Source organism: Phyllostomus hastatus, unplaced genomic scaffold, assembly GCF_019186645.2.
Source record: "Phyllostomus hastatus isolate PE091 unplaced genomic scaffold, TTU_PhHast_1.1 phas_contig_1162, whole genome shotgun sequence".
NCBI lineage: Eukaryota > Metazoa > Chordata > Mammalia > Chiroptera > Phyllostomidae > Phyllostomus > Phyllostomus hastatus.
The window spans coordinates 9,507,773-9,622,649 of NW_025333537.1; the positions used below are offsets into that span (position 1 = coordinate 9,507,773).

The following is a 114,877-nucleotide window of genomic DNA, read 5'->3' on the forward strand; positions in this document are numbered from 1 at the left end:
GCACAATAGTCCCTCTTCAGGGACTGTGAAAATTATTCTCCAAAAATGGGACACAGGCAGGGAGAGCACAGTGGTACAATGAAGAGAGCACAGGGCACAGTATTAAGATATCCAGGTTCTAGCCCTGACTCTGCCACTGATTTACTGTGTGCTCTTTAAAAAGTCAATTGACCTCTCTGAGCTTTAACTTTTTCAGAACTTAAGAACTTTACAGCCTGGAAAGATTATAAAATATTTCGCCCCACCTATGTTCAAGATAAGGACAGTACTGACCCATAAACAAAGGTCAGGCAGTATGACAGGTTTCTGACTTCTGCCATGATGCTTTTTCTAAATGAAATAACAAATTATTTAGGGGTAAAAAATTTGGGTGTCCCTCCTTCACTGGTGCCCTTGCTACTGGCTGAGTTTGTGTTTAGGTGACTCAGCAGAGGAGGCCACCCGTGTGCCAGCCCTGCCCCGTCTCCCTCAGCCCTGCCAGGTGGCCAATCTCCACGTTGGCGGCCTGTGGCGTCACCCAGTCCTGTGGTGTCACCCAGTCCTCCCTCCTGCTATGGCTGATTGGACCAGAAGAGAGTACCTCACCCAGCTTAGACCAGTCAGAGCCTCTTTCCCAGGAAATGGAATTTGGACACAAAATTCCCTGGGAAACGAAAGGCTGATTAATAGGTGTTGGGCACGGGCGCCAAGAGATTGTGTGGGGTCAGGGCTGGAGCAGAGATCCCCCCCCCACCGGTACACCCCGCTCAAGAGTCGGCCACACACGAAGCCCTACCTCACGCCTGCCTCACTAGGAAAATCCTGTTCCGTGTTCCAGAACCGAGTGGAAAACACTGAATCTTACAGAAAGTGAGCCCAGAAAGTGAGCCCATCCGAGGTCGTGGGGTGAGCGCTGCGATGGGGGTGGAGGTCTGCTGGAGAGGTTGGGGACGGAGGTGCTGGCTGAATGTCCAGTCACAGAGCCCACGAGCAGAGGCACCTGGGCCTAGGAGTGGGGGGCTGAGTTCCTTGCTTCGGCACGGCGTCTCTGCTGGTAGCTGTGTCCCTCGTCCCTCGACAGCCCCTGCTCCTGCCCAGACGGCCCTCTCCCCGGCTCCTGCCCTCACGGGGCCTCGGTCACACTCGTTCCTTCCCCTGCCTCTTCCTGCCTTTCCTGTGTGGCAATGGCTCCCCTCTGCTGCCAATCACTTGGTGCCTCAACCTCCCTTCTTCCGAGCCCGTAACCCTGCCCACCCTCTGAGAGAAGCCCCTTCTTTCAAGTCCCTGCGCCCATCTGAGCTGCACACGGTTTTCTCCCGGGGTTTTCACTGTCCCAGCCCCTCCCCACCTTCCCCTGTGACAAGCCGGTGGTGACCTTCCTGGATGCCGCGCCGCAGACACGCTGCCCTCCAGAGGAGAGGGAACCAGCCTGGGAGCGAGGCCAGCATTAATTTCAATTTGGCACCAGCAGCTGGGCCAAACGCTTCCGTCTTTTTGAATAAGTAAGTAACCGGGGATCGTCACCAGGAAGACCGAGCCATGATCAGGAGCTTGGCACTGTCCGCGTGCGCCCGCCCCGGCCCCACCTCCTACAGAGGGGCTGGAAGAGGAGTTCACGGGGGGTCGCGCCTAGGGCAGCGATGTCCGACCTGTGCACCGCAGAATCCTTAAAACACACGAGACCTGACTATTCGGTCAGGACCCCTGACCTCTTCTCCCTTAGATGGTCAAATAAAAAAATGACAACAGCCAACACAACAGTAGCCGTCCAGGGTGGATGAGTGGAAAAGTTGTGTCCATCTATAAGGTGTTCCTAAACAGCCTGAGAATTTGCCATTCATGTGATTATTAAAACTTGGATTTCCAGACTTACTTCCCTTGAAAGGTTGGAAGATCCGGCCACGGAGAACCTACATTCTTATTTACCTTTTATTTAGCAAATACTCATATGTAGTGCTTTCCATGACATTTCAGGCACTCTTCTGGGCATGTGCAAACATTAGTGCCTTCAGAACATCTCCATGAGGTGGGCTCTCTTACTGTCCAAGTTTACAGGTTAGAAAACTGAGGCTTGGGGAGGGGAGGTGATATGCCCATGTCACAACAGTAAGAGGCAGCCAGGCCCAAATGCAGCTCAGCTGGCTCTGTCTGGTGACAACCAGCTACACAGGGTCCTCACTGCCCCCTTGAGAAGGGTGTGAACTGCCCAGCTCACCGAGCCCACCCCCCCAACGGAGTTTCTATTTCCATTCCTCCCGGGCCCCTCCGGGCTCCCCCTTTCCCCACCCACACACATTCCAGGGAGTTCCAACCACGGCGGCCGCTCTCCTGAGTGATCCCCGTGAGCACGCCTGAGGTCACCAAGTCCGGCTTCCATTTCTGGGGTCCTGGGCTTTCTCTGAAACCGTCCGCTTCTCCGAGGGGTTTAGGTTAATCCCCTTATCCAGTGGCTCAGGATCAGGCAGAGAGTCAGGTCACCTGCTTCAGCCTGGCCGGACTGGATTACCTGCCATGACCCCAAAATTCACTCATGCGCGCCTGCTCCCGAGACACTGGATGATTAATGACAGCAGGGAGTTTGGGGACGGTGTGTCTTCCCGCCTTCTGGGAATATCTCTGGCTGGCACACAGCCGCCACCCGCCCTCTTCCCCCACCCTGCCCCCACCACCGTCGGCTACCCACCCCGGCCTGAATTTGCATCCTTTGAAGGTTCCACTACGTAGTCCACATAATTTAATGTCCCAGAAAATAAAAGCTGATCAAGTCAATGGTCGTCAAAGAATCCGAGAGCGGCCAGGATGTCCTGAAATCATCCTGCTCAGGGCCGTGTGACAAACGTCCATCCAGTGGTCCTCCTGCCTTCTCGCGGTCTGGGGGCTGCCCCCACGCCATCGGGATGTAGGCAGCCTGGCCAACGGAAGCCACACTCCTCTCCCTACAGCCCAGCTTCTGTCTCGAGGCTACAGCGTTTGCTGGGTTCCAGAACAGCCTCTCCCCTCACTCCTTGAGGACGGGGGTCCCTGCCCCTGCCGGTCCCAGAGCATCCGCACCCCTGGCTGGCTCCCTTGCCCCTGCCTGCCGCTCTGTTACAAGTCCCTGCATTCGTGCTCAGTCCCCTCACGTCTCCAGTGGGCCCCTAACTGACGGGTACACCTGGAGGGGGAGGCCCCAGCAGCCCTAGAAAGAGCTGATCACCCCCTCGCCCCCAAATCTGTTTTCTCAGCCCCCTTTGCCTCTTTACCCCAGGTCCAAGGACTTGCCTGCTTTTCTTTCCCTGCAAGTGCTGCTGTGACTCTCTCTGTTTTAGGGTGGCCCTCTCGCACTCAGCTTCGGAGTGGGGTTCAATCTCCCAGCCACCCCCTTCCTCAGTGCTCTGAATTCCGTTCACTCCACACCAGCCCTTGTGTCTGGGACTGCACAGGTAGGACTTCCTTTGCTACATGTCCCTGAAGGGAAACCCACGTGGGGAAGTTACCCGCCTTCAGCCATCTCCCAAAGTTTAGTTGCGGATAAACCCTTTTCTGGATTTGGCAGGAGGGCGTGCGGAGTCAGGCAGACCCCCCGCTCAAATTCCGCGTCTGCTGGGAGACTTAGGCGGCGACTTCATCTCTCTGGGCCTCCATCTCCCGATCCAGGCTGCCCACACGCAGCTCCGGGAGACACCACTCACAGGGGAGCGCCGGGGGTGCCCCGTACACAGACCACTGAGTGCAGGTTACCCGTGTGCCGCAAGGAGGGGCAGGAAGCACCACCTGCCCAGGTCTTTGTGGCCACACTTCACTCAGCAATCGCTCCAGTAACCGCCCCCCCCCCCACTTTACAGAAGAGAAACAAGGGTCAGAGAGGCTTAATGATATGTCCCAGGTCACATATTCAATAGGTGACTGAGTCAGGGCGTGGATTGAGTCTCTCTTCCTCCAGAGCCAGTGCGCTCCTAACCCGCTGTCTCCCCAGGGACCTCCAGCGTGGAGACCTGCTGCATTACCCGTCTTCCAGACTCAGCCCACTCCCCACCCTCAGCACACACCTCCGACGCTTTCCCTGCCTGCAGGTGGTTACCTCCCTGCCCCACTTCCTCACTCCTGCAGAGCTCCAGGTAGAACCCCGAATCTGCTTTTTATCAGTCTCTGTCTGGCCGCCTCAAAGGCCTTTCCAAACATACTTCTGCTCTCTCTCCCTCTCAAGATCTGGCGAATTCTTAGTTCCCCAGGTCTGATCACATGGCAGACATTACCAATCAATGCTGGCACTTGCCCCCTCAGATCCAAGATGCGGCAATCCAGCAGGCAGCCATTACCAAATGATTCAGACTATCCAGGAAAAAAATATACTGTTCCTTCCCAAGACTAATCTCCTTGAGAGTAGAAGTAGAGTCATCATAAGCTCTGCCTACAACCTGCCCAGAAATAGTAACAAGTAATAGTAATATATTAAGGACTCGGGGAATTTGTGGATGCACAAATTTGGCTTTCCTTCTCACTAGCATGTGTTTGCATAAGCTCCCTCCCCTTTCCAATGTGAAACAGAAATGGCAGCTCAGAAACATGAGCAGGCCAAGGTCACAAAACTGATAAGGAAGGGAACAAAATGATGTCACACAGAGGCAGTAGGATCTCCTTCACTATATGCCGGTGGAGATGCGGGTCCCCGTAAAATTCCTATCACACTGCTCGGCACAGGATGCCAGACTTCTGTCCCTTGGTCCCAGCCTTGCATGACATCGTCCTCCAGGGCTCTCTGGTCAGAGTCCTTCCTTGATACGAGAACAGAGAAGTTTCCAGAAATCCCAGGGTGCTGGCTCACAGACTGGTGGGAATGCACCCTCCGGAACACTGCAGCCCAGTAACCAAGTACTTTCCAGAACCCTGTGCTACATTCAGGTGCTAAGAGATCATACTCTTGAGACCTCGGTCTGCTCAACTAAGAAGCAGAGTGTGGAATGTTGATCCCAAAAGGCCCCTCTGACATTCAAAGCTGCCTTCTCCTGCTCTTACCCTGTAGCCTGAAGCAAGCTGGTGGGTGGCATATGAGGAGCTTCTGGCCTATTGTGCAACCCTAGGCTGCCACACAGCCCCAGGGAAGGCAGGGGCCCAGCGTGCCAGGCCTGGCTCTGAAACAGACAACTTCCGGGGGGACCTGACTGGCCAGGGAAGGCATGACCGCTACCCTGGTGTGCATCTCAGTTCTTCCTTTCTTCCTGTTTTTCTTCCTTCTTTTCTCCCCGCCCCCTTCTCATCCACTCATACCCTACTGATTGAAAACATGGGTTCAAATCCCAGCTCCACCACTTACCAGCTGTGTGACCCTGGGCAAGCTGCTTAACTCTCTGTGCCTCCATGTCCTCTGACAGCAACGGCAACAACCCTCACAGCACAGCCTCACAGTCCCTGGCCTCACAAAACCTGCAGCCCAGCAAAGGAGACTAGCATTAAATAAATAATTACATAATTAAATGATTAGTTGATTAACAGTGGGCCAAACACTATGAAAGACCATGAATGCACCTAAAGGGGGTTTCTGATCTCTTCTTGCCAGAGGGCAGGGGCATCACGGAATGTTTCCTCGTGGAAGTGGGAGTCTGTAATCGTCTCCATCGGCTTGTCCCTTTCCCTAGTTTGCAAGCTGGAAGAGGGCTAGGATCGTCTATATTTCATTCACTAATGTTTACCTGACATTGGGAGGCACTCAATAACTGTAGATCAATGGACGAATGATTGACATTCCACTGCAGGCCAGAAAGAGGAATAGGAGTAAACCAAGTAAACAGAGTGAATGGAAAGGTTTCCCAGGTAGAGGGAACAGCAAGTACAAAGGTCCTGTGGCTAGAACAAGGTTGAAATGTTTGAAGAAATGAAACAAGGACAGCATGTCTGGGGCAAGCAGAGTGGCAGGAAGAGTAGGGTAGGCCATATAGGGCCTTGAAGCCACATGGTAAATTTTCTCCACCAAGTGCCCAGCCAGGGCTGCAAAGAGGGCCAAGCTGGGGGTATCAGAGAGGCATGGGATCAAATCCCAGCTCCCCCACTTTCTGCAGCATGACAAGTCAATTAGCCTCTGAACCTCAGCTCCTTATTTCCAAAGGGGGAATAGTAACTAATTGCACAGGTTTGGGGGTGGATTATAGAATATAAAGCACTAAGCACAGTGCCTGGCACACAGTGCTCAGGAAACACAGCTGTGGTTATAATAATAATGTCAGCCCTGGCTGGTGTGGCTCAGTGGATTGAGTGCCAGCCTGCAAACTGGAAGGTTGCAAGTTCGACTCCTGGTCATAGCACATGCCTGGGTTATGGGCCAGGTCCTCAAGTGGGGGCGTGTGAGTGGTAACAGATCAATCTCACACACGTTTCTCTCCCTCTCTTTCTCCTCTTCCCTTCTCTCTAAAAATAAATTTTAAAAATCTTAAAAAAAAATAACATCAATAGGATTGACCCACGTCTCCCCACTCTCATTCACTGTCCCCTAAAACTAAGTCTTCCCCTTAACGAGAGTTTGAGTCTCCAGAAGCCACCCTCCCCAGCGGCATAGCTGTTCTGCTCTCCCCCCTCATTGCAGGCTCTGGCTTCCTCAGGCCCTACTGGGGCTGCTCTCCTTGAGGTTCCCACAGTCAAGATTCAGAAGGTTCCCTTGAAAAAGAGCAGAATCTGCACCCATGTTGCTAAGCAACCAGCCCCCCATCCAGTTGCCAACTGCAGCCCAGAATGAGCCTCAGCCCTCTGGGGAGGGCCTCCTGGGGCACCCCCAGCAGGGCTGTGAGAGGAGAGAGCCAGGGCAGGCGGCTCACTGAGAGTCAGTATACAGCACTAGAAAGCCCATGGGGACAAGGACAAATCCAAGTGCATCCAGACCCCCGCCCTACAATTTACCGGCTGTGCCACCTCAGTCAAGTCTGTGAATCTCTCTGAGCCTCAGGTTACTCATCTCCACGATGGGAGACAGGCCTAACAGCAGATCCCTCGTGAGGGTGACATGGGATGATGTGCATGGACATGCCCAGCACACGGTAGGTGTTCAAAGAACCTTGAGATACGGACCTTTATGTATCCAGGGATGAATCTACTGATCTTGTCACGCATCAGTGGCAATGAAGTTCAAACTCTTAGCCTGCCCTGGTCCCCTAAACTGGTCCCCAACTTTCTTCTGTCACACTATCAGGTATTACCTATTAGTCCAGCATTTCTCAACCTCCGCGCTACTGACTCTTTTCCAAGCAGCTTTACTGCCATATAGTTTCCATATCACACAACTCGCCCATTCAAAGTGCACAGTCCTATGCTTTTTAGCTTATTAACATTTCCTGCTAAATATTGGGTTTCTTTTACTTTGGAAGAGGGAAGCTTTAGAACCGACCCCGGGGGACCTACCGCCGTGTTAGCCACAGCTCTCCAGGCCTCCATTTCCTCCCCTGTGAATTGGGGGTGACACTAGTTCTGCCTCTAAGGTCCCCGTGAGAATGAGGTTGATGGGTAGACGGAGCCTAGTAAATTGGCACTAAGTGCTAGCGATTAGTATAACGATTAGCAAAACATCCCAGCAGCACATAAGAGGGAAGAAAGAGAGGTCTGTTTCCCATGCCAAGTGGGACGTGCCCAGGTTCAGCCGGGTTCGCCGATTGGGCGAACGACAGGGAGCTGCCCAGAAAGAACATCAGGACCTGCTCTAACGCCCAGAAAGCAGTCAGCGGGAAATTAGTGTCGCCCTTTGCCTCTGGGAAGCGAGCCAAAGTGCTCAGAACAATTTGTGCTCCTAAGAGGCCAAAGGTGGCCCTCGAATTCCCTTGCACAACTCCTCTGCTTCTCCAGCCTGTCTTCAGAAGCCTGGAAGAGGCGAGCCTCGCCTCCCCGGAAACAGGGCAGGGTCCGACAACGAGGGCACAGACAGGGGTGGGGTCGGCAGGACTGGACTCTGGGCCTTTTCGGGAGAGCTTCAATGCCGGGGCTCCGAACCTGGGCAAGAAATCCCCTCTCAGGAGCTGAGCAAGTTTTTCTTGGAAGAGAGCAGTTTACTTTCCTGATTTCAAAAGTAGCAAATTGCTTGGATGCCAACCCCCTAGCAAGGACCCAACAGGACCCAAAGTACCCCAGAGTTCAGCTACGGCGGGTAGGGGGGCAGGTCTCATGATGATGCAGGCACTGGAAGCTTGTTAAAAATGCGGGTGGCAGAGGGCAGCTCCAAGAGTTCTAAATCTGTAGGGTGGAAAGAGGAATCCTTTTTTTTTTTCAATACTGTCAGAAGAAAAACACGTATATGACACTCACTACATGCCAGCTTTATTGCAAGTCCCAACGGCAGTAGCAGTTTATGACTGGAATCGGACCTAGTTATGGAAGGCTTCCTGGAAGAAGGGACATTTGAGCTGCGATGAAGAATGGGTGTGAGCAAGGCAAGCAGCAGGAATGGCATTCCCAGCAGGGAGCCGTGGGGCGGCCCCGCCGGCTGGGCCCCGCCGGAGGAGGGTGCATGGCTGGCGCTGAGGCCAGAGGCCGCAGGGACTGGACAAGGCAGGTTTGACAGGCTGCAGTAAGGACTTTAGTCCTCGTCCTAGCCAATGAGAAGCAACTGGGTGACGTGATCGTACCAGGAAAGACCATGTTGGCTGCAGTGGGGTGGGTGGATCGGAATGGGGAGAAAGCACTGAGAGGAGACACCTTAGAAATGACGGCGGTACTGGCAGCAAATTTGCATGGAATTTTACCTGGCTGTCCCAGGTATCTCAGAACACCTCAGGGCGTCCCAGGAAGAGGCACCTTCATGAGTCTGAAATACTCAAACATCACCCATCTCGCCCTGTTCCTGGTCACTCTCTTACCCCTTTCTCTGCTTTGCCTTGTTTTTGTTTTCACTGCCATTATTTTACTTTGCTATTATACATTCATTTCTTTGTTGTTTACAGCTCTGCTGTCTATCACCTCCCTGCCCCCAGCATATGAGTTTCATGAGGGCGGGAACTTGTCTTCTGTTTTCCTTGCTACATGATAGTGCCTGCACCCCACACAGTGACTCACACACGGTAGGTGCTAAATAAAGGCACTGAGTATGTGTGTGAGTGAACGAGAACTTGGGGTGTTAGGGCAGCTCATGGCAGTGTGCTGGACCCAGGCTGGCCCTCCAGGAGATACCGGTGTTTAACAAGAGCTTTTGACTCCATCCTGAAACACAAGGACTCGGAATCTCAAGGACAGACAAGGTTAACATCCTTCTGTGAGGGTCTGAAGGCCAGATCGTGGGGGAAAGGACTCCATTTGGCAGATGAGGACAAAGAAGTAAAATGAGTGAGCAGAGACCAGCTCAGACCCAAGCAGCGGCAGCGGGGAGACGACCGAATTCACCAAAGGTGCTCCATTTCTCAGCCCCACACACCCAGGGGCTTGCAACAGGTAGCGAGCTGATGATGAGAATGAACATCAATGTAACACACACTTTACCAGATGCTGCGCAGAGCACTTTATACCACGTTAGCTCAACCCTCACGACGACCCTCTGGGGCAGGTGATGTGGTCATCCCCGTATCACAGAACGGAAAGTCGAGGCACAGATAGATTAGGCCACTTGCCAAGGAGACAAGGCTCAGAAGTGGCTGAGCAGGGACTGGAGCCCGTGGCCCCGGGCATTGTGTCAGAGCAACGCACCGGGCATCCTGCCACCCGGGCAGACGAAGTGCCACCAACGGCTTCTGGTCCCGAGACCAGGGTTGGGCGGACCCACTCCTGCCCGCCTACTTCTTGAATTCCCAATTGGGCCACGGAGTTGCCTCCGTGTACTGTTCCCTGGTGAGGAGGGTGCCCTAATGGTCAGACAGCCTTGGGTTCAAAGTGCAGCTCAGCCACCTCCTGACTAAGCGAAGAGGGATGAGTGAGGGTGGCACCTTTCCGAGCCTCAGTGGCCACATCTGCAAAACGGAGCTGACGCCGTTTCTCCCTGGGGAGAGGAGTCCTCACAACTGGGTAAGGGAATACGCCAACGCGCCCGCCCCACGGCCTGCAAGCCCTGCACGTGGAGGAAATGGTTACTGTGTTTCTTCCCACCAGCCTTGACTTCCCGGTCCTTTCCTGCTCCCCCACCACCACCCGGGCCACCTCCCACCCGGGCCACCTCCCACCCCAAACCAGCAGCATCTGGCGGACCTCGCCAGAACCCTCCTGCCTTCCAGAGGACCAAAGTCGGAAAAATTAAAGGCCCAGCGGGATCCCTTCAGAATCCCTCAGTTTAGCCACCCAGACAATTAAAGAAATCGCTGGGATTTGGGTTCCAAGCAAAGAGTATCTTTAAGAAGAAAAAAAAAAAGCCCCAAACTCTAAACCCCACGAGGAGCTAAATCTGGTGCCACACAAAGCTATTTTTTAGAAAGTTCTTTGGCCATCAGCATTATTGAGAGGTAAGAGTTTTGAGTTATTTGCATTTTAGGGCTGCCCAATCCTCTCAAAGGGCTCAAGGTCAAGGGAAATGTAAAACTACAGGTTCCCAAACAAATGCAAATGGAGGGACATTACTCAGAACAACGGGTCTACATGCTTCAAAATGTCAAGGTCATAAGCAACCAAAAAAAAAAAAAAAAAGCCCTGAGGAACTGTTTCAGATTAGAAGGGACAAAAAATAAAAAGAAAAAAAGAAAAAAAAAAAAGAAATGACCGTGAAGAGCACTGTGTATCCTGGATTATTTAAAAAAGGAACAATTAGGGAAATTTGCTATGTACTGTGGCTTAGATAAGAGTACTGCATTTGATCATTATGCTATAGTTATGTAAGAGAATTTCCTTGTTCTTAGAAGATAATCACAGATGAAGAGACATCATGTTTGCAACTTCTCAAATGATTCAGAAAAAACAATATGCATATGTATATATGGAAACAAAGAAATGGTAGACATATGGCAGGAATTAGGGTAAAGGGTATACACGAATCCTGTGCACTAGTCTTGTAATGTTTCAGCAAGAATGGAATTATTTCAAAGTGAAAAGTTTGTTAAATTCTGATTCCAAGGCCCACCTTGCTGGATCTCTGGCAGGGCCCGGGCATCTGCATTTCCAGCCAGCTCCCTGGGGGATCCCCGCAGACGGGAAGCCTGGCCGTCATTCCAGCCCTGCAGAGGGCTGGGGCCTTCCTTCCCCATCACGGGGCAGGGACACAGCCCCTGTGGTTTCTCCCCTCCTGCCCCTGCTGTTTTAGGCAACAATCAAGGAGCCAGTAATGGAGGGTTTTGCAAGCTAACAGCCTGAGAGATTCCTCCCGATTCTTCCCAAGAGCAGAGCCTGCTCCGAGCCTCTAACCCACTTATAATTACATGACTTAAAATACAATCGCTAAAGACAATCTGCTGGGGAAGGGAGATGGAAATACACGCGGGTGAAGAAGGAGACCGCCAAGACAGGCTAAAGGGGCACCCTGAGGACCGGAGGGCTCCTGTGTGTGTGTTTCATCAGGGATAACGATGACATCACTTGGCTTTAATCCTCCTTAGTCATTTTCATTTGGGACATTGGCAGCAGCTGCCTTTTCTTAATGCACGGGAGGCACCAACAGCTCAGCGTGGCGTTGGTATTCAAATGTGTCAGGGGCCTCTCTCACCGAGACACGGCTGCCTCTCGCAAACGGAGCCTCAGAGAAACTGACTACACCCCAAAAGGCAATTAGAAGGAAAACTCAGATGGAAGTGCAAGACAGCCTAGCCAGAGGCTTGCAGACTGCTTTACCCAGGACCCACAATAAGGACTGCATCACAATTTGGTTCACTGTTTCACACACACACACACACACACACACACACACACACCCTCTTCCAAGGAAGACTTTGTTGCCCTCGCTTCTGGGAGTGCTGCCCACAGCCAGCCTCCAGCTGTCAGTGCCTTGGGCTGAGTCCCAGCCTCACCTGCGGGGAGTCGCCTTGCCCAAGGTCACACCTCCCTCCTGGGGAGGCTCATGACTGAGGGCAAGGTAAAAGCCTAGCTATCTTGGCCCAACTCAGGACAATCCTGAGTTCCCTGTGGGGTTAGACAAGGTCATTGCTGAGCCTCCATCCTGGCCTGACCTCCACCCCTGCCCACTCCTGCTCCCTCCACCTCCCTTCCACAGGAATTGATCTGAAGGACACTCCCTGTCAATCTCCTAAACACCAAATTCCGTCTCAGGTCTGTGTCCTCAGAGAACCTAACCTGGGACACATATAATTAAAACAAGGGTTTCGAAAGCACAAGATTTCATCTTTCTCTGTGGTATGCATTCTCATTTTATGCTATTACATTTTTTAAAGTGTTGGTCATGACCCACTAAATTGATTTCATGATTCTGCCAGAGTTTGGAAATGTTAGCATGGACTACACCCATGAAGCATGGAGGACGGTCAGTGTATTCTTCGGGCTGCCTTTGCCTGCCAGTAAAAGAATGCCTGACTGAACACGGATTGAATAATAAGGTTTAGTTTTTACATAACAACAGCTTTGGCAATAGGCAGTTCAGAGTTTGTTCATAACTCAGCAACCTCATCAAAGACCCAGGTTCTTTCCAAATTGCTCTACCCTCCTGAACATTTTGGCGATGGCGCCTCATCATCACAAACCAACTGCCACTGCTCCGGGCATCATGTCCTCATACAATCACCTGCAAAGGAAGTTGGCATTGGAAGCATCTCTTCACACATTTCTTTTAATTCAGAAAGAAAAAATTCTTCAGAAGCCCCAGGAACACACTTCCCCTTATTTCTCATTGGTCAGAACTGGGTCATTGTTTATGTCTAAATCAATCTGTCATCCAATACCCAAGGTTCCATTAGCAAAGACCAGAGAGCAAATGAAGGCTGGTAAGCAACAAACAAGGTCTGCCACAGTCCAGGTCAGGTATCCCAATCAGCCCCTAGTGCCTTCCAATGGCAGGGTCTAACGTCAAAGACCCTGAGATGCGGGCAGTCGCTGACCTCGAGCCGATTCGCAGTCATCACTCCAGCGCTCGGCATTCCAGGCCCATGACAGATACCACAAGCAGATCACAGCAGTCCTTCCCACTGAGCAGGAATGTGATTTCACAATGTACCCCAGCAAAGTTCTTCATGCACCCAGTACCAACCCACTAGAATTAGAACCTGAGATAAAATCTGGTTCCTGCCCTGGCCTCTGCAGACTGGAGGATAACAACGAAGCTGATAGGAGGACGATTAACCAGTGTTTGTTCTGTATTTTCAGAACTCTCTCTGACTCACACTATCCACTCTTCCCTCCTTACTTGGAAGATTTCCTCCTTCTCTTGGTCTAAGTCTCACGTGTCGCCCTGGCCCGTGTGGCTCAGTTGGCTGGAGCTCCATCCTGGAACTGAAAGGTTGTGTTCGACTCCCGGTCAGGACACATACCTGGGTTGTGGGTCAGTCCCCGGTCCAGGCGTGGGCGCATGGTGCGACCCTCAGTCAAGAGGCGTAGGACTCCCAGTCCGGGCGCTGATCTTTGTGCGTGTGTGGGAGTCACCCAATCGATGCCCTTCTCACATTGATGTTTCTCTCTCTCTCCCTTCCTCTCTCTCTGAAAGCGATGAAAACAATGTCTTTGGGTGAGGATTAAAAAGAAAAATTAAATCTCACTTGTCCACAAAAGAGGTCCAGCTCAAGCCTCCCTGGGTATCGCAACCTTGTCTAAAAGTATTAGCTGAACCCACTAAATCAATGTTAACATTACAAGAAATATGGGGACTAACATGAAATGACACATGGGATGTAATTAGCAAAAAATCTAGAATGCAAGAAACTAAAGAACCAACGACCTAGTGTCTTTAGCAAGTAAATGACATTTTCTAAAGGAGGGGAAACTGCGTATGCAGATTTGGGCCAGTGGTGTGCCACCACACCAGGAGGTAGCTGCAAGGGAGGCTGCAGAGGAGCCACATGCCCAAGAAGACGAGGGTTAGTGAACATTTCGCATTTCCTCTGCCCCAGTGGCCCTGGACATGTGACTGAAATTTGAGAAACATCATTCTAAACGATGAAGCCCCAATGCCTCATTTTAGCAACATTATTCATCATGTTGTTATAATCAAGATTTTTACATCTTGTGCTATTGACAGCAATGATCTAAAAAAATTAAAAAGTTAAATTAAAGAATACAAAGTTTGAATATATTATCATCAGAAATGTAAATTCAGTAAATGTAAAAATTAGCAAATTGGAACATATTATGTTTTTAAAAGTCATTTTTGCTCCTAAGATATTTTTTCTGTGAAAACTAAATTATCTATTAAATTAAAATTATTTTTGAAAATCAAACTAACATTTACAAATAAATTACTTAAATTTTAAATTTGATTAAATTCTAATAAATATTAAAAAATACAACTACTAACTCTCCTAGAGTTCAACGTAGGTAGTCAAAGTAAAGAAATACATCACATGCTTCTTTCATTTCATGCATCTGGATCTATATATACTCAAATGTAAGGGTAACGTGAATCATTTAATATTTCAAAGTGAACCTCTGTTGTTATCATATGTTGCTATGTAACAAATTACCATAAACTGAGTAGTTTAAAATAAAACAGACTTACTATCTCACAGTTTCTGTGGCCAAGAATTCAGACAGGGCTTCGTTGGACCCTATGCTTCAGAGTCTCTTATACGGCTGCAAGCCGGAAACCCGCTGTCTGGGGTGGGTCTCATCAGAGACTCGACAGGGGAAGGTTCAGAACTCAATGCTCTATGGGCTGGCTGTTGGCTGGAGGTCACCCTCAGTTTCCTGCCACGTGGGCCTCTCCCTATGGTGACTTGCTTCATCAAAGCCAACTAAGGAGAGTATTAATAAGGAGAGTCTTCAAGCAAGACAGTAGTTACAATCTTATGTGAGAACATTACAGATGTGAAGTCCTATCACCTTTGCTATATTCTTTTTTAAAAGATTTTATTTATTTTTTTAGAGAGGGGAAGGGAGGGAGAAAGAGAAGGAGAGAAACATCAATATGTGGATGCCTCTCACATGACCCCTGCTGGGGACCTGGCCTGCAACCCAGGCATATGCCCTGACTGGGAATTAAACCTGCAACCCTTTGGTTCACAGGCCAGCACTCAACCACTGAGCCATACCAGCCTGGGCCACCTTTGCTATGTTCTGTCAGCTAAAAGCAAATTACAGGTCCCACTCACCTGCAAGGGGAGAGGATTACACGGGAGTGTGAATGCCAGCAGGCAGGGATCACTGAGGGGCATTTAGGGTCTGTCCCCCACAGCTGCCACGTGCAGCTGTTGCAAAGATTGCATTAATGCATGAGTGCGTCCGGGACCACATATGGGGATGCAGAGAGAAGCCTGAGAGTTCCTCATGCAGTTATGCTGCCGGTTAACTCATTTGTTTTTGCTTTTACCTAAGTACTTCCCACTCTCAAGTTCCTCCTGCACTAGAAGCATGTCCACCTCTGACATCTGCCACAGCACAATCTATGAAGCGTCACTGCATTTGGTCACAAATGTTATTTTTGAGGTCACCATCTAAGAGATGTGGGGAAGCAGATCACCGGGGACACAGAACTGAGTCGCTGTGTTCCCTGGCCTCCAGGAGCTCCAGTCTGGAGCAGAAAACTACTCTCAGTATCGCCCCCATGTGATGATCAGACCCCGGGACCTACCAGATGCCGGTTCGAGAACATCGTTCCATCCCAAACCACAAATCCAACCTCCAAAGCCTTGACCTACAGCAGATTTTGCTGAAGTTTCCAAGTGGAGACCGAGGATGGTATCATTCCGCATATTATAAGCCAAATGTTCTGAAATTGCTATATTAAACATCTCTCTCCTTGGGCTCTATAATTCAGGGTGTCTCTCTCACTCCTCCCCTGCTAAATGTATTTATTAGTCTGGAAGTTCTTTCCTGTTTTCCTATTCTGCTTGGCAAAGTGAAAGCCTCATGAGACACCAAACCACCGCGGACGTGGGTGGGTGAGAGGTTTGCCTCCTTGGTTCCAAGGCAGCTGCCCCTGCGCCCTTGTGACCTTGAATGAGGCACTTGCTGTCCCAGTTTCCCGGCCTGCATTCTGGCAAAGGCTCTAAGGGGAGGCGGGCAGCTCCCTGGAGGAGTCAGCCAAGTCTTTGAAGTTCTTGGAAGAAGGAGTTAGGTAAACAGCCAATCCAGGTAACACCATCCGAGGACCTTCAGAGGGAGAGCACTGGAGCAGGAAGTCAAAAGCCCTGCGGACAACGCCGGAGATCCAGCTTCCAGAACATCTCATCGTCCTCGCCACAGCCCCTCAGGACCACTCTGGGTTTGAGGCTGAGCTGCTGGAGGTCCTGGCCAGCATTCTGGAAGCCAGCCACCTGCCCTGGGCCACCTGCACCCTTGTCCCCCCCATCTGCTGAGGAAGGGGTCTGTCCTCACTTGCTCCCCACACAGTCTCCTCCAGTCTCGTGGCTTTGAGCATCTTCCATACGACTCATCAGCCTCCCGCCTGCCTTTGCCCCCAAGTCCCAGACTCAGTGTCCACCTGATGATACATCCGCCGGGACGCCTCAGGGGCATGGCCGCTCCCCGTCCTCCTCGCTCCCTAGCCGCCCTCACCGAAACCTCCTCCTCCCCGTCTTGTCGGTTTCAGCGGCCAGTTCCTTCACCATCCCTGCCCAGTTGCTTCAGTCAGAAACCAAGGAGTTAGCCTTCATTCTTCTCTTTCTCCCGTCACCCAGCTGTAATTCATCTGCACATGTGTAAGTTCTGCTTTCAGAATGTGTCCCCAATCTGTTTTCTTCTGCGTCTCCACGGCTCCCACTTTTTGTCCAGGAGACTGCTGTCTCAAGCCGATCACACTGGAGACCTTTCGGTTTGCAGGGCGATGCCCAACCCACTGGGCTACACAGGTCATGGCAGTCGGCACACATTGTTGCGTGCTTACTGCTTGAAGGCTCAGGGGCCCGGGAGTACAAGCGTAACCAAGGTGGCTGATGTAAACCATGTCTGGTGTGGTTCAGCCGATTGAGCGCCGGCCTGCAAACTGAAAGGTCACAGGTTTGATTCCCTGTCAGGGCACATGTCTAGGTTGTGGGCCAGGTCCCTGGTTGGGGGCACGCAAGAGGCAACTGATCCTGATGAGTTTTTCTCTCTCCTGTCGATGTTTCTCTCCCCCTCTCTCCCTCCCTTCCCCTCTCTAAAATTAAGTAAATCAAATCTAAAAAAAAATGTCTGATGAAAGTGGGTTCAAATTCAGGATTCACCATTGCCTGCTCCGACTTCCCCATCCCAGCCTGTGTCCTCACCCATAAAATGGAAACAACAATACCTATTAGGTGCGGTTGTCATAAGAATTAACTTGTAACTCTGACCAGTGTGGCTCAGTCGGTTGGGTGTCTTCCCTCTAAGCAAAAGATTTCCGGTTCAATTCCCAGTGAGGGCACATGCCTGGGTTTCGGGTTTGGTCTCTGTCAGATAGTGAATGAGAGAGAACCGATCAATGTTTCTCTCTCACATCCATGTCTTTCTCCCACTCTATCTCCCTCCCTTCCCTTCTCTCTAAAAATAAATAAGTAACATTTTTTTTTTTGTAAAGAATTAACTTTTAAAAAGCTACCCGACAGCCTGGTACCTAGTGGGTACTCACTGAATGAGTATTTTCAGCCCAGGACCAAGGGTGACCCTGTCTGCCAGAAATGTGGGCACAGGCCTGGGGGCTCTGAGACAGCCATGGAACAGCTGGATGCCCGTGTGGGAGAGAGATCAAGGGCAGATGTGGACAAGAAGCCCCTCAGGCCTATTGGTGACCTACTTGGCCACAGAAACACAAAGGAAAGAACTATAAACAAGCCAGGGCAGCTTCCTGAAATCACGAAGAGAGTGGAAACAGCCTGGGGCCCTAGGATGTCTCCAGAGGCCTCTCGGCTCCAGCCTCCAAGACCGGGAGTCGGGCCAAAGCACATTTCCAGACCTCAGAGCCCTGCCTACCACCCCCGCCCGGTCCACCTAGATGCCCACCAGCCAGGGGAGGAGAGACCTGCAGGGAACGAAGGACGCCAGGCTTCTGAGCCGGGTTTAAAAACAGAAGTTGTCTTTCCACTCAAGAGAAAATGGCAGCCACTAAAGAAGAAGGAGATGCTTTTTATGCACTGATATAAGTGGTCTCTACGAGATGCTGTGGAGTAAGGAAAGATAAATTTCAGAAGGACTCAGTAGAAATAATACGTGCATGTGTTTGCTAATGCATATCATCACCGTCTCGGGAAGGATGCGTGAGAAGTTGGAGACAGCAGTTGTCTCTCCAGAGTGGAAATAAGTTGTGGAGGAAACAAACGCTTAAAATTTGAAAAGGAACATGCAGCTGCCACCCACCTCAGGGAACAGTTTGATCCCTCCTCTTCCACCAAAAGGACTGAGGGACAGCATACTTCTTCCAGAATGATCTATCTACAAAAGGAAAGCTGGTTCTATAGGTTCTCCTTATGTCACTCCTCTCTGAATCCCTTCAGAGACACAAAGCTGAGCATATTGTAGAAGCTCAAAAAAATGTTTGTTGAATGAGTAAATGAATAAATGCATGAATGAACCATGCATTTTATCTCTTGATCTTTATGCACTGACATAGAAAAATGTGTTAAGAAAGAATACCACAGAATATTAAGTCAGGAATGATCCTAGTTTTGAAAAATAAAATAGCTACATGTACATAAACTTATATTGCATATAAGCATATCGATTTACATAAATCCATATATATTAGCATGTGTGTATTATATGCTTGATTATTAATCTATGAATAGAAAAATTTCTAGAAAGACCCCAAACTTGCTGATTCTATATCTTGATCTTGGTGGTGATTACACAGATGGAAACATGAATAAAAATTAATCAATCTGTACTAAATAACTGGGCACTTTCCTATATTTAGTTATATCTCAATCTTTTAAAGAAAAAAATATATATATACCTCCCCAAATATTATTAGATATCCTCTCTTAGGACAGACAGTTGGGATTATGGGAAGTCTTGATTTGGCAAACCGTTTGGCAAAACCGAATTATAAAATTGGCTATATGCAGAACAAAGAGGCAGCAATTCTCCTCAGCATAAGCTCTAAAAAGACACTTGCCCGTGTTCAACAGGAGACATGTACAAGAATGTCCCTTGTTTCACTGTTCATAATGACAAAACTTAGAAACGAGTCACATGTTTGCCCACAGGAGAATGCATAACTGAGGGATGTTCACACCGGGGAATATTATATAGCAGGGAAAATGAACACACTACAATTATTTGCCACAACAAGCATAAATCCTGAAATTCAGTGAAAGAAGCAAGTCACAAAAGATATGAATAGAATGAATATAGGTATGGAAAGTTCAAAAATAGGTAAAACTAAACAGTGCATTGTTTTTGGTGTTTAAACTCTAAAGACAAGCAGGGGCGGAGGTGATTGAGGCAAACTTCCATATAGTGGTTACCGGAGGGAAAGGAGGGCCTACACTGCAGAGCAGGTGCATACAGGGCCTTCTGGGTAACGTGTCCCTACATTTTACTGCCTCACTGGCACATCCTGGGTCATGAAAAGGAGCGTGGTGCTAATAACCACAGCAGAGAGCAACCACAAACCCAAACTGTCCCACGCGAAGCAGAGCACAGGATAACCCTCCTTCTGAGACGGGACAGTTTTCTATCTCATGGCCTGGTTGGTGTAAACATGGGCAGTCGTTTTATTCGTGCTTTTGAAACCAGACACGTATTTTTATGTATCAATATGATATAGTTCACCATCGTTTTTCAACCAATGCATGAGGAAGGTGAGTTCCAGAATCTATTCAGTTTTCAGTAGCAACTCCAGGCACAGAGTCAGACTTCGCCTAAATTCAGCAGAATAGGAAACTGGGACAGAGAGAGCGGTGAGTTCACTCAACTGCCAAGAAGTCTGGAGAACGAGGTCCTCGGAAAACAGGCACGCGCAGGACACCTCCGCCAGAAACCCACCCGGGCCAGGCTGCGGGCGAACCGGGCTCCTCTCGGGGAGCCCGGCCCCTGGCCTCGCTGACCTCGGCGCCTCCCGGGACCCAGCCAGTATGGCCGCTTCTACAGCGCCCGCACCCCCCAGATTTCTCCTTGAGCCTGCTGCGCCACGGACTGCAGGGTTAAAAATCCTCGGTGGCTGCATCTATTGGTCAACTTGGCTGCAAGGAGTTCCGAGAAAGCGAGTTTCTGGTAACTTCTGCGTCTTTTGGTGTGGGCGCTGCCTGGGAAGTCCCAGACTCGGGGGTGGGGGGGCGGACACGAAGGCCGAGCCGCGTGGGGACGACGGGCCAACACCGACAGGCGCCTGAGAGGACTGTAAAGGATCTCAAAGGCCACCGAGTTCCAGAATTCTAGAATCCCCCTCCCCAACAGGGCTCCAGGGTGAGGTCTGCGCAGTTAACATTCGAGTTGGTGGGAGGGTCCCGGTTTCAGGAAAGCAGCCACATTGAATGAAAAACACACACATGCATTGGCTGCATTTGCTCACCTGCTGGTGCACACCCTCCTCTGGCGGCGCTCTGGAGCAGCTGGGCTCCTGATTGGGCCAGGCTCGGTCACCTGACCCAAAGCTAAGTAACCCATTGGCTGGCCAGCAACCAATGAGAGCCTCGCTCGTTCTTGTGCAGAGTTTCTCAAACTTCTTCCTTCCTCGGTGAACCTCGTGGCTTGGTCTTTTTTTTTTTTTTCTTGTGGCGTCAGGCCAAAAGAAATACCTAACAGTTCCGTTTACTAAGTCATTAGGTCCAAAGAACTTCAATCTTTGTGGCCTATCACCCTAGCAGACCTTAAAACGGTAAATTGAAAGAAAAACATTCTAATCCATTCTTAAATGACCATAATTGCTATTAATGGGATGTGTGTGTCTGTTGGGACCTTACCAGTTCTCGAATCTCAGAAGGAGATTGGACAATACCTTATTTCCTGTGTCATGTTTATTTTTCAGATAATTGTTTTATTTTGTTATTACAGTAGCCACGGAAAAACCAACTGGCAAAGATAGGCCTCACGGAAAGGAACATAGTGCAATCTAATGCCAAAACTTCCTTGAGCTAGCAGTTCACAAGGCATCTGAGAGATGCCAACTGTCACCGTAGGTGCCCTGAAGACGTGAAGTGTTCTATGGTGCCCCTGTGAGTTTGCTGCAGAGCCCCTGGCTGCTTTGGTACACCATTTGAAATTACTTCTCTAAAGCATAAAAAGAAACAGAGGCAGTGGCTGGTCAAACAGTGGTGGAATCAGGGAAGGGCTAGCTATTTTCTTGCCAAGGCATGTTGAAAAAATAATCAGCCCTGGCCAGGTTGCTCATTTGGTTGGAATGTTGTCCAGTACACCAAAAAGTTTCAGGTTCGATTCCCAGTTAGGGCACAAAAGGGAGGTGACTGGTGGTTGTTTTTCTCTCACATTGATGTTTCTCCATCTCTCTCTCTCTCTCTCTCTCTCTCTCTCTCTCCTCCTTCCTCTTTCTCTAAAATCAATAAACATGGGAGAACATATCTTCCAATGACACACCAGACAAGGGTTTTAGCTCCAAAATATATAAAGAGCTCATCCAACTCCATGCCAGGAAAGCAAACAATCCAATTAAAAAATGGGCAAAGGACTTGAATAGACACTTCTCCAAGAACATACAGATGGCACATAGACATATGAAAAGATGCTCAACATCACTAGCCATCAGAGAGATGCAAACTAAAACCACACAGAGATATCACCTCATACCTGCCAGAATGGCTGTCATTAATAAATCAACAAACAACAAGTGCTGGTGAGGATGCAGAGAAAAGGGACCCTAGTGCACTGTTGGGAATGCAGACTGGTGCAGCCACTGTGGAAAACAGTATGGAATTTCTTCAAAAAACTAAAAATGGAACTGCTTTTTGACCCGTGATTTCACTGCTAGGAATATACCTTAAGAATCCTGAATCATCAGTTCAAAAGAACTTATGCACCCCTATGTTCATAGCAGCACAACTTACAATAGCCAAATGCTGGAAAAAGCCTAAGTGCCCATCAGTAAATTAGTGGATAAAAAAACTGTGGTACATTTACACAGTGGAATATTACACAGCAGAAAGAAAGAAGGAGCCCCTACCTTTGGAACAGCATGGATGGAGCTGGAGAATATTATTCTAAGTAAAATAAGCCAGTTGATGAAAGACAAATAGTGTATGATCTCACCTAAGAGGAGTCTAATGAACAAAATAAACCAATGAGCAAAATAGAACCAGAGGCATAGAAATATGGAACAGACTTCCAGTGTCCAGATGGGAGTGGGGAGGGGATGATGGTGGAAAGAAAAGGGGGAGGGACTAGACAAAGAACAAGTATGAGTGACCCACGGACATGAACAACAGTGTGGGGGCTGACTGTGGGAGCAGGGGTGGGGATGGGCTGGGCAGAGGGAGGCAAAGGGATAAAAATTGGAACAACTGTAATAGAATAACAATAAAAAAATTTAAATACATTTTAAATAAAAAGGTTTAATTACAAATAAATTTAAAATGAAAAATTAAAATAAAATCAATAAACATGCTTGGGTGAGGATTAAATAAGTAGATATCACAGAAAAAGCTATTTGCAGAGAGAAGAGGGAGAATCAAAATACAGAGAACCCAAGAAGACCCAGGAGCAGGGAAGAAACGGTATCCCAATGCAGTACCACCTGCAACTGCATTCCGAGATCTGGCCCCAGAATCCAGGCTTGTCATCAAAACCTACAGTCTTTTCTGGACTCAGGGAAAGGCAGCAGGCAGCTCCATCCTTCTGGTTACTCAGGCCAACACTTTGGATCATCCTTGACTTTCAAATCCCATGTCCAATTCGTTAGTAAAGTCTGCTATCTCTTGCCTCCAACCTAGGTCCAGAATCTGCCCACTTCTCCCCATGTCCATGCTCCCAGTCCAGCCAGCAGCACCTTCACCTGGACAAGGTCGTGGCCTCCTCACTGGTGCCCTGCTTCTGCCTGGTCTCTCATCTTAAAATCTAAGTCAGGAAGTCCCATGAGGCCCCGTGGGAGTTAGCCTCAGGCACCTCTGACCATGTCACCCACCGCTCTGGCTCTCACTCACTTCGTTCCAGCCACAGCAGCCTCCTTGCTGTTCCTCAAACATGCCAGGCATGGTCCTGTCTCAGGGCCTTTGCACTGGCTGTTTCCACTGCCTGGAACATCGTCCCCTAAATCTCTTCATGTCTCACTCCCTTACTTCCCTCAGTCTTGGCTCGAATGTCACTTTGCCAGCAAGTCCTTACCCGACCTCCTTTATAAACCAGAAACAGCCCCCAGCCTCCTAGCACTCCCTGGCCCCTCACCTTTGGGAGGGACCGCTGAGCTGTGGGACCTGATGCTGATTCCGTGAACTCATGCACAAAGAAGTAGAGTTAAAGAATTCACTCAGTATTTTTTCCAAGAAATATTCACTGAGCACCTACTGTGTGCCAGACATTGACAGCTGGGCACTGAGGGTAAAGTGGTTGCCTCAGTTTAAAGCTGGCCTCCTCAAATCACCCACCATCCGTGTCTTAGGCCATGTGCCCTAGATAACTCTACCCTTCCCTGTCCTCTCCTTGGGAAATGTTATTTTGGAGGCACTTAGCACTGACTGGAAACCCTGAGTTCATTTCCCTGGGCAAGTCCCCATCCTAGGTTCCTACAGATCCAGGCACCACCTGGGAATCCCCCCGCCCCGGCCTGAATACCCAGCTCCCACTCTGGAGTGCAGCTGGCAAGTCTGGCCGGGAAAGCGCTCTGCTCCTTCAGCCCGTAGGCTGCCAGGGCCATGAACAAGAACCCAGGCCAGGCCATGGGTGCAAGCTGATTTCTAACTTTTATATTTTAGACGTATGGTCCGTGGACCTCCATTTGTACACTTATCCCAGATTGTGCCAATGTTTCGGGCTGAATCTAGATTCTGGTAGAGGAATGGCAAGCGGCCACTATGACTGCCCCCTCCCAAGCCACAGCAGACATCAGTAATGGATCCCAGCATTCCTTCTCCCTGAGATGTGGGCTCACACAGCGCTGTGGGAAGCCACTACTAATCTCCCAGGAACACGGGAGGTGCGTGGAGATTTCCTTTCCCTGTTCTAGCACTTCCTACAAGGCAGCCTGCTCCGTGCCTCACAGCATCATCAAAGGGCCTCATTCTTGTCTGGAAAACTTTTTTCTTCCATTAAAGAGAAACCACAGATGCCTGATGTTTGTGGAAAGTAGATAAACACTTGAACGCTGTCTTGGGCGCTCTGCTGACATTCTACTGTTATAAGGAGAAAATTTGAAAATGAGTAAAATAATTGGGAAGCAATTACTTATATCAAAAACATTTTTTAAAGCCCACTCTTCCCTGTGAAGAGATTAATGTTTTGCAGGAAGGCCTAACAGAACAGTCTGACTCCCGGGGTTTTTTGGCAGCACAGAAACGCCTGATGGCTCTTTTCGTTTGAAGCATTTGTTTCCTTTCTCCGTGTGGATCTCTGCTTCTTTCTGCATCTTTCATTCTGCCTCTTTGTGGTCTCGGCTCCACATTTATCAGTCCCTCTCAGCCTCAGCCACCTTGCCCCTCTCCTGCTCGCTGGAATGGCAGCCCACCTCTTTATGGAATCTGTCTCTTAGAGTGTTTCTCCGTGTGTGTGTGTGTGTGTGTGTGTCTGTATTTGATCCCGCCTCTGTATGTGGCTCTCTTGCTCTCCGTCTTCGTCAACTCCTCTCACTCTGTGTGTTTGCGTCTGACTTCATGTAAGTCTGTCTCGTCCGTCTTTCTCTTTCCATGTTTGTGCCTCTGTCTGTGTGTGTGCATTTCTCTCTCTTTCTCCAGCTCCCTGCTTAGGTCTCCTCTCCCTGTCTCCCTTTCTCTCTCCCTTCCCTCCCCACCCCCCTTTGTCTTGCCTTTCAGCCTCTCCCCATTCTTCCCCCTTCCCCCTCTAATCCACCCTCCTTTCTTTTTTCCTTCCCCTCTTCCTCTTCTAGAGTCCGGAGGTTGGGTCCAGACAGCATGACAGTGAACATAAAGTGAAAAGTCACCCAGAGGTTTCCAGGCCACCAGATGTGCAACGTTTTTAGACAGAACAGCTGGATAACTTAACGACTTCCTTGTTTTCCCTAGAACGTCAGCTGCCTGGCGTGTCTGTGTGAGGACACGCACGTGGATGTTACCCGTGTGTTCCCTCGTGAGACCCTGCACACAAGTCACCGGCCTCCCAAAGCCCCCACATGGATCTGTTCTCCTACTTGGAGTCAGATTTCTTCCCCTGAAACTTCCCTCTTTTTCCTCCTCCTTTGTAGACTGGCTTAGAAACCTGGTGCTGTTTAAGGATCTCAGAGACCTTCCACCTGCGTCCTGTGATCTTCACCGTGATCTCCTGAGTGAGCTGTTTGGAAAGATAAAATAAAATGAGGAAGGAGGGTCTAAAGGATGCCCTAGAGAAACCTGGAAAGAAAGCCCTCAAATACAGGGCATTGTGTTATTCTTGGCCCTGTTTCACAGCTGAAAGAAACCAATAGACTGACTCTGGTGCCCAAAAGCTCACCCAAACTAGTACTCTAACCCAGAACTCCTAGCTCCCAGCACGCAACTCATCTCGCAGCATCGTGGACTGCAAAGCTTACACACGGGGCAGTGCAGTGTGGTGCAGTGGGCATTACCTCGGGCCCTTGCATCAGGCAGGCAGCCCTAAGTTCAAATCCCTCCACTGAAACTTAGAAACTGTGTGGCCTTGAGCGAGCTGCTTGCTCCCCGAGCCTTATCTGTAGAAGGGAAATAATAAGAGCATCTGCCTCAGAGAGGTGTTGTGGAGACCTGATGAAATAAAGCATGTCAAGTTCCTGGATGTCACAGGTGATGATAAGTACTGAGGAAAGTGGACGTTGCTATTGCTACTATTAGTATTAGTATAAAACTGAGGCCCGAGTTCACACAAACTAGTTAATGGCAGATCTGGACGTAGCAGCCAGGTCTCCCAGCCATCCCTCCTGCGTTTTAACCAGGAGAGCTTCCTGCTCCCTCCTCCCCACCAAAAATCACAAAACATTGCTGAGCACTTTCTAGGTGCCAAACGCAATCACAGCCCCTCACACACACGTTCACTCATTGAACCCTCCAAACAACCCAGTGACGTGGGTCCCGCTATCATTCCCATTTTATAGATGAAGAAACTGAGGCCCAGAGAGCATAAGAAATTTGTCGGAGGTCACTCAGCTAGTAGACATCAGAGCTGGGGTGCAAACGCAGGCAGCTGGCACCAAAGTCCACTTTGTAGTTCCCATGCTTGCCCTGTTTTCTGTCCAAATTCTTAGGAATTTACCCCAAATTATGGTAATGTTTTTTTTTACGTCTCTGTCTCTCTGTCTCTTCCTCCTTCTCTCTCTTGACATTTACTTACACAAGTAACACGTATACATTCTCAGTGGGAAAAATCAGGGAAATTACTGATAATACTCTAAAGTCAATGGACTCGTGTTAATGATACGGAACCTTTGTTCAAAGTGACCGGCTGGAGGTTGAGGGGCGTGGGGAAGGAGAGATCAGTGGGAGAGCAGGGCGGGGGCAATGGGCTGCCTCGGATGGCACTGGAGGCGTTAAAGGAGGGTCGGCCCCTGTGGAGATCAGAGAGTCAGGGTTCCATTCCGTAGGGCGAGCAACGGGCAGTTCTCTCCGTGGTTAAGCAAGTGATTCTGTGAACTGGGGCCAGGGACGACCTCTCCAGGCTTCAGCCTCCGTATCTGTAAAATGGGTGGATAAGGCTAATGAACAGGATAAAGCAATAAAAAGGTGTGCTTGTGAGGATAAAATGGAACCGTTTTTCAGGAGGCCACAGTCATTGTTACCTCCAGCCATCGTGACTGGCCTACCTGGTCTTCCGAGTCTCCCCCTACCGAAGCGCCTGTTCCCAGGCGGTGCCCACAGGAGGCTGAATCGGCCTCTTCCGTTCCTGCCGCACCGTCGGCGGCTGCAGGAGGAGCTTTCAAAGGCAATGATATCTTAGCAGATGTAACAGAGACTGTCTCAAGGCCAGGGACTCCATGCTTCCTGTCGTGACTGGGTGTGACTTTTCGAGGTGCCTTCCTGTGGCGGTGGGGGGAGGGCGAGAGTATAGTTTACGTGCAGATGGGAGAGAAGTAAATATCTGTGACCAAGAGGACGGACATGGTAGATTGTATTATTGTTCTCCGTCTTTTACTCCTGCCCCCTTGCCCCTGTAAAGGGATTGTACATCTCTGCCTCCACCGACTGGCCGAACGACATGCTTTGGCCAGGAGGGTGTGTGTGGGAGGGACACACATCACACCCAAGTGAGAACTTTAAGAGGCATCGCTGGAACTTTTTCCTGTATTCTTGCACTTCCCTTCTGCCCAAGAATAGGCAGGGCCCTCAGGGCTCCGCGGGTGAAGACGCAAATGGAGCAGAACGGCCAGCAGAACCACTGACATTAAGAAGTACAAGAAATGCCTGGTTGGCGTAGCTCAGTGGATTGAGCGCGGGCTGTGAACCAAAGTGTTGCAGGTTCGATTCCCAGCCAGGGTACGTGCCTGGGTTGCAGGCCATAACCCCCAGCAACCGCACATTGATGTTTCTGTCTCTCTCTCTCTATCTCCCTCCCTTCCCTCTCTAAAAATAAATAAATAAAATATTTTTTTAAAAAAGAAGTGCAGGAAATGCACGTCTGTCATTACAAACCACTGAGATTTCAGGGGTTGCCATGCGGCAAAGCTGACTCACACATCTACCCCCAGCTGCTGGGAAGGGCGGAGAGCTCCAGAGGCGGGCAGACCTCGGTTCAAACCCCAACTCTGCCAGGCATCTAATGCCGGGTGACCTTGTGGGAGTCACTGTATCTCTCGGAGCTGTGAAATGGGGACAACAGTGGCGCTTCTACTTCATAGGGTGAAGGTGAGGGTCAGGGGAGACAGCATGCCTGAAGGGCCTGGGGTGGAGAAGGGGCTCTGTTAGGAGAGAGAGAAGTCTGAGGCACTCCCTCTGTCCTTAGGTGGAAGGACCAGTTCAGTCGGCACTTTAGTGCCCAGGCCTGATCCTAGGCCTCACACTGGGGCTGGAACTTCTCTGAGTCAGGTTATGGCACAGCACTGCTAACTCTCCTGGTATAACTGGGTGCAAAGTGTAGGTTCACAGGAACCCCACAACAGCCTCCAGTTGAAGCTCTGTCAGCTTCCTTCTCTACCCTCGTCTTCCCAGCCTCAGGCCTCTGAAAAACCACAAAAGCATGAAAACACACACACACACACACAAAAACAGAAAACCCACAGCTTGAGATGCTCTAGCTTGAACTCTGAAAATTCACAACAAACGGCAAATTCAAATTCGTTTGTGCTGACCTTATCAACAGTTGCTCTTCCTGTTAGGTTGTTTGGGAAGGGAAATAGGTTGACTCTTCAAAGTTTGCTTGCTCTTGGCTGGATTGGGTGACCTTGAACGTCCAGGCAAGTCTGCATGGTGTGCAAGTAGCCCATCTAAGAAGTCCATGCACACACAACTTCACAGCCATGCGCCCACACACGCACGCACGCACAACATACACACCTGCACACAAAGCCTGATTTGTCCAGTTCCCTGTTTAGGTGACTTCCAGGTTCTTTCTAAGTTGCTAGTTTTGTTTGCGCTTAGAAGCAGAGTTGCTATGTATCGGCAGTCTCTGCAGAGGTTAGGACTCTAGGCTCCCCTCAGTTTGAGCTCCCCGCAAAGAGATAAAGATTCTATTGCCAATCATTTATTTGGGAGATGATTCCAAGAAATATCAGAAGACAGTAGGGAAGGGAGATAGGAAAGGGAAGGAAACTAATGGAGGGGTCCACTTAATCAAGCAAAACACCACTGTGGACAGCTGGAGCTCAGTTCTGCGGGGGAGCAGTGGGGAGGGACCACGTAGAACATGCCTCCAAGTTACCCCATCTGAGCTGCGAGGGAGCTGGTGTGTTTCTCTTCCAACGCCCCTCAGTCATTGGATGAGGGATGTTCCCAGGGGATGGTAACCCCCAGCACTTTTGATGTGCCCCACACTTGCCCAGCAAGCCCTGGTGGGTAGCGCCACGTCCCTGCGGTCCAGGTTAGCAGGTCCAAGACTAAGGGCGGGGAGTGAGGTGCTCACTCTCGGGGCCGTGCAAGTGCAGGGTAGGAGGTTTGAACCATCACAGTGGCCCTCACAGAAAGGATGTGGGGGAGGCACTGACAGCGTCTGCTGGGGGCTCTGCAGCCAGACTGCCTGGGTTTGAACCCCGGCTCAGCCACTGGAGGGCTGCTAACGTAACTTCCCTGTGACTCAGCTCCCACGTCTGTAAACGGGTGTAATTATAATATTTACTTCATAGAACCCTTGTGACAATTGCACGGGATGATTCACACAAACTGCTTAGAACAGACTTGGGCAAAAATAAGGCTCCCGTGAGCGTTAGCTCTGAGGACATTGCACCTAACCTGACATCACTGTTCTAGAATCAAAGAGCAAGACCGCCTAGTAGCTAAGAAGAGTCAGGCAGATGAGGGTTCCAGTCACGTGAGCTGCCACTTAACTGTGTGATCTTGAGCCAGTCACTTAACCTCTCTGGGCCTCAGATCCTTGATGTTTAAAATCATTATTAAATAATAAGATGCTTTACCACAACGGGTGGGAAGCACTTCTTCCAGAAACCATCAATGTGGCTCCGATCCTCAGCGAAGGAGCCAGCAGGCTAGGCGTCTCAGGCCACACAAACCCAGGATCCACAGGCTTTCCAAGCTGAGCCAGCAGCCCCTTATTGCAATCGATATTTCCTAGGAGAAAAGGCCAGGTCAGTGCAGAAGCCCAGATGGTCTCTGGGGACCACTAATTTCTCTGCCCAGTACTTCCGCCGTGGGCAGCATCCAGTGCAGAGGAAGCATTGACACCGGAAAAATCACCAGGATTTTATGGGGGCGTGGAGGGAGGGAGGAGGCGATATCACGTAGCATATTTATTATCATTTCTGTTTTATGTGTTTCATTTTTTATTTTTTGAAACTATCTCAGGTTATGTTATTTATTTTTTAATAACCCATCTCGGCCATAAAAAAAATTATAGACAGCTGTGAAAATGGACAACCCAAATGCCACCCAACAGGTGAATGGATAAACACATGCTTGTATATCTGTCCATACTATGGGTACTACTAGAATTAAAAAGGAATGGACTAGTGACACACACACAGCACGGATGAAACTTCAAAGCATTTTGCTGAGTGAAAGAACCCAGGCGCAAAAAGAACCCACTGTCTATGATGTCATTTATGTAAAATTCTAGAAAAAAAAATGAACCTAATCTGCAATGGTAGAAAACAAATCAGTCATTGCCTGGGACTGGGTGGGGGCGGGTTGTTGGAGGGAGACTGACTGCGAAAGGCTCGCGGGGAGCTTTAGGAGATGATGGAAATGTTCTGTATCTTCTTGGGGTGCTGGTTCAGGGATGTGTTCATTGGTTAAAACTCACTGAGCTGTACACTTAAAATGAACACCTTTTATCCAGTGTGAGTTGTGTGTCAATAAAGTTGATTTCGAAAACCGTAATCTAACAAACTCCCACAGAATCACCTTCGCATTTAGAAAATAAAACAGTACAGAGAAAATTGCACCCCCCTGTATGCCCCTAACCAATCTCTCTCTTCCTTCCTCCTTTCCTCCTAAATACGATGCTTCACAAACGTGTCTTTAGATGTTTGCTACAGGGAGACCCTTTCCCGGATGTGATGTTTCTTTCTCGTGTGTCTTCATACTTTTCCAACATGGTGTATATTCCTAAAGCAGTATTTCTTATACTGCTCGTCACTCCCTCTAGAAGGTTGTAAAGTCGATTTGAAGGGTCACAACCAGCATTTTAAAAACAAGCACAGGATAGGACAGGATAAAAATAATCAAAGTGTGTCACATCTAGTAAAGTCTATGTTTTGTCTTGTGAAACGTTTCTTCAAGTTTTTCATCTGTGTGTATGTGTACTGGGTTGGAAAATAAGATATCTTTCTTACAGGACACTGTGATCCCCCCAAAAGTTTGATAAAAACTGCCCTTAATATATGACACTGTTTTGTTGTTTTAAACTTTTGTGTGAGTAGCATGCCACGGTCCTAACCCTTCCCCAGCTGGCTCTTGCTCACTCGGCTGTAGCTCCTAGAAGTATCCGTATCGAGAGACGGAGCTTGCTTTCATCCATTCCCATCCCTGCGCCATCATTGCTACGTCATTTTCCCATCCTCCCGTTATTGGATCCTTTTTCTTTTGCCAAATAAAACAGTTTTAAAAACAGCGATCTGTCACTATCACCATCATTTTACTTTAGGAAGGACATTTCAATACACATCAAATAGGAAAGTTCTACTCTGAGAATCAAAGACAGTCTTTTAAGTTTATAAAAAAAACAAAACACCACATTCTAACTGCCCCTGGGCGTTAAGGTGGTGGTTTTCTTCCATGTTGATTGTTAGTTGGTTTTTACACGGCTGTAAACTGGTAAAAACGCAATCACCCACACAACAAGCTCAGGGTGGCTTCTTTGGGGAGGGAGAGAGGAAGTGAGTAGGAGGGAGAAGGGGTTCAAACAGAGTCTCAGGTCCTCTGAAGTTTCATTTCTTCTGCGGCAGCCGCAGCTGGAAGGAAAGGTGACTGCTAACAGGTGCAGAGCTTCTTTTGCGGGGTGAGGGGGGGCAGGAAAATGTTTTGGAACTAGATAAAGGTGATGTTTGCACAACGCTGTGAAGGCACTGAATTACATACACTTTGAAATGGTTAGTTTTGTGTTATGTGAACTTTATCTCCATCTTTAAAAGGGGGAGGGCGTGTGCCTCCTTGAATCATGCACAGAAGCAAGACACCCAGCATTGCATTCGGCTGGGAAGGGCCTGTTACCGACTAGTCCACGTGGGGAGAGGCGGGGCTAACTGAGCGGGTTTCACTTAGTGTGCAGCCACACTCTGAGTCACGGGGACTCTGCACTACAACTCAGCTTTTCCAACCTGTGAGTCCGGAACAAGTTCTCTCCAAGTTGCTTCTCCTACTTAATAAATATAATGGCACACTACTGTTTATAAAACATTTGTCTCCACACAATTTTCTAACACCGCTGCCTTCTGAGGCTCAGCAAGGCAGCGTGGTTGGAGAGCATGGCCTCTGGAGTCAGACGAATCTGGGTTCGAGTCCAGGGTCTGTCATTTCTCAGCTGTGTGTCTTTGGGCAAGTCACCCAACCTCTCTGAACCTTGGTTTCTCCATCTATAAAACGAGAATAATGACTTACCCTATGTGTTAAGTGGGATGAAGTCTGAAGGTACATCTAAAGCAAGAGTTACATCAATGCCTGGCACACAGTAAATTCTGAATAAATGATGGCTATTCGTGTTTGTAGTCAAAGAGGCTGCTCTGGCAAAGCACTTAAAACAAAGGGTTAAGAGTGACAGGAAAACAAAACAACTTCAAAGCCACTTTGCCACAGGCCCCAAATGTTCCAACGGAGTGGTTTTCAACCAAGGGCAGGGGGGGGATGATTTTGAACCCCCAGCAGACATGTGGTGGTGCCTGGGGACGTTCTGTGAATGTCATGATTAGGAAAACGCGGTGTGCTTCTGGCATCTAGTTGATAGAGGTCGGGATGCTGCTAAACACCCCACAATGCACAGGACGGCCCCCGCAACAGAGGACAACCTGGCCCCAGATACCGCTAGTGGCCCGGGTTGAGAGACCCTGCTCTCAAGTGAGCCTACTTTAAAATGAGCCTCCGTTTGTCACTTGTCATTTTCCAAATGACAGTGCGATCCACCCTCCAGACACCAGGACAGCTTGCTGCCTCCCCGACCACGGAGTGAGTCATTTTGTGAAGCCGAGGAACATTTAGCAAGGCGGTAATCATCCTAATTCCTCTGCTGGGTAAGTCCAGATGGGAGTACATCTGGAGCCTTCTCAGAGAGAGACAACCCAACGTTAACATGGACTCCCTAAGAAACCAAGGATGGTTCGAGAGATTTGGAAAGACCCCTCTAACCCCCCTCTCCACAAAGAAGACTTCTGGGAACATCCCAGAGAGTCTGCTCTCCCTGGTCATGCATGAAAGGCCACGAGCGGAGACTGGCACACAGAAAGCTCTCAGTAAATAAATGCTAGCTACCATCATCATCATCATCCTCAGTCATCGTTGTCTTCATTATCACCACCATCTCCCCAAGTACATTCTCACAACAATCTTTGAAATGGGTGATATCATCCCCGTTTTGCAGATGAGGAGACTGAGGCACAGAGCATGGGTGCTCTAGTTTTCATCAGTCCCCTTCCTGATCTCAGTTTCCGCTGCTGCCCACCTACAGTCCAAAGGGATCTTTTGCAAATGAAATCAGATCTGCCCTGGCTGGTGCGGCTCAGTGGATTGAACATCGGCCTGCAAACGGAAAGGTCGCTGGCCCTGATTCCTAGTCAGGGCACATGCCTGGGTTGTGGGCCAGCTCCCCAGTTGGGGGCGTGTGAGAGGCAACTGATCAATGTTTTGCTCCCTCTCTTTGTCTTTCCCTAAAAGTAAATAAATGCAATCTTTTAAAAAAAATGAAATCTGATCTTATTTAAAAGAGGTTCTCTCGATAATGATGCTATATATTTTGTGTTCTAACATTTCTTTTTTTTTAAGATTTTGTTTATTCACTTTTAGAGAGAGCAGAAGGGAGGGAGAAAGAGAAGGAGAGAAACAGCAATGTGCAAATATCATCAATCGGTTGGCACGCCCCTCACTGGGGAACTGGCACACACCCCAGGCATGTGCCCTGACCTAGAATCAAACCAATGACCCCTCAGTTCACGGGTCCGCGCTCAATCCACTGAGCCACACCCCCCAGGCTAAACATTTCTTTATGATTTAGGTCTTCTGAAAAATTCAGAGCTATGCCATGCTTGTGCGCAATGTTAACATTAAGGAGAAACAGAGTGAAAAGTACATGGAAACCTTTTGTACTATCTTTACCACTTCTCAGTACACCTAAAACGATTTTAAAATAAAAACCTTATGTAAAAATGCATCCAATCATTCTGCTTCTCTGCCTGAAACCTTCTAGTGGTTCCCCATCGGACTTAGAATAAAATCGGAACGCATTTCTGTGGCCCGGAGTGATCTGCCTTGGTCCACCTGGACCTACTCTTCTAACACTCGGCCCCCGCACCCCGCTCCAGCCCCTCTAGCCTTTTTTTCACTCCTCTGACGCTGCAAGGTTGCTCTTGCCTCAGGCCCTTTGCACCTGCTGTGTCCTTGTGAGGACTACTCTTCTTCTACGTAGTCCGTCCCTGATTTTCTTTCTCATCCTTCCGATCTTGACTCAAATATCAAATCCTCGGAGTCCCTCTCCTGTGTGGTCCCAGGACGCCTCCTAATTCCATCACAGAATGTATGACTCTCTGGAATTATCTTCTTCTCTTCCTAGCTATCTCTTCCACTAGACTGGGAGTTCCATCCACAACATTTCTTTCAATCACTGAACAATAATTCTAATGCCCATTGAATTGGAGGAGAGTGAAGAGCTCACCCCCAACCTTTTGTAACAAAGTTCCAAATTGTTGGCCTAGAGCCGAATGTAACCCACAGATTTGCTTTATCAGCCTCACGCAGTGTTTTCGAAGAATTTGAGTTTATGACCAGCTTTTAAAAACTGGAACATTTCACACAAAAATTTATACGTTCAAGGTCTCCGAAAGCAGACCGGAGCGGGGAAGGGGCCACCGCTCAGAGGGGCATAGCTCTCCAGTTCACCGTGGACCCTTCCGCCTGCCTTACGTCTTCCGTGTTCACAGTGGGGCCCCTTTAGGCACTCAAAGCTTACAGCATCCTTAGAAATACTACTGGTTTTCAAATATTTTTTTAGCTACAGCCCTCTCTTCAAATCTTACAGGGAAGCTCAATGTCTAAAACAGTTCACAGTAATAATAGTTTATTTTGATTGAGTGTTTACTTTGTGCCATGATTCTGCTTTGGTTGACTCCAAGGGTTGGGGACCAGAACCCCATCAGCTTCAGCAAGCCCCTAAAACCCACTGTGGATCCAAGGCAGACAGCTGGAAAAGTACATTTTAATCCACTCTCCTCGTTTTGCAAATAGGCAATCTGGAGAGAGGAAGGGACACTCCACTTATTAGTATCTTTTCTGGCAAATGTTTGTCTGCTGATCCTTAGGGAGGTCCCTCACGTTGAAAATGTCAGAAAAAGGCCAATAGGGGATCCGTTCCTTCCTCCCAGAGCTATTAGCTGTGTTCCGGGAGCCATTCAGGCCTACTCTGCAAGCTCATGCCACTCTCAGGCTCAGCGCCAGCGACTTCCCCTAGACATGTGCCAGCAAAACTGGACTCTGGAGGGGAGTAGCCCAGCAGAGCATGGGCGGGTGGACAGAGACCCTCCCCATGCCCCGGTCCAGTCTGAAGTCCTCCTCCAGCCCTGATGACATCAGCAAATGTTAACACACTCGCTTTGTTTGGTGTGTGCCGGGGTTGTGCTCGGCGCTGGGGATTCACAGTGGGGATTTATAGAAGAGCTTTGCTTCCTGGCTGTCCTGAGTTTCAGCCCTGGCTCTGTAAATTACTACCTGTACGACCTTCAGCAAACAACCTAGCATCCGTGTCTCACCTTCTTCACCTGTCAAATCAGTGTGATAGGACTAGTACATAATTCCCAGGATTGTTTTCGGGATTCAGTGAGATAATTTTTAGCACGTAATAAGAAAATAAGCACAGTGCCCGGTTTGTTTGTTTGTTTTTTCTCCACTGCACTTATCAGACGCTGGTATTTTTATTTGCATCTTTGTTTGTCTGGCTGGCTTAGTAGATGACTTTCCATGAGAGAAGGGCCTTGTCTCTGTTGTTCACCCCTGCTTCCCTGCCTAGAACAATGTCTGGCACAGAGAGGGTGCTCCACAAATATTTGTCCGCTGAATGAATCGCTGTCTTTCATATTCCTGCTCTAATTACTATTGCCATGATGTGCCCTGTCCTGGACGAGGCCAAAGTCTGGGCTCCTTGGGGAGTAGCCACCCTGACCTCCACATCCAGCTGTTCCCAACAGCCCTGGGCATTGGCTCTGAGTGTCACGAACTGGGCTCTGTTCCCTGAGCTAACAAACGACACTTGTGTGCCTTCTGGTGCACAGGCTACAGCTCTGGAGAGTGAGTCGGTAACTGGAGAAAGCAGAATGAGCAGCTGTGCGGAGGAGAGGGAGCCTCCAGCCTCAAAAGGTCCCGCGACAGAAGCAAGAAGGCCACAGGTCCACCTGCAACGAGCCCGTGTCCTGCCGCCGCTCGGGCCCCCAGAGGACACCGCTTCTGAGGATGGATGCTCGGATGGCGCAATCACATCGATAGCATTTGGGGACGAGAACTCGTGCTCCCTGCGTGCCTCGAAAAGCAAAATGAATTTCACAGGGGAGGCAAAGAGCTTTGTAAAAAACACAAAACAAAACAAAAAACAAAACCAGAGAAATGAAAAGATCAGGATCCAAGAGAGCGGATGTTTGCTGTGTAGGTTGCACTTCCAAACCCAGCTAAAGGCAACGCGCAGCCCCCCCGGAAGTGGCAACTTTTGGGGGTATCCTGGAGAGAGACGAACTTGGAAAGCGGAGAGCAATGGGCCAAAGTACCTGCAGAACCCGGGACCGGCTCGCAATGCCCGCCCCTGCAAACTCGCTCTTTTCTTCCGGCCTCCAGCTCCAACGCGCGAAATCTTCAAATTCTCCCTATATCTGCCCACGCTGGTTCACCTTCGTTCTGGCTAAAATCAGGGTAGCTGTCTCTGTGATTACATAACGTCCGTGTTCAAGAACGATAATCCAACCATATGGATAATGAAAAAAAAATTGACGGTGGATTAAAAATATTTTCCCCAGCGTAAAAGTTACAGAACGTGCAAAAAATACGGATATATATATCCACATTCCCACTACTCATAATGAATACCTGTTAACATTTTTATTTATCTGGAAGAAGTCTTTCCCTTCTCCCCAAGTCCCAGCAAACTTGAATCTAAAATACGTCAACCTATTTCTCTTTATTATTCTCCTCCACCTCTATCCCAGGTTTATTTGAAGGGGTAAATTCCAGGACCCTCGAATTCTCTCGGTGGACTTCCACATAAACAGGTCTGCAAACATCTGGCCCCGGTGAACAGTATCCTATGGAGGCCGCAATACTCCGATGCACAGCTGCATTTCTCCCCCACATCCCCAGCTCCCGCGCGCAACTTTGCAACTCACAGTCCCGCCAGGAGGCCTATTTACTCTGCTCGTTTGGCGGAAGAATCCCGCGCGCTAGGACAGTTACTCTTAACCGTCTCCTCCCCCTTTCCGCGCTCTGGCCCCGCCCATTTGCGGCCAGGCCCCGCCCCCTACCACTCTCCCTATGGCCCATAAAGAAGTCCCGGCCGGACCGCTGCACTCCCCCGCGCGCATTCGTGCGCCGCCCGAGGCTGGCTAAGGAGTCGGCGGCCATTTTGTTCTTCTCGTGGTTCCAGTGGGGAGAGAAGGAGGAAGCAGGGAGCGGGGCGGTTGGGGGAAACCCGCCGCGGCTGCTACAACTGCCGCTGCCACCACCGCCTCGGTGCTCGTGGCGTGGGGGAGGAGGCGTGAGTCCCGGGCGCGAGCCGCCGGCGGCGCCGCTACGGGAGGGTCGGCGGTGGGAAGGCGATGGCGGATATAGATAAACTCAACATCGACAGCATCATCCAACGGCTGCTGGAAGGTGAAGGGGGCGGCGGGCGAGCTGAGATGAGGCTGGTGGCTGGGGGGTGCGGCGGAGTTGGGAGGCCGGTTGGGCTTGCAGCGCCGAGGAGAGTGAGCCCGCGAGTTGACCCTCGGGCCCCGGGCTGCTGCGGGTGGGAGGCCGGCCGGGGTCCCGCAGTTAGCCCAACCCGCAGACCCTCCCGGCTCCGCTCATTCATTGGACTAGGGTGCAGCCTTTCTTCTGGCCGTGAAATTTTAAAATTCTCCCCACCCCCACGTTTCCGGTTCGTACCCCCTGGTTCCCCACACGCCGGACCATTCTTTGGAGGAGAGAAGGTTGGGGACCCGGGTCCTAACTGCAGGCACGTTCCGTACTTTCTAGTTACTCGTCCTCTTGGAAAGCAATTTGATGAGGTAGCGTTTCTCCGGGTTGGAGGGCTCCCTTCCTGTCTTCCTTATTTTTATACTTTTTGTGGGGTTGGTATCGGGAGGGATAGTGGCCAGCGTTGGGACATCTCAAAAGGGGCTGCTGAAACCCATCTCCTGCGCTCCCAAATACTCTTTTTAAGTTTTGGTCCTCACGACGTCTCCGCGCTCTTTTCTGAACTTGCATCTGAAGTTGAAACCAGCGATGATGACAGTTACGATCTTTCCAGTGTACTTGGCTCTGTGTTGAGCGCTTGGTGTTCATCTAATAAATTACAATCATAATGATAGCAAGCGCTTCTAAGGCGCTTGTTACTGTGTCCGGCATTTTTTGAGCACTTTATATAGATTTCACTTAATTCTCCCAACAACCTTGCGAGGTTATTTCCCCCTCTCTTTCAGAGCAAAATAAGACACGGGTGAATCACTTGACCAAGGTCACACAGTGACAGATTTCAAACCCAGGTAGCCCCGAGCTAGAGCTCTTGCAAGTAAACCTGTGTGTGAAGGAAGGAGGTGTCCAGTGGTTAAATGAGGGTTAAAATACAGCTTTAGTTTTGGCTGACCCAAAACCGGCGAGGTGCCTGGCAATTGATACATCATGATGTTGGGGACGGAAGTTCCGATTTTAAAGAGGGACGCGGAAGTGAACTGTCCCCCCACCCTTGGGGTTCCAGAGCGGGTCTGCTAATTATTCGAAACTTTGGGAGAAATCGAATCCCTTTGTTCATTTGGGCACTGGATAACGTAGATTTAACTGAGTTTTAACTCTTTTCTTTTTTTGCTTTTATGTTCTAAGTATTGGACTATACGTGCTGTGAGATAGATCCAACAGCATGATGCACAATTGCACAGCTCTGGTTTTTGCAGATGTGTTGAATAAGTCATTAAAATGCAACTCCTGAAAATACCTTAATCTGGGTTTTTATCCTTTTATACTTTGAAAAGAAAAACTCACTGAGTTCCTGAAATGCTCTTCAAGTGTTGCTGCCATTCGTGGGTAAAAACCTCGTCATTCATTCAGTACCTGGCATTTATTATAAGAAAAAAATACTTTTTATACTAGTTAATACAGTTCTTTGATTTATATGAGGCAACAGTGAAGCAGAGATAGATTAAAACGGTTTGTAATCTGTGGGTTAGAAACAGAATTTTAAGTTCATTTAAATCTTGTTAAGTTCTGAGTTGCCCAGAAATTAATATAAAGTAGTGCATTTTAATAACCTCAGGAATAGGCTAGCTGCACAATATAGTGCTTAAATTCTTTTTTTGTTGTTTTTTTTCTCATCACTGTTAAATTGGTAAAGAAATTGATGATCCGTTAAGGGTATATATATATGTGTATATATCTCCAAGTTAGAAGATACTGGTTTTGTGATTTTGGGGGTTTTTGGTTTGTTTAAGATTTTATTTATTTCTAGATAGGAAAAGAGGGATAGAAACACCAATGTGTGATTGCTTCACGCTCCCCCTACTGGAGACTTGGCCTGCAACTCAGGCATGTGCCCTGACTGGAATCGAACCAGCGGCCCTTTGCTTCTCAGTCCAGCACTCAATCCAGTGAGCTACACCAGCCAGGGCTAAATTTTGTGATTTTTGTAATGCCCCCAAAACCTTTTTCTCTAAAAAACTTTAATTAAGATTTCAGTATATTTGAAAATGGAGGCAATATTTAGTTTTGTGATCTTGTTAGAATTTTTTACATGTTCAGAATTGTCTTTTAGAGTGGAGGACTGTATAAGTCCGTTGAGAAGTAGCACAGTGATTGTACTAAAAAAGCAACACGAAAGTGAAGTCTTGCCTGGGCCTGGTAACTCAGTTCACGAGAGTGTCCCCAGTACGCCAAGGCTGCGGGTTCAGTCACTGGTCAGGGCACATACAAGAAGCAGCCAGTGAATGCATAGGTAAGTAGATCAACAAATCTACGTTTTTCTCTTTCAAATTAATAAACTAAAAAATGTAAAAAGGGAAGTCTTGGCCTGGCTCTTGCAGCTCAGTTGGAGCATTGTCCGTAACTGGAAGGTTGTGGGTTCAATCCCAGGTCCAGGCGTGTACAGGAAGCAGCCAGTCACACTGTTTTCTCCCTCCCTGTCTAAAAGCAGTGACAAAGTGTCCTAAGGTGAGGATAAAAAAGTCAGTCTAAACATGTTCAGGTCTGTAGTCAGTACAGCTTTGTAGTTCTTTTCTAAACTGTTCTTCTTTAAGCAAAGTATCACTTGTGCAGCCCCTTTTGGAAGTTCTTATCCAAGATCCACCTTGATGATAAAACCTAAAGGTTGTTTTTCCTTCATATAACTAATGTTAGATTACTTAAATTCTGCAGAGTAAAACTTGGAAGGTTTAGAGAGAAAATAAGCCTGCTGTTGATTTGGTCTAATATTCCTACTCTGTTGGAGAAAAGTGACGTTTGGTTTTACTTTGTAGACGACCTTGTTCAGGGAGCTAGCACTTTTCTTGCATAGCTGGCAGTTGTAACTTATTTTCACATCCTAATTTGCAAGAAGCATCTTTGTTCTGAAGATGGCTCTTGTCAAACTGCAAGACTACGCCAGGCTCTGCGTAGTTGCTTGGCTTGCTTTAGCGATTTAAATAAGACCTCTGCCCTGGCCCTTAGAAATCCTTTACTAATTGAATTTTCTGATGTGTAAGAGGTCATCTGAAGATAGATATTTGGAAACTCTAGTAACCCATGCATTTAGCATTTTGGTGTAATATGAAACGTGTTTACATCCTAATACTAGGAAGACAGTGTCCCTGGTCGTAAAGAGAATAAAGGTCAAACAATGGCAAAAAAAAAAAAAAAAAAAATTCTTAAAAGTGCTGACCAAGGAAGACAAAAGTAATCTTTCTTGATGACACTTCTGCAATTTTTTTTCTTTACATTTTAGGTAATTTTAACAAGTACAGGATTTACTTGGGATCAATTATCATAGGGCATTTTGTTAATGAAAATAAAGTTGTTACTAATTCCCTAACTGAACAAGAAGGCCCTTGTGAGCCCTGCTCTCTTCCCTCCTGCACATCAGTTGTATGCTGCATCCTTGCCCACAGGGTAAGGCCAGGAAGCTCTGTTAGAGACAGGGGCCGAGCTTGCACGGGTCCTAAACCACAGAAGGGGAAGGTTACTCGAGCCCCTGGCCTGACAGCAGCAGGAGGCCAGGCTTTCCTTTTCCAGCTGCGGAAGTGGAGATGGTGCTGGGCCTTGCATTAGTTAGCCATCTCTGTGGTAGAAGCTAATGAAATTTTGTCTTTGAAACTGCAGCACTCTAATGACCTGCAGCCTGTTCTGCAAAAGCATGTACCAGTCAGCCCATTTGAACAGGTGAGGATTACTGATCTTGAAGCAGGGAAATAATATTATACAGACTTGATCATTTCACTGAATTTACAGTCAAGGCTATTAATAGACTTGAAAGATTGCAATGTAAGGGAGATAATCTGACGTGAATTGTTTTGTAGGTGAGGAAACTAGAAAGTCTAACTCAAGAGAGGTAAGGAATGATTCCATCTCTTTGGAGTTTATAGAATTCTGAGGCAAATTTTTGTTTTAGGATGAGACCCCTGTATCAAAAGCACTTGAGAACAGATGATTTCCTTGGGAGGCTCCAGGAAAGTACCTGTTGTCTCCACTGCTCCAGGGTGTGCCGGCATCTCGCATCTGAGGGGAGTGGGTATCACTGATCCGAAGGCTTATGACAATGAAAACTACTGGAATTAGACTCGACTCAGATGTTGAGTCTGATCGGTGGTTTTTTTTCAAAATGGGTTGTTGGGCTTTGGGAACTTAAACGTTTTGCAATAAATTGGCTTCACTGTAGGTGTAGAATACTCAAGAAATTTTATTTTGAGCAGTGGGCAGTGTTTTGCAGCTATATTCTGACCATCTACTTTGAGAAAGTTAGTTTCACGTTTAAGTGCCCAAAGGCTAACGTTAGCAGCCAGGAAAACCAAAATAGGGATGTGTGGTGTGAAAACAATTAAGGTGGTCAGAAAATATTACAGAAGTCTTCGTGCTGGCGATTGCAATGAAACCAAGTGACTCTTTATAACGTTTGATCTTTGTAACCTCTTTTTCTTTCTTTTTTTTTTTTTTAGAAAAATAAGTTGTGGGAAAGTTTTAGTGTTGTAAATAATTCACTGGGTTTTTTTTTGTTTGAGATCTAGTTTTTCTAAATTTGTCAACTACTACAAGGTTATTCTATCACTGAAATGAATGTATGTGGCATAATCTTAAGATTACCACCTACTTTAATAGGATTATTTTAAAACAGCAAATCTCTTGGTTTATTTTTATACTGGTCATGCCGATCAGGTTTTAAAACTTCATTACATTGGTGCCCCTTTTTTGGTGTGTGCTATTGCTTTAATAACGACCTATCAAAACAGTTAAGGGACATTTAATTGAGGGGCAAGAAGAGTATTTTTTCATTCCTTCATAAATAATCCCAAAGTCATCTTTTTAAAAAATTATTTTTGCATTAGTGAATTTTTTCCATTACCACTTATCCCTCCTGTATTCTCTTCCCTCTCCCCCCACTGCAGTCGCCGGCCACACTGGTTTTCACATCCATGAGGTCTTTCTCTCTCTCTTTTTTTTCCTTCTCCTCCATCAACTCCCTCCTTCTACCAGCCCTCCAGCCCCCATCCCCGAAGTCATCTTAAATTTCCTTCCATACTTCCCTCCCTCTTTTCTCTCTTCTCTTCTTTTTTCTTTTCTTCTCTTTTTTCTTTCTCTTTTTCTTCCTTTCTTTTTCTTTTCTTTCTCCTCTTTGTTTCTTTCTGATAATACAAAACTTTCATTGTTAACAAGGGTCCTGATGATTCCAGGTTTCGATTAAAAGTGTGGTTTCAGGATGCACTTTTAACCTTCATTGTATCTGGTGATATATACAATAAAATTGAATTACAAATAATGTAATTGGACAAAAAAATTCCTTATATAACTATTAATAGACACCTAAATCCAATGTGTGTTTATTTTTTTGTTTGTTTGGTTTTTTAGATTTTATTTATTTATTTTTAGAGAGGGAAGGGAGGGAGAAAGAGAGAAATATCAATGTGCTGGGAGCCGTGGCCTGCAACCCAGGCATGTGCCTGACTGGGAATCGAACCTGTGATGCTTTGGTTTGCAGCCTGCACTCGATCCACTGAGCTACACCAGCCAGGGCTTCCAATATGGTTTTAAAAGTACTTTTCTTGTACTTGATTCTGTATCCACATACTCTGCATCTGAATGGATCCCTGGATTTTATTTCATTTTTCTGTGTGACATTCTCCACATACATACCATTAGCTGCTGCTTTGGGGGTTGGGCGTCCTTCTGGGCGTCTGTTGTTAGAGGCCCACGTAGCTTCCAGAAACACCTCGCTCTGCGCTTCCAGGCGGCTGTGGCTCGTCCTTGTGTTCCTTCCATAGCTTTCTTAACTGCCTCGCTGGTCGCCGGGCTGTCAGAAAAGTTAGTGTTGCTTGTGAGGGAAAGCCATCATCACAGATCATCACCAATAACATTCTTTATTGTTTCAAGATTTTATCAGTTTTCGAATAAGATTTCGTGGAAATTTATCATGAAATCAGTGATTTGCCAGATAAATTGGTAAGTTTGTACAGAACAATCTTGGCTGTTAACAGCTGTGGTACATTTTTGAATCAGCATGTCTAGCCAGATGAAGAAAAGCTTTTACTCAAAAGTCATATGCAAAAGATCTAAGGTGAATGAGAAACACTGGAGAACGGAACTTTCATTCATTGGAATGTTTTGGATTCCGCTGACAAAAGCTGAAATAATTTGGTATGTGCAACCTGAATTACTCAGGAAGTCACTCCAAGGTGACCGTATGGATTTCCCATGGAAGGGGCTCATTTGTAAGGTTTTTCCCATCGTGCACAGAGCACAGTGAGGGCTCTACACCTCAAAGTGGGTGTTGCTGCTGTTTATTGAGCAGAACTGTACTGTCTGTATTCTTTATAGCTAACAGATAAAATACAGTCAAGCCTGTGTCTTTAATGCCTTTTTAAATGGCATTGAAATGCCCTCAAGGTGAACTTTTACCTCTATAATCTTTATGGAGGGATAGTTCTCCTAGTTATAGCACTTACAACAACCTGCAGTTACCCAGCTCATCTTATTTTCTGTGTCTTGCTTCTTGTGAGCTTCTTGAGAAAAAGTACAAGATTCTTGTCTAGCGTGTTGCCAGGGTCAGGTGCCCAGCAACTATTTTGTTGAAGGTTGAAGCATGGTGAATAAGTATTGATAGTCTTAACAGATTGCACGGTGTAGTTCTTACCTAATGCTTCCCATTTATAAGAATGCCTTATCTTATATCCCATAGCAATTTTTTTCTTGGGAAGTAATGACTATATATTGAGGTTTCAGTTAGTTTGTCCTATAAAAACTCCATTGGTTTGAAAGTTTCATGAAGAACAAATTCTTACTGGGAAGGGTGGTATGGTAGAAGCATCACTGGACCAAGACTCGATGTCCTCCTTACAAGCTCTGACCTTCGACCAAGTCGCTGAGCCTCTCCCAGCCTGTAACGTGGAGAAGCGCCAGTGCTGGCCTCGTGGGGTTGTCAGGACTGACTGGCAGCGTAAAACCCCTTAGCGCAGCCCAGCATGTGGGACGTGCTCCGTAAATGCTACCCACAACTAATAAATTATTCTGTGTGATGGACAGTGGAAATAGGGAAGTAGATGTTTATGCTGTTGGCTGATATGGTCATTTTAAAAAAAGAAACAACAGTGCTCACCCATTTTGAGAGCTTTACCTTCTGTTAGACACATTATCATCAACTTGAAATTTAAGAGTAACCCTGTATTTTCATAACTAGGAAAATAGTAAAGCCAGATGGGAAATACATGTGTAGTCTGGAATGTGTGTTTAGTTCTAATGCCACAAGTCAACAGTGCTTAGGGATGTATCCGAACTTTATTTATGTGGCAGATTTTGTGAGCCTGCCATGGACTGGCCATGAGCATGTACACTGAAGAGCAGGTGGTGTGTTACTGGGGTTTGTGTTCCACCCGGGGGTCCGGATGAAGAGGTAGAAGCAAATCTACAATTATAATACAAGGTACAGTGTTTCCTTGTCTGGCTGCTGAGAGCATTTCAGAAGCATAATGCAGGCTCGTGAGGCGAGGAGACAGTTAGGAGAGCCTTGAAGGATGAGCAGGTATTTGCCAGTTGGTAGAAGATGGTGTTGAGGCAGAATTTCTGTTTTTGTGATTTTTATCCTTGAGCTAACTGTAGGGAGCTCTGAGACCGTGCTGTTTTTTTTTTCAGTGAGCAGGGTTCTTCACATATAAAATACACTGCTTTATTCTGGGAAAACACCTTAAGAATAATTTTTTCATTGTTAGTAGTATTTCTTTTTACTAATCTCTGTATGCACCCCCACTCAGGACAAACAGGGTAAGAACCAAAACTACCATAAACTACATCTATCATCACAAGATAGCGTTCGTGTAAACAGGATAGCCTGCCGTCTGTGGGTGTGAGTCACGTCTTACGTAGTCTGAAAGACTTAGAGTGGGTTCTTCATTCAGAAATGTGGGGCTCTGCTGAAAACTATTCCGGTTGAAACCAGAAGCTTCTAGGAGGCTCCTGTAAACCAAAAATGAAATTTTCTGCTGGGCATTCTGCCCAAGTTTCTGGCTGACTTGTGGTAAAATTGCTAATGACTGGGGTTTTCTGCCCATTGAATCGGGGATCACACCGTCCTTCCAACCCGGAGTGTTTCTTGAGTTCGCTGTGCTGTGTGTGTGTGGAGAGAAAAAAGTTACTGTGAGAAAATAATTTTTTGTTGCCCAGTTGTTACTGTATTATATATGCATTTGTTTTGGGTCCTCCCTCAAAGGTTGTCATTACTATGCTTTCTATTTAATTGCATCCCATCTCATAATGTTTTGATCAGAGACTGGCTGGTCACTTAGCTCAGTTACATATTTTGGAGTATAATGGGGTGATTTGCCCAAGGTTATAGAACCAGTACAGAAACTTGGGCCTTCCAGCACCCAATGCAGCGCCCTCTCAGCATTTTCTGTTCTTGTGTGTTTCAGGAGTTTGATCCTTCCTAGGTGTCCGCCTTTCTTTGCTACTTTTCATTGGGGCTGGGGACACCCTCTACACAGTTTAATTTCTACTCAAAACTTGTTTCTTGGGAAACTTCAGAGTTTCACTGACTATTCAGGCTGATGGATGGCTTCGCCTAAGACAGCATTTTTCAAACCCAGGCACAGCCTTTTTTAATGTGGAAAAGAAATCCTTAAACATCAGGGTTCTGTACTTGTAATTTTTATTACTCTGTAGTGTTGTTTAGGTACTTAGGGAACAAAGCCAGATACAAAACAATTAAACCTGTTGTTCTTATTTGACTATTAGGTCAAATGATTTTATAATTTGAATACAAACAAAGCCTCGAAAACCAATAAAATTTAAGTTAGCAACATTGATTTAATCTGATGGATTTTGTGGTTTTGCTAAAAAGTAAATCACTTTTTATTGGGTTGAACAGTAGAAAGATGCAGGCTTACGTTCTGTATTTAGTCTGGCCATGTGTTTTCACTTCAGTTCTAACTCAGAAAGTGCCTGCTTTCATAAGTCTTTTGTGAAGACTTACTTGGGTTACAAGTTGAGGATGATCAAACACCCCCCCCCCCCCCAATTTAACCAGGCCCTGCCAGTAAGCAGGCCACTTCTTAGGTGTAAAATTAAGGTAAATTTAGCAAATCTGTTCTATTTAATATGTCTAATCTGTTACAACTGGGATCAAAACAAAATTTCATTCCCTTCTACCTACGGGCTGATAAGGTGCACTGTTACAAGGCCAGAGGAGGCCTTGTGCTTCATTTTGATAGTGGGTAGAACTCGGAGTGCTCGGATGTGGTTCCTTGTGAGTCTGGGGTGCCTGGTGCTGTGCCTTTTCTCACTTGTTATCTGTTCGCATTACTAGGAAGCCTCCTTTCTTACAGCACAGGCTGACATCCTTTGCCCTTAGAAGCATGATTGCATTTAAAGGTGCAGGCCCAGAAACTGCACAGCCAAATAAGTACAGTGAGCTTGCAGTGTGTCTTAATTGAAGTGAAAACACTTGAATTTTTTGCACATATTAAATCTGGGGCCCTTGAGGAGACTCCCAAGGTCATCTGATGAAAAACACTAATTTAGGGGAGGGGAGTCTGAGCAATTCTAGTCTCACATTGTAGAACAGGAAATTCTTAGAACCAGCTCAGTAACGGGACAATCTCTAAAATCTTCTGCTGTGCAAATACTGATCCATTTATAAGGCTGGAGAGGAGAAGACCAGACGGGAGGGAAACGAGCCGGCCTGGTGGGCGGGCTGGAGGTGAACAGTGCCGGTGCGTGGCTTGGACGCAGAACTGAGGCCTGGAGCCACGGGGGTCTGATTTCAGCGAGTCCTTTCTGGTGGTCCTCACACACACAGTCTGTCCTGAACAGTCTTAACTCGGCAGAGGAGGTGGCGGCTAGATAATCTCTGAAATCCTGGCTCAGATTTAAGACTAGAATTACGCACTGAAACCAGGTACTTTACAAGTGCCCTAAAAATAAAGCCAGCCAAGAAGCTAGCTAGTTAAACGTTTGTTTGTTTGTCTGTCTGTCTGTCTCTTTATCTAAAATATCTTCTCAGATATTTACGATGTTTATGTTCAGTTGTACTTTGACTGTATTTGACTGACTGGGGTTTCCTCCCCCGCAGTGAGAGGGTCCAAGCCTGGGAAGAACGTCCAGCTGCAGGAGAATGAAATCAGGGGGCTGTGCCTGAAGTCCCGGGAGATCTTTCTCAGCCAGCCCATCCTACTAGAACTGGAGGCACCACTCAAAATATGTGGTGAGTCTCTGCACGCTAACAGTTCTCTTTGGTTACGTGCTGGAGAGTGACTGAGTCAGGGATATATAGATGACCTTGTATTAGCTAGCAGAATCATTTACTATTTATGCATAACCTGGAATCACTTAAAATTAAGTTAAACAGGTGTAGCTCTAGAATAAATGCTTCTAATGGGCTTAGTTTATTTAGCTGTGCTTCGAATGTTCTAAAAATCATTGCGGAAGGAAAGAAGTGAAGCAGAATGGAGAGCTAAGTAAAGGTCTGAACTGTGTGAATATATAGAAATTACATACAAGCTCTAAGTAGAGCTGGTTATTCCTAAAAATAGACCTTCTTCCTTGCTGCTGCTTTATAGTTCTACTTTTTCTACACGACAGCACATAATCTGTATAAAAACCTCAACTTTTATTTGAGGAATGCCATATATTCTAGCATATTTGACTACACCAAGAAAGCTCATGTGCATGTTTTTAAAGTAAATGCTCCTTGGCACTGTCTTATTGGGGGGATTGAAAGCCGAATGAGTGCGTTGATGGGTGTTGCGCATTTGTGTCCTTGTTCCCCTGGGGCCAGGCTCACTGGAGGTGCAGCCGTTCTGCTGACACCACACCCCGAGACCGAGCTGTCGGAGAGCTGATGCTGATCGCCGGCCTGGAAGGAGAACAGTGTTACTTGGCAAGAAGGCCTGCCTAGGCATCGATAATGCTTTCCACAAAATAAATTCTTTACTAGTTGAGTTTTGTGTGAGATTCTGGGCATGTATTTAAAGTTTTTAGTAAGCTCAATTGAACTAAGATTAGAACTTAGTGGTAGCTGTCAGATTTAACTCCATATTAGAGGGCATGCCACTGTGCAGTGAATGTCTAAGGAATATCTTTCCAAAGCTTTGTTAATGAACTGTAAGTGTGAAGATACTGTGTAACAAGATCTTTGCTTCTAGGTGATATCCATGGGCAATACTATGATTTGCTTCGACTTTTTGAGTACGGTGGCTTCCCACCGGAAAGCAACTACCTGTTCCTTGGGGACTACGTGGACAGGGGGAAGCAGTCACTGGAGACCATCTGCCTCTTACTGGCCTACAAAATCAAATATCCTGAGAATTTTTTTCTTCTTAGAGGAAACCACGAATGTGCCAGCATCAATAGAATTTATGGATTTTATGATGAGTGTAAGTATTTCTGTATCTAAGGAAAAGTTACTTAAATTGAGATACTTGGTCATGAACTGACAGTTCTACTGTGAGGGTGTGTGAGTTTAGATGCAGTATTATGATCTCTCATTTCCTACTTCATTAACTTGTTTTTATAGAGTTGTACGACCATCACCACAGGCCACACACACACACACACACACACACACACACAGAGGCAAGCACCAATCTATTTGTGTCTCTGTAGATTTGCCTTTCCTAGACACTTCATGTAAATGGAATCTTGCAGTGTACAAATAATTACTTTTTGGAATTTGTAATGTAGCTTTTTTCCTTCTGGCACATTTGCACATAGGGAAAATGGCAGTTACTGTCCTAAAATGTGCTAAAATATGAAAACTTGTTTAAAAAAATTTATTTGTTTTATATACTGTGGCCCATTTTGGATTGTTTAGTTGAAGGTGCAGGTTGAGTTGATAGTTGAAAGAAACAAGATTCTTGTAGTTTGAAAATACCAGTTTTGGCAGAATTTTTTGCTGTTGCTATTTAAGTGAAATGTTTTTTTAAAAGTTTTGAACCCTTACCTCCGCCCTCCTTTTGTGTGCATTTCTGCAGGAGAGGGCTCCGTCTGGGAGGAGAGGGGAGGGTAAGGAGTTTTGAGTTAGTAACACCTGCCAGTGTGACTAACAAGACGAGTAAAGCATCGTCATTCTCGTCCTCCCCTAGAATGCACAGTCGGCCCTTGAACCACACGGGTTTGAACTGCGAGGAGCCACTTCCCCTTGGATTTAAAATTGTCAGCGGTGTATGGGGAGGGCTGACTTACGTTACATGCGGCTTTTCAACTGTGTGGGGAATTGGGGCCCCTGACCCTCCTGTTTTAAGGATCAGCTGTGGCCATAACCTGTTTTCTTGGGGTGTGGTGTTTTTCCATCTGTTTCACCCAGGTGTGGTCAGCTGGCTTTGTGTTTGCTCGCTCTGGGGTCTCGACGCCTAGCTAACAAGTGAGGTGGGAGGGACGACCAAGGAGAAGTCTGAGTTCATTGCTCCTTAGATGGTGAAATGAGAGGCAAGCATTGTTTTAGACACTTGTTAGAGGTGCTACATTTTAGAACAGGTTAAGAAAGGGTTTTTTCTACATAGCTGTTAGCAAGTACTTTGAAGTTTTCATCGAAGTTCAAATCCAAATGATCACTTTGTTGTGCCATATACCCTGGTGTGAGAAAATTAGCTACATCATCTTCAGTTTCTGTGTAATGCAGAAGCCTTTAAAATGACTTAGAAGGTCAGCATTGGTTTGGTGGTCAAGACTCAATTGTTGATCTTAGAGGCAAGCTGCTCCCCCTCCTTCTTGCCTCCACCTGGCCCCCAATCCATCAGGCACGTATAATTCACCACCCAGTCTTTTTGTGGTCATAAAGGTGTCCTTGGCATACCTTCATTTTTTCCGGTATGGAAGGGTACAGGATACCAGGGCATCCCAACAATTTGGCTTTCCTCAACCAGTTTGGACAGATTTGTACTTTCAAGGCTTGTGAGTAGGTCTGTAACTTGGAACAGACCTTTCCTGTGGGAGCAGCATCATCAAGGCATGCTGCTGTGTGAACCCCACTCTGGCTCCAGAGGTCATGGACCGACGGGCTGGTGAGGCCATCATGACCACCCTGGACCGCCGTTTTTATGGGGCGCACTCTGAGCATTCGTGCAGTGTTCGGGACAGGTTCCCTGGAGTCCCCGCAGTGAGCGGTCTGCGTTTCCCTACAGCCCTGCCTGCTGCTCGGGCATTTAGGGGCTGGTACCTGTGGTCTGCTGAGGGTGGGGTGGGGTGGGTGGGTGTGAGCTCGCGGCAGCTTCCTCAGAAGGAGGGTGGTGGTGGCACGAGTGTGCGTTGTTCACAGTTGCCTTGAGAAATAGGAGCTGCTTCCTTCCGGGTTGAGATTGGACAAAACAGACGAGGTTCCAGACAGTTGGTGCTGCCACGTAGTCACTGAGGCTCGGTGGCAGTCCTTGGTCATGGCATCTGGGGATCTGATTTCAGGCTTCTGTGGGCTTCTGAAATGTTTCATGTGAAAATATAAATTGTTGCTTATAGATCAGGTATCTCCAAGTATATATATAATACTAACCTCTTCCAGAGGATTTTAATAAAAGCTTAGTTTTTGTTTACTTAAAGGGTCACCAGAACCTTGCTTTGGGGGAAATTGTCCTGAGAGAATGAATCTATGGAACACCAGTCTCTTTTTAACTATCCTAAAATTTTCACAGGTAAAAGAAGATACAACATTAAGCTATGGAAAACTTTCACAGACTGCTTTAACTGTTTACCGATAGCAGCCATCGTGGATGAGAAGATATTTTGCTGTCATGGAGGTATGTGGCTGGTCTGAGTTCCACTGGAACTGCAGGGCTTGGGGTCCCTGTGAAGGGCAGACTCGGGCATCCCTGAGTCACCACTGGGCTGACTGTGGTCTGGTGACTCACTCTCGCCGATCATGGGTCCACGGTGGCACATCTGGGGTTTGGATACAAGTCTGAAGTAAGCAGTCGAGTTGTTACAGAGAATTCTGGACTCGGTAACAGTTTGATTTGAAAACAGAGCAGAAGGTATTTTTAAATACAAAATGAACAGCATTTAATATGCTATACCGTAGATCTTCTAGAACACTGAAAATGTGGGTAGTCCTTTTCTTGGTTTGTTTTTGAGCCTCTTCTTTCAGAAGTTTTCCTGACCTGAATTTTAAAAGTTACTCTGCTTTGCTCAGTGGTTATGCTTTGTATAGTGTAATTAAAATAGTGATTGCAAAGAGAATTTCTTTTTATGTGGGGCCATAAAATCAAAGAACCACAATATATTTTAATAAAGTCATTATCCTTGTCCTCCAGTACTTAAACTGGTTTGGTAGAGTTGGGCATGTAATTCTTTTTTTCCTTCTTTTTTGTTTTAAAGATTTTGCTTATTTTTAGAGAAAGGATAGAAGGGAGAGAAATCGATGTGTGAGAGGAACAGATTGTTTGCCTCTCTCACGCCCCGAACTGGGCACCTCGCCTGCAACCCAAGCACATGCCCTGGCTGGGAATCGAACCATCAACCTTTCCATTTAAAGATTTTATTTATTTTTAGAAGGGAAAGGAGGGAGAAAGGGAGAGAAATATCTGTGTGGCTGCCTCTAGTGCGCCCCCTACTGGGGACCTGGTCCATAACCCATGTGCCCTGATGGAATTGAACCAGTGACTCTTTGATTCACAGGCCAGCATTCAACCCACTGAGCCACACCAGCCAGGGCTGGACATTTGACTTTAACGCAGCTGAGAGTCACCCACTCAGCCGAGCTGGTCTGGTCCTTTGGACAACACATGTTTCCTAGAAAGCGACATCACCCCTGAGCATCTGTAGCCTCTATGCCTAGTAATTATAAAGCGTCAGTAATAAAATTGAAAATGTACAGTTTTTGTTATTGTCATGACTGGGGAGGCTCTCAGAGGACTGGAGCAGTAGTTTTTAAGTCACAATTTTAATTTGATAGGACTCTATACGTTGAAGTAACTGTTTCCGCATAGTGTGCCCACAGATTAGTACATGTAACAAACTTCAGTGCTTATTTAGTATTTTTTTAACCAAAGCCTAATAAGAAAACATACCCACAGATTTAATTTGCCTTCATGTTAAGAGTCGTTGAGTCTCTGCATACAAAACGAAACTGTTCAAGTGCCACTTTAAAGTTGTGTTCTGCCTCTCCCCCCCGCCCCCCATTTAATAGGTTTATCACCAGATCTTCAATCTATGGAGCAGATTCGGCGAATTATGCGACCAACTGATGTACCAGATCAAGGTCTTCTTTGTGATCTTTTGTGGTCTGACCCCGATAAAGATGTCTTAGGCTGGGGTGAAAATGACAGAGGAGTGTCCTTCACATTTGGTGCAGAAGTGGTTGCAAAATTTCTCCATAAGCATGATTTGGATCTTATATGTAGAGCCCATCAGGTATTGATTTTGAATTTTACATGTACACTTACGCGCATGTGTGTGAGCACAGATTCTCCTTGTTGATTTTGGTGGGTAGGTATTGCTAATTTTTACAACGTGTCTCTGGAGGTTGACCTGCAGGATGTCAGGCTCAATGGGAAACTAAAGAATGGTTGTACTCACCTGAAATTTGCACCTACTTAAACGCTGAAAACATTCTCTCTCCAAGGTGGTTGAAGATGGATATGAATTTTTTGCAAAGAGGCAGTTGGTCACTCTGTTCTCTGCACCCAATTACTGTGGAGAGTTTGACAATGCAGGTGCCATGATGAGTGTGGACGAAACACTAATGTGCTCTTTTCAGGTAGAGGATGTTTTCAACATGGTTTCCTTTTATTATGTCTGGATTTTACTGAGTAAAAAAACAATTGCTACTTTCTGCCTGCTGTTAATTTATGTTAAATAGACTAAATGTTTATTTTTTTTTAACTATTGTTTATACTAGTTCAGTAATGAGTAGACCCCTTACAGAGGAAAAAATTCTCATAGAACTTTCCCGCAGTGTCAAATTTAACTGTTCTTGCATTATTTAAATAGAAAAAAAACCCAGCCAATACATTAGCTCTTAGTGCTGTGGCTTCTTTACTATAAACCTAAAACCACAGCGCCACTGTACCAGCTAACATTAAATCACCCCTTGCACGTGAGGGTGGCCCTCACTGCCGGGCACCAGATGTGCCGTGAGTACTCCTCCTGCCGCTCCTCTCCAGCGCACTGCTCCTCCGCCCCTGATTCCCCCGCCGTCATCGGGCCTTCGCTCGGCACAGCAGCACCGTTTGCCCAAAGTCTGCCTCTCGGTCTTCTTCTCATTCACTTTTGTCAGACTTGGATAACTTCAGACTAGCCCGATCATGAACACAGAGCCAGTGAGGTCACATGGCAGTCATTAGTTAAACAGATTAAAATAATTTTTCTTACACCAATTACCAGGGAGAACTTGCCCCAGAGGTTGTAGGAGGATCCCCTCCCTAGGTGGCTGCTAAACGCTTTTCTGTAACACCTTCTCTCCCTGTGTCAGAAGGCTTAGCCTAAAATCAGTCGCTTTTTTCCAGATTGTATTTATCTATTCATCATAGCATTTATTACCAAAACGTTTACTTGTCAGCTTGGTTCTGTGCTCTTGGGGCTTTCAAAGTTGTTGGGCAGGTTTAAAGTCAAAACCTTTCTGAACGAAAGTTTGAATGAGATTTAAGGGATCTTAAGGGGACTTGGGGTTGCGTCTGTTTCCTAAAATGCCCTGTCTTCTGTATCTTCGCAGATTTTAAAGCCTGCAGAGAAAAAGAAGCCGAACGCCACGAGGCCCGTAACACCTCCAAGGGGTATGATCACAAAGCAAGCAAAGAAATAGATGTCATTTTGACACTGCCTGGTTGGGTCTTGTAACATAGAGTATATAACCTTCATTTTTAAAACTGTAATGTGTATTGGTCAGCTTGCTCAAATAGTGTTTGTGGGGCCCTCCCTTCCATTTTTGAGTTAATGAATGGCATTTGCTGGTTATAACAGCAAATGAAAGACTTCGCTCCCAAGAAAAAGATGTTTTGTTTTTTGTAATTCTCTTTCTTTTGCAAACAAATCTAATGATAGTGTTAAAGCTGTACACGCCAGGACAGTTTATTCTGTCTAAGGGGTGAGTGTACAATGATCCCTTTTTTTAATTTAGTGTACACCCCATGAATAATGTAAATGCTCGTTTTCTCTAGGATATAAAGAGAGCCCTAGGGTGCTCAATCTGTACATGTTATTGTCATAAATGCATCCTGTTGATACAAACCACTGTGAACTTTTTTTTTTCTTTTAATTTTAAGAATTTGTTTCAAAGGGATTGCTTATTTCTCATTGTCTGGTCATGTACAAACTGGTTTTTATAGCTCTCAACAACATTAGGAGTAACCTTCAACCTTGCCAGCGTCACTGGTATGATGTATATTTAATTAAAGCACACTTTCCTCTACCGTATACTTAAAATGACGATTAAAGCCATTATTTTAAATGTTTGTGACTCTTTCCTAAAGCCAAAGTTTCTGTTGGAAATGTGTTTTGACACAACCCCCCAAGTACAAGGCGGTATGGCTGCGTACCTGGGCCACCCTGAGGATTCGAAACCAGGTTTTTGCGTTTGAATAGCAATTAGTAACATAGTGCAGTTTAAGCTATTAATGATTAAAGTTAATAACATTTTGTACAATTTCCATATAGTCTATTCATTAAGTAATCTTTTTACAGTTGGATCAGGCCTGAACTCGTCCATTCAGAAAGCTCCAAATTATAGAAACAATACTGTTCTATACGAGTGACCGATTATGCTTTCTTTGGCCTACATTCTTTATTCTGCGGTGAAGTTGAGTCTTAAAAGTCAAAACAAAGGAACTAACTTACAGTCCACCAGTTTATACAGAATTTACATTATCTGTGACTTTTTTTAACTACGATCTGTTAAAAAGAAATCTGTTTGAACAGATGACCATGTACAATACCATGTGATGGAAGTGAATTCAGACTTATTAAATGGCAAACTTGTTAAATCCTCTCAGTGTCTATTTATCAGCACAGCGCACACAGGAGAAGTGTTGATGGCATATGGAATAGAGTTTAATGAATAAATTGCTCTGGAAATCACACAATTTCAATTTGAATTTGTCTTCCTTCAAAGAGTCTCTTTTCCCAAGATGGATTATTACATGGGTGCTCATATTCTTTGAGTTCTAACCTGGGTTTGTGGAAAGATGAGGTCCTGGCCCAGGATCTCAGCTGGTTTAGAGCATCATCCCAGCACCCCAAGGTTGTGGGTTCCATCCCCAGTCAGGGCACATAAAGAACCAACCAGTGAATGCATCAGTGAACGGGGCAACAGACCGATGTCTCTGTCTCAGTAAACAGTCTAAAGGGGGCGTGTAGAGCGGGGGTCTGCTCGAGGGCGACGGGAGGAGGGTTTGGCGGACTCACTGGTGGGGCTGTGGCAGCTGAACCCCCAGAGGGGCCTGCACCTCACTCGGCTTATTACACATTCAGTAAACAGTTCCGAGATGCCAGAGAATACTTGCAAGGTGTACGTCAATGGCGGTGCAGAGTTACATCAGGGAAACTCTGGGCATAGGCAGAAGTCAGTTTTCACTTACCCTTGCGGGATTGTATCCGAGCTTCAGATGAAGAATGAAAATGAAGGTGTGCGATCGATGCCTTCAACCTTAGCCCGAGACTGAAGCAGTAAATACTTAAAATTCCTGGCGCCCCCGCGTTGGTGCATGATGGGGTGAGCACAGAGATTCTGTCTGATCAGCACAATCGCTTCAGTGGCCGCAGCAGGCATGGTCTTGGGACTTATGGCAAATACCAATAAATTACAATGACAGGCAGGCATTTTTGTCATGAGGGTTACGCTATTTTGTCAGTTGCTTGAAATAAGAGCAAAAGTAGGTTTACAGTTCGTATGGAAAATACATTAAATAACAGGAATGAACAGTAAACCTACCTTTGCCCCACTCTGTTACATAGTATTAAATAAAGCATTTAGTTTGTTACGGAAGCTTGTAATCAAATAGCTTAAGAAAGCAATCATTTAATGGGAAAATAGATCATTGCCCAGATAATTTTAGGAAGAACTTGGAGCTAACAAAGTTTATAAGAATCTTAAGGCAGAAAACTACTTGAACAACAATTTTTTTTTTTTTATTTTAAGGCATGCAAATACTGGAAATTAATCTGGCAACAGTCTCTTAAGTACTCCCAAAAACATGCAGAAATCATCTTGAGGCATCGCACAATACTTGAGGTGGAGGGATTGTGTACAGTTCAGTTGTTACCAATCGGATTTTTTTTTTATATTTACAAGTCTGGGCATTGAGAAAGACAATGTGATGTGAATATTAGGACACAGCCTTCAGTGGTGGTAGGACCAGCAGGGAGCGAGTCGCCTCCCCCTGCCTAGGGGCAGTAAAGTGACTTGGTCCGAGAAGGGACTGTTGCTGCCCAATGTCAAACTTTGGAAGATAAAAACAATTACAATTGTAAGACAGATTTTTGGGGGATAGATTTCAAATTCATTATTGCATCTCATCCGGTTCTCTGATAGTGATACTGGCTGAGCCCGAATGTTGAAGTGGAATCTTGCAACCAAGACGTGTATTTGGTGCAATTAGAAAACATTGAGGAGCCATTTGAAAATGCATATTCCTTTTTTTTTTTCCTAGCCACCCAATTAGCCCAGTAGTAATACTGTGTCTCCCAGAGAGGACCAGCCCACACACCAGTCGTTCAGGGCTGGCGAACAGGAGAATAGTAACCGGTCATATTCTTGGGCAGACCAGCTGCTCGACCTTCCCAGCAAAACCCTGGCAAGTTAGGTAGGTAGGTGTGGCAGGAGAGCGGGTGGGACCAAGGACCCTTTTGCTGAGGCGGGCAGAGAGGTTCATGTGCCGTCTGCTGGACACGTGCTCCTTCCCCAGCTCCGAGAGCCTTCAGAGGAGTCAAATCTACCTTTTACCCACACAAAAGCACTTCTTTCCATATTTGACACCCCACCTACAAACGCCGGTAGTGCCAGTCCGGTCGGAATGGAGCGTACCCTCAAATCATCCCTCCAGGAGGCTGCAGAGGGGACGTGACAGTGCCCGGACCCAGTGTGGGCCGGGCTGGCCGGGGCTGCTCACCGGCTCGGTTCCGGTTGGTTTCAGGGCTGCCCCCCGTTCTACAGCGTTAGGACCACTGAGTTGCACCCGGGAGGAGGAATCGGAAGATCTGCTGCAATGCAAACTCATTCGATGCACATTTTCGTCACCTTGAATGGTACATTTTTGTAAGATGATTTTTTACGTCCGTGGTCTTGTTCAGGTCATTACCATCTCATTCAAAACTCCAACCTGTGTCCTTGCATTTATACAATCAAAGAGTTGAGAGAGTTGATCTGCCTTCTCTTCCCAACTCCAGAAAGATGGGATGCCTCTAAGACCATGGCTATTCAAACTTTTTTTGACAGATAAAAGAGAACCCTTTAAACAAAATTATACGAAAGGCATGCTATGTAAAATGAATAAAATCAGAACAGCTCTGTTAGAAGCAGAGGTTGAGGCCCACTTGGCCCCCACCAGCATCAGCCCCCCAGGAGTAAAACCACTGCTCTGAGAGAGATGCTGCTACTTCCAGGCCTGTGTGGTTAGACCAACACCAGTAAGCTGTCAGTACGACCTTCCTTCCACTATGACGGCCTTCTCCAACTCGGTGAGGCCTGAGACCTAACTAGCTAAGAAGTGCAATCGGAGTACTCTCCAGGTAGCAAGTCACTCAAGAAACCTCTTTCCGAGTTTCTTAGCCGGCTTTCCCTTCTCGGCATCGCATTTTGGGACAGAGGTCAAGAAAGCGCTCTGCACGTCTGAACAGAACATCCTCTAGGAGACTGAACAATAAAATAATTTTAAAAATCCTCTAGGAGACCAGGGCTTTACATTGAGCAAATGCCAGGGCCACTTTTTTGTTCTCTCATGTGTGTGTCTGTAATTTAATTAGATGCCTCAAGGTGTTATCATTCTGTGTGTTACATATTTTATATGCTGTATATTTTAGTGTATTTCTTAAATGTATTTTAGTACAAAAAATATATATATAACACCCACGTGCCTGGACCTGGGTTAGGATAAAGAAGAGTACCAAAATCTCAGGAGCCCCTACATGCACACCCCCCCCCCCCGCCCAGTGACGTCCTCTTGAATTTGAAATGTATCATTTCCTTGCTTTTTTTTTTTACTGTGCATCCCCACACGGCCTGTTGTTCAATTTTGCCAATTTTGAATTTTATATAAAGAAACGACACTCATATGTATTCTGTGAAGAGTTTCTTTCAACATTTATTTTTTTAGAGCTCCATGTTGGCACGTTCCATTCCCGTTTTAGGGTTTTGGGGGTGCAGTGGGGTGTGGGCCCTCCTTTCTTGCCTCCACTTTTTCCCCCACCTTCAGCTTGATCCCCTGCCCCACTGCCCCGAGAGAGTTGTACAAATTACGGCGGAAGGTCTCCAGGGTTTTGTAAAAGCCTTTAAGGCACAAGTTCAAGGTTCTTATTTCCACTCTGTCTGGGGATCAGTCTGCTAAGCCTTTCCCTGTCAGCCCCATAGTTTATTTTTTTCAAACGTAGTTTTTAGGGTTCATGCAGCCTTTCAGCTGTTTTCATTGGGGGGCAGGGGGGTCTTCAAGGTCTTTCTCCGCGCTTTGGTGTCTCCAAGCCTCTTAGCTCATTCCTATTCCAATAGTTGATCTAATTAAGTTGAACCCTTGACATGGTAAGTCGAATACACCACCACTTAAACCTAGACCCTTCAGAATTCAGGTGTCAGATTTGTCTCGAATGGTTTCATCTTCTGATCACGTTTCAAGTGGTAATTACTTTTTACTTTATGTTGTTTGAAGTTACCACCTGCAAGTCCTTTTTTTTTTAAGATTTTTTTTTAATTCACTTTGAGAGAGGGAGAGAAACAGAGAAACATCAATGTGCGGTTGCTGGGGGTTATGGCCTGCAACCCAAGCATGCACCCTGGCTGGGAATCGAACCTGTGACACTTTGGTTCGCAGCCCACGCTCAATCCACTGAGCTACGCCAGCCAGGGCTGCAAGTCCTTTTAAAATCAGAGTTTGATGTACAAAGCGGTTTTCTGGGTTTGTGCATTACTCCTGTTATTGGGAGAAAAAAAACAAACATTAATTTGCTGTGCAATTTTCCTGCTATAAGGATTTATTGTACCACTGGGATTCCACACCAGGACCCAATGCGGTGAGTCTGTTCCCCAAACCAGAAGTGGATGGGTGCTGAACAGCAGCAGCAACACCCAACAAATGTCTAAGTGTGGGCGCAGGCTGGATGTCCCTGGCCGTGAGAAAGAGAAACCCTGACCCAAACAATAGTGAAACACACCGTCGCTCAGAAACGGAGGTGTGCATGTGGCTGCTGGGGTGAGTGCCCCTGTGGCAGGTGGCCCAGTGCTCCCACCCCTTGCTTTGCCCTCAGACCCAGAGCAGGGGTGCAGTCCCGGCCTCGTGTCCAGACTTTGACAGGAGGAGGGAGAGAGGCCGTCTCCTGCAGTGCTCCTGGGAAGAGGGAACTTCCCTAAGGGCCCCCTCTAACTGCCCCCCCACCCCACTCCGTCTCACTGGCCAGAGCTTGCAGCCACAGGCCCTTTGCTGACACACAGTGGCAGGGAGGGCCGGGGTCAGGTTTGGGCTGATCACCTAGGCGGAGAGAAGTGGGGGAGTCCGTCCTGGTTTGCCTCTGGACCAGTGTGGGGCCCATCTGGTGCGGCTTTGTTGGGCTGGCCTAGAGGGCTGACCCATGCCGTCCAGAGCAGTTTCCATGAGTAACCAGCAGGTGGAACAAGGCGATGCTGCTAAATCAGGCAGTGTGGGCTCTGCTCACTAACATAAGAATCAGAAGATGTTTCCAGTGTCCCCTGCCCTCCTCTTCCCAAGGTTACGTCTCACCCGCTTCCATCGGCAGGAAAGATTTCAGAGAACTGGAGAACTTGACCCACAAACATTAGCACCCACTGCTCCTGCCACCGGCAGCAGAAGAGTCCATTGAGAATCCTGTGTCTGGAGCGTGGTTTGGGGTCCAGTTCTGCCTCCTCCCTGCTGTGTGGCCTCGTCATGACCTCTCGGAGTCTCCGTCTTCCCTGCGATTTGGGGACAAGATGCTTCCACAGAGCGTGGCCCACAGTAAGGGGTGAATAAAGGGGAGCTTTTGCATCCCACGTACCCAGCCGAGCCAGGGGGACTCTCGTGTGGCCCCATTGCCCCTCCTGCCACTGTCCCCTTTCTCTGCTCCCTTCACGAGTGGTCGTTCTTCCACGAGTGGTTTCTCTGTCTCTTCTGCACTTCCTCCCCTCTCTGCCTCCTCACCCCACTCCGCCAGCACCTGACGTGTCTAGTCCTCGGCCTTCCTCGACACGCTCCTCTTGGTTCCCAGGGCGCCTCCCACCCTTGGTTCTTCCTCCCACCTCCTGGTTGCTCTTAGGTCTCCTCTGTCGCCCCTTCCTCCTCTGCTGCACCTCCAGCTCAGTCCTGGGCCCTGGGACTACATTCTGGGAGGAGGGGGTGGTTTCGGCCCGGCCCGTGGTCCTCAACACCCGTGGTGCACGGAAGCCTCCCTCAGAGAAAAACCCCTTGTTTTTCTCTACACTCAATACTTTTGTTTCAACAAATGTGTGGGTTTTCCACACCAAGCAACTCTGACACTCACTGCCTGGAGTTAGCACAGACCGCACGGGTCAAGGGCTCAGTCGCACAAGGCTGCCCCACCACTTCAGGCGCCACGTGCAAGTCCAGGTTGTCACCTGTGCTTCTGACGGAGCCACTGGAAATCAGAGGACCCCAAGACCTCCCGCCCTGCATTCAGCAATCTGCTAGAATGGCTCACAGAACTTGGGAAAAAGGCATACTTACAATTAAGGGCTTCTTATCGAAGGACACAGCTCGGGACCAGCCAGACGGAAGGGATGCCTGGGGCAGGGTATTGGGAGACGGCGCTCAGCCTGCACGCCCTCCCTCTCCAGGTGCTCCACGCACTCGGCACCTCCACCTCTCTGCAGCCCCGGGGCTCTCCAGATCCCTCCGGTGAGGTGAGGGGCTTTCAGTGGAGGCTCCATCACACAGGCACGCTGGAGTAACTCTCAGCGGCCAGCCCCTCCGTCCTCCCCGGAAGAGGTTGGTAGGGACTTAAAGTGCCATCCCTCGAATCACTTGGTTGGTTCCACTGGCAACCAGCCCCCTCATCCTTTTAGGGGGCTTTCCAAAAGTCACCCACCTCCTGAACATGGACTCAAGTGTGGTTGAAAGGAAGGGCCTTGTTAAAAATAACGAGAGAGGCCCCAGGGCTGGGGACCTAACCAAACACAGGGTGGGGAAAAGTAGGCTTCCAGTTGTGAGTACCTGAAACACAGAGTTGATCGTATTCTTCTTTCTTAATTATTGTATTATTCTCCATATGAACCACTGTAAACCTACTCTGGCCTCTCCCTGGGTTTTAAGAAAAGAAGTTCCTATTGCCCTTATCACCTGAAAATTGCAGGGGTTTGGGGAGCTCTGGCGGGCAGTCAAGGACACAGACCAAATATATATATATTTTCTAGCACAAAGTCACACCCAAACCCCTCTGCCAAGTTCCAGGCTCAAATCCTCCTGCCTAACGACACCGCCACTCCCACAGTTCAAACCAAACAATCAAAAGCACCTGGGATGTTCCTCCCTCTGTCCCCTCCCAGCCTTCCCCATCTCCGTGGTGGCAGTCTCTTCCTCGCCCTCCCCGTCCAGCCCACCCACAGTTCTCATCTGCGTGTTCCGTCTCCCACGTGGATCCCCACCCCGCGCCCTTTTCCCTACTCCCAGGGCCCCCGTCCACGCCACCGTGAGCCCTCGCCGGCACTTTCGTTTTTGCTGTCCTGACAACCCAGTCCCCACCCAGCAACCAGAGTTAGCTCTCTACAATCAAACCATGTCAGTGGGTGGATGGATGGATTCACAAAGCGCAATGTGTCCCTTCAATGGAGTATCCAGCCATGCAAGGAATGCAGCCCTGACACCTGCTACAGCGTAGATGCACCTGGAAAGCGGGCTGAGCGAAAGCAGCCAGCACACGAGGCCACACGGTGTGCGACGTGTCCCTGATAGACAAGCCCGCAGGGAGAGAAAGCAGAGCAGCGGGTGCTCAGGGACAGAGGAGGTCAGGAGTGGGGAGTGACCGCTCACCGAACACAGGGTTTCCTTTTCAGATGGTGAAAACATTCTCACACTGAATAATGGTAAAGGTTAACCACCACCACGAATGTAGTCAATGCCACCAGTTACATACTCTCTAACGGTTAAAACGGTCATATGTATTTTGCCACAATTTAAAAAGTCCAATTGCGTCCCTCCTCCTGTTTAATACTCCCATGGCTTCTCCCACTTTTGCGTGAACTCTGCCCCCTCTTATTGGCCTCTGCCCTCTGCTCCGACCTTACTTCTCACCTCCCTCTCCCCCTCCTCCAACGCCGTGTGCGGTAATTCTGCCTTTTGGTTTCCCACCAGGTCAAAAGGTTCCCCACCTCAGGCCCTTTGCACGCACTGTCACCCCCTCTGCTGAGAGGGTTTTCCCCTCTCTTCGCGGCCAGCTCTCCACCAGCTCTCAGCGTTAGCTCCCACGTCACAGAGGGGCCTTCCCGACCACCCTGCTCTGGGGGGGCTCATCTCTGTCCCCACCACTCTTCTCAGCCACGACCCCCTGGTCATTCCTTTTATACTATTATACTTTGGTCTTTGGGTGCCTCTCTGCAGAGAGTGAGTTTGACGAGAGGAGGTGTCCACCTCTAGTTCCTCATTGCCTAGCGCATAGTTGGCACTCAGAAACTATTTGCTACATGAATGAAAGATCAGCCAGGTAGCAAGGGAAAGAGACGGAGGCAGGATTTAAACCCCACTCCCTTTGATGCTACCTCCTGTGTTCTTTCTACTCTTCCACGTGATTTGGAACTGTGCAGCAGAAGTATGAGCCAAGTGTGTGTCAGAAACGGGGGTCAGAGGGAGCCACGGCCTTCTCACGGAGCTACATTATCACACATGGGTACGCGGGCCTTGTGCAGACCCCCTCGTGTGGTCGCCACTGCTGTCGGTGACTCACAGCTGCTGGGGAAGGAGCCTCCGGACCCAGGCTGCAGATGCAACTCTGGGAAGTCCACGCCGAGCCCCTGCCCGGGCCTGGCCAAGCTCTCTCCTCCTTCTCACTCCTCCTTCACGCCTTCTCCTAGAGCCGGGCGGGCCTTCCCCCAGGAAGGGAAGTGGTCTGGCTGCAAAGACTGCCCTGGAGGAACCAAAACTAGCAGCGGCCGCCCTCTGTCTTCCCACTGGGCAAAGCCGGCCTTGGCCAGTGCCCCGGCCTGCTGGCAGCGGTTCTGGGCAGCAGCAGACCCAGACCCAGGGCCGCGCTTCGAGCTTCCTCAGAAGGCCCCGTGACACCCAAAGTTGGGACATTCAGAAAACTCCTGGGGCCACGACAGACACGCACTTAAGGGAGCGGAGCTTACCCCATGGTAAGACATGTGAAGAATGGGGGCTAAGAGGGGACTCCCTGCGCAAAAGATCTGCATCAGCATCGCCCAAACCAGGGAAAAAATCCTTCCACGAAAGATGAAGCGTCCCTAATCTTTCTTGTGACATGGGCCCTCTTCTCGGGGTAATGTTTTAAATGCATAAAACAGAGCATAATAAATTACAACAGACACCGTTACCCTGAAATGAAGTCATTGCATTATTTTTTTAATTAATAAAGTGATAAAGTAATGTACGAAATCCTTTGTGAACAGATGAAACTGTACGAACTAAGACTGGTTTAACAATTACTGTGATTTTCAAGTAGTGGTGATTGTAAATTATATTGTGAGATATTTACAAATATTAGTATATATAGTGACTTGAAAACATCTGGGGCTTTGATTGATGCCGAAGTGCCCCCCGGGTGCTGCCGACACAGCTGGTGCCTACATCCCTAACTGGAGGGAATGGTGAATTTCAATTAGAAGTTAAAGAGGATAAAGATGTGATTTTTTCCCCCTCATCCAAGGTTATAGACCTCTTAGATTCTTTCTTTTGCAAGTGACTCTGACCTCAGGATTGTTGGCCTCTCCTCCCCAACTGAAATGGGAGCCCCGTGAGAACCAGCCTGCGCCTTCATCCTACACTAAGCATTTAGAAAGGGCCTACTATGCATCAGGTATCCAGTACTAGTCTACTGAGTCTCTTGGATTTTCTGGGCGGGCATTTGTGTTGATTGAGAATGACAGGTGTTTCTCTTTTCCACCTTTGTACCTCTTGTTTCTTGTCTTATTGCATTGGCTGGGATCTTCAGTTCAAAGTTGACTAGAAGGAGTGATGCGGGGGCACCCTTATCTTATTACGCTGAATGCTCATTTATTAATCCATGCAATCGCCTACTTATGTCATAGAACGTAAAGCCCCTACTGTATACCACATTCTGTGCTGGGGATAAAGATGTAACACAACTGAGATCCTTTTCTGTCCACTGAGAAAACCAAGTAGAGGGATTTCCGGGAAGACAGCCACATTGAGAACTTGACTAAATTCTCTCACCATGCCGACTCCCTCCCTCTGGGTCCTGATTCCCAAAAAGTATGGAAATAGATTCCCGCTGGTGGCCCCAGTCTCCAGGGCATAGGGGAGGTTGGCAGCTGCAGGCTTTCCCAGGACCCCTGCCACACGCTGCCAGGAGGCAGCACGCGGGGGAGGGGAATGAGTGATGCCCCCAGCAGGAGCTGGCCAGAAGAGCCAGCGAGCGGGAGGGGGGGCGGTGGAGGGCACTACTGGAGCCTGCTGAGGCCACGGGCTGTCTGTTCTAAGTCTGCAGCTACAGGCAGGACCCGTTGTTCAACAGAAGGAGAAGTGCTGCTTCCAGGCGGGCAGTCAAGTGTCACCACTTGCCTCTGCCTCTTCCCTCCGCAGCCATCAGCCATCGCTGTGGCACAGAGGCACGAGCACAGAGCACTGAGGAGACCCCTCCGCACAGACTCTCCTCTCTGCTTGGCTGCCCTGGGGCTGCCCTGGGGGCTCACATTTCAAATGGACCAGATCGTGCCTAGGGGACTGGAAGGGGACTGGGGTAATCACCAAAGGAGACTGAGGAGTCAGATCAGACCAAGATGTTTTAAGAAGCCGGCTCCCCAGCAGGAGGTGGGAGACAGGCTGGGGAAGAGAAGCCTCGGCCCCCTGCCTCCGTGGTCTGAGCTAACGGAAACAATAGCCCTGTGGTAGGCAGAATACTGCCCCCGCGCCCCCCCCCCCCAAATACCCACAGCCTAATCCCTAGAACCTGGGCGTGTGCTTCCTCACCTGACAAAAGGAACTTTACAGATGGGTTTAACTCAAGGATCTCGAGGTGGGGAGGCTATCCTGGCTTGTCCCGGTAGGCCCCATGCAATCACAAGGGGCATTGTAAGAGGGAGAGAGAAGGGTCAGTTCTAGGGGAGACGTGATGATGACCCGAGGTTAGAGTGATGCAGCCGGGAGCAGGGGAAGGCAGGCAACCTCTGGGAGCTGGAAAAGGTGAGGAACGGATTCCCCCCAAGCCTCCACTTGGGACCTCCAGAGCTGTGCTGTTCGCAGCCACGAGGTTTGCGGCAACCTGCACTGATTCAGCTCCAGGGAGCTGAGGCTGCCCTCAGCCCTAGCGAAACCAGGAGCAAGGAGCTGCACGGAAGGCAGGTAGCTTTTGCCCTTGGAAGTCTGGGACCAGTGGAACGACTGATTCCAGTGCGAGCAGTAAAATAAGGTGTGCACGGAGTACTGGCGGGGGCTGGGCCACGGGGGGCCCGCAGGGAAGAGGCCTTACCACTGGGCCTGGGAGGTGAGTAGGAGTTGGCCGGAGCAAGGGCTGCAGGCAGGAGGGTTCCCTGGAGCGGGGCACCCCCTTTATATCCAATACCTCCAGCCTCAGCCCAGCTCGAGGGGCGACCTGGCAGCGTCAAGGTAGGCCACCCTCTTAGGACAGTCTGAACCCCCTCTGCCGGCTCACATAGGAGATACTGTGCAGGGGACAAGCAAGGCCATTCAGGGTCACCCCTATGTAATCACGGGGGTGGGGGTGGCGGGGGGCTGCCAGAAGCCAGGCCCGTTTCCCAAGGGAGCGGAATGGGAAAGGGGACGGACCTAGTGCTGCCCCCTCGATGCCGCCGTCGGGAGGAAGTGGCTCCCTCCTCCCACCCCTTCCCCCAGGCTCGCGGGGGCCAGGATTCTCGTGATTCGCGGTTGGCTCCACGGGCGGGACCTTCGTCCATCCGAGGGGCTGCGGGAGGCCCCAGGCCAGGCTCGGGCCTGCGGAGCGGGAGGGCCGGTTGGGGGGAAGCCAGAAATCCAGAGGGAGACCCACAGACAGGCGAGAGCAAGGACCGGGGGACCGAGACCCAGGCCGGCGCCGGAGGCCGGACTGGAGTGCGTTGGCGGGCGGGCCGGAGGGGCGGGGCCGGAGGGGCGGGGCCGGAGGGGCGGGGCCGGAGGGGCGGGGCCGGAGGGAGGGCGGGGCGCCGGCCCGGGCGTGCTCGCAGTTGCAGCGGCGGCCGCGGGCGAGCGGACCGCGAGGTGAGAGCTCCCCGGGTGGGACGCGCCCCCTCTTGGTGTGCAGCCCTCCTCCCTGCGCCCCAGCCCCCCCGAGGAGAGCGGGCCCCCGCCACCCTGCGGGGACCCCGCGGGATCCCAGCCCGTCCGCAGGTGCCCTGGGTCCTACGGTTTCCCAGCGCGGGGGAGCAGTGGCTTCCCCGGAACCTCCGCTTTGCTCAGGGGTACTAGAACCCATTGCAGGGGCCGGGGGTGTGGGGGGCCGGAGACGACACTCGCGGGAACTGGGAGAGAAGCCTCTTGTCCTCAGTTGTCTCCCCTCGAAAGTGGAGTCATGACTCCAAGAACTACCCGTTCGCCTGGAGTTCGGGCCAGGTGTCTTCACTTCATCACAGCCGGGCAGCGGCCGCAGGTGAGGCGGTACCATCCTTGTCTCCCTCCTACAGGTGAGGAAACCGAGACTCAAAGACGGCCACCACTTGCCTTGGGCCACGAAGGAGGCAGAGCCAGGACTTAAACCCAGGTTGGTGTGAACCCCTAAGTCCATTTGTTCCTCATCTCCGCCCTGCCCCATCCCCACCCCAGACTGCAGGGAGAGAAGCCGAGGGTGAGGGGGGGGGAGTGGGGGGGGGTAAAGCCAAGGCTGGGCATCCCAGGAGGAGGCTGAAAGGAGCCAGCCTGCCTGTCCTTGCAGGGCATCCCGTCCTTCACCTGGGTGAGGGGTTCCAAAAATTAGAATGGGGGGTTGGGGCAGGTTGAACTGCAGGAGTGGGGGGAGCGGGGCAGCCCCCTCCAGGAACTGTGGGGCCTTCACTTCACGCCTCCTCGGGGCACAGGAGGCTCTGGTGGGCTTAGCCCGGGGACTTCACCTCTCCGTGCCTTGGTTTCCTTCTCTGTCCCCTGGGGTCAGACGAGGTACCTACCTCACAGGATTGCTGAGCAGATTAAATGAGACGATCGGTGTAAAGGCTTAGCCTAGCGCCTGGACCGAGCCGTAACCCCCTCCAGCCCCATGCCCGTCCCCCTCAGAGCACTGCTCTGTCCCAGACACCTTTAACCTGAGCCCAGTCAGAGCTCTCTGAGATCTGCAGTGTTTCCGGGCGACGCCACCTGCGGCTGAAGCTTCTTGAGTAAGACCAAGACTTGGGGTGGCAACTTCTCCCTGCTGTGACGCTTTGTAGGAGAGGCTGGTAGGAGCAAGGGTTTGAAAGTCTTTGGGCTGCAGCTTACACAATTCCAGACCTGCTCTGCATTCCCCAAGCCCTCCCCCACCACTGGTTTAGCAAGAAGGAGGAAGCCCAGAGCATTTCTGCTATCTAATCTGCTCTCCTCCTGGCCCTGACCCCCAGGCCCTCAGTGGGTTCTACCCCTTGGCATGCTCTGTATATCTGGCCATTCCCACCTCAGCCCCCCGGATCCTCGGCGTTGATCGGGCCTGCTTGAGTCTGGACTCAACTGTCCTGTTACTCTCCTCTGACTTGGCTACCTGTTGTAGCCACACTTCTCTCCTTGGAGATGCTGAGTTCTCTGCTCCCTCAGGGCCTTTGCACATGCTCCTCCCACCCCCACCCCCCTCTTGGGAACGTTCTTTCCTGCCATCTTCTTGAGACTTACCTCCTTGCACCTCAGGACTGCCACAAAAGACTCAGAAGCCTGCCCTGCCCACCTTACTGCAGGGGCCACGCTCACCCGCACTCTGTTGCGTTACTGTTTTTGCTTCCCATGCTCAGCCCTGGATCCTGTTACCTTGCTTGTGTGTTTCCTTGGTTCCCATTTGTCTCCCTGGCTAAACTGTCAGCCTGCCAGAGCCTGGATCTTAGCTTTGGATTCCCTAGAACCTGGCACTGTCTGTACCGGGCACATAGTAAAAGTTCTGATAATTTTAAACAATTGCAAGCCGTGTGTGCAACCATCAGAGGTCTGCCTCTCGTTGCTTAATGGCATTCTTTCTACATTTCTACGCTGACCTCAGAATTGCTATTCCTCCCAACTGCCCACGGCCTCTCTGAGCTTCTCCCTAAAACGGGGCCTGCCACTGTTTCCAGGTTCTAGTCCTAATACCCACTTCGCTTTAACCGTTTTTGCCCAAATTGCAAGGGATTTCTTTTCAGATATAGTTCCCCCAAACTGTTCAAGTCAAGGATGTGATTATTCTGAAGGCACATGCCACTTAAGCACCAAACAGCTGTTTAGAAAAATTATCCCCAGCAATGTATGCAAGTTTTTCTACAGTCCTACAAGCATTGGGTGTTCTTGGTTTTATTTGTTTTGTCTATTTTAATGGGGAGGTCGTGATAGGTTTACATTTTCTGTTGCTTGAGTTACTGAAGCTGGGTCTTTTTCAACGTACGTGTGGGCTCTGTTTCCTGTCTTGTGGAGGGAGGAACTCTCAGAGGGCACCTTCAGTTTTCCCTTCACCTTCACTTGTGGTGATGGTTCCACTTGAGCCCGTCTTGTGAGAGCAGGGTCAGGGCCCCCAGGGGCTGGGACAGGAACTCATGGAACCAAACTCTGCTGGTTGCAGAAACCGCTCTGCCAGTCAAGCAGCAAGAGAAACTCTTTGAGAGTCCATCAGCATGGTACCGTGGGGAGAGAAAGAACTCTTTTTTTTTCTTTTTTTAAGTCTTTGTGAATTTTTCTTTCCCAAACGGTAATTTTTTAAAGTATAAAAGGATCACACAGTGTACAGGGTTATTCATTCAAACATGGAGACACGAAAACGATTGGGAGACAGCCTACATGTTGATGGCCAGTGGTGCTACACGTATTCCCCCAGGGGAATCCCGGGCTGGCACTCCAAGCAATGCACTTAATCTCCAGCATGCTGACATGCAAAGATCTCTGAGATACTGTACTAGTCTCCTGTGGCTGCTGAAACAACTGACCACAGTTTGGTGGCTTAAAACAACGTAAATGTATTACCTTAACCTTCTGGACGGTCAGGTGTCCAAAAACAGGCTCCGTGGGCTAAAACCAAGGTGTGGGCAGGGCTGCGTCCCTTCCGGAGGCTCTGGGGGAGAGGCTGTATCCTCTCCTAGCTTTTGCAGCTTCTAGAGGCCGCCAACATCCCTTGGGTCATGACCCCTTCCCTCCCGTCTCCAAATCCAGCAGCACAAAACCTTCTCATCCCCCTCTGGCTCCAACTGCAGCTTTCACGTCCCGTCTCCTTCTGTGTGTCTGATTCTCCCGCTCTGCTTATCAAGACCTTTCTGACTACATTGGCCCCACCTGGGGATCTCAGCGTCCCTATCTAATCCCATCTGCAAAGTCCCTTTTGCCACGGAAAGTGGCCTACGTCCAGGTTCTGAGGAATAAGTTTAGGATATGGGCATCTCCAGGGGGCCATCATTCAGCCCACCACACCCTGCAGGGAAATAAGCAAGGTTCCGAGCAGAGAGTTGGACTCAACGTTTGTTTAAGGGAAAAAGAAAGAGAAAAAGAATAAAATCTGCATGTGCTTGCCAAGGCCGCATAGGAAATGGGTCAGAGTGGCTGCTTCTGAGAAGACTGGGTAGAAGGAAACTCGCTTGTCATAGTATACCTCTTTGTATTATTTAAATTTTTACTACATGCATGTGTCACTACGTTAAAAATAATTTTTAAGAAGTGACACACAGTCATTGTAAGACTTCAGACCATCCAAAAGCTGAGAGAAGGGAAAAATCCCCACCCCACTCCCGAATCGCTCCCTCTTTCTCCAGCAGTACCCACTGTGAAGAGTTTGGCTATATCCTTGCAAACTTTTTTTTTGTTTTTTTTTAAAGATTTGATTTATTTATTTCTACAGAGAGGGGAAGGGAGGGAGAAAGAGAGGGAGAGAAACATCAATGTGTAGCTGCTTCTTGCATGCCTCCAGCTGAGGACCTGGCTGCAACCCAGGCCTGTGCCCTGACTGGGAATCGAGCTGGCGACTCTCTGGAAAGTCTCCCGCTGCTCAGATGTACCTTAACTGCACCAAACTCCTGTTGGTGGACATTTGGATTCTTTGCTGCTTTTCAGAACAATCTCAGCACTGCAATCTATATGTCTGGGTGTTGTTGTTGTTTTTTAATTGAGGTGAAATTCATATAAAATTAAGCATTATAAATAGTCCAGTGGCATTTAATGCATTGACGACACCACCTCTATCCAGTTCCAGAACCTTTTCATCATCCCCAAAGGAAGGTCCCACCTTGCTGAGCCCTCACTCCCCACTCCCCCCTCCCCCGCTCCCGGGCAACCACCGTCTGCTTTCTGGCTACAGTCACACGTTCTGGATGTCGCATGTCAGTGGAATCCTGTCCTCTGGGATGTTTTGTGTCTGGCTTCGTTCACTTAGCATAATGTTTTAGAGGTTTGCTGACTCTTCATTTTTTTTTTTATTGAAGTCTAAATGACACACAAGACTATTAGTTTTAGGTGTATAGCAATGGTTCTATGTTTATATATATTATAAAAGGTATTTCATTTCTTTCTTTCTGTGGCTGGATGGCATTCCGTCATATGGATGTAACATCCTTGATGAATCTGTGTACATGATACCGGACACTCGAGTTGTGTCCGCCTTTCGGCCATGGACATTTGTGGGCGTGCATTTGACCGAGTGCCTGTTTCGGCTCTTTCGGGTACATACCCAGGATGTATGTCCTTCTCCACACACTTTGAGCTTTATTACTGACTAATTTTCAGACACTTAAATCAAGCTTAAAAACTATTTTAAAAATGCGTAAGGAAATATTGCGAAGTGCATGCTAAGGCGAATGACCGCAGGATGACAGATCCAGACAAATGTTTTACTGTTTTCCAGATCCAGAGACGACGGGAACATGGCTACCTGGAACGAAAAGGTAAGATGACTCGGGAGCCTCCCGGCCTTGACCGGCCTTGACCCACCTGGACAGCGCCGTCATGCGCCGTTTCTAACAGGGTAGAGGGGAGACGCTTCTGAGTTCCAGCCGTTGTTATTAGTCAGAGAAAGGCCGATGGAAACAGCTCATACTTTCTTTCCTTCGTAGTTCCCTATTAAGTTAGGCAAACCAAAAGAGCAAGTGGAAATGCTCGATGCTGGGCAGGCTGTGGTGAAGCCGTCTCATTCCCAGTCTACGGAGGGGCTGGGCCAGCCCACATAGCTGTCCTGGAGGGAAAGTGAGATGGTGTGTATCAGGAACCGTGGAAGTGCTTGTGATCAAACGTGGTCATCTCACGTACGGGAAAGGAAATCACCCATAGAGAGGAAGAAGGGCAGTTAACTCATGGTGCCCTATTTCTTAGCACGTTAAGACATTGTTGACCGTAGCTGCACTATTATTTATGGACTGTGAAGAAGACAAAAACAGGGCCGCCATTTATTGTAATATAATACGACAACTGACACTGAAACCGGTCAGTTGTAAAACACACAGATTTCACAAATGTGGAAATGTGAGAAAATGTGGTCTTTGAATTGGCGATAAAGGTGCAGAAAATGAGGATCAGAAAACGCAGTCGTGAGAGCAGTGACCCCTTGGTGTGGGTCTCAGCCATTAAAAAGCTATCAACAAGTCCGATGCACGTACCTCGTGGGAAAAGCAGGATACAAAGTCTCCTGCGGTCTTTGACTATAATTGTAAAAGACATTGGATTAGGGAGAGAGGCAGGTAAGACAGGTAGATGATGATAAATTGGGTCTGTTTGGGATTATTATGAATTTATTTCCTTTTGCTCATGTTTTCACAGTATTACTACTAAAAGAAATCGATCTAGGGTAAAGGTCTGCTCGCTGGGGTGAATGACAGCGAGGTCCAGACGTGCTGGGGCCTGAATGAAGCTAGGGAGCTTCCGGGGCCTGTCACGGGGCTGGGGTGGGTGTGAGGCCGCAGACTGCGGGGCTTGGGGGGTGGGGGGAGCAGAGGCTTGGAATGCAGAACCAGCGCCCTCCTGGGGGCTGGAGCCTGTTTGTCGGCACAGGGGGCTGGCCCAGCGGCACTGTGGGGCGCTGGGGAATATCGGGCCAGGACCACTTGTAGCGAATAAGCCTCTTAACCGATTCAGAGAACAGGTTCCTTTCAGCGCTCTTACGGAGTTGATTGTGTTTTTAAAAAAAAAACTTGTAATAGGATTGCTTTTAGGAGCTTTGTAATTTTCCAGCTCTCCTAGTTTCTGAAAGGAAAACAACTGTATGATAGGAGAAACTGGCGGGGTGTTCAACCGTGGTTCAGTCCTGGTTTGCTGTAGCCAGCGCTGCTGAGAGGGCTGAGCCGGCTGGGCACGGCTGCCCTTCTCAGAGTCCCTCTCTGCACCTCCCCCCCTCCCTCTGTGGGCCTCCGTTTTCCTCTTCTGCAAAATGGGGGCAGTAACTCCCTGCTAAGTCATGGTGAGGATGAAACAAGAGTGAGCGTGGAAAACACTTGGCAGGATGCCCGATCACAGTGAACACTCACACTCGGGGACTGTGGCCTTGATCATGAGGGTGAGCTGGGCTCGCAGCCCATCAGCTGACCTATTTCTCGTCTCATATGATTGCATGACACCAGCCACCTCTGGGGAACATGGGAGCCAGGGGTGCTTAGAAAGCCCTGGAGCCCTTTGGCTCATTTCTCACGAGGCCTCACGCTGGTGCTCAACCTGGGCAGCGCATGGCAGACCCCGACACCCAGGCCACCGCCAGGCCAACTGAATCTCAATCCTGGGGCACTGGGGCCCGGGTATCGGGGTTCTTTAAAGCTTCTGGGTGGTTCCAGTGTGTGGCCAGGACAAAGAGCCACTGGTTAGACTGTGAGGCAAGAAAAGTGGGTGCCCCGAAGTGTTCATCCTGACCTCTCGCTGGCCGCAATGTCGCTAAGGCACTGGGGGTGGGATCGCCCAGATGACTCATTCACACTTGGGATAGGTCTTGATTTCTAGCTGGATAACTTCATTTTTTTTTCTCCCTCTGCTTTCATTTTCTTTCTTTGCTTTTGTAAACAAAAGAAGGTGGCTCTGGGCCCCCGCCGCCTGGGTCAGAAACCGAGCTCTGTTTCTCACTGGCTGTGTGACCCGGGGCATGTGGCTTGGCCTCTCTGTTCCCGAGTTCCTCACCTGTTGATGGAGACTCAAGCCCACACTTCATAGAGTTTTTGCAGTGTGGTTTAAAGGGCTTTGCACAGAACTCAGAAATGGCAGGTGCTCCCGTTATGATCACTGAGATTTCCACGGCTGCAGATACTCTCTCCCGCATCGCGCCCACCCAGCCTCACGGTTGCCTTGCTGGGTTGGCAGAGTCTTATCAAGACAGGAGGGACCCTGACCCTGCAGGGGAAGGAGAGAAGTGATGCAGTGTCGGGCTCAGCTGGTGGGGTCGGGGGAGGGGGTACCTGGGCTGCCAGCCTGGCCCCTCAGTGCACAGGCAGCAACCCCCTCCCCCAGAGCTGGTCAGCTGTCACCGGTGGTTGTTTCTGTGAACCTCAAACTTCCTCTCCACCCTAGAGAAGGAAAAACTGTTACGCTTATTTAAAGACTTCCCTGATTTTAAAAATAGGCATTCCTCAGAACACAGATCCCCAGGGGCCGGGGGTGGGGGAGGGGATCTTCCTGCCAGGGATGCAGCCACCCGCCAGGTGTGTGTTTGGTGGGGTCCTGCGGGATACTGCCTGAGCAGGAGCCCACCTGGCCTCTGCCCTGATGGGGGCGACAGACTCCCAACAGACACAGACGGGTGGACCTGAACCCACTGTGGGGGGGGAGAGGAGCCCTGCGTCAGTGCGGTGGGGGGGGAGAGGAGCCCTGCGTCAGTGCGGAGGGGGAGAGGTGCCGGGTCAGCTTCCTGGTGCAGGGATGCTCGGGGTGCTGGAGAGAGACCTCCTGAAGCGGGGGAAGAAGCCGAATGGCCAGGTGGAAGAGCAGTGGGAATTTCAGGCAGAGGAGAGTTACAAAGGTCCTGTGGTTGGAGGAACTTGTGGAGTGCAGAGGGCTGAGCAGAGACATAAGGCCCCGGCAGAGAGGAGGGTGGTGGAAGGCAAGATCAGACAGGCAGACGCAGGCCTCGGCATGCAGCATGGGCCTCTGGCAGGCCCCTGGGTCTTTATTTTTAGGAGCGGTGGGAAGCCAGAGAAGAGTTTTTAAATAAGGGAGCACATCGGAGCTCCCCAAGTTCACCCCAGGTTCAACGTTCCACTCGGGGAGCTCATAGAACTCATCATACAGTTTGACGGATGGTTGTGATTTATTGCAGCAAAAGGGCACAAATTAAAATCAGCAAAGGGGGAAAAGGTGCATGGGGTGACGCCCAGAGGAAACCAGGTTCCAGCTAGGGTCACACAGGCCACATTCATCACACCTGCAAAGACCCATGTTATTCCTAGTAAGGTCACATCCTGAGGTTCCAGGTGGCTGTGAATTTTAGGGCAACCACAGCTCAACCCGTGACATCTTCCTGGCACGCAGCTGTCCAGAGACTGGCTGCCTGGCTTTTTCCGGGCCACGTGTTCTAAAGAGTCACACAGCACTGGGGACAGATCCTGGCGCTGCCATTTTCCAAGTGTGTGACTTAGGGTGTGGCACCTCCCTCACCAAGGCCCAAAATGATGGCCTGGACCTCAGAGGGTTGGGTTAGGGATGTACACGGAATGGCGCCTTTCAGGAGCTTAGGGTTATGCTAATACAACAAAGAATACCACCAACAGTGAGTAATAATAGATGCTGCTGCTGTTGTGCCCCGTGGGAGGTTCAGGGGTGGGGGTTTGGATTATAAGCACATCGAGTCCCCAAAAGTTGAGCTCTGAGAGGGAACAGGAAAATGGGGAGCTAAAAGACATTGGGCCCCGGGAATCGGGAATCGGCTGAATTTCTTAAAAAGATGACCCTGTAATCGGGGCTTCCCCTCCGACAGATGCAGCCTCGGAGCCCGTAAAAATAGATGTTCCTGCGAACCAAAGCGTCGCAGGTTCGATTCCCAGTCAGGCCGCATACCTGGGTTGCAGGCCACGGCCCCCGGCAACAGCACATTGATGTTTCTCTCTCTCTCTCTCTCTCTCTCTCTCCCTTCCCTCTCTAAAAATAAATGAATAAAATCTTAAAGGAAAATAGATGTGCGTGAGGACACATTTTCTCCGCCTCTCCTAGGCCCGTATTTCGAGTTTCTTCCCTCTCTCCCCGGCAGTAGCAGTTGTTCCGGCGCAATACCGGTCATGTGTAAAAGCGGGGTGAGCACCTGTGGGGCTTTTGGTTAATTCGTCTATCAGATATTTGTTGAGCCCCTCCCTGTGACCGAGGGAGGAAGTGTGGGCCCCCCGCCCCCTGAGTTGGCAGGCCCGTGCCAGAGATGGGCAACTCCGAGAGGCGTAGTGCCCATGAGCGAGCGGCATGATGGGGGAATAGAGGAAGGACCCTCGGCCCAGGGGCAGCGGTTAAAGAAGACCTCCCAGGGGAGGTAGAATCCAGGTGTCTGGGAGGCCTGAGAGAGAGCCGGGGTGAGACAGGCAGAGGGTGCCCGCGGCTGGGAGGAGACCAGGGCCTGGGGAGGCCCAGAGAGCTCTGCCTTTGTCCCGAAGGCAGCGGTTGGCAGGCATGGGGGTGGGGGTGGGGCTGGAGGCAATGGTGGGGGCAGGTGGGAAAGGTGGGCAGTGGGGGAAGGGGATTCTGGCCACCACTGTGGGGAGGAAGGGTGGGGCAGGGGGCCGCATGGGGAGGCTGGTGCAGGTGTTGTGTTGGTCAGAGGGGGTCAGACGGAGAAGAGGTGGAGGGTGAGTGGCGTTGAAGAGGTGACATCGATGAGCTTGAGGGAGAGAGAGGAGCTAGGGGGTGGCCGTTGGCTCTGGGCTTGGGCAGCAGGATGGCTGTGATGTCACACCCTAGGGGGACATGGAGGAAGGAATGGATATGGGGAAAGGATAAGAAGTCCATTCACTTTGGTCCTGGCTGATGCAGCTCAGTGGATTAAGCCTTAGCCTATGAACTAAAGTGACTGGTTCGATTCCCAGTGAGGGCACATGCCTGGGTTGCAGGCCAGGTCCCCAGTAGGGGGCGTGCGAGAGACAACCGCACATTGATGTTTCTTTCCCTGTCTTTCTCCCGCCCCCTCTCTAAAAATAAATGAAAAAATACACAAAAAATGTCGTTCAGTGTGGGTCACAGCAGACTGGGGCACGATACCTGATGCGTGGCTGAGACTTCGAACGTGAACAGCGTTGAGAACACAGGTGTGCGGAGCGCGCCAGAGCGGGGAGAGTCACCCTGCGCCAGGACGGGGTCGGGGTGTCAGGGACTTCAGATGGCGTGGGGGCAGGGACATGGTGCAGGACACTGAGAAGGGCGGCAGCCAGAGATGGGGCGGGGGGGGTGGGGGGACCGAGAGGCGAGGCTGTTGAAAAGAACCGAGTCAGCAGTGTGGCAGGGTGCGGCGGGGCAGTCACGTAGGCGGGGACCGCAGTTGTGGCTGTCATAGGAAGGTGACCCCAGAGCGAGTAGGGTCAGGATGCGGTGGGACTGCGAGGGTTAATGCAGGGGAGCTGCAGCTGGGGGGTTTCCAGTGTTAGGGGCCTCTGCTCCCCTAGGCTTTTAGGGCTGCAAGTGACAGAAAGGGCTCAGTCCCTCAGCTCATGTGAATGGAAAGGCTGGGGGTTGGAGGCCGGCAGGAGGCGACAGCAGAGAAGTGAAGCATCTGCAGATGACGAGGCAGCCTGAGTGGCGGGGGTGCGAGTTTTCAAAGTCGAGTAAGAAAGATGGCGGCGGCTGCGGAGGGTCACTGCTGCAGGCCAGGCTCTGCCTCCCTCTCCGAGCCGGCCCTTCCTTCCACTGCGGGCGGAGAGTCCGGGGTGGGCGGTGGATGTCAGAGGCCCGGCCACGTCTTCACGGCGAGCTATATTTTGGCTCCTTTCTGGAACTTTTCTGCTTCTGAAATGACAGATTTTTTTTTTTTTTGGACTTAAAACCAGAGTTTTCTGCTCTGCTGGGCGCTGTAAATATTTTCATCCCAAATTACTAAAAGTTGCCTCTTTACTGACCACAAGGTTTCAGAAAGAAAAATTTCCTCTCCTGCAGAATATAAATGTGGTTTTTGCAAGGCGCCCGCAGGCTCCCACCACACGGAAAACTAGCACCAGAGGGCTCCATCTGCCAGATGAGGCGTCTGGGGAGATGTGGCCAGCAGCCACCCAGAGGGCCACAAGGCCCGCCCGGCCCCTGGCCAGCCCCGGGAACCGAGCGGTGGAGAGTCCCACCCGAGACGGGCCGCACTTCCGTCCGGGAGGCAGGCCACCAGCGCCCTCAGCCGACCCCGTGAGGCCCCTGTTCGCAGTCAGGGGTCAGGTGAGACTCTGCCCATGCAGACTGTACCTTCGTGGACCTTAAATGTTCGCGTGGAGCGGGGAGTAATAAACAAACAACCACACACGAAAAATTTCCAGTTAGAAACTGTGATAAGGGCTCTCAGAGGGAAAAGTAAAGACTATAAAGAGAGGCTGTAAAATTCAGAAGGGCTCTGACTTGGACTTCAGGGGTCAAGAAGGGCCTCTCGGAGGAGGGGACATTTCGGCTGAGGCTTCGAGCACGAGGAAGAGTGAGCCAAGCTCAGAGAGCGGAGAGAACATTCCAGGTTGAAGGAAGAGCCCGCATGAATGAGGCTTGGAGGCGGGGAGAGTGGCATGTTGGAGGGACGGAGGGCGGCCGGCGTAGCTGGAGTGTGGTCACGGGGCAGGAGATGAGGCCAGACCCCTCAGGGCCACGTACATCATTGGAAGGATCTTGGATGTTTATTCAAAGAGCAAAGTGCAGGGGGCAGTGCTACGGTCAGAGGTGAGGGTTTATAAGACCCCCTTGGGCTGCTGGGTGGAGAATGTGCCGGAAGAACTGGATGGAGGGAGGGGGATGGCTCGGAGGCTGTTGCAGTGTCCTGGACCAGAGGATGGAGGCTTGGCCGAGGTGGTGGCGGAGGAGGAAGTGGATGGTGGGGGCGGGAGAAGAGAGCCAGGCAGGCCCCAGGTTGTGGACAGGGAGTCAGAAGGTTCGCTCTCGGGAGGTGATGAAGGGGTCACCAGCTCTCCTTGGGTCTCTTAGCACCTGAGGACGTCTCAAACCAGGGGCTCCCTTTTACACTCAACATGTTCTTTAAGATTTAACCACATTGCAGCATTCATTCAGTCACTTAAGTACCTGAATGGTTGTGTGTCTCTTACGTGCAAGGAACTGAGGGGACAGTGGCAGGGAAAGTCCCATTCTTTCTCATGGAGCTCACGGTCCAGCTGGGGAGGCAGCTCCTGAACAGATGAACACGCACATGCATAGTGCTGAACAGCAATCAGTGCGCATGGAGATGAATGGAGCAGGATAAGGGGAATGCCGTGCGACAGGGGAGGGTGGCGGGACAAGCTCTCAGAGGAGGTGACGTGTGGGCAGAATCCTGGCCTAAAAGAAGGTACGAGCCACGCAGATGTCCCGGGGAAGAGCATTCTAGGGAGAGGCTCTTGGGTCTGCTGGAAAATCATTTGAGGGTTCCAAGGACGGACCCGTGACACGACCTCAGTTCCATTTGAGAAAGTTCGTTCTGGTTGCTGCGTGGAGGGCAGACACTGGGAGGAGCGGGGAGCTGCTGCAAGAGACGGCGAGAAGTGATTGGTGGGAACCAGGGATAGCCATGGAGATGGGCGTAGCAGCGAGTGGTCTTACCTGGAATGCGGTTTGAAGGGGGAGCTGACAAAATTTAGGGGCAAAATGGTAGGGGCAGATGTTGCGAGTGAGAGAAAGGAGGGTCAAGAATGATGCCAAGGTCATTGGCCTAAGGAGAGAGGCCAATGAAATGCTGTCAGCTGAGATGGGGAAGGTTTGGGCGATGAATGAATGCTGTTTGGGACATGCGAGGGTTTAAGATAGCTTTTAGGGCCTTGGCCAGTGAGGCTCAGTTGGTTGGACCATCATCCTGTACACTGAAAGGTTGCGGGTTCGATTCCCGGTCAGGGCACGCGCCTAGGTTGTGGGTTCAGCCCCTGGCCAGAGTGCATACAAGAGGCAACCCATGGATGTTTCTCTCCCTGTCTCTCCCTGTTTCTTCTCCTCTCTCTCAAATCAATAAGCATGTCCTGGGGTAAGGTTTAAAAAAAAAAAAAAAGATGGATGTTAGGTAACTACTGGTGACGTCCTGTAAACAACTGGTATCATGTCTGGAGTTCGGGTGAAAGACTGGGACTGGAGAGACTGTTGGATAGTAACGCACCCTCGATGCAGAGGGACCTTTAAAGCCCCGCTGCCGAATGAGACCCCCTAGGAACACGGTCCGGAGAAGAGAGGCAGTCACAGGCCCGAGCCCTGGGAATGCAAATACTCCAGTGTAACGTCTCCTCTCTCGGGGGGTGTCCAGCCTTTGGGTGTCTCTGGGCCACACTGTAAGAAGAAGAGTTTTCTTGGGCCACACGTTAAACACGTTGCGATATGTAATCACAAAATCTACCCATTTCTTTGGGGTTCTATGCCTTCTTGAAGCAATTTTTCCCTGTCCTGAGGTCATGAGGATACTTGTGTGTATTTTGCTCTTGAGACTTTTGAAGTTTTTTAAAAGTCCACTTATCTCTGTTAATGCTAATGCCTCCAAAATGGATTCTGTGTGTGGTGGGGGATGGGGCCCTTCCCACAGACCTGGGCTGCCACCACCATCACACCCAGGTTCCCACGGGGGCCTGGGTCTGCTTTGGGCTCTCTTCCCCTGCTCCTCAGACCACGTGGCCTGTTCTAGTGCCCATACCCAAAAGTCTTCATTATTGAACTTTACTTTTTAAAAAAATATTTATTTATTTATTTATTTATTTATTTATTTATTTTTAGAGAGAGGGAAGGGAGGGAGAAAGTGAGGGAGAGAAACATCAGTGTGTAGCTGCCTCTCACGCACCCCCTACTGGGGACCTGGCCCGCATCCCAGGCATGTGCCCTGACTGGGAATCGAACCAGCAACCCTTTGGTTCTCAGGCCGGCACTCAGACCACTGAGCCAGGGCCATCACTGAACTTTATAAAAAATGTGTTACCTAGGTAAAGAGGGGAGGGTTCTTTGCGTTTTGCTTTGAAGGCATCTACCTTTAAACAGCCATCCACAGTGTATTTAAAACCTCGCTGGCTGAACCTGGGAAAAATCCATTCGCTTCTCACCTTTCAAGCTTCCATCTGCGGCATGAAGCAGGGTTGGGGGTGTTCGCTTTTCTGTGAAACTCTGATTACTTTTACTTTTGGCCACCCCTCCCTCTTCCAACTCTCACCTCCGGTTATTCAGGCTGTGATTTCTTTGAACCATGAGCCTGTTCTTCCGTCCTTCACACGTGGGCCTGTGGCGTGTATTTTGTCACTGGGCTGTAGTGCCAATGCCGTTGGTTACTGCCGGCCAGACCACAGCGACAGGCCTGACGGGGTCTGGTGCTTCCTGTTGCCTCACCAGCGCTGAGAATCTGGTTTCCAAAAATAAAAGCACAAGAAACCACCGTGACCTCACGGACTCTGTGCTCTCTCGGCGCCCTGAGCCCCCGGGACTTTTCGTCACGTCTGTGGCCCGGCCCAGCCGGGGGCCCTCTCCCTGCCAGAGAGACCGGGGTCCGAGTGGTCCGGACGGGCTCTGCGGGCCGCCCTGCTGGAGCGCTCACTCTCTGTCCCCTCCCTTTAGACAGTCACCCGCAGGGCCAAGGTGGCTCCCGCCGAGAGGATGAGCAAGTTCCTGAAGCACTTCACCGTCGTCGGCGATGACTACCATGCCTGGAACATCAACTACAAGAAATGGGAGAATGAAGAGGAGGAAGAGGAAGAGGAGGAGCAGCCGCCACAAAACCCCAACTCGGCCGAGGAGGGCAGAGCTGCGAATCCGAGCACAGCCCCCGCCTCCCCGCCCAAGCGCCCCCTGGACTTCAGGACCACGTTGAGGAAGCTCTTCAGCTCCCACAGGTTTCAGGTAGGTGGGCAGAGGCCCGAGGTGCCCGGGGTGGGGCACAGCTGTCAGCTGAGAGTCACAAGGTCGGGGCGGGAGCCCATCTGGGGCCACTGCCTCATTCATGGTGCACGTGACCCCCGAGCACTGACCACGTGCCAGGCGCCCGGACAGCACTGGGCACACAGGGCAGGTTCCATGCTATCAAGGATGGAACAGATCATAATTCAAAGGTCCGTCATCTGATAAATGGCTAAAGAAAATGTGGTCTCTCCCTAGTCGGCCATAAAAAGGAACAAGGCCCTGACACCAGCCACCAGGGGGGTGAACCTTGAGAACACGATGCTGAGCGAGAGGCGCCAGACACCAAAGGCTGTGTATTTAGTGACTCCATTTATACGAAATGTCCAGAACAGGCCAGCCTGTACAGACAGGGAGCGGGATGGTGGGAGTCACAGGTAGGAGGGAGGGAAGGGTGGGCGGTGACCGCATGGTGCCTACAGGGCTCCCGTTTGGGATGGTGAAAATGTTCTGGAACTACGCGGTGGGTGGTCCCACAACCGTGGGGATGTACTGAACGCTGCCGAACTTGAGGCCAACTTTAAAATGCTGCGAATGGTAAATTTTGTGTTATGCAAATTGTCCCCCCACACACATACTCACCAAGTAGATTAAAGGGTAAGCATGGGAGCCAGAAAAAAAATGTGCCTGCGTTTGCTCAGCCAACGCTGTGTGCCAGCCCTGAGGTGACAAGGCCGGGAGGGTCCCACGCCTCGCCGACTCGTCCCCGTGGGGGCCTCGGGCTCTGCTTGTGCGGGGCGATGCGTGAAAGGCCGACCGGCCGTCACACACTGCCGACTGCCAGGCGTGGTCACGGGGAGGACAGGGGAGGGAGATGCTGGACTTCAAAGAACAGCAAAGGGCATGGGGCTTCCTGCAGAGTTCAGGATCTGTCCTCACATCTTCTGACTGTTGAAGGCCCAGTGCAGGCGGAGTCTGGCCAGCCCTCAAACCCCAGCCTGCAGCCCTCAGGAGGGCAATCGATGATGTGTAGAAGCGTGTCTGAGTCCCGGGAGAAAGCAGGAGGCCCTTGTCAGCCCAGTTGCCAAGTGGAGCCCTTTTGGGGACCCTGGCCCGAGACAGTCCGGTTCCTACCAAGAGCCCAGGTCCTCTCTGGAAGCGGAGGGAAGCAGCCCTCGCCTCTCCTGTCACTGACTTTGCTCCCAGATAAAAAAGGAAACATTGGTTTTGGGCGTTCATCGCTGTCGTGCGGCTGAGAGAAGGAATGCCGGCCCAGCCACCCAGCACAGCGCTCTGCTCTGCGGCTGTGACGGGAAAGGAAACGTGGCATTAAGTTGTTGGGGTTGAAATCCCAAACCCTCAATTTCAGGAGCGGAAGGAAGGAGCCGGCTTCCTGCCAGCTGCAGGGGGAGCTCTGGACCACGCCCCTCTGGGAGGTTCCCGTCTCCCCTGACACGGCCCACCAAGCCACATGGGCTGGGGCTGGCCCCCTGAGCTGCGCCCCCCAGGGACACTAGTACTGGGGGAAAAAGAAGACTGACTGTCATAAAATAAGTAGAGATGTTTATCCATTCACCTAACAGTCGTTTCTCAGCACCCACGGGCTGGGGACACAGCGGTGAGCATGGGAGGCACCTCCCAGCTTTCACTCACACGGAGGATCCGAGCTCAGCGAGGCAGCAATTCCAGAAATCACCCAGAGGCTGGCCACATGAGGAGAGAAGCCCCCGGCAGGCAAACAGAAGGGGGCTGTGAGAGTCCCAGGGTGGGGGAGACCTGTCTAGGATTGGGAGTGGGGGGTGGAGAGCTGTGGTGGAGGAGGTGATGTTCCACCCCGAACCTGCGGGCTGGGCAGGAGTGAGCTCTGCGGAGGGGAGCGGGGAGTTCTCCAGACAGACAGACGGCCCTGTTGCTCAGGGCCCCAGGTGGCCGGGCGTCTGCAGTGGTTCGGGACTCCAGAAGGGTCCACGTGGCACGTGTATGGCGAGAAGAGGGGCCGCTTGGCAAGAGAGGAGGCTCTGGAACGCCATCATCCCTGGGCAGTGGGCAGCTGTGGAAGGTCCTCTGTGTGGGTGGGAGCAGGGTGACCTGGGCAGATTTGGAGAGGGGCTCAGAGTAGCAGCAGGGAGGCCACCTCGGTGTGGGGGATACAGGTTTGGGGGTTTGAGCTCTGGCTGGAGAACCAGCATACAAGAAAGTTCTGGAATCCCTTTCTTAGGTGCAATCACCACTTATTCCACATGGTTTGAGGTGGCCAAGGGGTCATGATATATAGTTTTTACTGCTGTCACTCAGATGGGATGGCACAACCAAGGGAAAAAATACAGGGTGTGTGGGGCCCGTGTGGAAACCACGGTGGGCATGGTAACCGGGCCAGCGGACCACAGCCGTGAAGGCGGGAGAGCTTCACGTTCACTACCGGCTCCCTGTGGCTGGGCCCTGTGCTAAGCACCGCTCACTGCCTCGTGTTGTGCTCCGTTGTCGCTCTGGGGTGGAAAGTGTGACCCAGGAGGACACTGGAGCTTAGAGTTAAGGCTGAGGCTCGGCAGAGTTGGGAGCTGTGTGCACGGTCCAGGCCAAGGCGGGAGCCGGGAGCTGGCCCAGGGCCGGCCGCCCCGTAGCCTGCCCGTGGACCACTGCATTCTGCTGCGGCTGTGGCCGTCTTTGCCAGGGGGCTGGGGGGCGTTATTTGGAACAAACCAGCCTCCCTGAATTCTCAGGATTGTTCTGTGTGTGTGACTCCCCTCAGAAGTAGTCCTGCCTTGTGAACTGGCAGATTCGGGGTCATGGGGTTTAGTTCCGAGAGGCCCGGGTAGGGACCCAAGCACTGTCGTTCTGTGACCTTGAGCCTGTCTGTCTCTCTTGTCAGAGGAGAGAGTCATGTGGCATAAGGTTCGGCATTCCAACGTGAATCATTCCGTGGCACTTATTTAGCACATTTCACAGTGTCGTGCGGCCGTCGCCGCTCTCTCGCTCCAGAGCGTGCTCGTCGCCCCGAAAGGGGAGTCGGCCCCCGATGAACAACCCCCTCCCAGCCCGACAACCTCGAACCCTTCTGAGTCTGTAGAGTTTGCTGTTCCGGGCGTTTCGCCTGAATGCGGTCGTGCAACACACACAGTCTCGTGTGCCCGGCCTCCTTCACGCCACACAGTGTTTTCCGGGCCCGTGCGCGGTGTGGCACGGAGGAAAGAAGTCAGCACCTCGTTTCTTTTGATGGCTGAATAGCCAGCCTGTTCTTAAGATTCCTGTGCCTTGGTCTCCAGTCAGGCCACTTTGCTCGGAAATAAGACCAAGGAGGAAGGAAGAAAAAGAATAGGGGAAAAATACCCACCAAGAGCTTGAATCTTTATTAAGCTGCTGAATTTGGATATGTGTGAGAGCTTCATTGAAAAGCAGTTGGCCGTGCAATTTCACCATAAACCATGCCATCAAATAATTCCGTTGCTGAAATCATTAGCTACAGGTTGAAGTACTCAAAAGGTTTATAGTCCGTTCTCACGTAGGCCTGGATATGTAGAACTTCACCCTGCAACTGCAGGAACTGCCAGGTAAAGGCAGGACTAGCCTCCAGGGCCGGGAGCCCGTGCCCGGGAGAGCGTCAGAGGCGAGGCCCCGGAGGGAGCAAGTGGGGGCCCACAGGCTCCGCAGGAGGAAAGTCACGGGGTGTCCTCCGGGGTTCCTCCCACTGCTGCCATTTCCATCACCCCCACGTGGTCCCCATGGTCTCCCTGAACACTGTCACCTCCACCCCGCCACGAGTGTCCTCACCAGAGTCGTTACCACCTGCGTCCCCATGACCACCACCATCGCTGAGATCACCCCCTCCCTGCACCCCAGTCCCTTCCACCCTCTTCTGCCAGCAGATCCAGACATTGTCTTTCTTTCTTTTTCTTTTTCTTTTTTTTTTTGACATTGTCTTTCTGACAACTGTTCTCAGTCCTCCATCTGCTGGGGCAGGTGCCTCGGGGCTCTGGGCTGAAGCCATCTTATGTGCACGGCGGGCATCGCTGTGACCCACCCGGACTGGGCAGTCCCGGGAGGTTCCCTCCACACCTCCCATCTGTGAGGCTGCATGTGTGTGTTCATTTACCGAGACCCTTTTCTGGGCTCACCCTAGCAAGAGCAACTCACAGAACTAGAAAAATAAAAACGTGCCAGGCCTTTTTTTATTACCTGCTTTTCGCCATTTAGGAATTAGCCGTCGGGTTTGAGAGAGGCTGAGAAGTGGGGGCCGAGCAGAGAAGAGCAGAGCCGTGAGGGAGGGCCCGTGAGTGAGCCGTGCAGAGATGCTCCGGCACAGGGCACAGGCGCTGGTCGGAGGCGGGCAGGCCGGGAAGGCGGCGAGGAGGCGGAGGGGCTCCTGTGGAAAGGAGCCGGCCCCAAGCGGGCCCCCTGCGGGGTGCCTGGGCTATCTATGGTCAGCAGCCTTCCGTTTTTGGTGTTTTTCCCTAGTGGTGCCGTCCTGATGTTTCAAAACCAGCCCTTTAAAGATGGGATGAGGGGTCCCGGCTGGGTAGCTCCCTTGGTTAGAGCATCATCCTGATACGCCAAGGTTGTGGGTTCGATCCTCGGTCAGGGCACATACAGGAAGCTTCCAATGAGTGTGTAAGTAAGTGGAACAATAAATTGATACACTTTTTTTCCTCTCTAAAAAAAGAAATCAATTAAATTAAACATGGGAGACGGGTCTCCATCTCCGTCTCACGGTTTCCCACTCCTTGCCTCGGTCCGCAGGTCATCATCATTTGCCTGGTGGTTCTGGATGCCCTCCTGGTGCTGGCCGAGCTCATCCTGGACCTGAAGATCATCCAGCCCGACAAGAATAACTACGCCGCCAGGGTAGGCTGTCACCGACCTTCTCATACAGTTCGCTTCTGTGGTCTGCACCCAGCGGGGGACAGGGTGGGGCAGCAAACACCCGCCCTGCGGCCTCGTGAGAGGAGAGTGTGGGTGCTTTTAGTCCAAGGGCAGAGGAGATGTCTTCCTTTCCAAATTGTAGATAAGCGTTTACTACAAGCAGGAAACTTTCCCACGTCAACTGATGGCTATCCCGCACCGCTGAGCTGAGCCCGCCCCTGATTCCAGGGGGAGGACGACCCTTTCCCGCCCCCTGGAGGCCGAGCGCTGACTCTCCTGTCGACGCGCCCATGGGGTCCCCAGGCTGGAGCCACTGGAGGGTGTGCCGCCGTGAATCCCCTCACAGTTCCTGCCCTAGGCCCTCCCAGACATTCACCCAAGGGGCAAAATGGATGCCCCATGGGGAGACAGCCTTTTTTTTTTTATTTTTGAAAATGTTTTTTCTTAGATTTTATTATTTTTAGAGAGAGGAGAAGAGAGGAAGAAAGAGAGGGAGAAAAACATCAATTGGCTGCATCTCTCACACCCCCAGCCTGGGACCTGGCCCACAGTGCCCTGACCAGGAACTGAACCGGTGACCTTTTGGTTCGCAGGCTGATGCTCCATCCACTGAGGCACACCAGCCAGGGCTGAGGCAGCCATTTAAAAAACAAACAAACAAACAAACAAACAAACAAACAAACAAAACTGGGGACATGCTTTTTTAAAAACAAAATTCAATTGATAATGTGAAAATGTCCTTTCGAGTGGAAGAGGGAGGGAAGAAAAGAATCCTTCCTGTTTGCGGCCTCTTTCTGGAGGCAGCTGTCAGGTTTCCCTCTGTGGCCAGCCCAGTCCTTCTGGAGACGGGTTTCTTTTCTCTCCTTCTGTTCGTCTAACGGAAACAGGAATGTACCTGCTGTTCTGTCTTGTGCCTCTCTTATTCCTCAGTGTTTTATCATGAAAACATGGCAAGTATACATTTTGCTATACTTGCTTTATATCTCTGTATCTTCACAAACACATCCATACAATTACTGTCTGACCATTTGAAAGCTCGATATCCTGACACTTCACCCCTAAATACCTTGATACACACACAAAGTTCCTTCTCTTACAGAGCCATAACAGTATTATCACACCTGAAAAATGATCAGTTCTGTGATATCTAATAGCCAGTTAGCATCCACTGATGAGCACTGGCTGATCAGGGATACAATGCGGGTGCAGACTCATTTCAAATTCTGTCTTGTACGTCACGTGGTGGTTCTTTTATAAGGAACGGCTTTCCTCCTTTTTCCTGGGTGAGTGCATGTGTGTGCATTATTTACCCCTTGCTGTGGACTCGTGGGGTTCTTTGTGTGTGTACTCAGTGTATCACAGTCCCAGTCATTCTTTTCGGTATTCAGATTGTCCCAGGTTTGGTCACGGTGAGCCCCCAAGCAGACTGCTGCGTCCTTTGGACGTGACTCCGTCGTCTTTGAGCATTTCCTTGCTTTCAGGCCCAGGGAAAGCAAGGGGTAGGCCCACGGTGCTGTCCCAGCTGACTTCGAACTTTCCCTGCCCCCGGAATGGAAATTGTTACTTTAGTAAAGGCCAGTATTGATACATCAAGATCTAGGAACGCTTTGCTCACCATCTGCCTTGGTGATCATTTCCAGTCAGTCCACACGGATCAGCCTTGGTCTTTCTGACAGTCTGTGCAGTGCTCCATGGGGAGGTACCACGATGCGTTTGACACCTGCCCTCTAAGGAATATTATGATTGTTCTACAAAACATGTAGAAAGTCTTTTGCTTTGCAAACAATGCTGCAGTGACCATCCTTTCAACATGTCTCCGTGCACACGAGTTTCACCGCGGGGTAGATTCCTAGCAGTGGCGTCGTCACTGGACCTAAGGGGTCCGTTTGCGTGCACATCAAAGCCCCATAAGATATGAGCAGGACCCTGCAGCCAAGAAAGTAAGGGTTTACGAAGGAGATGGCGCCATGCTCGGGGTCACGGGTGCTAACGCTCAAAGACCTGACTCCCCCACGGCTTCCGGGGGATGGACTTGATAGGGGCACGGTCATCACTCATGGTGCCTGAAGCAGTTAGGGCCGTGGTCCCTGCTGACTGGTGGGCACTAGGGGAGGGGTAGTTGATCGTTGTATCTGGCCCTGCTGTCGGCCAAGGAGTCACTGTGATTTTGCAAGGACTTGCTCGGTGAGATCGTTGCGCTTTCCCGGGTCCAGAGCTGAAACACAACCGGGGCCAAGAGGCTATCTTCAGTTTGACTGAAAACTCCGTCTCTGTGGTCAGCAGACCCAAGACCTTGTTCCCGAGACAACTAGGTGCTGACCAGAACCCCGTCGTCCTGAGAGCTTAATGATTAAACACGGGGAGGGAGGAGGGCGAGTCAGGGGTCTGGGGCCGGTCAGTGAGTGACATCTCTTCCTGGCGGCCCGGCAGGTGCACTCAAGGCCAGCAGGTCTGTGTGACCTGCGCCGGGCTGGCTCTGTCTGCTCTCACCGTGCTTCCTCGTCCCCTCCAGGTGTTCCACTACCTGAGCATAGCCATCCTGACCTTCTTTATGATGGAGATTTCCCTCAAATTATTTGTTTTCCGCTTGGAGTTCTTCCACCACAAGTTTGAAATCCTGGACTCCATTGTTGTCGTGATTTCGTTCGTCCTGGACATCGTCCTCGTGTTCCAGGAGCACGAGTTCGAGGCTCTGGGCCTGCTCATCCTGCTCCGGCTGTGGCGCGTGGCCCGGATCATCAACGGTATGTCCCCTGCGCTCCCGGGGTGTAGGGTGGGGGGGCGGGGGGCGGAGAGCACATGCAGAGGCTGCCAGTCATGGTTTTTCCACGCTGATTCCCTCCTCCCCTGCAGTCTGGAGGAAAGGGGAGTCGCCCACTTGGTGTCCCACCGCCACCTCTGTGCTCCGAGGGGAGCTACCTTTCTCCTGCAGACCCTGCTTCCTTGGTTGCTGGGTGTCTGTGGGAAGGTTAAGGCTGATCCCTGGAGTGTTTTACCGAACCGTGTCCCACCTTGGGAGGGGCACCATCCCAAAGGGCGCGAGGAAGCTGGAAGACCCTGGACACCGGCCAGACCCCGCCCCCTTCCAAGTCACAGCACGCGGCTGCAGGATGGAGGGGGAGGCTCTGAGAACTGGGGCGTTTTCCGAATTGACCCACTGGACACTTTCTGGGGACGTAACACCTGCGTTGGACCCCGGGAAGCACTGCTTATTTGTACCCGCCATTTGTGCAGGGCGCCTCTGTCTCAGAGGAGCCACGAGCCTGCCGGGACTCTACGTGACATCGTGATCAGCAGGGGGTCGGGTGTTCAGGTGCAGGCACTCAGTTGCTGCGACGCCTGCCGTGTCAGAGTCACCTTCAGCGACTGCTTTTTAAAAAAAGGAGAGTCTGACGCAGAGGTGGGGTGGGGCCCAGGCAGGGTGTCTGCCTTTGGGTGCCGGGCCAGGTTCGAGAATCCCTGCACTAGGCCCCGACGCGACATATCAGCTGTGGGTCACTGTCAGGGGAATGAGCGCCAGTGGGGCCCGCTGGAGGTCCCATCGTCACATGGAGCTCTTCCCTTGGTGGCACAGTGAGTCCTGTCACGGCCTCCTGAGCCCAGTGCCGGCTCGGCCGCAGCGAGACCAGGCAGGGAAGGGCCGCGCCTGCCGGGGTGTGGGGCTGCGCGAACGGCTGTGCCTGGGGGCACTGGGGGCTTCGGGGCCCAGGTCAGACGCAGTGACTGGAGTGAAGCCCACTAAGACCATTCATCTGGACGCTATCAACGGAAATCAAGGAGGATTTTCAGATACAATTGATGATGCTGATGCTAGTTGATTATTTCATTAATCAGACAGAAAGATACCCTGTTGGAGGCTGTGCACAGTTGAGGTGGATAAACCATGACTGATTCTCATCACAACCAGTCACTGCCCGTTGCCACCACGGGGAGACCTGTCTTTGCCCAGGAAACCAGGACTCAGAGGTTCGGTCACTTCCTGAGGCTCAGTGGCAGCAGGACGCAGGACGGGCTGATGCCCGTGACCGCGCTGCTGCCACGTTTCGTGACGGGCGTGAAAGGTCTGAAGGAGCAACAGGAGCTGCGCCAGGTTCAGTGAGACAACCGAGAACGTGGGGCTCGGGGCCCGTTGCTCCCGGGCCGCGTGGGCACCACACGCGTGGGCAGCGGGCTCAGTCCCTCTTGCTTGGAAAGGGGAGGAGCTTCCCCAGCTGCGGCGCCATCTTTTGAGGCAGTGTTCCCCCCACCCCCCCTGCCCGTGGTGTGGGCTTCTGGGAGCCGTCGGATGAGGCTGCCAGTGACCCTTCGGTCGGCCAAGATTTAGGTCCTTGCCCGACAACTGACCTGGCCACAGCTGTGGGAGCAGAGCTGGGACAGTGACGGGCCCGGCGCCACGTGCCAGCGTCTCCAGCTTTGCACCCCGGCGAACCTTTCCTGCACACGGCTGCCCCGCAGTGCCGTGGCCAGCGAGCTCTGTGGCGAGGAGCTTAACGCTCATCAGCTCGGTGATTGTGCCGGAGGATTTCTCAGCCCATGGGAACGGGAGAGAAATGTTTCACAGCTGTGGAGCTCAGGAGTGACGTCTGGCTCTCCCAGTTCCGATGCCTTTGACTTGTCTGTCACCAGTCTTCCCAACTGCACACATTTATGAGGGACGCAGAATTCTCTTTTCAAGGGGTTCAATTAGAAACCAGTATCATTAAGACCCTCAATTATTTTTCAGGGATAATTATCTCGGTTAAGACACGTTCCGAACGGCAAATGTTACGGTTAAGACAGATGAACATACAACTGGCCGCCAAGATCCAACACCTGGAGTTCAGCTGCTCCGAGAAGGTGAGAAAGCACTCCTGGGGAGACGCCCAGCCTGCAGCACGGGGCCCCTCCCCGCCAGGCCTGCGCCCTCCGCCCCAGCACCCTCCCCTTGGCCAAGTCCTCCTGTCCTTCAGGGTTGCTTAGGTATTGCCCCCCTCCCAGAGCTGTGCCAGGCGCCCCTCCCCTTGTCCCTGCTCTTGTCCCCTGTGACTGCACAGCAGCTGCTTCCCGCAGGCTGATTCCACCGGGAACGTGGGCCCCCTTCAGTGCTGCGTCCCCGATGAGGCTTGGAAGGTCAGTTCAGTTATTGTCTGCTTTTGTAACAACAGGAACAGGAGATCGAAAGACTGAACAAGCTGCTGAAACAGCACGGACTGCTCGGCGAGGTGAACTAGAGGCGCACGCGCCCCACTCCGCCGAGGAGGCCCCGCCCCACGGGCTCGCGCAGTGAACCAGGACGACGGCCGTCCCCCCGAGGCCATCCACAGGGCAGGCTTGGTCTGCTGCCGTTGCCCGCCTCCCTCCCAGCTTGGATGCTGGAGGGACACGGTCTTCCGGAGGGCGCTCTCTCTTCCTTGGTGTGGCCGAGAGCTTCCTTTCCCACTCCCACCTGCGCTGTGTCACAAACGTACCATAGGCTGTTTTCCCACTTGAACTTTACTCTTGCTTGGAAATGTACAACGGAGCTGGACAATCACTAGGCGTATATACAATTTAACCTCGTCAAGTGTACAGCTTGCACAGCTCACACGGACACTGAGGCATCCTTTCATGGGAGTGCTCTGAAAAACAAAAGGAGAAAAGGAAGCCGTCTCCGCTACCAGCCCATTCTAGAAAAGCCTTTTCTATTCCTCAGCTGTTCTAAACGGCCTGTCTTACAGCGGCCCCCCCCAGGGAGACCGTTTTCAGACACCCGGCCCCCTCCTCCGAGTCATCCAGCTGCAGCCTCCGGCTTCCAGGTGGCTCCACCAAATTCGGCCGCCTGACAACATTTTTCTCAATTACTGTACAATTAATGTATAAAATCAACTCTCCTCCCGCCCCGGGGCCTCCTACTATATTCTTTCCAGCTTCAACTGCTTGGAACTGCTCTGTGGCGCCCCACACCAGCCCACCAGCTGGAGAGCTAGCTAGCGGCAGTGCCTGGTACAGGAATGGCAGTTGGACCCAAGACTCCACTGTAATTAATGTGACATTTCGGGGAAGATCCCCTTTGGAGGCCTCGTATTATTCGACTTGCATAAGGAGTTTATACAATATTTCACTATTTTCAGTACTCATTTCAGTGGGAGCTGGTAGGGAAAGAAACCCCGAACCAGAAACAGTGAGTGTCTCGGCAGGAACTCCCTCAGAGCAGGGGCAAGGGAGCTGCACGCAGCCTCGGTGCCTGCGCGACCTCAACGTCTGCTCTCTCTGCCGTCTTCCCAGGGGTGCAGTTTGGTGTCCACGCACAAGCAAGGCCAGGCGGTGCCCCACTCGGAGGCCAGACCCAGTAGAGTGAAACTCCCAGACGGAGGGGAAGGAGCGGAGAGGGCAGGTGTGGTGTTTTGGGGGCAACCTCAAGGGCTGGCAGAGTGATAACATGGGGTGTTTCTGAGGGCCCCACACCCACTGTTCTAGAGGTGTGGCCTAGTTTCCTTAATTAACAACTTACATCAAACAAAGGGGAAGAAGAAATTGAAGGGCAGCTTGGCGTTGATGGTTGGCCGAGCTCTGAAGCCCGCCTGTGCAGGTGCAGACACGTCCACAAACATAACCGCAGTGGAAATGAGAACCGTCCTTTCGTTTCCTGGGCTGGCCTGCGAGAAGCAGCCAGAGTGAGGCGAGCCCCGCCGTCCTGCATGTTCCCGGGGCCACAGACACGGGACGCCTCTCCTTCCCTTCTCCTCTGATCGCCGTCAGTCGGTCCATGAGTCTGACAGGTGCGTGGCGGGCTCATCAGCCATCGACGTGGGTGGGAGCGACCATTCCTACCCAGGGGTCCTCCCTAACACATCAGTGCCCATCACAACTCGGTTTCCCCGAGACGCTGGAAGAGCAGCCCTCAGCGAGAAGGCTACTGTGAATGCAGCCATCGTCAGGGGAGGTGGCTCCTCTGAGGAGGATAATGTGACGGCCACACTGTTTTAGGAACCCAGATTGTTCCCACTTTCATTATAATCTTTCCCACAAAATAATAAATTTTACTATCACACTTGCGTCTCGCCTGGACTGGTGTCTCCGCCTATCCCCGGGAGCTGCAGCCGGGCCTACCTCAGGGAGCGAGGATGAGACGAGGCAGGCAGTGACGTTGACCACTTTAGCCTGTGGGTTCAGCAAGGACCCGCACTTGGTCCACTTCACCTCTAGGACCAACGCCACTGGGAGCTGGCAAGAGTCCTGCAAAACAAACGCCGTTCATCGGCTCGAATATTATGCAACCCCAAGTCAAGCTTAATCTGAAGTTCAGTTTTAATTATGAAACGTCTCACACATTACAGAACGTTCTGAACCGGGGAATGAATAGACTCTAGAAGTTAAGATAAAAACTGCTTAGAGAAAGCACGTATTTTAAAGTGCTCAATGCTCCAAAAATATCTTAACACTTAAAGCACCACTTTTCCATTCCCCCCTAGTCCTCCTGAGTGTAAAGACGCCAGCGTTACCTGGGAGTCACAAGCCCAATACCCTTCGGGGCCTTACCTGCCCTAACTCCTCCTACCTGCCGACGCGCACCCCGGAGATACTTTAGGAGAGAAACGGGCCTCGGGTGGGGAGGAGAGAGAGGGTGGTGTTATTAGCAGAAATTAGACCTGATTGCAGGTCCTGTTAAAATGCACTTAGAGGACATGTGTCTGCTTTTCATTTATCTGACTCAGTGGGTTGGCGGTGAAGGTGTCACACCCGGGGGCAGGCAGGGTCTGTGAGTTGTCCGAGGACACTGGCGACCCTCCAGGGGCCAGAGCGCTGCTGCTGGCCACGATCCGGCCGCCTGGTTCAGGCTGGAGCCTGGGGAGCTGGGCTCAGGCACCTGCCTCGGGGGCCCTTGTTCGGTCAGCCCCAAGGCAAAGGCGGGAGTGGGCCTTCCCGACCTTCTTGCTGCCTTTAGGTCTCTTGAGCCGGCAACTGTGACTACTGTTGAAGCTGCACGAGGTGCAGGAGGGTTCCGTTGTATCACTCTCCTTTTGTGTGTGTTTGAAAAATTCCCACAATGACGAGTTTTTTAAAGCACATCTCTTCAAGGCATGAGAGGCTAGCAGGGGTGCTACGTTCGGTGCCTGCCAAAAAGGCACCGGTGGGACTCCTCAGCTGGGAACTGCCTTTTAAGCAATTTGCAGCTGAAAGACCCCTGAATATCCTGGTATTAGGGGAAGATGCCACGCGCAGCTGGTATGACTGAGCTTAGCAGAGGCTCCCCCATCACTTCTACGTGGGTTTCCTGGGGGGCTGGCACCAAACCCACCCGGGCCCTCTGAGCCCCCTGGACCAGCACAGACCCTGGCAGAGCTAATGTCCCCGCTGCTGCCTCTCCTCCCAACCTATGTTTTTCCTTCGGAAGGAAAGCAGTAACTACACGTCTCAATCCGTCTCCAAGAAGCCGGACGCCGTTGGCCTGGTTCACTGAGGTGGCAGAGCTGAGCCAAGACTTTGCGGCTCAACAGCAGGGACTGAGAAGTCAATGGTCTCTGGGGGGAAGGGCGGGATCAAAGCCGGTCCTCACCCCCACTGTCCCTGCTATAAATATGCTAAGCAGATAATGAAAGGCCTGAAGAAACTGTGACAAGAAAAAGCTGGGCAATTAAAGGATAAGATGGAGAGCACACCGCCTCCTCCGGTGACAGTGACGGGCCAGCCCACACTGACTGCTGAGACAAAGGAAGAAGGTGGGCCGCGGAACCACGTGTGATGGGGAGTCTATTTGTAGCACGTCGACTTCCATTAAACTCCTGGGAACTTGGAGGTGAAAGCTCTCGTGGGTGGGCTGCCGTGGGACAGCCCTGGGGAGGAACAATGTCTCCGCCTTTGGAGACAGTCCCCACGCTCACCCCCCATCTCGGTGCCTAGAGAGGCCTCACACAACCCCAACAGTGACAGCGGGAACGGTCGGCATGGTGACAGGTGGCAGGTCCCGTTTACGGAGTGACCACTGGGCACCACGAATACTGGTGACCTCATGAACTCAACAACCCCATGAGGTTCGGACTAGAGCTATCTTTCCCATTTCGCAGAAGAGGAAACGGGCCCAAACCCGTGACATCAAAGGCAACAGTGTGAACAAGGGGCAGAGTCAGTGTCCCAGACGCAGGCCCCTTTGATAACAAAGCCCAGCTTCCCACCCAGAGCCATCTGCCTCCCACGGGCGAGGAAGGGAAGTGGGGTGGGGGGAGAGACCACCAGCCCGTGGCCCCCAACTCCCCGTACCTTCACGTGGGACGCCTGGGTGACGAGGCGGACGGGCACCCAGTCCAGCACGTCCTGGGCCGGGGAATTTCCGAAAGGAGCCACGTAATCTGGGAAGCCCTGGCCCTTCAGCAGGCGCGTCACCTTCTCCACGACCAGCGGACACGGGACAGCCCTGGTCAGCCTTCAGGGAAGGAAAGAGAGGTCAGCCGCCCGAGGCTGGCGCTCACCCCGGCACGTCTCCCGGGCCCCAGCACCGTGGCCGCTCTGGCCAGTGGGTCTCCTCCCTCTCCAAAAGGGGGGTCGTCTCAAAGGAGCCGCAGTGCCTCCACCTTCGGGGAATCTTTGCTGGCCGGGGAGGTAAATCCAAACAATGTGTCCCCAACTGTCCGTCAGGCAGCCCGGACAGGAAGGGCCCGTGGCCCAACGTCGGGGCAGCACTGCCTGCCCGCGCCCCTCCTGGCGCAGCCGGCGTGTTACAGGCTCCGAGGGGTCCTCCAGCCAGGGATCGGGTTTCTAGCTTTAATGGGCATCTCCCAAACACACTGGACCACAGACCTGCCCCTGCCACCACCCCGTGGAGATGTATTCCACAGACCCCCCTTTGACACATGCTGGCTAAAGTGATCAAACCTGACCACACAAATGCTGGACACTGGTCTAACCCAAGTCATGGTAAGATTACCCCTGGGGAGAAGTAGGGGTGGGAAGCGAGTGGACGGTGGGGTGGAGGGTGGCGGCGAGAAGAGCCCAATTTTCGTCTTCCGTAAGTGGGGGGACTCTAGAAATAATCTATACAATGAAAATATCAACAGATATAAAAACTAAAATATCAACAAATGTTTAAAGAATCTCGGGTCAATTTCCAAAAACTCGGCAACAGGAGTTGAAAACGACTGCCCCGGGGTGGGGGCGGGGGCCGGGGCAGGGAGGGTAAGAGCTGCTGTCGCTGTAACGAGCCACGCGGAGCTGCCTGACACTGGGCATCACATGCACGTCCGACCATAAAGAGACAGATCCAAAGCAGCGCGTGCAGGCTTCCCCGCACCGGCGTTGCCGTGTATCGTGTGTTAACACTCAGAAATACAGGAAGGCCGTTCCGGGGAAGTAGCTGTGCTGTGAACTCAAGCGCTATGCAACCTTAAAAGCAAATCATACAAAGTCCTGAGATTTTTAAAAATAATCGTAATAGTTTTCCTTTGAACCATGACACATGGTTTATGGTTTTGAGACTTGAAATTGGACATCAAAACATCTATAAGGTATTGATTATTAAATAATCAATAAGGTGATTATTGATAAGGCTACTGCCCATCAATAATTGTAACAAGGCACCTTGAGGCTTCCACGGGCACTTGTCAGTGGCGGGTGCAGGTGGCTGGTGAGCAGGGGGAGGGCGGACGAGTTTTATTTTCTGATCAACCCAAACGAGTTCCGGCAGAAACAAGTCACGCCCTTACCGCAGTTTGCAGCCAGACTGCACGTTGTAGCCGAACAGCACGGGGGCGCGGACCCCCTCCACTGCTAAGCAGTCCTGCTCTGCTGTGCTACGGAGGGTAGTGAGTTGTCCATATCTGTTCACGGTCTGGACGATCCCAGACCTTCGGACAGTTAAGGGATAACCACCCAGGGCAGCAGCAGTCCGACCCTCAGGAAACGGGGTCACGTGTGGGACCTGAGACCGGAGCGAGACCCAAATGTCTCTTCTCCGGGCCCCTGGGGCTCCGACAGCTATTTCCCAGGAGAGGGTGAAAACGGCCATGACTACTTCCTGGATCGGTAGGTCCTCAGAAGAAAAAACTTTTCAGAAACTGGCCCTTCGACATTGATTCCAAGCTTTCAAAGTCGCTAACTTTGTTTGACTCTCTGTGAAAGTAAACACATCTGAATGTCCATCAGCTTTTCTGTGTTAAGATTCCATTAGAAAACACTGACATTTTCCTGGGTCATGCTGTCTCACCGCCACCCTCAAGTCTCCAAGGAGCCCCACTTGCTGTGCGGCCAGACCCTCCCCCCACCAGAGCCCCCCAGAGGGAGCTCTGGCGGAGACCAGTCCCTCCAGCCCACGGGACCCTCGGAGCTAGAGAGAAGCACGGCCCACACGCGTGGCGGAGGGAACTCAACCTCCACAGACCCAGAAAGGATATCCCTTGCGAGGCTGAAATCCGGCAACCAGCGGGAGGCCCACAATATAACCAGGGTTTCCACTGAGAGGAACTGGCTTCGTATTTTGCTGAAAGACAATGCGGGGATGCCGAGTAATTCTCACTTTAAAAAGGAAGGGGCGGAGGGAAATGAAATGCTTTTCATAATAAAACCTGGGACTGCCGACCAATAAAAGAACGCCTCCCCTGCTCAGGAGCATGGATACGTGTGCCCAGCGGAGGAGTGCCTCCCGCTGTCCAAAACAAGCACGCCCGCCTGCGGGGGACCTCGGTGCCCAGCGGGGAAGGTCGCAGGCCCTGCCCGAGTCGCTCAGACCCCGCAGGCTCGGGGCCAAGCTTTTGTTCAGTGTGTGTGGGGGGGTCGGACGTGGTAATACTTCTCAACTGCGGTCATTTTTTTTTTTTCACTCACAAGTTAGAGGTTCTTTTTACTTGGCGATGAAATACTTGTAGCAAATGGATCAAACTTACCTGAATAAAACGAATTTCAAACTTTTGCTGGAGTGGGATCGCTGCATCACTGACTGTCCCCAGAAGGAGGGAGAGATCGGCTTTGGCTATTTCACCAGCATCTGTGTAGGTGAGAATGTACTTCACCTGCAAACCAAATGACACTTCGAATGCGCCTGTTCCGTGACCTTTCCATAGCTCCACTCACAACTCAAATGCAATGTACACAGCAGGGAGACGCTTTCCCGCTCCGCCACTTGCAGAGCTCTCCCTCTCCCGTCCTGTTGGGTTACGGGAGGGGCTCCTTCCGCACCGCCCCTGCTGACACACAGGGTCCTTCGAGCCTCTCTGGACCCAGTGACATGAGTCCCAGGAAGCTGGTCTGGGCAGGATATGATCGGTCTGTTTCTGCAGAGGAAACATATTACAACAATGGCAACAACAACACGTTTTGATGTACTCTCGTAAGACGCTAGGTTTATGAAGAAGCCACAGGATTGGTCTGGAGACAAAGATGTGTCCTCTGATGGGACAGCGGGAGGCCAAGTCAAGAAAAGCAACACCCAGGGTGGGCCAGGACCCCTTTCGGGGGCACCAGTGAGACCCCCCCCCGGGCCCACGCAGTGGAGTCTGCCGCGAGCACGTGGAGCTCTCGCAGCCAGGTCGGGCGCCCACCTCCAGGACGACGTGGGTGCAGATTGTAGCGGCCCCGGTGTCCACCAGAGCTTGCGTCCACACGTCAGCACCGTCCAGCCGGGTGAGCGTGTTATTTAGGGACTGAAGGATGACAGACCGAACAGTGATAGGGACCTGCGAAGTAAAAAAGTCCTGGGTTACTGGAGACACTGCAACAGGGGCAAACAGGCTGAAATACCCTTGAAACAAATCTCCAGCGACACACTGCCAAACAGGGAAAAGCGTGCTGCGGAAAAACAGGCATGCTCTGTAACCCCACGTTTGCGAACATACAGATATTTCTATGTAAACGCACATATTCGCTCACGGAGAAACTACTCGAGAAGCACGTAGCCGAAGCTTTCACTGTGGCCACCTCTGAGAACCTGCTCCCACAAAATCCTGTACACAAGTGTCCAAGGAGGCATTTGGGAAGCCACAAGCTGAAAGCATCCCAAATGTACATCAGTGGAGGAACGGGTAAATAAAATGTGCTATATTCGTGCAAAAGACTATTATTCATCCACACAACATACATGAACCTTGAACACACGACGCTGAGTGAGAGAAGCCAGGCACATACTGTGTGAAAGGCCACGTATTGTGTGATTCCATCTACACGAAACGCCCAGAACAGGCAAACCTACAGAGACAGGAAGGACAGGAGTGGTTGCCGGGGACGGGGGCAGGGGACGAATGAAGCGTGACCGCTCATGAGCTCAGGGTTTCTTTTGGGGGTAATGAGGATGTTCTGGTGATAATGGTGATGGTTGCACTGCCTTATGAATTGGCTGAAAACCACAAAACTGTATGCTTTGAAACGGTGGTGAGTTTCACGGTAGGTCACTTGTATCTCTCACACACACACACACAAAACTCTCATCACACCATCAAACGCGTGTACACACTCACCTCCACAACACAGCTCCTACCAATAAACGTACTCACTGCGCACACACATGTGCACACCCTCCATAGTCCCGGGGTACACCCCCCAACCCCCACAGACTCCCTGAACATACACTTGGCCCAGTTCGCACACGACTTCTACCCCACACGCACGCATGCGCAGTGGCGGGGCCACAGGCTCGAGCGCGCAGACGAGTCCGTCCCGCCCGACCAGGAAGCCGGGTGCGCCCACTGCCGGCGACCGACCCTCTGCACGTGCAGCCCGCGCCAGCAGGCGGCGAGGCGGCGGGCAGTTCTTCAGTGTGCGGAACCTCTAGCCGCTGGGCCTCTTTGTGAGACAAACCTGGCACCGGCTCTAAACCTGGCATTGGCCCTTAGAAACCACCCTCTCCAGTCGTCTCTGTGGCTTTGAACTTTGCCCTCAGTCATGTGCCATGCTGTTTATAATTCAAATCTACTAAATGTTTAAGCTATCATTTTACAGATAAAAAAGCACTTCTTCTGTGTCTGCTCCCAAGGCCGAGAAGACCTGCAACTGTCCCTGTTGGTCAAACCGCTCACACAAGAACATGACACGCTCTGGAAGCGACAATGAGCTGTCACAGGACAGAGGGGCAGAAGGGCGACACCAACGACCACAAGGCCCTCTGCATGACACACCACACCGGTGGGCTGAAGAACTACGGAGGGAGTCCCAAGCTACAAGCTCATTAACTTTTAAGTCATCAAAAGATAGCCCTGGATTCCTTTAGGTGAACTTAACGATCCCTGATTCGGCAATGATTCTGGGCGGGGTTGGCAGGAACCGAAGGGTCCAGTTTACACAAGCCGTGGGAAGACCCGTGGGCAGGGCAAGGGCTGCACAGCCCATCCACAGCCACAGCCACAGCCACAGCCACGGAATGAAAATGGCGGGGATGCTCTGGTTCCCGCGTGTCCCATTCAGGGGTCGTATCCCACCCCAAACTGAAGAACTAGCGTGCACTTAACAAAGAAGCCACGGGGCCAGGACGCCACCTGTCACTGAGGGCCCCATAGATGTGGACGGTGATTCCAGCAATCGCAGGGGGCTTCACTTCATGGGGAGACTGGATCCATTTTTTATATCTCTGATTCTCTAACAGACCTTGGGAGTTGCTTTTAAAAAAAAAAAAAAGAAAGAAAAAAAAGAAGTCTCTGATATCGGTTAATAGCTTGTCTTTCAGAGCACAGACTTGAACCCCACCCAGATCTGAGTTGGGAATCCTGGTCCAGCCCTTCCTGACTGCGTGGCCGAGGGGTGCAGGCAGGAAGTGCGTGCGGCTGCCCTCGAGGCCTGGCGCCAGAAGAGCCAGGCCAGCGTCGTGGTCTCTGGAGCCGCACAGCCGGGATTCCTGCCCCGGCTCTACGACATGCACTGCGTGGCCCCGGGCAAGTAATTCATCTGCCACTCGCAGGACAGGGGGGACAATCACAGGACCCAGCTCCTGGGGTTGCTGAGATGACCACAGGGCTTCAGGCACGTGTAGCACCTGGAACCACGAGCCTCTCGGTAACACCCCGTTATCTGTCTCATGACAGGTCCTCCCTGTTTGACCGAGCCAATCCCCTCGTCGCCCACTCACTTGACACACAATCCACTGAGTGCCCAACACATACCGGCCACCGCCCTAGTGCCAAGGACATGTCATACACAGGGACGCTGCCCCCACAGTTCAAGCTTTGAATGGTAGAGTCAAAGCACCTTTTAGTGACTCAGAGGTAGTTGAGAGCTAGTCCAGTGATTTGCAAACTGGGTTCCTGGGAGCCGTAGGCTCCCCAGAGGAAACACACGGGAGAGACGGAGCGGCCCGGCAGGCAGGGAACTTCTGGCCACCGCCCTTGCTCCAACCGGGCGCTTCGGATCCAACCCATGTCACACACTGGGGAGACTTCTACTTGCGATTTCCTCTGAAGGAGCCCTACAACTGCAACACGTTTGAAAACGCCTTCACAGATGAGGCCGGCCCGGCCCACACACACTAGTGTGAAGTTCAAAGCCACGTGACTATTTCCTTTCAAATATCGACCTCAAATGCACTTGTGTCCACGGGTTTCATGAGATCAATCACGGGACCTGTCACTGTCCCGAGTGCTTCCTGTGTGCCAGGCGCTGCACAGAGCACGTCATGTGCATCAAGGCCTATCATCCGCTCGACACCTGGGGGACTGAGGGGCACGCCGCACGAGACAGTAATGGCAAAGCTGAGTTCTGGACACGGCAGACCGATCCCACAGGCTCTGGGAGAGTACGGTGAGGCCGTCGCCTGTGTTCACAGGCAGGCAGAGGGCACAGACCTGAGAATAAGAGGTTGATTCACGTTCCTTCTCTCGGACGTAGCCACGCAGAGACGATGGCCTCGCCGGAGCCTGACAGAGCCCCTGGGCTGGTGGCGACAAGGCTTGGAACGGAACCCACCGGCAACTCGACCCCTGAAGCTGCACCGAGAGTGCTCGCCGCGCACCGGGCGTGTGCGTTCCCTGGGGAACCGTCTGTGTCTCCCACCCTGGCCGGCTGCACCCTGGGAGCTGGCCGGCTGCGCTGACAGCAGACCAGGAGACGGCAAGGGTGGCCGGGAAAGCACAGACGCCAGCCGCGCCAGTGTGGGATTGCAGAAGGCTCATCTAGTAGAGAGTTTCCTTATTTCGTGTCTGCTTGCTTTTTGACAAGGATTTTCATTGTTGGCAGTAAGGTACCCTTCTAATCGTAAGTGTATTCATTTCAAAAGGCTCAGAAATAAGGCAGCATATCATAAATGAACTTTCTATTAAGAAATACTCTTACCTTTGTTTGTGAATTAGGTACCTAGACAAAAACAAAAAACAAAATGTATTAAAAACAACAACAAAGTAATTTTATCGCTTTTTTTTCCAGAGTGTGGGCTGAAGGGCAGATTCACCTTATTAAAGACTTCACAGAGAGGAAAAGAGAATATCCTTAATCGAGACCTGCCATCTACACCTTTTAGTATCTACGACATAATCAAAGAGGTAACTTGACATTTTTCCTTCCATATTCGTCTCCTTCAGAAGGGGAGCTTCATAAGGCAGCCCGACAGAGCTGGCCGTAAGGAAGCCCGTGCGCTTCGGGGTGATTGTTCGGGATTTTCTGCGTGGTCATCGGTGACACGGCCCCGTGAGGGAGGCCTGGCTCCTGTCCGCCCGGTCACGAGCACTGTGCTTGCTGGACAGATATCGGCACTTTCACAGCCCCCTCAGCGGTCCTCTGCCTCCTCCACACAGCCAGGGCTGGTGTTCTGAGGTCTTGCCTCCCTCCTCTAATCATGGGACACCCCCCTGTGAGGCCCACGGGAGCTTTGGGGAGGGAGGTGAGCAGACACGTCCAGGGAGGCCTGCGCTCCAGGAGCCGTGGGCCTGCGTGCCCGAGGGAAGACTACCAGAAAACTGAGAAGTCAACTCCCCTGGAAGAATTCGCAGGCCTAGGTGGCTACCTTATGAGAAGGGGCAGAAAGGGACAGGAGAGGAAAATGTTAAACTTTTTAAAATATTTTATTTATTTATTTTTAGAGAGAGGGGAAGGAAAGGAGAGAGAGAGACATCAATGTGTGGTTGCCTCTCACGTAACCCCCACTGGGGACCTGGCCTGCAACCCAGGCATGTGCCCTGACTGGGAATCGAACCAGTGACCGTTTGATTCACAGGCCTGTGCTCAGTCCACGGAGCTACCCCAGCCAGGGCGCAAATGTTAAACTTGATTCTGAGAACTGAAGCCCAGATGGTGCCGTGGGCCACCCTTCCCCGCCCCTAAAAAGGGAAAAGCAGGAGGTCCGGCTTTCCCAAGAATCACGCGGCTTCTAATCACTAAAACACCGTTTCTCCCCTGGCAACTCTCCACACCACCCACCAATGGGGCCAGCGGCCTCCCTCAGCGATTCCGTCCGAGCTGTGGGCACTGCGGCAGGAAGCAGGGGGCTCGTCGCTCCCACGCGCTCTGCCATCTCCAGCGACCCCACCTCCTGTCCTTCCCTGCGTGCTTATTGCGTCTGCCGGCCAGAAGGAGGATTTTCTATTCTTTTCTGGTCTACTTCTGTCACAGACCTTTTATGATTTCTAAAGCTTTTGCTTATTAATTTTTTTTTATTCAGGAGACAAACATCATTGATTACCATTAAAATGAATGACAGCAAAAAGAAAAAAATGAAAGCAAAATATGAGCTAACTATATAAAAATATGAACTATTTTAAGTGATTTTTTTCAGTATCTTTAATATCAGTATACCAAAGAACCAGAGAAAAATTTAAAATTGAGTGTCAATCATGCACTGAAATAATACTATACTTACCACTTTCAAAAAGGGTACAAAGAACGGAAAACAAATCTAGCAAATCGGCTTCACTTCAAAATAATGCTTACCCTCAAAATCTGAGGGCTGCTGTAGTAAGCCATGCCCAGGGCGTCGGTGTCTTCGCACTGCTCCAGGTGTATCCTTCTGGTGCACTTCACAGCTTGGTTCACCAAGAATGCTGGAGGCCACGCCATTCCCAGGGGGGAGAAAGTTAAAAAGAGAAGAAAATGTTCAACTGTCTGATGGCAACTGAAAAACTGTAATCTAAGTAAAACCACAAAATAAATGATGACACAGATATACCACATGTTTAAAATTGGGTTTAAAAATTATTTTTCAAACAGGTAATACACTCACGTGATTCAAAATTCAAAAGGCACAAAAAAGCATTGAGAGACGCCCCTTTCGGGCCCCTGTCCCCCAGCCCTCCGGAGGCAATCAGCATGACATTTCTTGTGCATCTTTCTGGAAATATGCTATGCAAATGAAAGCATGTGTATATATATTTTTAGTATTTCTTTCCCCTTTTGGAAACAAATGTACAATATATATTCTGCCCCTTGGTTTTTTCACTGAACAATATGTCTTGGAGCTCAGCCTGTCTCAGTACACGAAGAGCTTCCTCCTCCCCTTTTAAGGAATAATTAGTATTCCACTATGGAGGTGCCATAATTTATTCCGCCAGTTCCCCATTATCGGACACTTGAAGTCGTCTCTAGCTTTGCTGTCACAAACAATGCAACAATCATTATTTTGCACGTGGGCCAGAGTTTCTGTAGCACCAACTCCTAGAAGTAGAACAGCTCTGTCAAAGGGCACATTCATTCGCAATTTCCATACAAACTGCTACACTGCTCTTCGCTGAGGGCGCTCCAACTTACTGCCCCACCAGCTATGCAGAGGAGCGCCTGCTTCTCCACAGCCCTCCTTTGCCCAGGCTTTGCCAGTCCATTAGATGGAAATGGTCTCTCCATTTGGGTTTAATTTACGCTGGTCCTGCTGTGACCAAGGTTAAGGATCTTTCCAGCAGAATACACTGGCTTAAGCATGGGCGCGCCGGGGCCCAGAGGACTGCGCCACGGTCCGTGGAGCTTCCGGAAGGAGCAGCGGGGCCCACGGGAGGCAGCTGCGTGGGTTGCCTCCCGCTCCTCCACCATCTAAGTGAGCCTGAGCGAGAAACTGAGTGTTCCTCGGTTTCCTCATCTAAATAATGACAGGAACTCTACCTTAGATGCACTTAACACACAGCAAGTGCTTAACAGATGTCAGCTATTGACAAGCCTTAGCTCCGGCGAGGAAAGACCCTTCCTACCGAGTGCGCTGGCTCAGGTGGGGGGCTCCCCACCACTACGAGTACGCAAGCAGTGACGCCTCGGTGGAAACGATCCCGGCTCTGAACTACCTAACTTTGGGGCTTCTTTCAACTCTTAAGGCTCTTCTGTTCCTAGTGACGAAGCCCGTTTCATTAGGACCGCTGTGAAGTTAAACTGAACAAACTCTGCTTTGAGGAGAAAGGACACTGCCCGCCGTCTTACCTGCAGGGTTGTTATCGGTGCACAGGGACGAGGTGAGGGGAGAAGGAAACCTCAGAAACGAGTCCGAAGTCCGCAGGACAACGCCATACTGCAGGGAGAGCCACCGACAGCTGTCACGCTGTTTTTAAGGCATTCATTCGCTCAACACTCACCGACACCTACTGGGTGCCGGGCGGCATTTCAGGCATGGGGGGCACAGGGATGAGCAAGGAACAGGTATGGTCCCTGCCACCATGAAGCTGACATCCAGCTGCCCCTCCTTTTCTTTCAAGGGGGTGTACTTCTCTGCCTCCACGGACTGTGTTTTGCAGGCCTTTTCATTCAAGAATTCCTCTGGAGGGGAAGAAGCTGACCCCGTGCCTGCCTCTGCAGACAGGAACTCGGTGGCCCGGGACAGGGCTGAGGGGTCACTATTTTTCACTAGCAACACTTATTTAAATAACAGATACAGTATACGTTAACATCATTATATTGACATATGCCTTCCTTGCCAAAACCGAACCCCATGGAAATCTCCCACAATCTCCAAAACAAAATATATGGCTATTGGGCATCCAGCTAAATCTTCTTGACTTTAAAAATATCCAAAGGCCTTGGCGCCAGCAAGGGTGTGTGGAAACAACCCCTCTCCTCCCCGGGAGCTGGGAGTGGAAACTCCTGTCATCTTTCTGCAGGGCCACCTGGTGTCAACAGTTTAAATCTCCAGTCATGTTGACCAAGGTAACCCATTCATGGGAACATAACCTAAGGATTTCATCAAAGATACATGTATCTATAAAAATGTTCATCGCACACTACCGATAATGGTAAAAACTGGAAATGCATGTCTGTTGTTAGAACAGCTCAATAATAAAGGCGGACACAGAGAGAGAAGGGAGATGTATCAGCACCACGAGCCCCCAGCCCCGGCTCTGACAAGCTCCTTGCAGAGCCGGCGTCAGGCACACTGCGTCCCTCCCGCCAGGTAAGTAGCGGCCGTGGCGTGTGCGTAAGGTAATGCCGGCAAAGCTCTGCGTTGTGGCTGATACGTGGAAAATGCTCAAGAAGTGGCAGCCTTTATGCTGACAGAGGAAGATGCACGAGATGGATCACTGAGTGGAAAAGGAGGTGCATGGATCGACGTGGGTAACTATACACCCTGCTTCGGCACAACACTGTACGTATGTGAGATGCACTTCAAATCAGGAATCACGCCGGTGGGTTTACAGCGATTTGCAGTGTGGGTTTCTAACGGGGGCCTTTCCATGTCTACTTATGTACCTCTACGCTTGTATCTTTTAGACTAGCCCACATAGCTTTTATATCTATTTTAAAAAGATGCTTCTGCAAATTCTAGAGTTTAGTCGAAGTTGATGATGATCACATTGAAAGGTTTACCAAGGGAGAGATACGAAACAGCACTTGTCTTCTCTAAGTCTGTGAAGCTAAACACAGCTCTGAGGAGAGCGCGGGCACCCCACCCCTCCGCCGCACCTCCCCGGCAGCAGCGTGCCTCCAGCGCTTTGCTGCCTCTTCTGAAGTGGAGGAGGACAAAGAACTCTGCAAAGACAAATGCGAGCTTACCACAGAATAAATTAAGTTAAACCCTACGTTAGAATTGAACTACTCAATTTTAACTTTCATGATCGTTGATTTACAGGCACAAAATTAGGCTGTTTTATCTATGGAATATGAATTCCATGTCTCAGGCAGCTGGTTTTACTGGGAACACACTGAAAAAGTAACTTACAAGGATCTGCAACAGGATGAGCGGACTCAGGTTCTTGGCTCACCTCATATTTGGGCGTATTTGGAGCATCTGATTCGTCTGTGAAAGAGACATCTGCTTCTGCATTCAGTGAAAAGCCATCAGATGTTTTCATCAATTTATCAAAACTGTTTTCATCAGGCACTTCCGGATTAATAAAGGACAACGCAGGTTTATCTGTTTTTAGAAAAAAGCATTTTAAATCAGTATATAGTACCCTAGCCCTGACCCCAAGATGCCTCGAATCTGATGCACACGCAGGGCCCTCAGACCTGGCCTGTTTCTCTCGCAGTGCGGAAGCCATGGTCTCTAAAGCCACAGAAAACAGCACGGCAGCCAGTCACTTTCTCCGACCCGTGGACGGAGGAGTCTGTTCCACACACCTCCCGGGGGAAGCTGTCCCCGGGGGGCTATGGGCATGAAAGACCCTGTTTCTACCCTCACACCGCCACCTCCGAAACTGTGCTGTTTATGGAACAGGTAGAAGGAATCAGGCTGGTGGGTTCACTGGGCCAGTGCTATGTCAGAGAACATGACGATAATGGACCAGTCATCACCCCAGGTTACAAGCCCCAGCACGTCCACCTGAGTTTTCACTTATAAGGGAACAAAGTCAAAATGTGAATGTCTTATTCTGAAAAGGTGACAAAGCCTTAACTGATACAGCCATCAGTGTGTCTCTGGTCTTTGACGCCGATAACATTTTACACTTTACGGTGCTTGGGATCTAGACACCTATTTGAGCCAAACACTCAGATAAAAATAAAGATCCTGTTTTCATGCAAATATCCTAGGTAAAAATAAAAGAGAAAAAAGGAAATTGAAACCAAAGCTGAACCTGATTCTCAACCATTAAACCAGGAGGAAATAAAGGGGGGAAAAAAACCCTCCCATACTGAAATACATCTAGATTCCTATGCGTGTGGGCATATGATAAACACTTTTGAAATAAAGTATGAGATTTCGAGAGTCAACAACAGTTTCTTTACTTTTAAAGAACACACGCAGCTCCCTGTGAAATGACCTCAGAAGACACACCCGCGCCCAACCGCAGAATGGCTGCTTTACATCTAGCTAAACAGCACATTGTTCCACAACAGGTATTTTAGAAGAGAACAATTTTCAGAGTTTCACAAAGCACGTCACCATCAAATACTCACAGTTTGTAATGTGAATGCAGAAAACAGACGGATTGATCTGGTCGACAATTTTAAATACTCTCTGGGGTGGGTTTGCTGTGAAATTCAATGAATACATGGCTGCCTTTTGGCTACAAAACTGACTATCACCCCTGAAAATGAAAAGAAATAATAATACAAAGTTTTAAGGTACGTGCACACAATCTTAGCAAGATTATTTTGAAGCTGTCGGAGGTTTGTACTGTGTACCCTGCTAACGACTACGTGGAGATATTTATGAAAGTGCGATGCTAGAATTCAATCCATTTTTAGTTAGTGTATTCAGTGTTACAATGTTTGGCACTTGAAAGTTTTTCCTCTAACAGGGACAACATTAAGACAAGTAGAATAACCTTTAAGGAAATCTTGTCAAGTATGAAATATAAGTCAGTGTATAATTTTGATGTAATAAGCCCTGTAAACTCGGACAGAATCAATTACGTAAAATTTTGCAGAACTTTTATAAGTTATCAGAAGGGATCTAAAATTCCTTTTCTTTAGAATGAAGCCATCTTCAAAGGGCTGTGAAAATGAGAAAGTGTGAAGTCATCTGGAAGTGTTGGGGCTTAGAAGTGAGGGCACAGCCAGGTCTTCAACCAGTCCCAGCCTTTATAAAACTTAACCAATTTCCTGGCTGGCGTAGCTCAGTGGATTGAGCACGGGCTGCGAACCAAAGCGTCGCAGGTTCGATTCCCAGTCAGGGCACATGCCTGGGTTGCAAGCCACGGCCCCCAGCAACCGCACATTGATGTTTCTCTCTCTCTCTCTCTCTCTCTCTCTCTCCCTCCCTTCCCTCTCTAAAAATAAATAAATAAAATCTTAAAAAAAAAAAACTTAACCAATTTGACTCAAATGCAGATATGAGAGAGTGACGGAGATACAATGGAAATGGGATTGAACTCTACATCCTGCTTTAGGGCCTTTTCTTACTTAATATATAATCCCCAATATTCACATCATCAAATATGTTTTTGCAATACTATACTAAATGGCCTCATCGTTCCATCTCTGGTCAGGGCACACAGAAGAATCACCCAATGAGTACACACTCGAGCGGAACAACAAGCTGATGTTTCTCTCTCACCAGCCGAGCTGCCCAGCCAGGGCAAGCAGGATGATTTTCACCAATGACTGACCCACACTGTAGTCCAGGTAGCCAGGAAAAATAATCTGACTACAACACCCCATTCTCCAAGCTTCTTTACAATATTAGAAGTAGATGCTATTTCCTATTAGCCAATAAAAGAGTTTTTCATGGGAGAAAGACATTGTACTTCCAAAAAGCACTTAATCTATCAGGTATCAATTGCTACACATTGCTACAAGGTTAAATTTAAATTAGCTCTCTCTGAATATGTTAGTCCTATCTGGAAAAAAAATTAACTTCTTTAAGTGCTGCTGGGTTTTTTCTTGTTTTTTTTTCCCCCCCAAAAAGCTTTGAAATCTGAATTACAAGAAACAGATTATTCAGAACAGATTATTTCTTTAACTTGTAATAGACTGGGAACATCATCTCCCATTATTCCCCTATACAATATGAGTTGTGAGAATTCCTGGGAGATTTGCATGTCAGGAAAGTATAAACAAAGCCTTCCTGACTATCTGTTTAATTTACTGCTACAAGTACTATGTCCCAAACAAAAGCTGTAAAATTAAACTGCACCTTTCACCCTAGGCTATAAATAAAACTCATTCACTGACACAAAAGTGTGACACGTTATCTGTTTACAAATCAAAGTGAAATGTAATTCAATCTCTGAACACAGAGATGTCATTACACTCGTTAGTCTGCACTATCACCTGGCTGGATGCAAATGAGGGACAGATGCTCTTCGAGTTATGGTTTGGACAGCATGGCTTCCGAAGGGTGCAATGTTCAGGAAATCAGGTTGGGGTTTTTCAGCCTGGGGGAGTTTTCACATTCTGCCTCAAAATTTTATAACCTCGGTCCAATTGTATCCGAACTGCCATGTGTCACAAACTTACGTGACAACTGGAATTGAGCAACCGGAGAAGACACTGAAGTCCATGGGGCTGCAGTCGGGATCACAACAGCAGTTGACGTCACACTGTGCTGGAGACAGGTCACAGCCACACAACACAGCAACTACAGAAGCGAGAGGCGAGAGGCACGGCATCACAATCAGCAGGTGGTGACTGCCCCCTGCCACCGCGATGCACCACAAATCCATTTCACGCAAACATCCGCTTGATTTTTGCTATTGCACTCGGGGCAGATGTGTGAAGTGAAAATGAGTCCGTTTGAGCATGCCACAAGCTGGGGTTTCCCCAAAGTGGCTAATAGCCTCACTCACTTGAGAATGTTTGTGCCCTACCTACAAAGGCAGTGATTTGGTAAACTGACTGTGAAACCCAGACAGGTGTTGTTCAAAAATTTTCCGGGAGATGCTGATGATGGAGACAGGTTTAAGAACCAGCATGCTAAGGCACTTGCCTGACCATAAGAACTGCTGGTTTAATATTGCAGATCCCCAAGCTCCGCCTCTGGAGATTCTGATTCAGGGGAAGGACCCACTGAAGGCAAACCAGGAATCAGGGTTCTCAATCTTGCTCCTCTCTGAGATGTCACCTGCAGCTCTGAAGCTGAGCCCATACTCACAGGCAGCTGGCCAAGATTTCAGCTGGCTCAGGTGCTTCTCCTTGGGGTCTTAGAAATATCTTTGGTAATTTAGACACTGAAGCGTGGGGAAGTGTAGGACTCTCCCCACTTAGAAACTTTTAATTTTTAAAACTGATGACTATCTGGATTTTTAATTTCTTATTTCATTCTGGCAATGGTTTTCCCCTCTGTACAGAGGGGAAAAACCCTTTTGAAGAAATAGCAGAGCTTAAGAATGATAAATACTGAATTCGCAGTAGTAACTATTGCTGGGTAGGAGGGAATAAGATCAGCGCTTCGATTTTACCCCTCATGTTTTGTTTCTTTTTTCAAAAAAGGATTTCATTCGAAAACAAAAAAAAGTGTCTCAAGTAAATGTTAGTACAGAGCCCATACAACATTCTTATTTGTGTGCAGGAATTACGGTACTTCACAATAAAAATGAGTTCTGGAAAAAATGCAGCTCAAAGATGGTACAATAACTAAAAGAAATGTGTAAGGAGAAGGGGAAAGTTTTGTTAGTAAATGCACAGTCCTTTCTCAGCCTGAGACACAAAAAGTTTTCACCCTTAAGTTTACTCGCTCCTCCCTAGTCAAGGACTCCGTGTACTTAGTAAAACTATAACGCAACCCATGCAGGTAATGTAAAAAATGAATATTCACGTTCCATGCCTTATGTGTTTAAAATGACAATTTTGATCTGTTTTCCAAAACCTAAAACCATTGAAGGTAGCTATAAGACTACTAAGGACAAAGCAACAGTGTTTAATAATTGCACTTAGGAAAAATAGGTGTCTATCCCAGGATGTGAGTGTACTTAACCAGCCAACAAGTATCTGTTGAGCACTCGCAGTGCCTAAGTGGTTCTCAGCTGCTCTTCCACAGCTCCAACATCTGCATGCCTGGCTCAGACAGCAGGGTACTAATGAACAGAGCTCCAATTCCCAATGAAAACGATCACTCTTCTCTTCTACCTTTCTCCCATTCTGCAAATGGCTGTCCAGTTCTCCACTCGGAGTCAGCCTCTTGCTCTAACACATACCAGGGATGTAACCTACCATCAGGCAAGTAACTCGCCTACCAGAAAAATAGGGATAACCCACATCATAGGATTATTACGAGGACCATATGAAACATATCACAGGTGAAATACTTAGCACAGTACCTAAGCAGTGAGTACATGCCGACTGTCACTTACTACCATCATCATTACTTTCTCAGGTCTCAAGAGGGATCCTTTTAAAAAGACGAAGTGTGCCCTGGCCAGTGTGGTCAGTGGGTTGGAGCATCGTCTTGTAACTGAAAGGTTTGGTCCTGGGTTGGGGCACTTACAAGAGACAAGCGATCGATGTTTCTCTCTCACATTGACGTTCCTCTCCCTCTCTTCCCTGTTCTCTCTAAAATCAATAAGCATGCCCTCGGGTGAGGATAATAAGTAAATAAAAAGATGAAGTGAAAATTCACACCCCATACTGGAAAAACAGTCCTGAACACATGTCCTAACACTGATGGTTTAAAGATAGCTTCATTCTGGGAAGAAAGTTCATTAACAGATGGAATACTTTCAAGGATACATGATAACCCAGACTAAAAACATTAGAGAATTTTCAGGCATTGAGCACCCTGCTGTATTCTGCCACAATTTATCACTGATTTAACCTCCTTACTAATTCATCAGATCAACGGCTTCAGTATAAGAGTTTGGGTTTTATATATTGAAATAGCAAATATATTTCTCTGTACTTTTTCTTACAGACTGCTCAACTTATAAAGGAGGCCCTTTGGAGAAATAATGGTTCAGGATGTCAACCAATGATGACTTTTCTATTCACTAATACTGAGCCTTATTCATTTTTATGGAAAAAAAAAGATCCTTTTCTCTTGATAAAAAATACTGCCTACCTATTGCAGTTACAGTCAGAGAACTTAACTTTTCTTTTTTTAAGATCACAAACCTCTGAGAAATTACTCACTGCTGTGAACCTTCACCCCAGGAAAATGCATTTTCACAAAATGGTGCACTCAATCTGGGGATCACTGACATCCCCTGAAGTCATTCACGTCAAGTCTGATTATGTTCAATAAACGTTTACCTCCAGGATTAGGTCACATTCTGGGAAATATGTTACTTATGCCTAAAGATGAGTCCTAATTAGTGGGCATAACTCCTCACCCCATAGCTTCCCCCTCCAACTCAACACAAGAGGAATCCTAGGTTTTCATAATTCAAATAAGTGGATAAGGATAACGGCCTTGACCTTGTCACATTTAGTAAGCTACACTTTTGTTGTCCCTTTTTTATCACTGAAAAGTTTCAGTGCACCCTCTGCATTTAATTTTCACAGCTGTCTAGAAACTTTCCATTTAATTTCATCTTTGGCTGCAAAGCTGCAAGACTTCCTTCGTTACTACCTTTAGCATTGATGTCGTGCAGGACCACTGCCAAGATTTCGAAGATTTGATATAGTCTCGCTTCCGCTCTCTGAGCCTCGGTTCTCTCACCGGTATGACAATCTACCTCTAAAGGTTGTTGAGAGAATGCCTGTGAAACACCTAGCAATGCTTGCACAAAGTAAGTGTTCAAAAAACGCCAACCATCATTATTATTACATCCCTACACGGACTACCCTCTGCAGGATGGATCACTGTGGATCCCCTGGAACTGGCACGTGGTACCCACCGTCCGTGACCGGGGTGGGCCTGGGACTGGAGGGTCCGGGAGCCATGGGAGTACCCGGGGGCCTAGGAGACAGGGCAGGTCGGAGAGTCGTCGGGGCTGGCTCCGCAGAGTTGAGGTCCTCCGTCGTCACCGCCGGGGTGGCCCCGGCCTGGGCGCTCACGGAGACCCAGCAGTCCAGAACCACCAGCAAGAGTGGAGGAAGGGCCGGTGGCCCCATCGCCAGGTCGAACCCCGCGCGGCCAGCGACCGTGACCCTGTGTTGCCGGGCAACCGCGGCGGCCAGGCACGGGGCGTTGCCAAAAGTGCGCCGCTAGATCACGCGAGACTAAGGATGCGGGGGCGGGGCCTAGGCCCGGAGAGGCGGGGCCGGGCCGGGGCGGACCACTAGGGACTGGGACCAGCGGCAGTGTGAGACCAATGGAGTTGGGGGGCGGGGCGGGGTGTGTATCCGACCTCTGGTTCCCGGGACTATTGCGGCGCTGGTTTAAAAAATTCGGATTTTCAGGTTCAGAGGATTCTGACTCAGTAAGTTTAAGGCAGAGGCCAGGAATCAATATTTTCAACAAATGTA

General features: G+C 50.0%; 3 protein-coding genes across 8 annotated transcripts; 2 read left to right on the top strand and 1 right to left on the bottom strand.

Annotated features, from left to right (window-relative positions):
* The first annotated feature begins 37,330 nt into the window (after window positions 1–37,330).
* PPP1CC (protein phosphatase 1 catalytic subunit gamma) lies at window positions 37,331–55,666 on the top strand. The gene is made up of 8 exons (XM_045842415.1): window positions 37,331–37,613; window positions 47,734–47,865; window positions 48,806–49,036; window positions 51,284–51,388; window positions 52,777–53,000; window positions 53,212–53,346; window positions 54,301–54,361; window positions 55,269–55,666. Exons 1-8 carry the CDS (start codon window positions 37,559–37,561, stop codon window positions 55,337–55,339), a joined length of 1,014 nt encoding a protein of 337 aa, XP_045698371.1. The 5' UTR covers window positions 37,331–37,558; the 3' UTR covers window positions 55,340–55,666.
* Window positions 55,667–67,101: 11,435 nt separating this feature from the next.
* On the top strand, window positions 67,102–92,113 carry HVCN1 (hydrogen voltage gated channel 1). 2 transcript variants are annotated; one of them, XM_045842447.1, is made up of 8 exons: window positions 67,102–67,144; window positions 67,567–67,643; window positions 71,907–71,946; window positions 81,692–81,973; window positions 86,705–86,809; window positions 89,340–89,571; window positions 91,551–91,663; window positions 91,972–92,113. In XM_045842447.1, exons 3-8 carry the CDS (start codon window positions 71,926–71,928, stop codon window positions 92,035–92,037), a joined length of 819 nt encoding a protein of 272 aa, XP_045698403.1. In that variant the 5' UTR covers window positions 67,102–67,144; window positions 67,567–67,643; window positions 71,907–71,925; the 3' UTR covers window positions 92,038–92,113. The 2 variants fall into 2 exon arrangements, with proteins under 2 accessions (XP_045698403.1, XP_045698409.1); XM_045842453.1 differs by lacking the exons at window positions 67,102–67,144; window positions 67,567–67,643; window positions 71,907–71,946 and adding an exon at window positions 76,401–76,524.
* Window positions 92,114–92,256: 143 nt separating this feature from the next.
* Window positions 92,257–114,602, bottom strand: TCTN1 (tectonic family member 1). Of its 5 annotated transcripts, none has more exons than XM_045842427.1 (16): window positions 114,307–114,602; window positions 110,993–111,113; window positions 108,989–109,119; window positions 107,854–108,005; window positions 106,082–106,169; window positions 104,615–104,724; window positions 103,025–103,045; window positions 99,896–99,955; window positions 99,313–99,447; window positions 98,659–98,784; window positions 98,170–98,255; window positions 97,483–97,623; window positions 96,044–96,206; window positions 93,896–94,021; window positions 93,297–93,557; window positions 92,257–92,424 (listed from the first exon to the last, which is right to left on the bottom strand). In XM_045842427.1, exons 1-16 carry the CDS (start codon window positions 114,521–114,523, stop codon window positions 92,263–92,265), a joined length of 2,100 nt encoding a protein of 699 aa, XP_045698383.1. In that variant the 5' UTR covers window positions 114,524–114,602; the 3' UTR covers window positions 92,257–92,262. The 5 variants fall into 5 exon arrangements, with proteins under 5 accessions (XP_045698383.1, XP_045698388.1, XP_045698386.1 ...); XM_045842438.1 differs by having other exon boundaries at window positions 92,286–92,424; window positions 93,297–93,441; XM_045842432.1 differs by lacking the exon at window positions 93,297–93,557.
* Window positions 114,603–114,877: the final 275 nt, after the last annotated feature.

What these genes read in the sequence shown, in the direction of transcription:
- PPP1CC (XM_045842415.1), top strand. Translation starts at nt 37,559, where the DNA reads ATGGCGGATATAGATAAACTCAACATCGACAGCATCATCCAACGGCTG. An exon ending in TTATGGATTTTATGATGAGT is followed by an intron (nt 49,037 to 51,283) that starts GTAAGTATTTCT and finishes AAATTTTCACAG; the next exon opens with GTAAAAGAAGATACAACATT. An exon ending in GATATTTTGCTGTCATGGAG is followed by an intron (nt 51,389 to 52,776) that starts GTATGTGGCTGG and finishes CCCATTTAATAG; the next exon opens with GTTTATCACCAGATCTTCAA.
- HVCN1 (XM_045842447.1), top strand. Translation starts at nt 71,926, where the DNA reads ATGGCTACCTGGAACGAAAAG. An exon ending in TGGCTACCTGGAACGAAAAG is followed by an intron (nt 71,947 to 81,691) that starts GTAAGATGACTC and finishes CCCTCCCTTTAG; the next exon opens with ACAGTCACCCGCAGGGCCAA. An exon ending in AGAATAACTACGCCGCCAGG is followed by an intron (nt 86,810 to 89,339) that starts GTAGGCTGTCAC and finishes CGTCCCCTCCAG; the next exon opens with GTGTTCCACTACCTGAGCAT.
- TCTN1 (XM_045842427.1), bottom strand. Translation starts at nt 114,523, where the DNA reads ATGGGGCCACCGGCCCTTCCTCCACTCTTGCTGGTGGTTCTGGACTGC. An exon ending in TACCTAATTCACAAACAAAG is followed by an intron (nt 99,956 to 103,024) that starts GTAAGAGTATTT and finishes CTGTCTCTGTAG; the next exon opens with GTTTGCCTGTTCTGGGCGTT. An exon ending in GCACCCACGTCGTCCTGGAG is followed by an intron (nt 98,785 to 99,312) that starts GTGGGCGCCCGA and finishes TTTGGTTTGCAG; the next exon opens with GTGAAGTACATTCTCACCTA.